The 121,440-nt window shown below is 42.9% G+C and overlaps 4 protein-coding genes across 4 annotated transcripts; all 4 read left to right on the top strand.

Moving 5' to 3' along the window:
* Positions 1-17,716: 17,716 nt before the first annotated feature.
* Positions 17,717-70,035, top strand: LOC310989780 (protein NLRC3-like; the record flags this gene model as incomplete). Its single annotated transcript, XM_083976928.1, has 11 exons — positions 17,717-18,009; positions 18,575-18,633; positions 18,888-19,165; positions 19,526-20,241; positions 20,618-20,965; positions 21,146-21,646; positions 29,120-29,288; positions 38,136-38,281; positions 47,426-47,599; positions 69,022-69,176; positions 69,962-70,035. The coding sequence occupies 11 exons, from the start codon at positions 17,717-17,719 to the stop codon at positions 70,033-70,035; spliced, it is 2,913 nt and encodes a 970-aa protein (XP_083833054.1).
* A 21,881-nt stretch (positions 70,036-91,916) lies between these two features.
* On the top strand, positions 91,917-96,351 carry LOC310989445 (keratin, type I cytoskeletal 13-like). The gene is made up of 7 exons (XM_083976518.1): positions 91,917-92,433; positions 93,346-93,428; positions 93,676-93,832; positions 93,954-94,115; positions 94,794-94,919; positions 95,011-95,234; positions 96,049-96,351. The coding sequence occupies exons 1-7, from the start codon at positions 91,975-91,977 to the stop codon at positions 96,278-96,280; spliced, it is 1,443 nt and encodes a 480-aa protein (XP_083832644.1). The 5' UTR covers positions 91,917-91,974; the 3' UTR covers positions 96,281-96,351.
* Positions 96,352-100,860: 4,509 nt separating this feature from the next.
* LOC310989454 (keratin, type I cytoskeletal 50 kDa-like) lies at positions 100,861-106,337 on the top strand (the record flags this gene model as incomplete). The annotated part of the gene is made up of 7 exons (XM_083976527.1): positions 100,861-101,256; positions 101,773-101,855; positions 101,960-102,116; positions 102,747-102,908; positions 104,193-104,318; positions 105,010-105,230; positions 106,194-106,337. The coding sequence occupies 7 exons, from the start codon at positions 100,861-100,863 to the stop codon at positions 106,285-106,287; spliced, it is 1,239 nt and encodes a 412-aa protein (XP_083832653.1). The 3' UTR covers positions 106,288-106,337.
* Positions 106,338-115,495: 9,158 nt separating this feature from the next.
* Positions 115,496-118,371, top strand: LOC310989462 (keratin, type I cytoskeletal 13-like; the record flags this gene model as incomplete). Its single annotated transcript, XM_083976535.1, has 6 exons — positions 115,496-115,804; positions 116,491-116,573; positions 117,294-117,450; positions 117,571-117,732; positions 117,929-118,054; positions 118,147-118,371. The coding sequence occupies 6 exons, from the start codon at positions 115,496-115,498 to the stop codon at positions 118,369-118,371; spliced, it is 1,062 nt and encodes a 353-aa protein (XP_083832661.1).
* Between the last annotated feature and the right edge of the window lie 3,069 nt (positions 118,372-121,440).

Raw genomic sequence — 121,440 nt, 5'->3', positions numbered from 1 at the left:
AACTCACTCAGCTCTCTTTCTCGCACGCTTTCTCGCTCTCTTTCTCGCTCGCTCTAATAATCTTATGATAATTAAGCAATATCACACAAGAGGGAGTGATAATCACGGTGTGATTATCTGCGGCACTCGGCCTGCGGCCTCGTGCCTACGACCGAATCACAGCCGTGCTGATATACAGTACAACAGCACGACCTCGAGTGTGATATTGCTTTTATACAACAGTGCTACGAGCGCATTTTAGAACAGTAATAAACTACAAGAGATTATGATTTGTTTGTTTATTTAATCATTTATTTGGCTCCGCCAACAGAAATAGTTCTGCAACTGGAAGGGAGACAAGGCTGTTGCCAGGCAACACATAAACATTTCATACTAGTTTGCTAGCTACAAGCTTCTCCACCGAGCTGCTTCCAGTGCTGGTTCTGGTTCGGAGCCCGTGCAACAGGACCAGCGTGAAGACATACAGAGACGTTATCGATACCGTATTACATCTGTTTATCTGCTATGTAATCAATATAAACACAGTTGAAGCTAAGTAGCTGAGCTACGTGGCTAACAACAGCTAACGCTAATATCAAAACACATCACCGTCAAAACGTAGTTGCCCCCGCGGCGATTTTTTTCCCCAGCCGGGTTTAGTAGAGATTTATCGCCAATTAGACGGACCAGGTCAGGTCCAGGTTTTAAAGGTGTACAGAAAAGAAAATTGAATTTGAGCCCACTTTGGGTGATAAAATTAATGTGATAACTCATCTTTCAGACGTTGTAGGCCAAACTTTGTGCAAAATTCTATTTTTGAGTAAATCCGGGATGAAAGTGTGTATTTTTTTTTTCGCATTGGATAGTGCAGGCGCACGGATTATACGTCAGCCTGTACACGATTCACCAGCCACTGATATTGGATCCGTAATCCGTCATTCAACGTCTGAGACACGCACACACACACGGAGCTCGGTCTCGCCCCAAGCTTTGAATATCCCGCCCGCTCGATAACGACCAATCAAATTCGTTTTCCTCACTCGGGTAAACTCGTGTTGCAGCTCGTGACAACTCGGCGCGACAAACAGGACAAACGGCCATTTCTGTACACCTTTAATGTTCAGGTCCGTTTATAACAGTAGCAGCAGCAGCAGCAGCAGCAGCAGCAGCAGCAGCAGCAGCAGAGAGATGGGGCAGCTCCTGTATGGGGAGCCTGGCTCTGACTTAGCTTCTAGCTGAACAGTGGAGTGATAATGTCTGTAAAAAGTCCCAGTGCTGTTATACTGTATATCAGCACTCATGGAACGTCTCTTGTCCAATCAAATTGCTCGGTTGGGACCGGTCGGAACTAACTGTTGTATAATGAATAATAATAAACAAAAAATGAATAATAAAAATAGGTTTTACTGCATCTACAGCAGTGGTGCTTTCTTCTCCCAGTAAATGACGTATAGTTTTTGGGGTTGTGTAATTTGATTTAGAGCCTGGTTCTGATGTCTCTCTCTCTCTTCCAGATCAATGAGTGTCTCTCGGCCCAGGCTGAGGTGAAGCTGGATCTGCTGAGTGCAGAGCTGACCATCTCTCACCTCAACTCCAGGTACACACACACACACACACACACACACACACACACACACACACACACACACACACACACACACACACACACACACACACACACACACACACACACACACACACACACACACACACACACCTTTGACACGCAGAGTGATACTCCTAAAGAGCATGTGTGTGCAGACGTATCCCATAATCCCCTGCTGTGCATGTGTGAAACAGAAGTGAAAGGGAGAGCGAGCAGTGCGCCCGTCTGGAGGTGGAGCTCAGCGAGCTGAGGCAGGTGGGGGAGGAGCTGGTGGGCCACACGCTGCCGGAGCTGCAGAGTGTGTTGAACCATGAAACGCAGGAGCTGATGGAGATGGAGATGCAGTATCAGCAGGTGAAGCAACAAACACACTCACCAATGTTCCCTCTAATTTTCAAAACTCCTGAGCAGAAATTCAACTCCCCTGATGATCTGCTTGAGCGACTGTGAGCGACAGCTTAAGCGAACACAGTTTAGTTTAGTTTATTTAGATCCCCATTAGCTTTTGCCACGCAGCAGCTATTCTTCCTGGGATCTTTTCATCATAATAAATGACAAATACAAACCATTAACACACAACACATTAATACATAAAACAAAAATACATACAGAAAACACATACTCAATACAAAAACAAAACATCCAAGACAAACACTTAACATATGTTACCCGAATACCCGCTCCTACATTGAATCACTACACAACAAGGATACCAGGACCCAATTTACAAATAGGCTACTAATGGTCAAAATTGCGATCAAAATAATAATCTCTTAGTTTCATTTTCTCTTAGTCTTTTTTTCTCTTAATCTCTTAGTTTCATTTTAAAACTAACCATGTTTCTTTGTTGTATAACATAATACACAGTACGTCCACATGCCGGTGCTATGGCCTCACCTCTCCAACTCCAAATATCAATACAATTGGCTATTACTATTATGATTAATAACAGATTATTTTGACAACATTACCTAGGTTACTCCATATCTAGGTCAGTTACAGTTAATGATAACAAAATACAATATTGTTTTGGCAAAATAGATTTAGCATTTATTGCCATATGAACAATATGAAAAAAATAACTAACATCAAGTTGCTGTCATCAACTCTTGGCACAGAAGCATTTTTTATATGAAACAGAAACAGTAATAATAATTCTCAAGCAAAAACTTAAATCGTAGTTGCACTACAGACCACGGTTAAGGTCATAGCTACATTTCACAATTCGAAGCCACATTAGGGAGAAATAAACAGTAAACTAGTCGGGAATATTTGAGTGTGCAACTTTTTTTGTCTTCTGGGCAAAGAGGAGGGGAGCAGAGTGCAATTGCACAGTAAAACACCTTAGAGGGAACAGTGTCACTCACCTGGATGATGCACATGTGCCACCTACAGCCACGTCACGTCTCCTGTCTGACTTCCTGTCTGACTTCCTGTCTGACTTCCTGTCTGTGCAGGAACGAGAGTCTGTCCTGGCCCAGGTGTCGGGCGACATGGCTGTGGAGGTGCAGAACGCTGAGCCGTCACACCTGATGCACCAGCTGGACGCCATGAGATACTCCGACGCCGTGATGCTCGACCAGGACCAGGACCAACTCTGGTACAACACCCAGGTACAGACAGCCGCCTGCAGCAGCACGCTCTTATTTTACAGGAGATGAATACAGCATTTAAATCGGTTGTGTTGTGTTCAGGTGCCTGTGTCGATTCCCCTGGAGGTGACCTTTGACCCCGCTGAGGAGGAGCTGTTGGAGCTGAGAGGAGCAGCAGCTGAACTGGAGGAGGAGCTGAGGCAGCTGGAGCAGGAGGTCAGTGCACGGAGTTGCTCAACTGCATAAGAATAATGCTCTTCACAAAATTTGACCCCAATCGGCCTAATGGGGGCGCTATAACATAGAGTGTAAACTTTGAAAGGCTCTCCTTGCCCTGCTGCACCATGAGTGCTATTGACTTAGAATTTCATACACACATCCACCTGATCGTCCTCTACAAAAAAGCCCCTTGCACCGTTAACGCTGCTTTAATAGATTTTTTGCTAGTTTGCATAATGTCAAAACAGTAAAATGAATAGATTTTTTTGAAATATTTATGCTGTGAACACCATACTTGGTACATGGCATCGGGGGACCGAGGCAGTCATATCTGTTATAAATGAGCAAAATCGGTCAAAAAACATGGCTGCCGTCAAGCAAAATATCTTTGCAAAGGACGGGGCTTAGCATATTTTGGTCCCAAATCATTACCCGTTTTTCCAATTGTCATGAAACTTCTTCAGAAGGGGACTAAGAATACACCTTCCAAAACATTTCAAGGTCGGGCCAAATGACATAAACGTGTGACCAAAAACCCAGGGCTTGTAATAGGTAGGCCTACGTATTGCGTGGAGCTTTCAGAGACAGAGTGGGTGATGTCGTCGGCTGCAGAGGGTCAGGGTCGCTAGTTTGTATAATGGAATCATTCTCATACATATTTATTACCATTGATTATAACTGAGGGCTGAGGGAAGGTGTTCATTATATTGCATTTCATTGCATTAGCTGTACATTGTCCTTTTAATGTATATGACAATAAACGTTGAATTAGTATTTATTCCAACATTTGATGCAGATACTTAGACCTCAGGCAAGACAAGGCAAGAAATGATAGACAAACCAATCATAAAAAAACGACTAATAATCATCATTTCATTTGCTAGGATGTTTCTGATGACCTGGTTTAGGCCAAAGGTCAGAGACCAATTGTTCGTCTTGACATGTGACCAGACGTGATGTTGGACTAGAAATCCAATAGCAGATTCAAACCCTGCTCACAGCTTTTCATTGATATCACGGTATATAGTCTCAATCTCCAGCCTTATCTTCAGACTCCCCAAGGAGGAGAGAAGGTTTATTTGTAATTCCACCACTAGATGGCGCCAAAGTAAAGGACGTGCAGATTCTACACTTCATGAAGACAAGACTGAATGTTAGAATAATTACAGTGTTCACAGGTTGACTGTGTCAGCAGAGAGCAGCTGTGATGGCCGAGTGGTTAAGGCGTTGGACTTGAAATCCAATGGGGTTTCCCCGCGCAGGTTCAAACCCTGCTCACAGCGTTGCATTGGTCATAATCTATTGATATAGGTTGTTGGATTCCTACAGATGTTCAAACCCACAGTGCTGCTTCTCTAACTGAGACCATGTTGGGTTGTTCTTCATTCTGCCATGACATGCTGTCAACCTTTACAACATGGTTACTCTGCAGATTTTGGATTTTAAGAAGTAAAATGTCAGACATCTACTCAGCACCTCAGATCCATTCTTTTATAAACTGTCATGTGAGGTCATTTGGAGGTTTACTCCAGGGTAAATCCAACCCACTGTCTAACGCACCGTAGTTGTAGCGACTTCAGCACAGACAGCCAGATAGAAAAACACTGCTGTCTTTGTAGCCACGAGCCAACCTCCATCAAAAAAGCCACTCATAGCCACAAACAATGCTCACGAACAGCACCAAACTTCATCAACAGTACAAACAGGGTCCCGGCCCATAATACGAGGGAAAGCCAACGTAAAGGACCTGCAGATTCTACTACATAAAAACATAACTCAGATGTAACTTTGGTATAATGACAGTGTTCACAGGTTGTCGAACATTGAAATTGTCTTGACTATGGCAGGAGAGCGCAGCTGTGATGGCCGAGTGGTTAAGGCGTTGGACTTGAAATCCAATGGGGTTTCCCTGCGCAGGTTCAAACCCTGCTCACAGCGTTACATTGGTTATAATCTATTGATATAGGTTGTTGGATTCCTACAGATGTTCAAACCCACAGTGCTGCTTCTCTAACTGAGACCATGTTGGGTTGTTCTTCATTCTGCCATGACATGCTGTCAACCTTTACAACATGGTTACTCTGCAGATTTTGGATTTTAAGAAGTAAAATATCAGACATCTACTCAGCACCTCAGATCCAATCTTTTGTAAACTGTCATGTGAGGTGACAGTGTCTGATAGACTGAAACAGAATGAAGGGTCTGTGATGGCCGAGTGGTTAAGGTGTTGGACTCGAAATCTTGCGCAGGTTCAAACCCTGCTCACAGCGACTCTCAGTGGTTCACTCCAAGCTGATACAGGCTGGTGCACATGAGTCATTACAGTACTGGAGAATCCTTACTTTAAACACAGATTTTAAAGGGATATTCCGCGGTAAATCCAACCCACTGTCTAACGCACCGTAGTTGTAGCGACTTCAGCACAGACAGCCAGATAGAAAAACACTGCTGTCTTTGTAGCCACGAGCCAACCTCCATCAAAAAAGCCACTCATAGCCACAAATAATGCTCACGAACAGCACCAAACTTCATCAACAGTACAAATAGGGTCCCAGCTGATAATACGAGGGAAAGCCAACATAAAGGACGTGCAGATTCTACTACATAAAAACATAACTCAGATGTAACTTTGGTATAATGACAGTGTTCACAGGTTGTCGAACATTGAAATTGTCTTGACTATGGCAGGAGAGAGCAGCTGTGATGGCCGAGTGGTTAAGGCGTTGGACTTGAAATCCAATGGGGTTTCCCCGCGCAGGTTCAAACCCTGCTCACAGCGTTGCATTGGTTATAATCTATTGATATAGGTTGTTGGATTCCTACAGATGTTCAAACCCACAGTGCTGCTTCTCTAACTGAGACCATGTTGGGTTGTTCTTCATTCTCCCACCAGATGCTGCCAAACTATACAACATGTGTACTTTGAATTTTAAGAAGTAAAATGTCAGACATCTACTCAGCGTCACACGTGAGGTCGTTTGCAGGTGACAGTGTCTGATAGACTGAGACAGAAAGAAGGGGCTGTGATGGCCGAGTGGTTAAGGCGTTGGACTCGAAATCCAATGGGGTTTCCCCGCGCAGGTTCAAACCCTGCTCACAGCGACTCTCAGTGATTCACTCCACTCTGACACAGGCTGGTGCACATGAGTCATCAAAGTACTGGAGACTCCTTAACCAACCAGTGTTTCTTTAAATAAAGATTTTAAAGTGATATTCAGGCGTATGTTTAACCCATGGTCTAATGCACGACAAGACCCAGTAAACTTGATCTCTGGAGGAGACCATGGGTTAAACTGATACCTGAATATCCCTTTAAACGCTGTTACACACAAACTGCCCTCTACACAACACTAACCATTATCCATCTCTGTGCTTGTGTAGAACATCCTGTTGGAGGACTCTGGGGAAGAGCTGACTGAGTCCTTTGTCCTGCAGCTGGTTGCGCTGCAACGGAGAGCAGATGATCTGTGCAGAGACTTGGACTCAGCACAGCAGACTGCAGCTCAGCAGAATTATGACTATCACATCCTGCTGGACATCAAGAACAGGCTTGAGACAGAGATACACGACTACAAGATGCTGTTGGACGGATTGAATCAAGAACGGTATGAGCCAGTGATAACAGAAATCTAACAGATAAATGACATCATGCACCTCAATGTGTCGTCATTACAGAACAGGACAAACCAGTCGTTTTGCATATTTGACATAAAAACTTATATGCTTTCATTGGACTTTAGTTTTATGCCTTTGTGGTTTGAACAATAATTTCTGCCCCGTTCTCAACTTTTTTTTCTCTTTACAATTTCAAACAGAGTCTCAAGTCTTCAACTGTACTCCAGGCCCACCTTCCTTTCCTCCTGTGCTTCAGCATACCCTGCTGCCTCTGAAATATTGATGCCAGACAGAGAAATCAGTGTATGGGGAGGAAATCATCAGGTGGCAGACGCCTGGACCGTCAAAGAAACACCAGTAGTTACCCCTCTTTTTGAAACAGTGACCGCAAACCAGAGAGTCAGTACTCTTACCGTCAGGGAAACACCAGTTGTTGCTTCCGTTTTTGAAAGAGTGACCACAAACAAGTCAGGCAGTGCCATTACCGTCAAAGAAACACCAGTAGTTACCTCTGTTTTTGAAACAGTGACCAGAAACCAGTCAGACAGTACCCTTACTGTCAAAGAAACACCAGCAGTTACCACTGTTTTTGAAACAGTGACCGCAAACCAGCCAGACAGTGTCCTTACTGTCAAAGACACACCAGCAGTTACCTCTGTTTCTGAAACAGTGACCACAAACCAGTCAGGCAGTGCCATTACTGTCAAAGAAACACCAGTAGTTACCACTGTTTTTGAAACAGTGACCTCTGTTTCTGAAACAGTGACCACGAACAAGTCAGACAGTACCCTTACAGTCAAAGAAACACCAGTAGTAACCTCTGTTTCTGAAACAGTGACCATAAACCAGCCAGTCAGTACCCTTACCGTCAAAGAAACACCAGTAGTAACCTCGGTTTTTGAAAGAGTGACCACAAATCAGACCACAAACCAGCCAGTGAGTACCCTCACCATTGAAGAAACACCAGTAGTTACCTCTGTTTTTGAAACAGTGACCACACACCAGTCAGACAGTACCCTTACCGTCAAAGAAACACCAGTAGTTACCTCTGTTTTTGAAACAGTTACTGCAAACCAGCCAATCAGCACCCTTACCATCAAAGAAACACCAGTAGTTACATCTGTTTCTGAAACAGTGACCACAAACCAGTTAGACAGTACCCTTGCCGTCAAAGAAACACCAGCAGTTACCTCTGTTTCTGAAACAGTGACTACAAACCAGTTAGACAGTACCCTTACCGTCAAAGAAACACCAGCAGTTACCTCTGTTTTTGAAACAGTGACCACAAAACAGCCAGTTAGTACCCTTACTATCAAAGAAACACCAGTAGTTACCTCTGTTTTTGAAACGGTGGCTGCAAACAAGTCAGACAGTACCCTTACTATCAAGGAAACACCAGTAGTTACCTCTATATTTGAAAGAGTAAGCACAACCCAGTCAGGCAGTGGTCTTAGCCTCAAAGAAACACCAGCAGTTACCTCTGTTTTTGAAAGAGTCACCACACACCAGCCAGTCAGTACCCTTACCGTCAAAGAAACACCGGCAGTTACCTCTGTTTTTGAAACAGTGACTGCAAACAAGTCAGACAGTACCCTTACTATCAAAGAAACATCAGCAGTTACCTCTGTTTTTGAAAGAGTGACCACAAACCAGTCAGACAGTACCCTTATTGTCAAAGAAACACCCGCAGTTACCACTGTTACTGAAACAGTGACCACAAACCAGCCAATCAGCACCATTAGCATCAAAGAAACACCAGTAGTTAACTCTATTTTTGAAAGAGTGACCACAGACCAATCAGACAGTACCCTTACCATCAAAGAAACCCCAACAGTTACCTCTATTTTTGAAAGAGTGACCACAAACCAGCCAGTCAGTACCCTTACCGTCAAAGAAACACCAGCAGTTACCTCCGTTTTTGAAAGAGTAACTGCAACCCAGTCAGGCAGTGGCCTTACCATCAAGGAAACACCAGTAGTTACCTCTGTTTCTGAAACAGTGACCACAAACCAGCCAGTCAGTACCCTTACCGTCAAAGAAACACCAGCAGTTACCTCCGTTTTTGAAAGAGTAACCGCAACCCAGTCAGGCAGTGGCCTTACCATCAAAGAAACACCAGTAGTTACCTCTGTTTCCGAATCAGTGACTATAAACCAGCCAGTCAATACCCTTACTGTCAAAGAAACGCCAGCAGTTACCTCCATTTTTGAAAGAGTAACTGCAACCCAGTCAGGCAGTACCCTTACCGTCAAAGAAACACCAGCAGTTACCTCCGTTTTTGAAAGAGTAACTGCAACCCAGTCAGGCAGTGGCCTTACCATCAAAGAAACCCCAACAGTTACCTCTATTTTTGAAAGAGTGACCACAAACCAGCCAGTCAGTACCCTTACCGTCAAAGAAACACCAGCAGTTACCTCTGTATTTGAAAGAGTGACCACAAACCAGTCAGACAGTACCCTTACCATCAAAGAAACACCAGTAGTTACCTCTGTTTCCGAATCAGTGACTATAAACCAGCCAGTCAATACCCTTACTGTCAAAGAAACGCCAGCAGTTACCTCCATTTTTGAAAGAGTAACTGCAACCCAGTCAGGCAGTGGCCTTACCATCAAAGAAACACCAGCAGTTACCTCTGTTTTTGAAAGAGTGACCACACACCAGCCAGTCAATGCCCACACGACACACCCACAGAACTCAACACTGACATCGATCAAAGCTTCAAATCTGGCTTACTCCCTCTACAACTCTTCAGTTCTTCCTGAAGGGACCACAGTGAAGTCTGATGTGGATCAGATACATGAATATGAGCAAATTGCCAGAGAAGCTAGTTCGCATGTCAATGAAACAGAAACACACATTCAAACCGAGATCATCAAAACGATACTTGCTGCAGAAACAGAAATACAGCAAGAGCCACTCTCAGAGAGTAGCAGCGATAGGGTTGAAGTTGTCCTTGAGGTGGTTCAGGAGGAGACTCCCAGCGAAGTGAATGATGAGGACATAGAAAAGCAATTAGAGAAAGCAGATACAGAGTCAATCATTTCGACTGTTTCATTAAGTAGCCAGGTCAGCAACAACAACCTTGAGAGTACAACAGCAAGTACAGATATTTTGGAGACACTAGAACTGGGAACAAATGAAGTAATGGTAGTCAAGAGTTTCCATGATACCAACAAGGTAACAGAGGCTCCTATGGCGTCAGTAACAGTGGAGGTTCAAGAAACATTGTTGAGTACCACAGAATCCAAAACATGTGTAAGTGTAACAGATTCTGATGTGGCTTTGAGTTCATCTGTCCCCACAGAGCAAAGTTCAGCAGTAACGGCCGTATTACTGAACTCAACAAAAACAGATGCAAGCTTGACTACAGGTGTACAGCTGAATTCAGCTGAGACAGAAGTGTCAATGACAATGATTGACAAAGAACTTTGCCCTGTTGTTACAGAAGAACATGTTAAAATTGAGACTAAGGATCCAGTTGCTGAAGGTACTGATAAGGAATCATGCCTAACTGAGCCAACTGGCCATGTGAGATCAGTCGAGACGTGCACTCTTGAGACAAAAAAGGAAGGCAAGTCGGTATCATTCAGTGGAGAACAAGTCGTGGCAGGTGAGAGCAGTAATAGTGGCGTGAGTGTCAAAGTGATCAATGGGGAGAGTTTGTCTGTTGGAGGAGATCAGAAAAAGGCTGTCAGCATAAGCAGCAGTGTGGCTATTGAGTCAGGAGTTGTGGAGGGCAGCAGGGGTGGCAAGGCAGCAGTTAGTTTGAGTAGCACTGTCCTGACTTCATCAGGTACAGTCCATAGTCATTCAGAGGCTGCTACAGCAGGGAAAACAATCCAAGGTGGTGGAGAGTTTATGGTTTATGGCAGCAGTTTTGGACATAGAAGACTGAGCGCATCAAAAACTGAGGGCGAAGAAGGCCAGTCAGAGGCCACAGATAATGTGACAAGCCGAGCAAATACAGGGAGGTTTAGTAAAAGAGGGAGTGGAGAGTTCATGGCTTACACAAACAGTTTTGAAAATAAGAACAGGGTGGATAACCGTGTTAGCTTACCCCGCTCAAGGAGTGAAGAGTGCCAGTCGACGGCCATGCACCCTGCAACAATTCAACCAGAGGCTGGGCGGTTTGGCAGGGCAGGAAGTATGGAGTCAGTGCTTTACATTGCCAGTCATAGGTCTAGGAACACTGTGACTGGCAGCAATGGTGCGTCCAGAGGGAGTCAAGAGGGGAGATATTATGGTGGAAGTACCGGCAACATTATCAGCAATCCAGCTAGCAACGACAGCTTACTGAAGTCAGAGAGTGAAGACAGCCTGTCAGAGGTTACGTTTGGTCAAGGAAGGAGGCAAGGCAGCTTGGGAAGCGGGGAGTGGAGGGTTTATGGTGGGAGCAGTGGACGTTTGAGTAGAAGCGCAGAGAGAATCGGTGGAAATGAGGACCCAGTGCTTAGTTCAACAAACAGCAACACAAGTGGTAGAACGAAACTTACCAGTGCCGGGAGTGGCGGCAAACTCAGCTCAAGTTGTGTCGTCCGGCGCAGTAACAGTGCCGGAAGCGGAGGTCAGTTATTCACCTCAGGTAGCGGCGGCAGAATCAGCAGCGCAGCTGGCAGCTACAAGATCAGCAGCTCTGGCAGCGGTGAATGGAAACCCGTTTACAGCTCAGCCACCGGGCGCAGAAGCACCAGCCAAAGAGCCCAGAGCCCCAGGAGGGTGAGCAGCGGGGGCAGCGGGGGGTGGCTCAACACCTCAGCAGCAGGGGGGAACCGTATAAGCAGTGGGGGGAGTGGCTCCAAACTCAGTGGTTCCGGGGCCGAGAAAATCAGCAGCCGAACCGCGGGAAGAACCAAGAGCTCGGGAGGGAGGGTCATCAGCAGCAGCGACGGGCCAATCAGGAGCACCGGCAGCGGAACCGGGTCCAAGAAGGAGCGAATCAGTGTTTGTAAGATGGCGGCACTGTCCATCTCAGCGGCAGGACGAGAGAGAAGTCAGGACAGACAAAAACAACATCAACATCAGCAAAAACATGCTGCAGGTGAGAATAGGCAGATCACAACAACAACAACAACAACAACAACAACAGTGCACAAATGCTGGTTGTGTTTTGGTTTTAATCTTTTCTCCGTCTTCCTTTGCAGCCGCCTCTCCTCTCATCCAGCGTTGGTTGACCACAAGCGTCCCAGTCTCGGTCAGCGAGTCCGATGGCCTTGATGACATCATGCATCTCTGATTGGCTGACTAATTTCATGTTGTGAGATTGCAGACTTAAAGCATTGAGTTTATTTGAATAAACAGACATTAAATACTCTATAACGTCATGATGCTGGGAGCTGGTTACATTCACTTTTGATTCATTTGCAGAAAAATGTTTATGAATGTTCATGTTAAAGTTTGCATCTCAAACACTGTGCACACTGATGATTTCCTGTCACAATTAGCAGTTCAGTGTGTTCTTCTTCACTTTAATTTTATCATAGTATTTCTGAGGTGTTCATGTATATTCAGAACTCATGTGGTGTTACCCTTTAAAACTAGTTTAGGTGGTTTTCCTTCCTCTGTTCCCTTCTCCTTATGTCACAGAGAACAGTTCTTTAATCTCCGGTCATGTAGGGTCAAGATTTTATTGTTTGCATGTTTCACTGTGCCGTCCGCTTCTGCCTTAAATATCAGACCTGAGTTGTACATTTTAAACTGAGAATAAAGTTGATAAATTCACCTGTTGTTAACCTTGCTTTCATTTCAGATAATAAAACAAGTGTTGAGCTGCAGAGTTGAACTGACTTTAAACTAAACTAAATCTACAGAAACTAAATCTAAAACTTTTATTTCTTTTTTAACGTCTTTAAATGTTCTTTGCTGCTACAGGAGAGAGACTGCCAAATTAATTTTTGCCAAAAAAGAGCTGATAAAGTCAATACAGTTGACATGATCAGACCATTAATCATACAACACAACAAACAGAATGAAATCACATGAATGACCTGGTCACATCTATCAAGGTTCACCTAATTGTTTTTTATGAGCTGAAGACTGGAGGTTTTTCCTCTAAAGACATCTCCACTTTCTATATATGGTCTGTGGGGGTCAGTAAAGCACAGCGTCTTCATGTGAGATGACTGTGATGTTCAAACAGGCTCTCTCACCTGTGCAGGTGCAGTAAAGGTGATAATAGAGAACTGTTTTATCCATGTATTTTATGTGCACAATTCTTTATGGAGAGAATAAAATATTTGAATGACACTAAAACAGTAAAAACACAAGTCTGCACGACCAAAGAAGAAATGAAATAACAGTTTTAGTTGTAGTCACCTGAGGAGAACCAGTTCAGTCAGCACTAACTCACAGTGGGTTTACTCCTGCAGCCAGCAGGTTCGCAGATCCAACTCACTGGAGCCTCTTTTCTGGCTGATGGCTGGAAAGCTCCGTTTCTGAATACAGGCTGTGTGCAGTCAGAGTTTTTCTATATTTTTTCTGCAATTTTATTTTTTAGTTTACTGTTTTGTGAGCATATTTTTGTTCACTCCAGTGTACATATATCTGCTGTGCATATGTTGCACTGACTTGTTTGGTGAAAAATAAAATAAATCAATGTTTCAACAGCATGTGTGTGTATCTGCAAATATTTCTGTGCATGTGAACAATCTGAAGAATTCTCTACAATTTGAACTATTTTAGTTTTATGGCAAAGCATACTAAAGATGCTTGCAATTCTTCAACACAGCTTTTGCAGAACATTATACACACAGTTTCCTAGATTAGACACTTCACTCAAAAATGAAATACCTTGTCATCATTGGGAAGACACATTTATTTAAAATGTAAAACACATCTGGTAATTGGAAACACTTCTGCACACACCTGAAAACACTAACACCAATCAGTCTGAGCTTTAGCACTACAAATAGAGCTCAAGTAAGACGTTTTTGTCAACTTTCTCCATGTTTTTGACAAACATGGAGGCAGTGAGACCCAGAGGAAGAGGTAGTTGTGGAATATCTACACCATAGTTGTACAGGACGGACCTGAGCAGCCGAGGTTTGTTGTCATCTGGGATAATGTTACTGTAGTTTCCATAATAATAATTCCATAATTCATCTTCTTGCTGTAAGAGATGAACTAGGCAATCCAAAAATGTTTTACCCAAGTAACAAGTCTGAATCTGTGTGTCCACCATCTTTATTTTCTCTGTACAACAACAAAAGCACATGAACACAACACACTGGTAAATACTAGGTCACAAGTGGAAAATACCATCTGTACCATAGCACATGAAGGCAGCATTATTCTCAGTATGGCGCTGGAAGAGGACATTAAACATAATGCTTATTAACTGTTTTAGCTGCTTTTTGTTTGTTTTGTACAGAAAAAACTGTTGAAATGTTTCTGCTCCATTTCTGTGTTGATAAACCAAGAAATGTGTCGTTTTGTTTGTTTCTGACATTATGAATGTGACTTTTGGTCAGAAGTCGGATCAGATTAATGAGAGAAATACATCATAATATAACATTTCTGGAGTGTGCTCTCCACTTGTGGGAATGAACCTTTATTGTGGTGACGTCAGCAGAAACAGGTATTTTGGAGAGAAAAAAACAAAGTGCTGACCCTGCTGACACTAGGGTTGGTCAAATCTGTTTTTCTACTAAAAGAGTAATAACAACTGTAATCTACGTGCTTTATTTCAAAAGGACATAATCTCTGATCCAGATGTAATCTCTTACTGGAATAGCTTCACTCCAGACTTGAACTGGAAAAAAACTTGGCACCTTCCCTCTAAATATCTGATTAAATAAGTGTCTTTTAGTATGATTCATAGGTTTTATCCCCGCAAGCTATTTCTACGTATAAGGACATTGAAATGGACTGCTCATTCTGCAACACAATCTGAGTAAGATCTTTGTCATTTGTTCTGGTCCTGTCCTTTTTCATAGTTTTTCTGGCAAGATGTCTGTACATTCATCTCCCAGAATATTTTATCTGGTTTCTCTCATTGTGTAAATGTACTTTTTGGGTTCCTCTCCTATCCTGCGAACAACAAAGATCAATATTAAATCATCAACATGCTTGTTTTACTTGATAAATAACCATTTAGGCTACACAAATCCAAATTCTCTAATCAAAAAGCATCTTCGCTAATTCTTGAGAAGGAGCTCAAACAATACATTAAAAGCCATCAAAACCACTGAGCTATGCACTATATAACATTTTTATGAACTAATTCATCACTGTTTTGTATAATGTGACCCCCTTGTATTGTATTATATTAATGTTCTGTGTCTTCACTAATTGTAATATCTGACATTTCAATAAAGTTTGCTTTAAAAAAAAATAAAAAATAAAGTGCTGGAGTTGGACTTCACTGCCACCCTGTGGTCAAAGTGAGGAACTGCAGAACCTTTTACTGGAAAGATTTTATTAAACAGAGTTATTGTTTGTTCTGAAAATCAACAAGTACAACTCAACAGGAACTTTCAACATTTATAAAATGTAAAATCTGTTTCTGTTTTCTCAGACATTAGTTTTCCTTGTCAGTAACAGTGTCAGCTGTTTCCTGTAAACACACAGAGGGAGGAGATAGAAAGTGAAAGTATTTAGTTCAGACGCCATTTTAAGATGACAGAGGGAATAACGGTGAAGCTGCGTTAGGTGAGTGTTAAACAACATTATTATTCTTCACCGTTAAAGTCTGTGAGTGTCAGTCCCTGTGAAGTGTGGAGGGAAGAAGAGTCAGAGTGAACTACTGAGACTAAAGGGGGGGCAGCAGGAGGACAGCTACTCCCTGTTGTCTCAGTCTGACTCAGGCCCTGTCCACACCGACACTTTGACTAAAACATCTGCTTCTGCTTCCGACATTGTTGTTGTTGTTGTAGTTTCTACGTCCAGCGGTGTTTGTTGCCCAGGTTACAGGTTAGAGAGGTGACAGGTGAGGCTATAGCCGTTTTCCCACTAAAATTAGCACCGACGCGGGTTTTTTAAACGTGGGTCGACCCGCTAACAATCGGCATTTGTCCCCTTTCTAGTTGACCAAAATGAGCCGAGTCTGACCCCCCCCTCTGAGGGATCAGACAGAGCATAAACCAGTCGCCCCGCTCTCATCCGCGGTGCAAGAAACACACAGTGTCATGGCACAGCCGCCCGCCGCGGAGTGTCCGTCCGCCGAGGCGTCTGGCTGACCTGAGCACCAGGACCACGGAGGACAGGTCATGATGGACGTCCGCGGCACAACACATCAGTTAAAGTAGAAGTAAGCGATCCGGTCGTTTTGGCTAATGCTGCGTTCCAGGCAGGCTTTTGAAACCGTAAATTACAGCTTCAAGTCACAACTTACGACTTTGTAGCGTTCCAGGCAACCCACTCGTGTTTTTCCGACCTGTTTTACCTGTGAAAGTCACTATAACGGCCACTCGTAACTTCTGACCCGTGAAGTCGTACCAGATCGAACTGGTACGACTTCACAGGTCTGAAAAACACGAGTTACGGGTTGCCCTGAATGCACCATAACAGTCCTCGTCCCTACGTCACCACATTCACGCGCATCCCTTGGCTGCACACACAGCCCTGCATGCCGTTCTCTCTCCTCATTGGATAAAACTTGTAGGATACGAGAAAAGTTTTCTCCTGGGCTCAGAGCAGAGCAGAGTGACTGACAGACCCGTGTTTCGGTCCAAACACTCTATAGAAGTGATTGCTGTCGGAAGATACAACTATTTAAGACTTATATTAACACAAAAATATCGCTTACTTCTGCTTTAAACAGACTGTCGCTTCTTTTCTTTTTTTTCAATCGTTTTCGGTCAGTGTTCTTTGATCTTTTGATCCCAGTCTCGAATGCGAGCAGAGCTTTGTTTTGGTACGTGATATGAGACGCGTCCGGCGCGATGACGTGGCGCCACGTAACGCTCAGCGTCATCACGTAAATTAGCGGGTTGACCCGGGTCTGGCGTTCCCACTGCAAGCCGATCGGAGCTGAGCCGATTAAAGCCGATTTTAACCCGTGTCGCTTGCCGAGTCGTTTCACCCGCGTCGACGCGGCTCGGTGCGCCTTTCCCACTGCCACCAAAAGCCGATTGTTAGCGGGTTTAAATGGGTTTTTTGACCAGTGGGAAAGGGGTATATGATGTCATCGTTTCACTAAAGATCCGTAATGTTTTTTCTGAGGCGGTGTTTGGAGATTTACCCACACTGGGACCAGGTTTAAAAATATACAGTTTTAGGACAAAACGAAGACATGAGAAATAAAAACTGTAAAAACACACACTGTATATTCTGTGTGTTAACAGGCAGCTAAGGGGAAGGTTAAGGGAACTTAAGGGAACAGCTGAGCTCTGAATCCTCTGTTTATTTCACCTCTTAATGTAAAAAATGTGTGTTCGACCTTGAAAATAAAAGTTTAACACTGATCCAGAGAAGATAAAGAGTCTGAAACACAGTTGATCCACATCAGACCAGGTTCTGATCAAAAACCAATGAGACACAAAACTTTTACTGTTTAAAAGACTTGTTATCTTCTCTGGAAAAGTGTTAAAGTTTTACACTCAACACAAAATGAAACACAGTTTTCACATTAAGGTGAAATAAACGGAGGATTCCGAGCTCAGCTGTTGAATTTAATTTTCCCTTAACTTTCCCCTTGCTGAATCTGAAGCTAACGTCAGTGTTGTTCAGTGTTTCTGGTTTCTCTCTCAGACTGACTGAAGTCCTGAAGATGAGTGTTAATGTGGAGGAAGAGGAGGACGGACCAGAGTCTCAAGGATCCACCTGTCTGTCTCTGAAGAGTGACCGGTCCAAAGGAATTGTTCCAAACTTCAGTCCTGAACCTGGACCTGGATCCACCTGTCCATCTCTGAAGAGTGACTGGTCCAAAGGAGAGGGTCCAGTCTTCAGTCCTGGACCTGGACCTGGATCCACCTGTCCATCTCTGAAGAGTGACTGGTCCAAAGGAGAGGGTCCAGTCTTCAGTCCTGAACCTGGACCTGGACCTGGACCTTCAGACTCCCGGTAAGAGACCTGCTCCAGCCTCTTTACCAGTGTTGAGTGTGTTGAGGTCCTGCAGCTCATAGTGACTGTGAGTCAACAGGAACTGGTTCCTGTGGTTGATCAGTGTCTTCATACTAACTGCTCAGGTCTCTTCATGATTCTTCTGAACTGATCTGATGAAAGAACATCTGGACTTGTTCCTCCTCCATGTTCTTCCTGCAGCTGATCAACATGAGCTTTAAAGACGTGGCTGATTCCAGGTGGTTTGGTGAACGTTGATGAGCTGGTTTCTAACAGAGTTTACAGCAGTTTGCAGGATCATTTTACAGCCTGAATGATGAGTTTCACATGTCAGAGCTTCACTGTAGACACTGTCTGAGCAGCAGCATCTGGATTTGTTCACAGAGATGATGTCTAATGAGTCAGGAAACAAGATTCTTCAGTGAAGGGACTAAATCAGTAAATGGAGTCAGTGAAGGTTGAAGCCTGAGTCAGAGAGAAACCAGGAACCAGATCCATCAGACAGATCAGAGATGTGGAGCTGAGACTGTGACATGTTGTTGATCCAGAAATGTCTTGACAGGAGGAAGAGGAGTGGTGTCTCTGACGTCCTGAAGGATCATGGACAAAGACCCAGAACCAGAGGTGAGCTGCAGACGGCCAATCAGAGCAGCTGTTTACAAAGTGAGACTGAACATCTGTCTGCTGATATGGTCATTAGTGAAACCAGAACCTGTTGTTTTCTCCAGAGTCATTGTTCCATCACACAGCACTGACATTTAAGATGATGATTCAAACCTTCTCTTTGTTGTCTGTAGTTTTTCTGTAGCTGATGAAAATAATCTGATCAGATTGTCAGACTCTCTGTCTTCAGTCTGACTCTGTCTCTTCTCTCTCAGCAGATCGTGGTCTGCAGGAGGTTTTAGATCAACATAAGATCAGTCTGAGGAGCAGATGTGAACGAGTGACTGAAGGAACTGAGGGAACAGGAAGTGGAACAGGAAGTGGAACCCTCCTCAACAGGATCTACACTGAGCTCTACATCACAGAGGGACAGAGTGAAGAGGTTAATACCCAACATGAGGTGAGACAGCTGGAGACAACGTCCAAGAAGAAGACCCTCCATGAGACTACAATCAAGTGCAACGACATCTTTAAAGACTTACCTGTCCAACAGAGAGAGGACGTCTCTACGGTCTCACCTGTCCAACAGAGAGAGGACGTCTCTACGGTCTCACCTGTCCAACAGAGAGAGGACGTCTCTGCGGTCTCACCTGTCCAACAGAGAGAGGACGTCTCTACGGTCTCACCTGTCCAACAGAGAGAGGACGTCTCTACGGTCTCACCTGTCCAACAGAGAGACAAAGTCTTTAACAACTTTTTTGTCAAAATGAGACACAAGTTCTGTAAATATTTGCATCTTCAACAGAGAGAGGACGTCTCTACGGTCTCACCTGTCCAACAGAGAGAGGACGTCTCTACGGTCTCACCTGTCCAACAGAGAGAGGACGTCTCTACGGTCTCACCTGTCCAACAGAGACCCATCAGAGTGGTTCTGACCAACGGCGTCGCTGGCGTTGGAAAAACCTTCTCGGTGCAGAAGTTCACTCTGGACTGGGCCGAGGGCTTGGAGAACCAAGATGTCAGTCTGCTGGTTCTGCTTTCGTTCAGGGAGCTGAACCTGATCAGAGATCAGCGGTTGAGTCTTCTCAGGCTGCTCCATGTTTTCCATCCAACATTACAGAAGGTCACAGCAGAGCAGCTGGCTGTCTGTAAACTTCTCTTCATCTTTGACGGCCTGGATGAAAGCCGACTGTCACTGGACTTCAACAACAGGGAGGTTGTGTCTGATGTCACACAGATGTCATCAGTCCACGTGCTGCTGACAAACCTCATCCAGGGGAATCTGCTTCCCTCGGCTCTGGTCTGGATCACCTCCAGACCTGCAGCAGCCAATCAGATCCCTCCTACATGTGTCGACAGGGTAACAGAGGTCCGAGGCTTCACTGACGCCCAGATAGAGGAGTACTTCAGGAGGAGGCCCTGTAAGAAAGATCTGTCCAGAAGAATCATCTCACACATCAAGACGTCCAGGACCCTCCACATCATGTGTCAAGTCCCAGTCTTCTGCTGGATCAGTGCTACAGTTCTGGAGCACATGTTGACCACAGACCAGAGAGGAGAGCTGCCCAAGACCACGACGGACCTGTTCTCACACTTCCTGCTGGTCCAGACAAAGAGGAAGAACAACAAGTACGGTGAGTGATGGGCTGATGATCTGAGACCACTTCATCCACAAACTATAGTATGATGAGGTTGGTTGTGTTATAGCATCTTTCTCTTACATCAAAGAGAACATCTTTAGACATTAAGACCTGGGAAAACAAAATGTAGAGTTTGTGATAAAATTGTAAGTTTTGTGATCATCAGCTGCCATCTATCTATCTATCTATCTATCTATCTATCTATCTATCTATCTATCTATCTATCTATCTATCTATCTATCTATCTATCTATCTATCTATCTATCTTTATTCAAATCTTACAACAAAACTCAATTTTTCTTCGTAGGTAATCGCCAATCGGCCTCTGTCCTCTCCAAACTACGGTCAGTTCAGTCATCACACAGGAGAAAGAAGAACAAGTACGGTGAAGGACATGAGACGAGTCCACAGGAGCTGACGGAGGTCGACAGGGAAGTTCTTCTGAAGCTGGGGAGGCTGGCGTTTGAACAGCTGGAGGAAGGAAACATCATGTTCTACCAAGAAGACCTGGAGCAGTGTGGTCTGGATGTCACAGAGGCCTTGGTGAACTCAGGACTCTGTACTGAGATCTTCAAAAGAGAGAGTGTGATCTTCCAGAAAACAGTCTACTGCTTTGTTCATCTGAGTGTTCAGGAGTTTCTGGCTGCAGTCTACATGTTCCACTGTTTCACCAACAGGAACAAACAGGTCCTCAAGAACTTCCTGGGAGAACAATTCGAGGAACATGATAACAGTGACTTGTCTTCAGAAGAAGAAGAAGGGCAATTTTCTCATAATGATGGAGACTCAACTCTGGAGAACTTCCTGGGAGAAGACTACGAAGAGAGAAAGAAGAGCACAATGCTTTCCTCTCATGGATTCAATGCAAGCAGTCATCCATCAATCAATAACAGTCCTCCACAGATCAATTTAACCCTGGATGACTTCCTACAGAGAGCCATGCAGAAATCCCTCAGCAGTATAAACGGTCACCTGGACCTGTTTGTTCGCTTCCTTCATGGCCTCTCTCTGGAGTCCAACCAGAGGCTGTTAGGAGGTCTGCTGGGTCAGACAGACAACAGTCCAGAAACCATCCAGAGAACCATCAACAACCTCAAGGAGATGGAGACTGAGGACAGACATTACACTTATAAAGATACAATCTCTCCAGACAGAAGCATCAACATCTTCCACTGTCTGACGGAGATGAAGGACCAGTCAGTTCATCAGGAGATCCAACAGTTCCTGAAGTCAGAGAACAGATCAGAGTTCCTCTCTGAGATCCAGTGTTCAGCTCTGGGCTACATGCTGCAGATGTCAGAGCAGGTTCTGGACGAGTTGAACCTGAAGAAGTACAGGACATCTCAGGGACGACGGAGACTGATCCCAGCTGTGAGGAACTGCAGGAAGGCTGAGTGAGTCCAGACATGATCAATAACACCATCAATTAATACACACACACACACACACACACACACACACACACACACACACACACACACACACACACTATAGGGTGAAATCGAAGTCAAAACAACCGGAAAGACGCGCAGCGACGTGTGTGTGCACGCATGGTTACTTTGCGTGCGTTGTTACGCGCAGGTTGTATTTCACGCATGACAAAAGCTGCGTACGTATGAAGCAGCGTGTGCACGTCAGGAAGCAGGAAGTTGATCTGCACTGTGCGCACCACTCCGCGTAAAATGACGTGTAGTGTAGTTGGCCTTTTCATTTTAGTCAACCAGGGGAGGCAGCAGTGAGCCAGACTTTGCGTGCTGGCCCGGAAATTCAAAAGAAGAAGAAGAAGAAGCAGAAGGAGGAGGAGGAGAAGAAGGAGAAGGAGAAAGGAAAATAGACCATAGACCGTAAAAAGAATGGACGTAGCGTCCGTGACGTCACCCATTGGTTTTGGGGAGTCGTTTTTGTGACTCAAATATGGCGGCCTGAACAGCGCCATGTTGGATTGGCCGGCCGAGAACCCGCCCACTGGCCTCGAAGCAGCTGTCCACGGAGCTGCTCGGACCTGTCAGTCAACGTTATATTGATATATTGATATTTCAATTTCAACCTATATTTATAACTTTATATTCTCTCTTCCCCTGGCTCGACAGTTTTGTTATGTATATAATTATTAGTAAAGTTAAAAAATAAAAATAAAAAATAAAAAAAACTCGGCAGGGAGTGTGTTGCAGCTATTCAAGGCCACAAACCTAACGCACCTCTCCAGCAGTCCCAGCAGTTGTCAATGAACTGATTACGTGCGGGGGGCGTGGTTAACTTACAAATGTTTGTCATTGATTCATTGATTCATTTGTGTCTGTGTATGTGTAAGAAAGCAAAGTAAAAGAAACAGAACTCGTTCTCTGTCTTCGTTGAACAAATAAATGCAACAGCCTATGTATCTCGTATTGGATCTATTGCACCATCTACTGGATGAAAATGGAACACAGAACAACTACACTACGCATCACGTTACACGTAGTGCTGCGCACCGGGCAGATCAACTTCCGGCCGCGCAGCAATAGATTCTGCGACCGCACGCGTGTGTGAACGCCTAACAACATTAGTCAAACAGTGACAGACAGACGTGCACAATCTGCTTCATACGTACGCAGCTTCTTGTCACGCGTGACACAGTTTGCGCACGTTGTTTCCGCGTACGCGTGAGCGCCTGACAAAAATGTTCAATCATCTTCATGCGAGCGTTAATGCGTGCGTTCGCTAAAAAACGCATGAATGTTACACGTGGTCACTACGCGTAGTGTGATTACCGGCGTGCAGCTGTCATCACGCGTGAAGGTGCGCGTGAACAGGGGGCCATTATAAGTCAATGAGGAAACTACATTACACGTCATTTTTTCGTTACTGGTGGAGAACGATGCGGGTATGTTGTTTCCTGACAGAGTAATGTGTCTTTCCAGCAGAGACGATCTTTGGTCAGGTATGCGCGTCACGCCGTCATTCACAGCGTCGAGGTGGAGTTGTTACTGTCGTACCCGTTTGTGTTGTTTAGCGCGCCCGGTAAAAAATGCTCTCATTGCTTTGGGCAGTGATCAGCTCCGGTGACCGTGGCGCTGACTGTTTATCCCCGTATTAATTAAAACCAGACGCGGCCCGACACACGGTGCTGAAGCACGGACCAGCGCGGTCCAACTTTTAATTCTCGGTCCGGACTCCGAACCCGCACGTCTGATTGGTTTGGTTGGACACATGTCAGACAATCGCTCTGGTCGGACCTCACCGCTGACAACATGTGTGTGCGTGCGCGTGTGTGTGTGTGTGAGAGAGAGAGAATCAACACTACATTACCCCCCCCCCACACACACACACACACTCTTTGAGAGCAGACAGGAAAGACAGTAGAGCAGTGTTTTTCAACCTTGGGATCAGGACCCCATGTGGGGTTGCCTGGAATTCAGATGGGGTCGCCCTAAATGTCTAGTAATTGAAAAAAAAAATTACTGATAAAAATATTTTTTAACTAATTCTTATTCTTTTTAAAAAATATGATAAGAAGTGTATCTCAAAAAAACTGATTTTTACACCTATTTTGAATTTTACTCGAACACAAATACAAATAGGAATACTTTTCCCCCCTCAACAAATACAAATACTGGATGCTTTGCCCACCCCTAATTGCTAGTATTAGTGCATACTACTAAAATATTGATTGAGAATCGCATATAAGACCCAAATGACACGTTAAAGGTGTACAGAAATGGCCGTTTGACACGCCGAGTTGTCACGAGCTGCAACACGAGTTTTCCCGAGTAAGGAAAACGAATTTGATTGGTCGTTATCGAGCGGGCGGGATATTCAAAGCTTGGGGCGAGCCCGAGCTCCGTGTGTGTGTGTGTGTGTCTCAGACGTTTGAATGTCGGATGACGGATCCAATATCAGTGCCTGTTGAATCATGAGCAGGCTGACGTATAATCCGTGCGCCTGCATTATCCAATGTGAAAAAAGAAATACACACTTTCTTATTAAAACCACTTTCTTATTAAAACCACTTACCAGCCAGGCTGGCTGGTAAGTGAAAAAGTTAGTTTTGGACCCTGATGCAGATGTTTCAGTTTGAGCTTCAGACAGAGTGATGAGGGTTAGGGCTGGGTATTAGGGCTGCAACGAGTAGCATATTTTACTATCCAAATGTTCAGGGTCACTATTCGAGTAGTACTCGAGTATTCGTTTACCGACGGGCACAGCGCCATGTAGAGGGAGAGCGGAGCGGAGCACGGAGCAGCCGAAGATAGCCACGTAAATCGGACAGTATCTGAGTAGGTGAAATGGTACTCGGATGCCACCCAAGCCAACGAGTACTCGGATATCGGCTACAGCCCTACTGGGTATTGATCACTGATCACCTGAATCCATCTGATCTCTGATTCACTTTGATTCCTGATTCAACATCATGATTGTGTTTTAGATTTCAGTCCCAACTCCAGTTTGACTTGGACATGAATGAGACGCTCAGAGAACTGATGCTGTAAATTGTTGCATTATTAAAACCATGAATGTTGACATGATGAATGGAGCCAAAGCAGTTCCATTAATGCACTTTCTATTGAACATGAGCAACAGTGGAGTCGTCATGGCAACAGATAGCAGATGCAGCAGCAGCAGCAGCTCCACTGTGTGTCAACAGTCACAGCTGCTTCTTCACATCCTGCACATAGATCTGCTTCCATTCAGCTCCACACAGTTTCTACCTGACTGGACACTTGTTACCTTGGAGTCTAGAGGCTGCTGTGTGTGTGCTGCTAGTGTTGTGTGTTTGTGTGCGCTAACACGCCTGTGCTTCACCTGCTGGTTCAGTTGTGGCCGGTTGTGAAGCCGAAGCAGCTGCAGCTCCAGTGTAACAGACTGACTGTGTCATGTTTGTGTGTCCATCATCAGCACAGACACACAAACCGTCAGAAGAGTGAAGGACGATCAAAGCAGCAACTCTCTCTTTTTACTCATCAACCATCTCAGTCACTGTGCAGCCGCCAGCTCTCACACACTTTTAAGGTGGAATGTTTTCTTGTGTGCTGCTCAGTGACCCATGGAAATCAATCAGTCCACCTTAAAGGTCCCATATTATGCTGTTTTTCAACTATTTCACATGGTTCTAAGTTGTCCAACCATATAATATTCCTAGTGTATTGTGCCCAAATCAATCTGCAGCTCTACATCTCAGTAATCTAAAAGTGTCTCTCCAGAGCTCTCCTGAGAACGAGCCATTTCTGTGTCTGCACCTTGAAATGCAAATAAGATGAGTAAACCACGTCCACTCCACACCTGTCACAGGGAGAGGGTGTGGTTTTCACTACAGGTACATGTGCCAGTGTTGACATTGGGACAGGGGTCGGGCATTGATTTCCGAAAAAAAAAAAAAAAAATTCTGAGACTGGCATCTTGTCTGAAAAAATGTAAACGTCCCTTTTTTACTGTGGCAGAAGGAGAAACATGGAGAGACTCCTACTACCATCATAAAGTTCTGTGTGAAACTGTCAAATAAAAAAAACAAGTGAAACTGAGGAGCACAGCACAATGTGCACTGTTGTATGGACTGATCAGACGTTACCGGAAAATATTGACGTGGTTTTGCGCCGGGAGAGGAGACTTCCTCGTTCAGATGTCTCTCATTCCGTGATGAGGACCGCTGCTCTGGTGAGAAGCGGTATCATTCCAATATTCTCTGATCCGCGATTTCATTTTTAATGACAGGCGGCTGTTTTTCAATCAGTGATTCAAAAGGATCATCTGGCGGCCGCGGTACCGACCGCTCCTCCCGTATCTACCGCTTCATGTCAAATGACGGACGGGGGGAGAGAGAGAGAGCGTGTGTGTGGATGGGGGGGGGGTCGCTGTTCCGGAAAAGTGTCAGCGGGCGGAGCTCACGTTTTTCCAGACTGGCCCAGGGGGAGTATAAGGAAGTACCGGGAGGTGGAGTCACTTGAGTTCAGCGCATCCTGACGTCAAGTCTGCCAGCACTTCCAATTCGCCCGTTTGGAGACACGATCTCAAAAAAGTGTAGAAATCAATGAAGGGAGTGAACAGACTTTTTTCACCTCCAGGCGTCATAGAAAGGCCACGGGAACACATAGGACCACTACAAAACCTGTAGAAAGTGGATTTTGCATAATATGGGCCCTTTAAGCCAGGAACACACCGCCACGACGCGTCCCGACGCCGACGGCTTTGGCCGACGAGTCTGTCGCCTCTCATCGGGAGAAAGGAAAAAGTGAAACACACTGCCCCGACTGCCGACCAGAGCGATTGAGTGGCGAGGACTCCCCCATTGATAGCTTTTATGTGACGTCACGGCCCGTATGGAACGCCCCCCTGGCGGTCAAAACAATCCACTTCCCCGCTGTCCGCGGATTAGGACAAGGCAGAAAAACACACACTGCTCCCTGCTGCTTCAAAAATACCGGTGTTATGGCCCAACTGGTGTCTGATTTAACTGGTTACCGAACCGAACAACAGCTGTGCTGCACTTCCGTCCGCAGATTTGTCACAAATTCACAAATCAAGCCGGAGTTCACATGTTAGTGCAGCCAATATGCTTCTGTGAGTGAACCTGTTCCGCCAATCTACAGACAGTCAGCGCCACACTACTCTCACTCTGCACAACACTGCACACTATGACAAAGCCTGTCATGTTAAAGTTACGAACTAATGGAAAATACGCTAAACAATACCGGTCATCGTCCTCGCCGCGCCGCGGTCGGTCCTGACCCCCGTTACCGTGTCGCTGCCGCTGCGGGCGGTGCTGTTGCCGTGTCCGGTGGCGGGCAGTCCCGCCGGGTTACCATCGCCGCCGCCGCCGGTCCCGCTGCTATCGGACCGCCGTCATCGTTGCCGTCGGTAGCTCCGGGGGGGGGGCGGGGGGGGGTTAGAGGAGCAGGCAGCCTGGGCTCAGTGGGCTGGAGCTCAGACTGTGGAGCTCAGCGGAGCTGCGGTACCAGGACGGTGTTCCCGCACAGGAAAGTTACAGGTACATTTCTACCTAGGCCTGGGACGATAACAAATTTAGCTGGACGATATATTGTCCCACAAATTATTGACGATAAACGATATTATTGACACATTTTTTGAGAACAAATTAATAACCACTAATATAATAATAGCTAATATTTCATAATAATGCAAGTAGACCCTTTTAAATGTGATAAACTTTTATTTCTCTGAGTATTGTTTTTAAACATTGTAATTGGAATGACAAGAACTTATATAGCTACTATCCTAAATAAATAAAATAAACAAAAAATAAAAAAACAGTGCAGTGCAGCTCTTCTGTCATAACTTTACGTGAAGCTCCACTTTTCATTCAAACAAACTAATGTGACTTCCACACATGACATGTAAGATTTAATCAATGAGACTAGCATTTATCTTCTAAAAAGTATTAAACCAGCCGGCGGTAAACCTCTAAAACCTGCTGATAAGTTTTCTTAGTCGTTTTCTCCCCCAATCACGGAGGTTGACCGGTGTTATGCCGAGAAATGCCTGCTTGCCGAGATCTGCATGCCGCACAATAAACGTGGAACTGGATCATTCATTACGGGGACGGGGATGCAGTTTTCGGCACAGCAGTTTATTGGACCTGCCGAGATTTGCATCCCCTGGCATTTCACGAGCGACATGCAGATCTCGGCAAGCAGGCACTTTTCAACACATGCCGAGAAGTGCCTGCTCTGCTGGGGTTACGCACAATACGGTTTAGGTGTTTATACATACGAACATGCATTTCATACATGTAGCAAGTAGTGTATTTGGCTAAAACAGCCAGGGGATGCAAATCTCGGCAGGTCCAAAAACTGCTGTGCCGAATACTGCATCCCCGTCCCCGTAATGAATGAATGATCCAGGTCCACATTTCTTGTGCATGCAGATCTCGGCAAGCAGGCACTTCTCGGCATAACACCGGCCAGTGAGCTGCTGCAGACGGCTGCAGACGGTGGGAAGCCCCGCTCCTCCTGCTCGCTGCTACCACATTAGCTCCAAAAACGTCGGAGGAAATCTCCTAACAGGCGATATGTGGATAAACTGACCACAGACTGGGGCCTAAACTGTGACTTTCTCGCATGAAAAAATATTAAAACTGTAAAAAAGTGACGTGTTAACAGCCTGGCAGCAAGACGGTAAAATAATTAGCTGCTTAGCTTTATAGCTAGCGCTGCCGGTTGCTGCCAAATGCATTCTGGGAAACAAAGATCCTGGATGACTGAGAAGAGGGTTCACTCCTTTCATTCTGCAAAACAAACGGCCCAGGTGCTGAGACCGATGCACAGAGTGAAGCCTCTTGTCATCCAGCCTGGTTGGAGGCCAGAGACCAGGAAAACAAATACGTGCATGCACATGGCGATTTATCGAGGCCGGAAAAACTATCGAGTTCATTTTCATTTATCGTGCGATTAATTGATTTATTGATTATCGTCCCAGGCCTATTTCTACCACTTCAATGAGTTCAGAAACATTATTTTAATTTTTTTTATCAAAAAACTACAAAATGGGGCTTTTAATCAAACACCAGTTGAGCCATAACACCGGAAATATTGGTTGCAAGCGGTGGAGGATGATGGATTCTCCACCAGGTAAATGTAAACATCGCCCAACTCGAGCTTCGGCAGGGAACTGGTCATTTTAAACAGCTGGTATACAACAGCTGGTGTTGAAACCCCTTCATGTTGTATGAAACCCCTCTGCTTCGTGTCGGGGTTTATTTCTCCATAACAACCTCCGAACTATACATTATCCCTTACATGTCCAACACAAAGAGAGAAGATGAACTGAACCAGAGTGTGAAGAGCACATGTTGATCACATGATGACATGTTGTGTGTGTTTAGTACAAATTGTCTGATTTTACTCTCACACGTTTTGTTTCTTCTCTAATCACAGACTTGTTAAGTGTGAACTCTCAGAGATTCACTGTGAAATCGTTGCCTCAGCTCTGAAGTCCAGCCCCTCCCACCTGACACACCTGGACCTGAGTAGGAACAAGCTGGATGGTTCATCAGTGAAGCGTCTGTGTGCTGGACTGGAGAGTCCAAACTGTAGACTGGAGACTCTGAGGTGAGTTCACGGACTGGAGCTGTTGTAGTTGTTTGAAGCTTCAGCTTCTCATTGGTTCATACATGTCAGGATTTGTGTGTGAGGATTTTTCTCAAGAAGCTGAAGAGAGAAAACAGTTGAGATGAGTCCAGAGAGAAGAAGGTGAGGGCAGTCGTAGTGTTTGTGATTCAGAGCAGCAGAGAACGAGCTCAGCTTCTACAACTGTTGTTTTCAACTCAGACACTTGTTGTTGAAGCAACGTGCAGCACTGATCTGAGAGCAGATGTTGAGTTGTGGTCAGAAACACAGCAGCTGGTGGATGTTGTGGAGCTGACAGAACCATGGGAGGAAGCATGAGAGGAAGCAGCTGAGATCCACAGAGCTGGCAGCAGAGGCAGAGGAGGCTGGAAAGCTGCGCTCCAGTGGAGGCTGGCTGTAGGGAGCTGTTGGCAGCTAAAGTCTGCTCCCTGGTAGCTCAACTGGCTGGGAGAGGCTGGAGTGTGAAGCAGGAAGTGAAGAGCACGGCACACACTGCAGCCACTTCCTGTCGGTAGCTGTGTCCCAATTCAGGGGCTGCAGCCTTCGGAGGGTGCATTTGAAGGCCGATTACTTCGTCCAAATTCGAAGGCTCCTCCAAATGCGTCCTCCTTTCCCCTGCATTCGGAGGATGCACCGCTACTATCCTTCACCGCCTCCCGTATCCCAAGATGCTTTGCTGCACCGTTGTTGTTATTAGCAACCTAGCCGCTAGCTATCGAACGGTAGCAGCTCTGTGCTGTAGCCACGGTAACCCGGCTCTGCGGCCGGTTTGGAGGCGTGGTCACCTGCTGAGCTGAGCTCTGCTCTGGCTGCACAGGTGAGGAGTGGAGGCAAAGCATCTGTGACAACTTTTAATAAGCAAGCTATGAAAACACATTACTTGTGCTCTTTACCGTGGCTCAGGTGGTAGAGCGGCTCGTCCAATGATCAGAGGGTTGGCGGGTCGAATCCCGCTCTGTCCCGGTTGCTGCCGTAGTGTCCTTGGGCAAGACACCTCACCCACCTTGCTCCTGATGGGTCGTGGTTCGCGCCTTGCATGGCAGCTTCCGCCATCAGTGTGTGAATGTGTGTGTGAATGGGTGAATGTGATGTACTGTAAAGCGCTTTGGGTATCGTTGAGATGGAAAAGCGCTATATAAATACAAGACCATTTACCATTTACCATAATAGCCTACCCCCCCTGGCTGCTGTTCAATGGTTTGTTTATTAATATATTAATGATAACTGCCCGTGTATTGATTCTACTTCTTTAAAAAGAAGTGGTAACACTTTACAATAACCATTGTTTATAAATGGTAAATAGACCATTTATAAATGGTAAACAGATCGTTTACTAATGTTTAATCATCATTTATAAACAGCATGTAGACCAATTATAAACGGTAAATAGATAAGTTATTAATGTTTAACCATAATTTATAATTGGGAAATAGGTAGTTTATTTATGTAAGTTAATAGATAATTTACCATTAACAAGCAATTAAATTATGATTAATAATGTTTATTAATTATTAATGGAGTATTTATTAAATGTTTATATAAGGTTTAAATGTTGGTTGTAAAACATCTATAAAGATTAAAATGTCTATCAGTGGCACTTTGTAAATTGGTAATATTTGGTTTATAAACCATCTATAAACATTACTTAGATGGTTATTGTAAAGTTGCGACTTATGTTCATAATTATTTAAATGATTAATACGTTGTTTGTACTGGAAATCATCAAGTGACATTTATTTGACTTCTTTTAATGGTGATCTATAACAGAGTGATTATTTTTTGCAAAAGAATATGGTCTGATCATCGTATTGAACAGAGTCAATAACATGCAACACTGTACCACAGGCGAAAATGGTGGGATTACAACACAACAATGACAATGTAATTTTAAATTTGATGATTAAATTTGAATTGATGATACAATATTCAGGCACACTGCACTTTAAAATTAAAGGGACAACGAGGAGTTTTGGAAAAGCGAAGTGTTTTCTCACTACATTTATGAGCCTCCGCACCATGAAATTCTTTGACCAGCGCAAGACAGACTCATGTTTTCATTCATCAAGAATTAAAGTCAGAGGTTGGAAGACGATCACATACCGTCGTAGTTCCCACCATAAACGGCGATTCGGCGGCGTTATTCTCATGACTCGCCACGAAACCGAAAGTAAAGAAACGCTGGTCGGCTCGCCCAGCATTTCCACCACCACTAATAATAACAAAATAACCATAGAGACAAAACCATAGATTTATCTAAAATGGGCCCATTAACAAGTGGTAACGTAGATTCATCCACATTAATATGAGACTTTTTTATAACCAAATAGAAACTCCTCATTGTCCCTTTAAAGGGATAGTTCACCCAAGATTCTAATTTCAATAATTATCTACTCCCCCTCATGTGGACTAAGGGCTGGAAGAAGTTTCAGAGTCCTCTGTGGCTTCTCTGAGTAACAGCGGGGCTCCATGCAGCACTGCATGTCCATATGACGGTTGAGAACAGAGCTCATTTTTCTTCGTCCAAAAAGACACATCAAAAAACATCCAAATACCTCCATGCTGCTCGTCTGTAATGTCCCTCTTGTTCTTCTTCCCTTCCGTGCAAATCTCATGCGATTTGCACAGACCCAGGCAGAGCACTGAACTGAGATACTGGGAGCTTCCGCTACAAACAAGCTTAAAATATAGACTTATTTAATTTTTTTCGGAACAATTTCTCATGTTGGGGCTTCAATACAAGAGGGACATTACAGATGAGCACTATGGAGGTATTTTGATGTTTTTTGGTGTGTCTTTTTGGACGAAGAAAAGTGAGCCCTATTCGCTACTGTCATATGGACATGCAGCGCTGCACGGAGCCCCGCTGTAACTCCGAGAAGGCACAGAGGACTCTGAAACAAACTTCTCCCAGCCCTTAGTCCACATGAGGGGGAGTAGATAATGAGTGAAATTTGAATTTTGGGTGAACTATCCCTTTAATTTTAAAGTGCAGTGTGCCTGAATATCGTATCATCAATTCAAATTTAATCATCAAATTTAAAATTACATTGTCATTGTTGTGTTGTAATCCCACCATTTTCGCCTGTGGTACAGTGTTGCATGTTATTGACTCTGTTCAATACGATGATCAGACCATATTCTTTTGCAAAAAATAATCACTCTGTTATAGATCACCATTAAAAGAAGTCAAATAAATGTCACTTGATGATTTCCAGTACAAACAACGTATTAATCATTTAAATAATTATGAACATAAGTCGCCACTTTACAATAACCATCTAAGTAATGTTTATAGGTGGTTTATAAACCAATTGTTAATCGTTTACAAAGTATTACAAACATATGTTGCAACTTTACAATAACCATCTAAGTAATGTTTATAGATGGTTTATAAACCAAATATTACCCATTTACAAAGTGCCACTGATACACATTTTAATCTTTATAGATGTTTTACAACCAACATTTAAACCTTATATAAACATTTAATAAATACTCCATTAATAATTAATAAACATTATTAATCATAATTGAATTGCTTGTTAATGGTAAATTAACTATTAACTTACATAAATAAACTACCTATTTCCCAATTATAAATTATGGTTAAACATTAATAACTTATCTATTTACCATTTATAATTGGTCTACATGCTGTTTATAAATGATGATTAAACATTAGTAAACGATCTGTTTACCATTTATAAATGGTCTATTTACCATTTATAAACAATGGTTATTGTAAAGTGTTACCCTTTTTAAATGTTTAACATTCGGCTGTTGTTTACGTTCGGATCAGGAAATGCTCTGAAGGCTAGACCGTCCCATTTACCGACGGTTGATGCAGCCCCCGGAGGAGCCTCCGAAGCCGTTGCCTCCGGAGACCACGTAGGCTGGGTCCTCCGAAGGCTGCAGCCCCTGAATTGGGACACAGCTAATGACTGTGGCTGAGAATCAAGGTGAGACAGGTGAGAGCAGAGCTGCTAGTTAGGGCCACGGGCTATTGGACCGGGCACTGGTCCCCACACCAGTGCCCGGGCACAATAACTACTGTTATTGTGTGGATTTTTTCCTAGTTATTATTCTTCGTCCTCTTCCGGATGATTTTCGATTCGCTACTAGTCAAATTATATATCAAAACGTGTGTCTTGATCGGGATCGGTATGCTATTACTTTTGCTATTACTGCTCCCATGAGAGCTCCAGGGGAGCTCCAGGAGAGCTCCAGCAAAGTCCCAGGAGCTGGAGTGACCCCCTTATTTTCCTGGGCGTGACTAGTTTTTACTGGAACTCCACCCATTCAATGAAATACAGGACATGACCAGGAGATGGCGCTTCTAGGCGGCATTTAAAGCACTGCCTCTGGCGGTGAGTGGAAATTCACATACAGTCAGTGGCGGCTGGTGGTCAAATTAGTTGGGTGGGCTATAAATTATACCCATTAAATGGTTAACACAGCAGTCGCCAAAAGTTACATCCCATCTGACTAGCACAAAAGTATAGCAATGACCTACACCAGGGGTATTCAATTAAAATTCATTGAGGTCCAGTTACTAAACTTTCATCCAAGTGTGAAAGGTCCGAACCTTATAAAGTCCAAATGGTGTCTTATAATATATAGCCTACCGCTACAGTATGTCAAATAAATAAAATCAACGAAGTGCATTTTCATATCTATTGTCAATTTAAAATTTATTTTATTTTTACCATGAAAAAAGTAGCCCCCAGGCTTGTTATTTCAATTAAAGAGAACAAGACAGAATAAATAAGGGGTTTCCCTGTTTGTTTTTTTGTTTGTTTGGTGCTTTTTTCTTTCTTTCTTTTTTTGAGGCCAAGGTGTCAAAAGCATCTTGATAGCTGCATTGCATTGTCCCCCTCCATTAAATATGGAGGGAGGCTGAAAATCACAGGATGTGTCTGTTCTGTTCTGGTGATACAAGTCAGTAGTCCTGAAATAGGTGTTTCTCTTCTATAACACACATTCTACATCTCTGAAGCGACGTCTTTCCGCATACGGGCTTCCTTCTCCTTCCAAACGGGGCAGAGCTCCGCGTGAAAAAGTTTAAAGACCGAGGGAGAACCGGGGTCTGACACAACACCGGCGGAGAAGCAGGAAACAAGCACGTCGCACCGAATACGCACCGCTACGGCGTCGGTTGTGAGCGCACATTAAAGTAATGGGCTTGTGCGCGCAACAAGAGACCCATCTGAACGGCCCCCACGCACGCACACACACACACACACTCTCTTAACCAAGGCGGCGGCGGCGGCGGCCACAAACGCCCGGCGGCTCGCCTTTGACTTCAGCATCAACTTTTTTTTTTATTTTGGAGCAAGACATGGTGTCATCACTCCGTCTCCTTTCTCTGTCCCTCTCGGACGCACTCGCACTGGCCGCGCAGGGTAAACAAACGATCTGATTGGCTCAATTGAGTGAAGCTGCCGTATTGACCTATAGCTGAGCCCGCTGTGAAAAAAATGCTCCAGGAAAATGTTAACTTATTAGAGATTGGTCTCGGGTCCGGATCGAACCATCACTCGGTCCGGGTCCGGACCGAGGTCCGCCATTTGGTGATGCCTGACCTACACACTGCATTAAGTAGAAGTCGAGTCCAAAAAAAAAAAAAAAAACTTCATCTGGTTATCTCTCACCCACCCACTCACACTCACTCACACACACACACACACACACACACACACACACACACACACACACACACACACACACACACACACACACACACACACACACACACACACACACACACACACACACACAGTCTCTCTCTCTGGCATGCACACGCATACACACACACACACACACACACGACGATATTGCTCAATTAAAAAAAAAAAAAGACGAGATAGGCTTATACATATATAAGCAGCTCATATTGACGGCCTTTCTGGTCTGATGTTTATTGTCATGTCATTTAAGTCTGGTGCTCCCGGTGAGTTTAGAAACTAGATAAGTAGATTCTCCACTTCGTTCATGTTAGCAAAGACAGTTTATAGCAGTAAAGTAATGCTACCTGTGATGCTAGCGCCTAGCGCCGCTGTTTCCTGTCTTCTCCCTTCCACAACAACACAACTTTTCCTCCGGTTCCTGTCATTGGTCTGAAAACAGCGGTGTTGGGCTAAATGAAATTAGCCCCAATGACAAGTAAACCAAGGGGGCGGGACATGACGCCTGTCAATCACTGACCCTGCGTCAGCCCGCTGCTGATTGATCAGAACCGATCGGCCTGTGGGCTGAATGAAGTTAGCCCAAACAGTCGGTCAATGGCGAGGGCGGGACATGGCACCTGTCATCATCCACAGTCAGAAAATGAATGAGAGCCGACTCGGTCAGCTCGGGCTGATTAAAATTAGCCCATTTAGAGATATCCTGTGTTTTTCTTGAAACTATTTAATATTGTTGCCACTTCCGATTTTACTAAGACTTATAACAATCTTTTGTATGTTATTTAGAGAATATTTTTTCCTCATCTTTTGTTGTGTAATGCAGGGAGGGCTTAGCCCCACTAGCCCATTGATACCAGCCATCACTGCATACAGTAATTCATAGAACCACGAGTACATGTTTGATTTAAGCAGTGAAATTATAACAGACCTAGCTACTGGAGATGCGCTGGCCACTGTTTTATCTGGAAATAAACTGTTGTAAACTTGTAGCTAATAATACCTACTGTCAATTTTTTTATCACAATTTATTTACTGTGAATCTACATTTAAAGAGGAAAAACTAAGGGAGTGATGAAAAGCCTTTTGGAAGATGTTTGCAGTTGCAGGTATTCAGTGCATGCCATCGACCAGGGAATTAGCATTATCATTGCTCAATCTTTTGTTTGCACTAATGGGCCACCTATTGGTCACCCATTGTCACACAAATTGCACAGAGCCTGCAATGGAGCTGGCTGTTCAACTTTGAAGGAGGACCGGGGGAGGGGAGGTTATGTTGGAAGGCTAGCTGGACCAGACGCTCTCCTGAGCAACAACACACCCCAAACCCCTGAACATTCACACCTGCTCCAGAGCATTACCATCTCCAAGCATCCCCCACTGCTTTGACTATGAATTGATTAGAAAATGAGCAGGTATTTCCTTAGAACGTCTGAATATGGAGTCAGTGTTGGAATTTAATTTAACTCTGTACTTCCTCTGGATTAAATGTATTAATTAAATGTATTGATTTTTCACTATAATTTACTAGTTATAGCACTAGCCTATACTGTCAATCCCCCTATAAACTCCATTCCGATTTGATATCACAACTTCACAAAAAACCCCAGTAGTCTAATCAAAGATTTTTTATCTTCATGTGTGGGGTCTCTCACAGATAAAAAAATTGGTTGAGATTTATAAAATCTTTATGTGTGTACCCCCCTTCAGGTGGGAACTGCCCATTGGTTCGACCTCCTGTTACTCCGACAAAATCAACCTCAAGTCGGACCAATAGGAGGTCGAACCAATGGGTGGTCCCGTTAGTTCGAACTGTCATCGCTACTTTCTGACAAGCTCTTCCATTGATAGGAGCATGCAGCTTTCTCTCTCTCTCTCTCTGTGAGAGAAAGCAAAATAACGAGAATTACTGAAAGAGAGAGAGCTCTCAGAAACACACAGAAACGCACATCACACACACACACGGCCCAGAAAGGAGCCAGATCATGTCAGATCGCGCACAACCATCATAAATGCTGATCAAGATGTGTAAACTGATAATCAAAGCCCCCCTTTCCCAGAGTACAGAGTAAAAGAAATACACTAATGAGCACGCAGCAGTGCGTAAAAGTCGTGCGTAATGACAGCTCATCGTTGGTGAAACACAATAAACTGCACCTCTTCTTCCACGTGTGTCTTATTGACAGGTGGAGCCTATATGAATAATTATATACCAAATGCATAGTGAACGGTAAGAATGGAGAGTTGGACTAATGCTAATAACTAGTTCAGTTCGAACTAATGAGGACCTCCCATTAGTTCGATCAGCAGTTCGAACTAATGAGGACCTCCCATTAGTTCGAACTCTCATTACTCCGATTGTCGGACCAATGGGAGTTCGAACCAATGGGAGGTCGGACTAATGGGAGGTCGGACCAGTGCCATGGACCCCTTCAGGTATACTTTCACCTAGAGACTTCATTTAAACTTTAAACAGTAGACACCAGTCTTGTGTATTGACGTATTACTAATTTTTGGAGAAATTAGAGAGAGCCCCAGACAGAGACAGTAAATGAACCTGTAGGCAAATTAGCCTCTAAATAATGGTTTTATTTTATATACAGCTTGATTTTAAGAATTCATATCACATTCACAGGTACAATGAGAAAAAAATATTAATTTTAAATTATTATTTTGGAAAAAATAATAATCATTAAAATTTGCTTTGCATCAGGGGGGGCGGCGCCCGAGCGCCCTCTATTGACCAGCCGCCACTGCGCACACTGTATGAGTGCAGATGAGCTGTTGGAGTGAGAAGGAGCTCAGTGACAGAGTCTCTGAGAAATGTGGCTGCACAACATGAGTTTGTCTGGATGGAGCCACAGGTGGAGCTGACAGGTGAAGAGGCGGAGTCACTGCGTCTGTGTTGAAGCAGCAGCAGCTTCTCATGTATATTAATGAGCTGTTTTCTCTCTGTCACTGTTTAACCTGCTTCCTGTTGCTTCAGCTGTTGGACTTTGATTTTCTAAACTTGTTCTTTCTGAAGCTTCTTCAGCTCTGAACAGATGATGAGACACTGAACGCTGTCAACAAGGAGCTTTGTCCTCAACTCACTGCTTTTATTTTTTTTATTCAGATTGGAGAAGTGCAGTTTGTCAGAGATCAGCTGTTCTTCTCTGGTCTCAGCTCTGAAGTCCAACCCCTCCCACCTGAGACACCTGGACCTGAGCAAGAACAAGCTGCAGGATTCAGGAGTGAAGGATCTGAGTGGTTTTCTGGAGAGTCCAGACTCTAGACTGGAGACTCTGAGGTCAGTTCACTCAACCTACAGTGGATTAAAGTGAATTTATAAAAATATACTTTCTTCTGAAAACAAATTGAACAAGTCACTTTTCTGTGTTTCTATATTTAGATTTACATCTTGAGCAGAACATGTCCTAAAAACAAAAAACTCTTCTTCTAAATCAGTGGTTCCCAACCTGGGGGGCGCCAAAGATGGATGAATTTATTTATTTTCGGTATATCAAGCTTATATAACCGAAAGGGTGTAGGTTGAAGCCAAAGCTTATATACCCCTACCCCTTTTACCTTAAAAAAAAAAAAAAATAATAATAATATATATACGCATTAATACAATAGGATCAGATCACAGACATTTGAAATTAATCAGTACACTTAAATTTCTGACAAAATAAAGAATTGTACACAGTGCATAACCCAAAATAGTACAAAATCATTGAACTTAATTTTCCATACTGTAACGAGAAATTATGTTGTTCTTATAAAGTTTTTTAAAGCTGACTAGAGTACAGCATAATTTAATATTTTCAGGACAATTATTCCAGATGTTAACCCCTCTAACAGAAAGACAGTGATTTTTTTTTACAGTAGTTCGAGTCTTTGATTTCTCAAATAATAGTGGTCTTCTCAGGTTATAACTGGAATCCTTCATTTTAAACAGATTCTGGATATCTTGAGGAAGAAGTTTATTTTTTGCTTTGTAGCTACATGGTTTGTATTGTAATGTAATCAACTAAGTCCCTGAATTTCAAAATGTTCAGGCGACTAAATAGTGAGTTGGTCGGCTCACGGAAAGGTTTATTACTGATGATTCTTATAGCCTTTTCTTGCAATAAAAAAATAGAATTTGTATTTGTTCTGTATGTGTTTCCCCAGACCTCAATGCAATATGTCATATAAGGGGCAATTAATGAATAATATAATGTGACTAGTGATTGTTGAGAGAGGAAAGCTTGGGCTTTATAAAGAATTGCAATAGATTTTGACATTTTGGATTTGACATAATATCATCAATGATAGCTCCAAGAAATTTGGTTTCAGGTACAAATTCAATTTCTGCATTATATATTGTTAAGTTTCTTGAATTCCTGGGCTTTTTTCCAAATATGATACACTTAGTTTTACCGAGATGGAGTGATAATTTATTTAAGTCAAACCATTCTTTGAATTTCTGTAGCTCCTTCTCTACCATATCCAGAAGCTGCCCCAAATGATCCCCACTACAGAACACAGTTGTGTCATCAGCAAATAAAATACATTTCAGGGATTTAGAAACCAAACATATGTCGTTAATACATAAAAGAAACAGCAATGGACCCAGGACTGAACCCTGAGGCACCCCGCATGTGACCTTCAGAAATTCTGAGTTTGTCTTGTTAATATGGACATATTGATATCTGTTTTGTAAGTAGTTGGTTAACCAAATCATGTGCCAAACCTCTGATGCCATACCTCTGTAACTTATCCAATAGTAAAGTGTGGTCTATCGTATCAAATGCTTTCTGTAAATCAAAAAATACCCCCACAGTATATTGTTTTTTCTCAGTTGCATTTGTTATTTGTTCAACAAAGTCCATTAGAGCCAATGAGGTGGTTTGTCAGATCAGATCGCGCACAACCATCATAAATGCTGATCAAGATGTGTAAACTGATAATCAAAGCCCCCCTTTCCCAGAGTACAGAGTAAAAGAAATACACCCCCCCCCCCCCCCCCCCCCCGCTCGAGTGTGGCTGAACCTGGCGGCTTGAGCTCACTTCACGGGCGCGAGCCTGCTGCAGCCGCCGCTCCTGCTGACAGCAGACTGAGAGAAAAAAAAGTAAATTTTGCTTTGGTTAGGTTCAGGCAATGAAGAAAGGAGTTGGTTAAGTTTAGTAAAAACACCAGGTAGAGGCTAGACAGGCTGGAAGCATAATGAGCGTTATATGTTATTAATATGAAGTGCTTGTTTTGCACATGATCCGTTTGATCCCAAAAAGGAAAAAAGGATCAATGCGCAGCCTCCGTTTCCTTTCTGATTGCGTCCGTCAAGAGAGAGAACCCAATCCACCTGTCTGTATACCTGTCTGTAATGTAAGTTTGATTTGATATGAATGTCAAGGTTTAATTATGGACACTAATGAGCACGCAGCAGTGCGTAAAAGTCGTGCGTAATGACAGCTCATCGTTGGTGAAACACAATAAACTGCACCTCTTCTTCCACGTGTGTCTTATTGACAGGTGGAGCCTATATGAATAATTATATACCAAATGCATAGTGAACGGTAAGAATGGAGAGTTGGACTAATGCTAATAACTAGTTCAGTTCGAACTAATGAGGACCTCCCATTAGTTCGATCAGCAGTTCGAACTAATGAGGACCTCCCATTAGTTCGAACTCTCATTACTCCGATTGTCGGACCAATGGGAGTTCGAACCAATGGGAGGTCGGACTAATGGGAGGTCGGACCAGTGCCATGGACCCCTTCAGGTATACTTTCACCTAGAGACTTCATTTAAACTTTAAACAGTAGACACCAGTCTTGTGTATTGACGTATTACTAATTTTTGGAGAAATTAGAGAGAGCCCCAGACAGAGACAGTAAATGAACCTGTAGGCAAATTAGCCTCTAAATAATGGTTTTATTTTATATACAGCTTGATTTTAAGAATTCATATCACATTCACAGGTACAATGAGAAAAAAATATTAATTTTAAATTATTATTTTGGAAAAAATAATAATCATTAAAATTTGCAATAATATAATGTGACTAGTGATTGTTGAGAGAGGAAAGCTTGGGCTTTATAAAGAATTGCAATAGATTTTGACATTTTGGATTTGACATAATATCATCAATGATAGCTCCAAGAAATTTGGTTTCAGGTACAAATTCAATTTCTGCATTATATATTGTTAAGTTTCTTGAATTCCTGGGCTTTTTTCCAAATATGATACACTTAGTTTTAAATCAATCAATCACCAAATATGATACACTTAGTTTTAAATCAAAAAATACCCCCACAGTATATTGTTTTTTCTCAGTTGCATTTGTTATTTGTTCAACAAAGTCCATTAGAGCCAATGAGGTGGTTTGATTCTTCCTGAATCCATATTGCTGTTCACAGAGTATTTGGTTTTTCGCTATGAAATCATTTAATCTGTTTGCAAATACTTTTTCCAAAATTTTTGAAAATTGTGGTAACAGTGAAATTGGTCTATAAGAAGATATGCTTGTCACCAGATTTAAAACAGTGGAATCACTTTAGCGATCTTCATTTTTGAAGGAAATTTCCCAGTCATTAGTGACAAGTTACAGATATAAGTTAGGGGTTTAACAATACAATCAATAATATTCTTAATCAAGAACATATCAAAATTATAACTATCAGTTGATTTTTTACCTTTTGATTTCCTTTACCTTTTGATTTCCAGATCCGGGGGGGGGGGGGGGGGGGGGTCGCAAAGCCCTCTTGATTTTAAGGGGTTTCATAATTTTAATGTAATTAAAATGTTAAATAAATGAGTAGGCTAAGCATTTAATTCATATATGTGACAAAATCAACTAAATTCAAGGGCCACATTAAACATTTATTCGTGTATTTAAATAGATAAACAAATACATTATAGGCCTACATCAATAGATGATTGAATATCAACAGTTTAAAAAAATTAAATACATAATATACAGCAGGGCAATATCAGTCACAACAAATACTACTGATATTAGTATTTTTGGTTACAGAAGTTAATACATTTATAATTGATCAAAAAGCTAAGCTAGCAGCAAAAAAAAAGAATAAAGCTGCTGATCTTCCTATAAAGTTATGCAGGGAATGTCATCATCTGTAGCGAGTATGAGCTGAGTGATTGAATTAATAAAAAATACAAACACAATATTTCAGTTTAGCATTGGCTGATACTAGGGATGGGCATGATTAATCGATGATCGATTATTGATCGTTAAGAATTTTATCGATCACGGAAAATTTTTATCGATTTATTATAAGGGATCATGTAGGGCAGAGGGCAGAGGTTGTCATGGAGAAATAAACCACAGGTTTATTTTTTCATAACAACCAATAAACTCTATAAAAGTATTATTATACAGGCCTATTATTATTATTACATGGTTTAAGAGTGAAATCATTCATTAAATATGACGGGGCGCTTGTGTCGCGGACATGAGCTGTGACAGCGCGGCTCTGCCCGCTCTGATCAGCAGGTTTGGGTTTCAGCAGCGGTGTGGAAGGAGCCTCCACTCTCTCTGTAAGTTACAAGCTACAAGTCATTTATCATCACAATTAGACCGAAGCTGTTTAACGACGGTTAAAATGAAACTTAAGGTAAATATCCTGCAGAGTTTGTTTCTCTTTTCTGTGCCGCGCTGATCAGAGCGCCGCTCCGCCGTGTGTTGGCCACAGAAAAAACAATAAAACACACGCTTTCACAGTTTGAAAGTGCTTGTGATTTTTTTTGTACAAGTGCAGCCAAACACGAGGCTGAAGAGAGAGGGACAGCAGAGCTGCTCTGACAGCTCAGCTGCAGGTGAACCAGGCAGCGCAACAGTGCTTTTTTTTTTTTTTTTTTACTGTAAATGATGCGGCACCGTCCCTACAGGTGAAGCACAAGCACACAGACATACGTGTACGTTGTTGTCTGACCTTCTTCCTTCACGGGGACTGCCCTGGATTACTGGCACACGCCATAGCCGCACGCATTTTGTTTTTAATTATGAATATTAATATTAATATTAACGATTAATCGATAATTGATCGTTAATTTTCCCGAAGATCGATCAAAAAGATTTCTTCAAATGCCCATCCCTAGCTGATACATCAACTTGTTTAATCAAATAGGCCTACTGGCTAGCATGCTACATTATGTTCAGCATGCTTCTTTACAAGTTACCAAAACCAGCATATCACTCATCACCCCGAACACTTAAGTTATGTTACATGAATATAACCCCAGATCTGACTTCACTGTGAGGTCAAAGTGAAGAATGTCCTGAAAGCTCATCAACTCCGATAGGCCTATATCAATTGATGATTGAATATCAACAGTTTTAAAACATTAAATACATAATATACAGCAGGGCAATATCAGTCACAATGAATTAGAAAAACAGCATGGAAAAATGAGAAAAAACTACAACATATTCTTCAGAACTTGTACTTTTAAAAATACAATTATGTTTTTAAAAGTACAAGTTCTGAAGAAATATGTTGTAATCATACACAGGTTCTCCTGATTGCTTGTTCCATGCAGTTATTAAATTACTGAAATATAATAAAGTATTTCATGTAAAAGAAGTTATGTTCCTTATTTTATTTTATTTTATTTTATTTTACATCAAGTTTTCAATGGTAAAAATATGGGTCCCTTAAGAAAAAGGTTGGGAACCACTGTTCTAAATGATGTAAAATTTGTCCAGAAACACAGAGTTGTATTAATTCTTCAATTGAGTCCAGACTTATTTTCCTGTATACCGTAAAACTTCAAATAATGGCCGAGTCCCAATTTGCCGCCGGCCCCAATTAACCGCCAGGTGTAGCAAAATATTTTTCGTATTAAACGGCCATCCCAAGTAAGCGCCGGGTCAAACGTTGTCTTTATGGTTGCCAAAAATTATTCTATGCAAATATAGCGTGCCTAAACACAAATAAATAACCTTAAACTAATTGAAAGGGTGTCTCGAGACATTAAAGACGGCCGAGGACCGACGAGATGCCTCTTGGCTGGTTGCTCCTGCCTGGTCTGTCCACTCCTCTCATCTGCACTTCAGCACCTGTCCTGGGATGCACCGTGTTGGCTCGGCTCGCTCCTCGTTTTAAATGACTTAATTCTTTTAAAAGTAGTGTAAACAATTTACTGTTTTTAATTAGTTACCTTACGTTGCATTATAATTTGTTACTTCATTCCCTCAAAAAAAAAAGGGACGGTGGAGCGAGCCAACACAGGTGCTGAAGTGTGGGAGAGGAGTTGAGAGACTGGGCATCCACGGGGTTTTTACAACTTGGGGCTGATCAGGAAGGGCGGAGGACTGATATGACTGGGGGTCTCGGTCTCTGGTACCTGTGCGGGCCAGGATCGCAGAGGTCAGCGAGACCGAGAACGATTCTGCCCCGGCCATATTTAATGTCTCAAGAAACACGTATTGTTCCACCGCCGCCTGCCACCACGGAGTGAAGCCTCTCTTTCCCCAGAAGGAGATCCAGTAGTTATTATATCTGGTGAGGTTTAGGTTGAACACTATTAATAAAGGCAGGTCCCAAATAAATGCCTGTTGATTTGAGCGATTTGATGAGGACACATCTGATTATTGATCAGGACCCATCTATTATCCACATCCACATACCAAGAGATGCTGTTATATGTAATGATGTTAACTGTTCCAGTGTGGAGCATCGTAATGCTCTCTGTTCTGTGTATGATTCCATTGTAAAATCGCTGCATGATGGCAGTAGGCATCTCTGCAAGCACAAGCAAAGGATACCTAATATGAAACCAGGGTGGAATCACTATGTAGCCATGCACCATGATGAGGCACGAGAAGCATTTAAAACCTGGGTAGCTTCAGGTAGACCAAGACAAGGTCCAGTATTTGAACATAAGAAGTCTACCACTGCAAGATATACTGTAAGTATGCTGTGCGCTTTATCTGCAAAAATGAGCAGGCAATGAGAGCCGACTCACTAGCTAAAAAACTGTCTCATAATAATGTTGTTGGGTTCTGGAAGGAGGTGAGAGCACTCAGTAACTCCAAAACATCCTTACCCTGTACCATGGAAGGCATATCGGGAACAGATGAGATTGCAGAACTATGGAGACAGCATTACAAAGAGTTGTTCAATACCATTAAAAGTGATGTTTATAGAGTGGGCAGTATTGCAAGCGATGAGATAGTGGGGGTCACACCACATCAAGTCGGTGAAGCAGTAAATAAACTATCTAACAACAAAGCTAGCAGCTTAGACCAAACTACAGCTGAGCATCTTAAATTTGCTAGTCCGAGGATTTTTCCTCTTCTTTCTATTTGTTTCACAGGCTTTCTGATACATGGGATCTTGCCGGATTCCATGTTATCAGTCCTGTTGGTTCCAGTTATTAAAGACAAGGCTGGCAAGCTATGCAACATTGACAATTACAGGCCCATAGCGTTAGCCAGCATTGTCTCTAAAGTACTGGAGACTATACTGCTTGATAGGTTAATTAATGTCATTAATTCTTCAGACAATCAATTTGGATTTAAGCGTAATCATGGCACTTACTTGTGTATATATGCCCTAAAAGAAATTGTTAGTAAGTATAAAAACCAGAATTTGACTGTTCTCATGTGTTTTATTGATGCCTCCAAGGCCTTCGATCGAGTAAATCCTAAAAAACTGTTCACAAAAATGGCTGAAAGAGGTGTGCCCGCATGCATAGTGAGAGTGCTGGCATACTGGTACGCAAATCAAACTATGCAGGTTAAATGGGAACACAGTTTGTCTGCCCCTTTTGGTGTGAGCAATGGTGTCAGACAGGGGAGTATATTGTATGTATGTATTATATTCTTTCTCTTTAACCTGTATATGGACGACCTATCACGGCAACTCACAGAATGTAGGACTGGTTGTATGATTGGTGATAAAAAAGTAAACCATCTGATGTATGCCAATGATTTGGTTGTGCTTTCCCCGAGCAGCGCTGGTTTTCAACAGTTGCTGAATGTCTGCTCTGTATATGGTGCTGAACATGACATAAAATATAATGCCAGCAAGAGTCACGTTCTAATCTGCCGCACTAGAGAGGACCAAAAAATGTCTTTTCCTGATTTCAATCTGTCTAATAATAATATTGCTCCCTGTAAAAAGGTCAAATACCTCGGCCATTTCCTTACAGAGGACATGACAGATGATGATGATATTAGAAGGCAGTGCTGCAAAATGTATGCGCAGGCGAATACTCTTGCTCGCAGATTTCATTCGTGTACAGATGACGTTAAAATATCTTTGTTTAAAGCGTACTGTACACCACTGTACACCGCATACCTGTGGATTAACTACAAGAAAGCAAGTATGAAAAAGTTACAGGTTGCGTATAATGATGCATTAAGAATCTTACTTAAAAGACCTCGATGGTTAAAGGGATAGTTCAACATTTTGGCAAATTGGCCCATTGCCATAATTGCTATAGTCATAGCAGTAGGTTCGTTACCTTTAATTGTCGGTGCAAGCTGTTTTTAGTACAGCGGAGCGCAGCAGCTGGCTGCTCAGAGCTACGCTATGGAGGCTAAGGGAATTTCTTGGTTTCCCTCATCAAACTCATCAAATACAAAATCCCAAAACTCCACAGCGCTTTTGTAGACAAGTTGTGAGCTGCACAACCACCACGCTATGAGATAATGACGGAACGATACGAAACGGAGCCGTTTTCGAGGTAAATTCATACAAAACCGCTGATGCGCGTTGCGTTCAGGGACAGTTTTTCAGCAAGCAGTCTCCGTATTTACCCTGTATTTACCTCGAAAACGGCTCCGTTTCGTATCGTTCCGTCATTATCTCATAGCGTGGTGGTTGTGCAGGTCACAACTCGTCTACAAAAGCGCTGTGGAGTTTTGGGATGTTGAATTTGATGAGTTTAATGAGGGAAACCAAGAAATTCCATTAGCCTCCATAGCGTAGCTCTGAGCAGCCAGCTGCTGCGCTCCGCCGTACTGAAAATAGGTTACACCTACAATTAAAGGTAATGAACCTACTGCTATGACTATAGCGATTATGGCAATGGGCCAATTTGCCAAAATGTTGAACTATCCCTTTAAGTGCGAGTGAAATGTTTGTAAATGCACGTGTCAACACCTTTAATGCAGTATCAGAAACCTGATGTATAGATTTATGTGTCGGCTCGATGCCTCAGAAAACCAGATAATCAACAGTTTGTCATCATGTATCAATCTCTGTTCTGGAGACACTGGTACAGTTGTCTCTTTTTAACTTTATAGTAATTCTATTTTTGATATCAGTGGTGTAAATTTCTATTTCTATGTTTTAGCTTTTCTTATTGTCTGTGTTGTGTTGTCTGTTGTTGTGCTGTATTGTGTCTTGTGTTGTGTTCTTTTTGCTATGGACCCAGAGTCTGAAATAAAGAAATATATATATATTAATTAATCTCCTGCTTTTATTCTTTATTCAGATTGGACAACTGCAGTTTGTCATTGATCAGCTGTTCTTCGCTGGTCTCAGCTCTGAAGTCCAACCCCTCCCACCTGAGACGCCTGGACCTGAGCTGGAACGACCTGCAGGATTCAGTAGTGAAGCATCTGAGTGGTTTTCTGGAGAGTCCAGACTGTCGACTTGAGACTCTGAGGTCAGTTCACTGACTGTTACTGTTGTAGATCTTAGATCTTTGATCCACAACTGAACCAGCCGCGTAGGCACGGGTGGGCATGGGTGGGAAAACGCCACCCAACAGAAAACCCTGCCCACCTAGACAGTTTGCACCAGTTATTGGACATCGTATATGAACAAATGCAAATACGCGCCTGTGCTCTAACAGCCACCTTTTAATTAGCTAAACGCCCAGGCGATTAAGTGTTTACATAGTCTTGCACAGAATTTTTTTTTTAGCAGCATTTCACTGGCTCTCACCTCTGTCAGTCAGCCCCTCCTCTCGCTCTCTCCCTTGCATGCAGGCGCGCACGCACACACACACACACACACACACAAACACAAACACGATAGGTCGTGCTGGACTGCTAATAGAGAAAGACAAATAGATAAATGCGCTAATTGTAGCCTACAGTGTTGAAATTACAACGATCAGCCCTGCGGCAAAAAAGTAGTTATGTTCCAGTGGTCCTATGACCTCCTTGCTCTGTCCTGAGATGAAGGAGAACCTGTGTTTACTAAAAAACACACAAACAAAATTGTCTGTGAACCTCATGTAAATGTCAGGGTTGTATTGCTCTATGCCTCACTACAAACACACAGACATACCAGGCGAGTGGGCCAGTTTTGCAAATAATGTAAATAATATGCCATAGTTAGAGCCTTGATTATTTTTCCCCTAATCCCCAAGACCAGACTGAACAGCTATATAACATTTAAAAACAACTTCATAATACTTGTCTGTGTGTTTACTGTATATATGTGTGAAATTTCCGTTTTTTATTTCCCCTTCTATATTTGGTCGTATCAATTTTTCTATATTCATATGAAAGAAAGGATTTAAAATACTTTGTATTGTACCTCACAGGGTTGAGGATTTATGAGAATTCATACACAAAGAGACCAGGCGAGAGGAAAATAGAAGAACATTCCATAGACCATGTAGGCTATAAACTGTGTTTCATCCCCCTGGTACTGGGATTGGAACGCGTATTATAGCATACAGTAGTTGTGTGCTGTAAGATGGGTTCCAATCCCCTGGCACTGTAGTTATTATGTAGGTGCGTTCGTCAGCCCTCTGGTAGGCTACTGTTATTATGTAAGTAGGCTATAAGCTGTCAATCTCCTGGGGAAAGGTTTCTGCCCACTCACTTTAATGCATGCCCACCCACCAGCTAATTTCTGGCTACGCTACTGAACCTAACCTGAGTGATCTTCACTCAGAACTTGAATCACTGACTTTGATTGAATTGATGTGTGACATTGACATTTGAAATAGTGATTGCTGAATATTTGCAGTTGTTCTCTTGTTTTCCCCCATGTCTTTTTATTGGGCATTTATATTTATTTATATTATATACAAAAGTTTTCGACCGAATGGTCTTCTTCAGGTGCTCAGAACAATAGAACACACACTATATCTATATATGGAGATATGGACCACATGAGTTGCAGGTAGGGATGTAACGATACACTCAACTCATGAACTTAACGATTTTTTGTTCACGATTACGATTTTCTCACGATTCTTTTTAAATCAAAATAAGCTACAGACAAATTATGACCTAATCAAATGATATTTTATTCATAAGAGAAAGTGCAACTGAAATAGTCTGAAAAATTCACCTTTCATTACAGATACACTGCACATCACCATTTATCACCTTTTATCACAAGTAAAACTGGTCTTATTTACAAATAGTCGTTCAATTAAAAAAAAATCTAATAGTTTATGAGACAATTTCATTGGTTGATTGGTCTGAGGAAAAACAAAAAGAAAGAACACCCATGGTGAAGCAGAGGAAACGGGGCCTTGAAAGTCTTTTCTGGAATAAAAATTCCAGAACAGATGGTGACACTTAAAGCAGAACTATGCAAGTCGGCCGGAAATAGCTCTCTCCTTCTTTGGTTTCTCTTTTTTTCCCCTCTCCGGAGCTCCCCCACAGTTCTGGGAGGCACATGTCACTGTCGTAAAAAAAAAAAAAAAGTTTTAGCTAGCTTTAGCTTCAAGTGTCCTGACAGGAGAGGCTGACACGAAGAGACAGTAAATCATCTCTGGACCTGGTAACGTTACCGAGTCCAGACCACCGGTCCAGACCGCCCGTGACACCGCGTCTTAACTGAGCAGCGGGCCGTGTCCCGGTGGAAGTAACGTTAGACCGGGAGAAAATGACTGAGTGGGCCGATCAGTAACAGTGCTAAAAACGTTTTTTTTTTTTTTCACACAATGCATGGATGGAAACGCGCTGGCCGCGAGGAACGGGAGTTAACGGGATGTAAACGGGAATGGTATCGGGGTGGATTATTAACAGTTAAACAGTTGGAGCTGGATGATTGCTGCTGCTGGCTGTTTTGGACACAAGAGTGAAGGAAAGAACATATTTCCTGGACTTTGATCAAGCTGTGTGCGGAGGACTGTGATCAGGTTGCTTTTTATTATTTTTGAGGTGTTGTGGTTTAGATGCTGCTGTGAAACCTGTAGTTTGGTGAACACTGTGTGGATGAGAGGGGCTGTTTGGTCGGACATTGTGTTGATGAGGGAGACTGTGGTGATGAAGGTTATTTATTACACTCAAAGCCGATGTTTACATCAGATCGCTGCTGTGTGTGTGTGTGTGGTGGTTCCGCGTCTCTCTCCCCGTGGTGATTTTCACCTGCGGTCGGAGCAGGATGCGCTGAAAACTGAAAACTGACGGAGTAACGTCAGGTTGTAGTCGGTTGATCCGGTGAATGATCAACTTTCCTTACTCTTAGTTTTCCTCTGGATGTAAACATGCTGTAAGAGACGATTACACAGACGCTGAAGCCGGAGTTTAGCAGAGGAGTCTCTGCTGTTAGCTCCGCTAGCCACGGCAGCCGTACGGCTCCTTTTTAGCTGTAATTAATGAAAACAAACAGTTTTTTCTTTTTCTACGTTTTAACACTGTAAAACTCGTTGTCACATGAAGGAGCAATACATCAGTGGTCTCCCCGGTGTCAACTCTGATCCTGTGCCTTCACAGTTTAATTTTTCACCGTCTCTGTCTGTAATTCTCATTCACTTTCACTGTCTACCAGCGGAGCCAACCAATCCAGTGAGGTCATACACTGACGTCAAACAAAGATGGCTGCACACTAGCTAAAAAATGCAAAATTAAACTTCACATTTTTCCTAAATGTTTACGTTTTTTGTGTTAGTTTGACAATTTTTAAGCACACTGGAAATACATTTAATTAATTATATTAATTTGGCTGGATGTTTATGTCCTCTTTAACCTCCAGAGGCCTAAACCAGGAGTATGTTAAAAAGCATTTTCTTTAGGCTCTTCCAAGCAGGATTTTAATTTTTGTTCTGTAACAATCAATGATGTTCTTAACTCATTGAGTGCCACGCTCCTTTCCAAAGTTTTAGTCAAGTGTACCGGCAATTTAGACCATTTTTGACGATTTTTGTAGAGCCACAGTGTATTCTATATTATTGCCACCAACACATACTGTAGCTCAATTGAAAGGTTTAACTTAATGCTTCAAGTGGCCACAAACCGTTTGTTTCTAGTCAGGTCAAAGTCAAGCTAAACATGGCTGGGTTTCACCAAAATCCCTCCTTTTTTTCTAGAAAAGGAGATAGAGCGTCTTTTATGAAAGCTGCTCTGTTTGTGCCTGTCGCTCTTCTCACACTCGCATTTCTGGATCAAAGGGCTCGTATAAGATAAATATATACAACAATTGTTGTTCTATTCACAAAACCACCATCGGGGGCGGGGGGGGCGCCACTAAACAACAATAACACAGACGCACCGTGCCGTGTCACAGCTTCTCGCCGCGGAGCGTGAGGGTCAGTCGGCCACCGCGGCTCGGGAACACCGGTCCCGCCGGTGGTCGCGGTCCTTCTGTGGTACGGGTCGGTGATGCCGGTCTGCTTTGGCCCAGAGACCATCAGATTTTACCGCGGGAGGACTTTGGGGAGGACACGGTGTTGCTCCAGATGAAGACCGGGCGGACTGTCGGCTGAGAGCTTCCTGTTTCTGCTCCGAGCTGCTGCAGCCTCGCGGGTGAGAGCAGAGCAGCTGCTGCATCTGCATGCAGAACTCCGTTTGCAGAAGCCGAGTTATGATAAAAACTTCCAGATCATGAGCTGTCATGTGACTTTGATCGTCATCTATTTCAGTTCTCCTCGTCGTAGAGTCCCCAAATTTACATATAATGTGTATTAAGGTGTCTATTTTCATAATTAAAAAAAAAAAGCAAAAAACGAAAAATCTCGTTTTTGGCACTCAACGCATGGGAACGAAAAACGAGAAATTATGTGGTTGGCACTCAATGAGTTAATTATGTTATTATGTGATGTTGGATGTTGTTTATTCGTGTATTTAAATAGATAAACAAATACATTATAGGCCTACATCAATAGATGATTGAATATCAACAGTTTAAAAAAATTAAATACATAATATACAGCAGGGCAATATCAGTCACAACAAATACTACTGATATTAGTATTTTTGGTTACAGAAGTTAATACATTTATAATTGATCAAAAAGCTAAGCTAGCAGCAAAAAAAAAGAATAAAACTGCTGATCTTCCTATAAAGTTATGCAGGGAATGTCATCATCTGTAGCGAGTATGAGCTGAGTGATTGAATTAATACAAAATACAAACACAATATTTCAGTTTAGCATTGGCTGATACATCAACTTGTTTAATCAAATAGGCCTACTGGCTAGCATGCTACATTATGTTCAGCATGCTTCTTTACAAGTTACCAAAACCAGCATATCACTCATCACCCCGAACACTTAAGTTATGTTACATGAATATAACCCCAGATCTGACTTCACTGTGAGGTCAAAGTGAAGAATGTCCTGAAAGCTCATCAACTCTGATAGGCCTATATCAATAGATGATTGAATATCAACAGTTTTAAAACATTAAATACATAATATACAGCAGGGCAATATCAGTCACAATGAATTAGAAAAACAGCATGGAAAAATGAGAAAAAACTACAACATATTCTTCAGAACTTGTACTTTTAAAAATACAATTATGTTTTTAAAAGTACAAGTTCTGAAGAAATATGTTGTAATCATACACAGGTTCTCCTGATTGCTTGTTCCATGCAGTTATTAAATTACTGAAATATAATAAAGTATTTCATGTAAAAGAAGTTATGTTCCTTATTTTATTTTATTTTATTTTACATCAAGTTTTCAATGGTAAAAATATGGGTCCCTTAAGAAAAAGGTTGGGAACCACTGTTCTAAATGATGTAAAATTTGTCCAGAAACACAGAGTTGTATTAATTCTTCAATTGAGTCCAGACTTATTTTCCTGTATACCGTAAAACTTCAAATAATGGCCGAGTCCCAATTTGCTGCCGGCCCCAATTAACCGCCAGGTGTAGCAAAATATTTTTCGTATTAAACGGCCATCCCAAGTAAGCGCCGGGTCAAACGTTGTCTTTATGGTTGCCAAAAATTATTCTATGCAAATATAGCGTGCCTAAACACAAATAACCTTAAACTAATTGAAAGGGTGTCTCGAGACATTAAAGACGGCCGAGGACCGACGAGATGCCTCTTGGCTGGTTGCTCCTGCCTGGTCTGTCCACTCCTCTCATCTGCACTTCAGCACCTGTCCTGGGATGCACCGTGTTGGCTCGGCTCGCTCCTCGTTTTAAATGACTTACTCCTTTTAAAAGTAGCGTAAACAATTTACTTTTTTTAATTAGTTACCTTACGTTGCATTATAATTTGTTACTTCATTCCCTCAAAAAAAAAAGGGACGGTGGAGCGAGCCAACACAGGTGCTGAAGTGTGGGAGAGGAGTTGAGAAACCATTCCCGTTTTTACATTTTCCTAAATGTTTATGTTTTTTGTGTTAGTTTGACAATTTTTAAGCACACTGGAAATACATTTAATGAATTATATTAATTTGGCTGGATGTTTATGTCCTCTTTAACCTCCAGAGGCCTAAACCAGGAGTATGTTAAAAAGCATTTTCTTTAGGCTCTTCCAAGCAGGATTTTAATTTTTGTTCTGTAACAATCAATGATGTTCTTAATTATGTTATTATGTGATGTTGGATGTTGTTTATGCATTTGCGTCTATTTTGGACTATATACACGGCTTTTACTCTTTTTCCTCATGATTATGAATTTCTTGATTATAAATAGGTTCCCACTGACAATATGTGATTGTGTGTTTACCAAATCAAAGTTTTTCCACTGTCCTAACACACAGTGAGACAACTTCAAGCTGAAGGATGTGCCCCTCACCTTCAGGCTTGCCCCCTCTTATCCAATTGGACCACACATCAACACACCTGTGACCCATGTGGTCCATGTCTCCATATAGATGAGTGTTCTATTGTTCTGATAGCACCTGAAGAAGACCATTCGGTCGAAAACGTTTGTGTGCAATAAAAGTCACTGTGAAACTACTAGTGTGCGGGCATACCTTCTCTTTCTCCATGACATTTTTTATTGCCCTGCACCTCAAGAAAGCATGATGTGCATATAAAAAACCTTTGCTTTTCCCATTTATAATACAAACACATTGATAACAGAACACACAGAACCCATTCATGAAATACTGGGACCAATCAAAATAATTAAAGAATAAAATAACTGAATCACCAAGTGACCAAGTAAACCAGTAAGTAATAGGTTGACCTCCCTCACCTTCCCCACCCCCTAGTCCCCATTACTGGTGACCAGCAGATCAACCAGCAGTTGTTGTTCTGTGAGAGAGAGAGCGCGTCAATAACTGCGAAAGAGCGCTATGCGGAGATGAATGAACGGAACGATGTTGCAGCTTCAGGTGCTCGTTCATCGCCGTGGTGCTGCTGTGGTACAGCATGTGTTTTTCTGCTGCACGTGTTACAGTCTATATGGTTCACAACCCGACGGTGTGTTGTACCTGTCGACGTATTTACGTCATCGACGTAATCGATTAGGTCGATTAATCGGGACAGCCCTACAATAATGTCTGTTCACTTCAGTTCAACCTTCACACACACTCGTATTTCTCTCAGTCAGACGACTCATGTTTTCTAGAAACTCTGGAGAAAATGTCCAGTATCAGCTCATCAACTCACTTCATCTCTATCACAACAATGTGCACACAGCTCACAACTCATGTTTGGACAAAGACACTGAAATTCACCTGCTGAAGAAAAAACTGTTCTTTCTGATCAATCAATGAATTTATCTTCTTCTGTTATTCTTTATTCAGATTGGAGTGTTGCAGCTTGTCAGAGATCAGCTGTTCTTCTCTGGGCTCAGCTCTGAAGTCCAACCCCTCCCACCTGAGAGAACTGGACCTGAGCAACAACGACCTGCAGGATTCAGACGTGAAGGATCTGAGTGGTTTTCTGGAGAGTCCAGACTGTAGACTGGAGACTCTGAGGTCAGTTCACTGACTGTTGTATCTGATCCACCTACAGTGGATTAAAGTGAACTTAAAAAATATACTTTCTGCTGAAAACATTAAATTGAAATAGATTTTTTTCTTTGTTTCTATATTTAGATTTTAATGCAACTTGAGCAGGACATGTCCTAAAAACAAAAAACTCTTCTTCTAAATTATCTGTGACAATCAAAAAAGAGAGTGAGACCGAGTCCGAATTGAGTAGAGCTGCAACTGTCTAGTGGAAAGGGGTGCAAACTGGTAGTGGAAACCCTGCTTTAAATTGTTAATGACATCATCATCTAAAAAAAAAAAAGGTTTTGTGGGATAAAGGGGCAAATTAAGTACGATTATTCTTCTTTCTGTTCTGTTTCATTCAGATTTGGGAGTTTTTTTGTTTTTATTATAGCCTATTTCAATGCATGATAATTTTTCGGACTGATTCATTGTCCGATATTGCCGTGTATCTCGCTTTCAGAGAAATGCAACTTCTTTCCCCACTTTCCGTCCGTCTTCCACTGACGTCACTCAACAAATTTCCAGAGCACACATGGCTACTTAATATGTTCGTGCTGATTTTCATTGACCATATGGTTGTGTTTGGCCATTTAGAGGGCGGAATATGAGGCGTGTTCACATCCGCACTTTTCTTGGGTGCGGTGTGATTTATCAATGGAAATTGCGGAGTTTGATAGATCTGAAAAGGGTGTAAATATTTTGGGTGTGCAACATTTTTGGCTTTTCACCGTACGTCAAAATTTAGTAGCACTTTTACACCCTTTTTGATAAATGAGGCCCCAGGTCTCCTGTAGGGCCCGACCGATTTATCGGCGAGCCGATTAAATCGACCGATTATAGCCCGTTTGAGAATAATCGGTAATCGGCCAAAACTCGTCGATTGTCGCCGATATTTTCAGAAATAAAATGCAGGGAATAAGACTTGGTTTTACTTTGAAAATGTTCCCCCATTTAAAAAGATCCCCGACATTAGGATATTTATCCTGTAGAGGGCGCATCCAACTCCATCCACTAACCACCTCACAGCACACAGCAGAGTGACTGATCTGCAGCAGGACACGCTCTGCCATAGCCTTGTCACTCACACACATCACACAGCTTATTAACAACTTGATTAGCCTAACTGTTAACTGTCTCAAAACCAGTGTTGCCCCTGGCTTTCTTTTTACTTTTTTTTTTGTGAATTAATTAATTAATGCTCGTGACTCCGGCCGTGTTGGGTCCGAGATTCAACAAGCCGGCCGGGTTTTACAGTTGTTACCGGCAGTATGCCCGTTTATCACCAATAAACACAGTAGATGAGGTGGGTGAGTGACTGAGCTCAGGCTGCGTAAGACGGGGTGTGGGGAGGAGGGGGGGTCTCTGACTGCAGCGGGACTATCATGTCTCTGCTCCGTTACATTGAGGCTGGCCGCCGGTGAGCGCTTTTGAGACCGGCTAGTCGTTGAAAACAGCGGTGATAAGTGCTTCCACTTCGAGATCAACAAACCAGAAACGTCTGGAACAACATTGGAAAAAGTTGCTTTTGATAAAAATAAAAAAAAAGAGAGAGAGCGAGAGAGAGACCACCGTGCCGTGTAAAAACAACAACAACAACAACAAAAAAGTGTCACGTGTCATGACTTCCTGTATCTGGCCCTTCAAAATAAAAGCCCCTTTTCATATAGGGTTCAGTCATATTGATTTTGACTTAATTTTGACAAGACAGGGCTCCAAATGTTTTGTTTTTTTTCCTGCGACCAAGACCAATGCTTGGTATACTATTTTGGGGCAGCCCTAATTTATATATTATATAAAATACATAGATATTACTTAAATTAATACAATTTTAAAACTTTATTTAAATAAAAAATAATCGGCCGATTAATCGGTTATCGGATTTTCCCCCCCCTAATAATCGGCATCGGCATCGGCCCCAAAAAATCCATATCGGTCGGGCCCTAGTCTCCTGTAACAACCCTGAACTGTTAACTGATAACCATCACCAGTTATCTCAATTTCTGTGCTGATAATGTTGTTGAAACATAAGATGTTAGGATTTATCCTAATAACAAGCCCTGGGTCAATAAAATATTTAAACATATCCTTAATCCAAAGAAAATAGCATTCAAGGAGGGTGACCGGCAAAAAGTGAAAGATCTCTAGACAGTGTTTCCTCTAGAATTTTTTTTAGGCCCGGTGGTACCCACGGAAAAACCGTGAACAGACGAGGCGTGTGGGACAGCATGCACCCCCCCTCTATTAAATATAAAAGAGGCCCACATCAGGGTTCGATGTTAAGGTTTTTTCCTACTTGTCCTGTCGGGCAAGTACTTCTCAAATCTACTTGCCCCATCTAATGCTATTTCACATTATTTGACCAATAGCAGTTACACCCTCCATGCCCTATCTGAACAGGTGAGCCACCTGTTTAATGCCTGATCACAGTTGAAATTTTGAACTGAAGGGCCTTTAATGGCCAAAAACATTAACCTGGACAACATTTTAACTCATTGAGTTAACAGATAGCTGGCTCCTCCAATCAGATTTTGTATTCACATGCTGCAGTAGACAGTGGACAATTTAACTTCAGTATTAATTCAGTATTTAAAAAAAAATGTTGGTCTTCTGAAAAGTATGTCCATCTGCTCTCAATAGGCCTACTTGGTTGGGGCTTTTTGAATTGAACTACTGGAAATACCTTTCCATGTTAATCTAGTTTATTGAGACGCCCCTGTAAAACTCAACACGTTAGCTCAACGGTATGGTTAGTACTAAACTGTAACAGGTCAGGACGTCAGGTGACTGTTACTGCGTGCATCTGCCCCGAGTCCGAAACAGCAGCGGCGTTGATGAAGCAGCGTCACGCCGCTCACGTCACTGAAACACTCGGTGAAATCGCCGATTGAATGCGACGAGCCGCGAGCGACGTACAGCCTATCTCACCTGGTAGAGCAAACACCCACTGCAGTGACCCAGTTCGATTCCACCTGACAGTCCCTTTGCTCCGTGTCAATCCCTCCTCTCACTCTCACTCTTTCTCCCCCCTCCCCTGTCTCTCTCGCATGATGCGCGTCTGTCGCCTGTGATATTTTTTTCTTTTTTCCACGGCACCATAGTTTACTTGTTATAGGCTAGGCAAGGCAAGGCAAGGCAATTTTATTTGTAACAACATCCTCTGTCCTTAGACCCTCACATCGACTGAGGAAAAACTCCATGGAAAACCCTTTTAACAGGGAAAAATCGGAGAAACCTCAGGGTGAGCAACAGAGGAGGGATCATCACCCAGGACGGACAGACGTGCAATAGATGTTGTTACAGACAAGAAAACAGTTTACAGTTTATGTCACAGAATGTACGAAATATGGAAATGTTAGCAGGAGTTGATGAAGGCAGCCTCTGGTGGGGGGGGGCAGGGAGAGCTGACCAGCTCGATGGGAGGACTGGGTAGCAGACTGGTCCATGGGAAGGGAGGGGAGGCCGGTCTAATAGCAGGGGAAAGGGTGGGAGGAGGGGTGATGCAGGCGGCGGCTGGTGCAGAGAGATGGAGCTCCGGTGGATCTGCGGAAACACAGAGAGAGTGCGAGACACCAAGGCCAAACTACAAAGTACAACAGAAAATGACAGTTCAAAAATATACTGAGGAGAGGAGAGGAGAGGAGGGGAGAGGAGTGGAGAGAGGAGGAGAGGAGAGGAGAGGGCTCTGTGTAACCAGATGTGTCCCCAGCAGTCTAAGCCTATAGCAGCGTATCTATAAAATGGTTCAGAGCTACCTGAACCAGCCCTAACTAAAAGCCCTGTCATAAAGGAAGGTCTTAAGTCTAGACTTAAATGTAGTTAGAGTGTCTGCCTCTTTGACCCATGGAGAGAGCTGGTTCCACAGTAAAGGAGCCCGGTAACTGAAGGCTCTACCTCCCAGTCTGTTTTTAGAGATACTGGGAGTCACTAACAGACCTGCATTCTGGGAGCGGAGTGCTCTGGTAGGACAGTAAGGAATGATTAGTTCTTTAGGATGGAGCTTTATCATTAAGAGCCTTATAAGTCAGCAGAAGGATTTTGAAGTCTATTCTAAATCCTATAGGAAGCCAGTGGAGAGAAGCTAAAGTGGGAGAGATGTGCTCTCTCTTCCTAACTCCTGTCAAAACCCTCGCTGCGGCCAGCTGGAGACTCTTTAGAGAGTTTTTCGGACATCCTGACAGGAGAGAGTTGCAGTAGTCTAGCCTAGAAGTGATAAATGCATGCACTAGTTTCTCAGCATCACTCTGGGAGAGGATATTCCTAATCTTAGTGATACTGCGCAGATGGAAGAAGGCGGTCCTAGTCACGTGTTTTATGTGGGAGCTGAAGGAAAGGTCCTGGTCAAAAATGACTCCAAGGTTCCTCGCAGTTGTACTCGGGGTCAGGGTGATGCCATCTAGAGTAGCGATCTGATTAGAGAAAGTGTCCCTGAGATGTTTAGGTCCAAACACGATGACCTCAGTTTTATCTGAATTCAGTAGCAAGAAGTTAGAGGACATCCAGGATCTAATGTCTTTCAGGCAGTCTTTCAGATTGATGAGGCGGCTTCTGTCATCTGGCTCCATGGACAAGTAGAGTTGCGTATCATCCGCATAACAGTGAAAATTGATTGAATGCTTCCGGATGATGCCACCTAATGGGAGCATGTAAAGAATGAAGAGGATTGGCCCTAAGACTGAACCCTGCGGTACACCATGCGTAACTCTGCTGTACTCTGAATGGTCGTTATTAACATTAACAAATTGAAACCTGTCAGATAAGTATGACTTAAACCATTTTAGGGCAGGTCCTTTGATCCCAATTTCATGATCCAGCCTCTGCAGCAGGATGCTGTGGTCGATGGTGTCGAATGCAGCACTGAGGTCCAAAAGTACAAGAACAGAGACGAGACCTCTGTCTGAAGCTATAAGAAGATCATTAGAGACTTTGACAAGTGCTGTTTCAGTGCTATGGTGTTCTCTGAATCCAGATTGGAAAGCTTCAAAGAGCTCGTTGCTGTGCAGATGTTCATGTAGCTGCTCCAGGACAATCTTCTCGAGGATCTTAGAGATGTAAGGAAGGTTGGATATAGGCCGATAGTTGGCTAGGACATCTGGGTCAAGAGAAGGTTTTTTAAGTAAAGGGTTAATGACAGCCACCTTGAAGGCCTGTGGCACGTAGCCTGTGACTAAGGAAAGATTGATTTGGTTCAGAAAAGAAATGTTAATTAAGGGGAAGACATCCTTAAGTAGTCTTGTCGGGACTGGATCCAACAGACATGTGGCTGACTTGGAAGAAGTAATTGCAGAAGTTAAGTCTGACAGGTCGATGGGAGAGAAGCTGTCCAAGTGTGTACCAAGTCTGGGAGGTGCTTCTATGGGTACCGTAATCTGTGCTCCATTACTGGCAATTTTCGTTCTAATATTAACAATCTTTTCGGTAAAGAAAGTTAGGAAATCATTACTGCTGAGAGTTGGAGGGATGGATGGCTCAACGACACTATGGTTCTTGGTTAGCCTGGCCACAGTGTTGTAGAGGAACCTGGGGTTGTTCTTATTCTTTTCTATTAAAGATGAATAGTAATTGTTTCTAGCATTACGGAATTCTTTTTTATATATTTTCATTTCATTTCAAACCTTTATTTATTCAGGGAAGCCAATTGAGAGCAAGCTCTCTTTTACAATGACGCCCTGATCACAAATATAGAACAACACACAAAACAGCAACACCAATCAACACACACAACAGCGACACCAATGAAGCATCCAGCATAAGAGCAAAAATAAAACACAATTATAAACAGTCCACAGTGTAATCATCGGGTGTCAGATTTTAAAGATACCTTAAAGATACCTTAAGCAGACACAAGGAAAAACAACTTACAACTTATGGTTGAGGGTCTCAGCTTCAGGAAAAGTAAGTACATTCAATATGAAAGACAAGGTCTAAAAGACTCCTGAAGGACTCCACAGAAATAAACTGTTTAAGTTTTAGCGAGTCCTGCAGTTTATTCCACTTGTCTGGGGCAAAGAAACTGAAAGCTTTCTTTCCTCCCTCTGTATTTACCCGTGGAATATCTAACCTAATGTATGATGCTGAGCGGGTGGGTCTAGGTTGACTCAAGTGCAACAAGGACATATTAATAAACTATCCTTCCAGGCTAGACGGTCTTCCTCATGTTGGCTGGAATGTGTTTTCCTTTCCAGCTGTCTGGTCTTCTGTTTCAAAGCGCGCAGGTTTGGGCTGTACCAGGGAGCTATTCTTTTCTGGTTGATAACTTTCTTTTTCAGGGGAGCTACAGCATCAAGTGTCCCAAGGAGTGCTGCTGCAGTGCTATCCACAAGATAGTCCACCTGTGTGGGGGTGAAACCAGCATAACTGCCCATAATATTGTTACAGGATGTGGCAGCAAGCTCTGCTGGAATAAGCTCTTTAAATCTAGAAACAGCAGTGTCAGATAGACATCTACTGTAGCGGGATTTTTTCCCAGGTAGGATATAATTTGTTAAAGTAAATTAAAATGTTATTAAAGAATGGTCAGACAGGACGGGGTTCTGAGGAAGAACTGTGACATGGTCAGCTTCTATTCCATAAGTAAGTACTAAGTCAAGGATATGATTAAAAGTGTGAGTGGGTTTGTTTACCCTCTGAGAGAAGCCGACTGAATCCAAAAGTGACTTGAATGCAGTAGCCAGACAATCATCATCGACGTCCACATGAATGTTAAAGTCACCCACTATAATGACTTTGTCTGAGCTCATTGCTAAATTTGACAGAAAGTCAGGGAATTCTTCTAGAAACTCAGAATAAGGTGCAGGAGGACGATACACTACAGCAAGTAAGAGTGGTTTTTCTGCTTTCCAGTCTGGGTGAGAGAGGCTGACAGTAAGGCTTTCAAATGTATTATATGAACTATTAGGTCGAGGGTTGATAAGCAGATTTGACTGATAAATAGCAGCCACTCCTCCTCCTCTGCCAGTGTTATGAGGCACATGACAGTTAATGTAACTAGGAGGGGTAGATTCATTCAAACTAACATATTCATCTTGCTGCAACCAGGTCTCAGTGAGTGTTAATATATCAATATGGTGGCTTGTAATTAAGTCATTCACTAGGAGAGACTTGGATGGGAGAGAACGAATATTGAGCAAACCACATTTAATAGTTCTATTAGTTTGGCTTGCTGGAGCAGTGGTTTTGATTTTAACTAAGTTGCTATAAACAACTCCTCTAGATTGGGGTTTAGGTTTAGACAGCCTCGAGGCAGACACAGTTTCTATAGGCTGGGTGGGTGACAACACGAAGGAACCAGCAGAGGGGCGTGTTAAACTGCGGCTCTGCCTGCTAGTCTGAACTCTGGGTGCTTGTCAGGGATTAGCATGGCTAATAAAGTGCCCTATATTCCTAGATAGGAGAGATGCGCCATCCAAAGTAGGATGGACGCCATCTCTACGAATCAGACCAGTCTTTCCCCAAAAGGAGGTCCAGTTATCTATGTAAACCACGTTGTTATCTAAGCACCACCTAGACATCCAACGATGGAATGAACGCATGCGGCTAAACATATTGTCACTCGCTAAATTGGGCAACGGGCCAGAGAAAATTACGGAGTCCGACATTGTCTTTGCAAAGTTGCACACCAAAGCCATATTAACCTTAGTTAACTCCGACTGGCGAAGCCGGGTGTCATTAGCGCCGACATGGATTACAATCTTACTGTATTTAATCTTACGTTTACATGCCAGCAGCTTCAGATTAGCCTCAACGTCGCCCGCTCTGGCCCCTGGGATGCACTGTATGCTCGCTGGAGTCTCTACCTTCACGTACCGTAAAATGGAGCTGCCAATGACTAATGCCGACTTCACAGCGGAGCTGTGAGCAACAGAGTCGACATGTTGAGTTACGTTCTCAGCGGGTGTGTCGCTGAGTGGGGAATAGTAGTTGGAGACGTGAAGGGGTTGGTGGGCCAACCAGTCCCTCCAGGATTTCGCGGGCTTTTTTTGTGATTGTTGCGGCCTAAAATGCCTGATTTTGCGGCCACATTTTGAAAAAATTGCGGTGCATGTTGCGATGTTTTAAGCGCCTTTGTTGCGATTAAATTACGGGAGACAGCGAAAGTTGCAGAAAAAAAGTTGCAGTTTTGTTCTGAATAATTAAAAATCTAAGGAAAATTTAAAATTTTGAAATGTCACAAAATAATGTGAGGTCCTGTTAAACCAGCAATTTTCCACTTGTTAAGAAAGACACATGAAAATGACATAGAGTTGAAAGTTGTTTTACTTTTAATTAAAATGTTTGTTTAAAAATCGTGGTAAAAGAACTGTTTTAAAATGCCATTAAAACAGTCCAGTCTTTGAATAAAAAGGGAAGGGTGGCTACTCAAGTCCAGGGCCAGGGCCTTAGGATGGGGGAAGGGGCACCTGGCCGCCGGCTGCTCTGCTCCGGCCCTGCAGTGGCGCACTCATTGGATTCCCCCTCGGCGAGTGCTGCGCGGGGTTGACACAGCCTCGGGTGGTCAACCAGGACAACTCACACACTCAACACGTTCAACTCAGCTTGTGTTCCTTTACTTATCACTTTGTGCACGTTGTATCAAGTTTCTTGCCGTCAGCCCAGCCACGCTGTTCCTCCGTGGACTCACTTTCAACCACCGCTCTGTCCAGACTCGCACTCTCTGCTGTGTAACTCGCGGAAAGCACCGACAATTGGTCCAATTTGCGGAAAAGTTGTGGTGATTGTACAAAATTGCAAGATCGCAAACATTTGCGGGGATTGGCTGAATTTGCGTTAATTCTTGCGATCGCAACATCGTGAATTCCTGGAGGGACTGGGTAACACGGGCTTATTGCGTCTATGTTTCCCTCGGTTTGTCACCCAGCCGGACTGGCTAGTTCCCGGCTGCACGGGGGCTGGGGGGGGAACTGCTAGCGGCGGCTAGGCTAGGTGGCTCCGCACCGGCTAAGCTGGACTGTGAAGCTACTGTAGCTGGACTATCCTCCATGGTGCGGAGCCGGGACTCTAACTCGCTGAGTCTGGCCTCCAGAACTACAAACAAGCTACACTTATTACACTTACCATTATCACTAAAGGAGGCAGAGGAGTAGCTAAACATCTGACACACAGAGCAGGAGAGGGAGGGAGAGGAGGAGGGAGAAGCCATAGCTAGTATGCTAAGCTAAGCTAGTGGACCTGTGGCAAATACAACAAGTTGAATGGGGAAATACAAAGAAAGTCCTGTTAAAGACTTAAGTGACAGAAAGTTGTGTAATGTAGCAAAATGTGCTGTACACTGGTGCTTAAAGTGATTAAATTGGCAGAACACTAGACGGAGGATTGAGAAAGTCTAACACAACACAGCAACAGTGCAGCAGGCGCAGGCAGGAAATGACGTAACACGCTCACCGTAAGTCTCAAGGAGTCTCGCGTAGCAGGAGGTAAGACCCCTATCTTATACACCTCAACATCCCATAATATGCTCGCACACTCGTATCATTACTAGGCAGCGAAGCAGGTTAACTCACGTTGCAAAACAGCGCTGCAGAGAGCCTCCAAACAGAATGATTATTGATTTCTGAATATGTCGCTTATTTTTTGCCATATTCATTTTTTTTGGCCTGGCGGGGGCTCTCGTTGGCCTGGCGGCCCGCCAGGCCTGTACAATGGTAGGGGAAACACTGCTAGAGAAAGAACTAAGCAATGTGATGATGAACCTGTCAAACTGTCGAATGAGCTGAAAGTTTTCTACTCAAGATTTGGCAAAAACAACCACAGTGATGAATATGACTCTGTATGTGCAGGAATGACACCTGCCCCTGTCACATTGAAGGAACAGGATGTAGTTACAATCCAGCAGGTCAAACCTCACAAAGCCCCTGGGCAGATGGGCTCAAGGGAAGGGTCTTGAAAGAATGTGTCATCCAGTTAGTACCGTTATTTACCTGACTGTTCCAGATGTTCCTCAACACCAGTTTTGTCCCCCAAGCCTGGAAATTGGCAACCATTGTTCCGGTACCCAAAACTGCTCACGCAAACCAATTGCCCTCACTTCTCCATTAGGCAAATGCATTGAGCGTCTAGTGAGCAGCAAGTTCATGGACCCCATGCAGTTTGCCTATAGAGCCAGTCGAGGTATGAAAGATGCCACTCTTACTCTTTTAGATAAAATATTCTGTCATTTAAACAATCCTACTAAAACCTATGTTCGTGTACTTTTTATGGATTTCTCCTCTGCTTTTAATACGGTTCAGCCCCATATTCTCCTGAGACGCTTATGTGACCTGAACGTCAGTAGCAACCTCATTTTGTGGGTCAGGGAGTTTTTGAGAGAGAGACCCCAACGTGTGTTAATAAAATCCTTTCTGACTGTCTTGTCTTGAACACCGGCGTTCTTCAGGGGTGTGTCCTATCGCCTCTCCTATTCTCCCTGTACACAAATGAGTTGCAATGTAACAGCATAACAGCAAAGACCTCTCTCTTATTAAGTATGCTGACGATATGGCCCTGGTCGCCGGCCTGCAGGATGCTTCACACATCAACCAAATTACCACCTGGTTTGAAGACAGTTTCCTTGACCTCAATGTCAGTAAAACCTAGGAGATGTGTTTGGGAGAGAGGGCAGGAGCAGAGGGCATGGGGTCCATCTTCAGGCCTGTTGGCATGAGAGGGGAGGGTGTGGTGCACGTCACTGAGTTTAAATATCTTGGCACAATCATCGATAATAACCTCACTTTCCAGGGAAATGCAGACAACATTTACAAAAAAGCAAGACAGCGGCTCCATCTTCTCAGACAATTGAAGAGCTTTAATGCCAGTAAACAAACGCTGAGAGTGACAAAGTGACAGCTGACGCTCTCTCTGTCTCTCTCTCTCTCCGCATGTGTGTGTGTGTGTGTGTGTGTGTGTGTGTGTGTGTGTGTGTGTGTGTGTGTGTGTGTGTGTGTGTGTGTGTGTGTGTGTGTGTGTGTGTGTGTGTGTGTCTGACTCAATTGGATCTTCTTGAGGTGAAGGGTTGTAGGCTACAAATGCTGAATATTTTGCAGATGGATTTAAAAGTCTGCACTAATGGTATTGACAGGATGCTAGTGTGCCTCTTGCTATAGTGTTATTATTAACTCATTGAGTGCCAACCACGTAATTTCTCGTTTTTCATTCCCATGCGTTGAGTGCCAAAAACGAGATTTCTCGTTTTTTGCTCTTTTTTTTTTATTATGAAACTAGACACTTTAACACACCTTATGTGTAAATTTGGGGGACTCTACGACGAGCAGAACTGAAATAGATGATGATCAAAAACTCATGACAGCTCATGATCTGGAAGTTTTTATCATAACTCGGCTTTTGCAAATGGAGTTCTGCATGTGGATGCAGCAGCTGCTCTGCTCTCACCCGCGAGGCTCCAGCAGCTCGGAGCTGAAACAGGAAGCTCTCAGCCGACAGTCCCGCCCGGTTTTCATCTGGAGCAACACCGTGTCCTCCCCTAGGTCCTCCTGCGGTAAAATGTGATGGTCTCTGGGCCAAAGCAGACCGGCATCACTGACCCGTACCACAGAAGGACTGCGACCACCGGTGGGACCGGCGTTCCCGACCTGCTGTGGCCGAGAGACCATCACATTCCGGTGTTCCCGACCTGCTGTGGCCCAGAGACCATCACATTCCGCGGCGAGAGGCTGTGCCATGGCACGGTGCGTCTGTGTTATTGTTGTTTAGTGGCGCCCCCCCTCCCCCGCCCCCGATGGTGGATTTGTGAATAGAACAATTGCGCGGAACCTTGGAGTCATTTTTGACCAGGACCTTTCCTTCAGCTCCCACATAAAACACGTGACTAGGACCGCCTTCTTCCATCTGCGCAGTATCGCTAAGATTAGGAATATTCTCTCCCAGAGTGATGCTGAGAAACTAGTGCATGCATTTATCACTTCTAGGCTAGACTACTGCAACTCTCTCCTGTCAGGATGTCCGAAAAACTCTCTAAAGAGTCTCCAGCTGGTCCAGAATGCCGCAGCGAGAGTTTTGACAGGAGTTAGGAAGAGAGAGCACATCTCTCCCACCTTAGCTTCTCTCCACTGGCTTCCTGTAGGATTTAGAATAGACTTCAAAATCCTTCTGCTGACTTATAAGGCTCTTAATGATAAAGCTCCAACCTATCTGAAAGAACTAATCATTCCTTACTGTCCTACCAGAGCACTCCGCTCCCAGAACGCAGGTCTGTTAGTGACTCCCAGTATCTCTAAAAACAGACTGGGAGGTAGAGCCTTCAGTTACCGGGCTCCTTTACTGTGGAACCAGCTCTCTCCATGGGTCAAAGAGGCAGACACTCTAACTACATTTAAGTCTAGACTTAAGACCTTCCTCTATGACAGGGCTTTTAGTTAGGGCTGGTTCAGGTAGCTCTGAACCATTTATAGCTATGCTGCTATAGGCTTAGACTGCTGGGAACACATCTGGATACACAGAGCCCTCTCCTCCCCTCCCCTCCCCTCCCCTCCCCTCTCCTCTCCTCCTCTCCCCTCCTCTCCTCTCCTCTCCTCTCCTCTCCTCTCCTCTCCCCTCCTCTCCTCTCCTCTCCTCTCCTCTCCTCTCCTCTCCTCTCCTCTCCTCTCCTCTCCTCTCCTCTCCTCTCCTCTCCTCCCCTCTCCTCCCCTCTCCTCCTCTCCTCTCCTCTCCTCTCCTCAGTATATTTTTGAACTGTCATTTTCTGTTGTACTTTGTAGTTTGGCCTTGGTGTCTCGCACTCTCTCTGTGTTTCCGCAGATCCACCGGAGCTCCATATCTCTGCACCAGCCGCCGCCTGCATCGCACGCATTCGGTTTTAGCAGAGGAATCGGGCCCTTAAATGGCTGGTCCAGAACCCTAGATTTAAAATATGAGATTTGTTTTTGTTCCCCGCTAGACCAGTTCTGAGTTCAGTTTAAGTTTCATACACTCCAGCCATTCTTACCTTGTTACCTTACAATGATAGGAACCTCAGTCAGTACCCAGTCTATGGTCAGTACTCAATGTGCTTTTTATCTGAAACAAATGTTCCCTTCATGTTCTTCTCAGAGTACACCAGAATGCTTATTTTTTGTGTTAAAGTCACAATTTTTTTCTGGGGGGGGGAATGCCCCCAGACCCCCTACAGGGGTTTAGTGACTCACCTTTTGTCACCACTTCTGAGTTTGCAGGCAGTGTGCATCTTCAGGTTTATGCATATGCAGAATCATTTATTGAATAATCAAAGAAACAACATTTTTAGAACAAGGTTCCTTCATCAGGTTTAAAATACAAGGCAAGAAATTACGACAATTTATGAATTTGAATGAAAAAACTCTGTTCACATGTGAATTTAAATACATATTCACATAGGCTACCATCACCATAGTGCATTTGTAAGTTTGAGTGGTAATTGAATTAATTAATTAATTTATCCTTTTTTTTTTTTTTTTTGCAGAGAACGGTTCTCGGCAACCGTTCTCGGGTTGAACCCCCCCACTCACCTCCCCCCCTAGCCAAAGTTTTTTCCTGCAGGAAACCCTGAATAGGAGGCATGCAAATGCAGCTTCAGGAAATACACAACCGTTCTATAACCAAAAAAGCCATTGAAAGCCATTCATGACACCACCCACCCTCTCAACTCTGCATTTGTTTTGATACCATCAGGAAGGAGGCTCAGAGTTCTTTTAGCTAAAAAAGTAGGGTACAAGAAGTCATTTGTGCCGTCTGCAGTGGATATCCTGAACCAGAGCATCTTTAAAGCAACATTGCGGAGTTTATCGGCCTTAAAATAATGTTTCCAGACTCATTGCAATGGTAGAAAAATGGTTAATAGGATGAATGGTGCTGCCGCTGCAGCCTGAGCCGGGTCACGTCGGCTGAAACTGCACTATGTAACTTCCCTGCGTCGAGGGAGAGACGTGGTGGGTGCATGCCAGCAGCAGTGCGCGGTAAAAGCGAAACTCATACGGTTCCCCTCCGTCAGGCGATCCGGTCGTCCCGATCAGTTATCAATGAATGTATCTTCTTCTTTTATTCTTAATTCAGATTGATCTGCTGCAGTTTGTCAGAGATCAGCTGTTCTTCTCTGGTCTCAGCTCTGAAGTCCAACCCCTCCCACCTGAGACACCTGGACCTGAGAGGAAACAACCTGAAGTCTTCAGACGTGAAGGATCTGGATGATCTTGTGAAGAGTCCAGACTGTAGACTGGAGACTGTGAGGTCAGTAGGGGGGCGGAGTCAGTCTGTGCTGCTTTCACCACTATTGTACTAAAGTCAGTGTGAGACAATAACAGAGACAACAGTCAGCCAATCAGAGCAGAGAGAGACAACAGTCAGCCAATCAGAGCAGATAGAGACAATCACTGATCCATCACCTCTGTCCTCTGCTTCTCTTCACAGCTGGGCATGGTGATCCTGATGGAAGTGAAGAGGACTGTGGTGTTTGTGTCTGTTCTGGACTTAACCCCCCCCCCTGCAGCAGAACTGCAGCTCATTTCCATTTCCACATTATTCAGTGTTTCTAAACATGATGGAGGTTCAGAGGCCTGTACCACGAAGCAGGATCACTGGCTTAGCGAGGTAACTTAAGGGCCTGTACCACGAAGCTGGATTCATTCTTACCGAGGTGAGTCACCATGGTAACTTACTCTGAACGGCAAACCTGCTCCGGGGCAGGGTAGCTTTCAGGATTGATCTGAATCCAGTAAAATGCTCCACCCGCCGGCCAATCACCTGTACGGGAATAATGACACGTGTCCTCTCACCGGTAACCCGAGCCCAGATAGTGAGAACAGCGTTATGGTTTAATGTTTTATGATGTTTAAAACAACGTGTGCCCTTATTTTGAAATCCGGACAGAGTTGCGGTGATTGTATCCACTTTATGATACATTATGAAAACACATGAGTCTATCACAACAATGGGACAGATCAAATCCGTTGGCTGATTATCCACAGGAGAGGTCTTTATACGTGTGCGTTCACAGTTTCACAGCAAGACAAGCCGGGGTTGAGTTACCGAGTTGATAACCAGCGTCGTGGTACCGCTGATCCGGAGTGACAGTGTTTTGGATAGGTTCAGCTGGATAGGCTGAGAGTAACCCCGGGTAGGCTGAGCTAGCTTCGTGGTACAGGCCTCTTATCAGGTTGCTATGACAACAGTTAACACACTAATGTAAACACCATGTTTGTAAACACTGTAAAAATGTTGCCCATTTAAAAACAATGTTTAAAAATAATATTTTTTAAAAGTACAAAAGTGAAAATGTTGAGAGCAACAAAGGGAAATAATTAACTTAATTTTGCAACAAACATGAAGTTTTCTTGTTTGTTTGATTCGGACTGTTTTTTAGCGTATGTTTGTATTTGAGGATTGATATGGGTTGTGTAATGTAACCTGAGTCTATCACAACAACGGGACAGATCAAATCCGTTGGCTGATTATCCACAGGAGAGGTCTTTATACAGTGGGAGCCACATAGAAATTCCCCTGCCATGCTGCTGCCATGCTGTTCCCATGCTGTTCCCATGAGAGTTCCAGCAGAGCTCCAGCAAAGTCCCAGCAGCTGGAGTGACCCCCTCCTTTTCCTGGGTGTGACTAGTTTTTACTGGAACTCCACCCATTCAATGAAATACATGACATGACCAGGAGATGGCGCTTCTCTCACAGAACAGTACATATCGCCAGAGGCGGCATTTAAAGTGCCGCCCGCTGGTGGTGAGTGGAAATTCACATAATTCATAGAACCACGAGTACATGTTTGATTTAAGAAGTGAAATTATAACAGACCTAGCTACTGGAGATGCGCTGGCCACTGTTTTATCTGGAAATAAATTGTTGTAGCTAATAATACCTACTGTCAATTTTTTTTATCACAATTTATTTACTGTGACTCTACATTTAAATAGGAAAAAACTAAGGGAGTGATGAAAGCCTTTTTAAGATGTTTGCAGTTGCAGGTATTCAGTGCATGCCTTCGACCAGGGAATTAGCATTATCATTGCTCAATCTTTTGTTTGCCCTAATGGGCCACCTATTGGTCACCCATTGTCACACAAATCGCACAGAGCCTGCAATGGAGCTGGCTGTTCAACTTTGAAGGAGGACCGGGGGAGGTTATGTTGGAAGGCTAGCTGGACCAGACTCTCTCCTGAGCAACAACACACCCCAAACCCCTGAACATTCACACCTGCTCCAGAACATTACCATCTCCAAGCATCCCCCACTGCTTTGACTATGAATTGATTAGAAAATGAGCAGGTATTTCCTTAGAAGGTCCTGCTTTAAACATTTTTATTTTCATGATTATCTTACATTATTATCTATCTTACAAAAAATGTTGTAATTTTGCAACAGTGCTTCATGGCAGAGGTTAGGAAAGGCACATGTGGCAAGGTGAAGAGGGTCCAGGGCGGGCTTCGAAACCCCAGACTCTTGGGTAACAGTCATGTGCGCTAACCATTCGGCCAAAGGGACATCCCCTTGGCCAAGTAGCCAGGGCGCATGATCAATAGGAGGCATAGCGACAGGACCCTCAACTGTCACACACACACACACACACACACACACACACACACAACACACACACCCACACACACACACACACACACACACACACACAAGTCAAACAGGATTGCAGATGGTCTGAACATATGGAGTCAGTGCTGGAATTTCATTTAACTCTGTACTTCCTCTGGATTAAATTTATTAATTAAATGTATTGATTTTTCACTATAATTTACTAGTTATAGCACAAGCCTATACTGTCAATCCCCCTATAAACCCCATTCCGATTTGATATCACAACTTCACAAAGTTGAAGACACCTGCTGCACCTAGTCTAATCTTTGTATGACTGAATTATTCTGCATAAGACCCTGACTAATACTCATAGTAATGCTGCATTAGCATCAAAACAAAGTAGGCTAAATAAAAAATGATCATACATATGTAGTCTAAGAAAAAAAGTGGAAAAGTCAGGGGCCCACTTTAGTATTCTTTCCGGGGCCCCAGAATTCCTAGTAAGGGCCCTGATTATCTGACTAACTTGCTTATTTCACTCAGTGGACCGGCGGATCAGCTGGTGTGCAGTGCGCGTTGTACATTATAGCCTACTGTATTCTCTCTCTCTCTCTCTCCCTCTCCCTCTCTCTCTCTCTCTCTCTCCATTGCGCTGTACGTCTTCACAAGACACAGGTCGACGTGTGTGGGGTGAGATGGAAATAAGAGCAGAGCGCACCTTCGCTCTCATGTTGAGTTCCATATTAAGACAGGTGCGTCAGTGCCAGTAGATCGCGCGTCAGGCATTTGGCTCTCCTAATGGGAATGGCTGGTTTGACGTGACTTTATCATTAAAAGTAAAAAAATAAATAAATAAATAAAAAGAGAGAGAGAGAGAGCTGTCAACCACTAGATGCGTCAGGTCAGCATAGCGCAGGGGGAGGGATATTAGTATTCTGTGGTGAAAAATACACTCATTCATGAAATTTTATTGAGAATTTTACAGAGGTGCACAGCGCATGTTTACGGTGTCCGGCGACTCTGACCCCTACACCGCAGCAACAGACTTTTACAAAATAAAAGCATGTGAGCAACATGCATTAATGCACAAAAAAATAAATGTCGGTGTTAATAGTTTAATGAGTTGCCATAACGCAACTTGCACAGCCCTAATAAATACACAAATGTAGCCCGTGGTTCTGAGACGTGACTCGCTTTGGTCACTAGAAATGTATTTATTTATTTGCGGATCGGGAGTGAATGAGCAAACCAGAGATGCACAGCAGATTTCATGGTTGCCGACTGGCAAAAACTGAAAGAGGGGCTTGTAAATAACTGTTTATATTACAGGTTTCACACAAACAAACAAAAAACATCCCGTAGCCTATGTTTAGTCTCAGCTGTGCCATGACGAGGGCGCACGATGCACAATCATGTGGTTTTAATTTATGAACCTCATAATTATTTCTCTTTCCTCTTGTTTGAATATAACGGCGATCACTTAGGACCACACTTTCATTTTACACATCCAGTCTCATGCGTGTATATTCACGGACACGTTGGCATGTTGTTTATTTATTCGTTAGGGTTTATTTGCGCACCGTATGCTTCAGTGTTAACATTAAAACCACCACAAGGCAAACATTTACTAGAATGCAAAATCTGTAGACAGGTAAACTGCGAGTGATATACATTTTTATTTGTGCTCTGTCGGGTTTATTTATCTTTGAAGCTACTTATAGATCGCCTGTTTTGGAGGCAATTATAGCAATTCATCTGAGGGGAAAAAGAAAGGAGGAGGAAAAGTGATTGACAGATTAACTCGGGTCAAAATCACTGCTCCTCCCCGTGGACAAAGGCGACACTGCAGCTGATTTTCACACGGGCTGCAGAGGGGCGTTAACAGTCGTGGCTGCGTTCGCTACGTCATCGCAGGGGATTAAATTATCGCCACGGGCCATGCGGGAGCCCGTCACGGACCCACCACGGACCCATCACGGTCCCGCAGAGGTCCCGACAGGGGCCAGGGGGAACTTCTAGGTGGCTACATCTGTACGTTAGTTTGGTCAACTAATACAGTTGACCAAAAAACCTTAGAAGAAACAGTTCAGCATCTTAAAACATCGACATGTTGTCTTGACACAATACCATCTGACTTTTTTAAAACTATTATAAGCTCTGTCCAAACAGATCTGCAGCAAATAATAAATTGCTCACTTCAATCAGGCACATTTCCTAAACCCCTGAAAGTAGCTGCCATCAAGCCACTCTTAAAAAAGAGAACATTGAATACTACCATTTTAACCAACTACAGACCATCTCAAATCTTCCCTTTATAGCCAAGATCGTTGAGAAAGTGGTTTTTAATCAACTCAGCAACTTCTTGAACTCCAGTGGACTCTTTGACAAATTTCAATCAGGCTTCCGACCTCACCACAGTACAGAAACAGCTCTTATTAGAGTGTTAAATGACATAAGGTTGAACACTGACTCAGGCAAAGTGTCAGTTCTGGTCCTGTTGGATCTCAGTGCTGCGTTTGACACTGTGGATCACAGTATACTGCTGGACAGGTTGGAAACCTGGGCAGGACTCAGTGGGACAGTCCTAAAATGGTTCAGGTCCTACTTAGAGGAACGGAGTTATTTTGTGACCATTGGTAGTCATCAATCCGATCGAGTGGCTATGACATGTGGAGTTCCTCAGGGGTCAGTCCTTGGACCCCTTCTGTTTAACCTGTATATGCTGCCTTTGGGTCAAATTCTACAGAACTCTAATGTCAACTATCATAGTTATGCAGATGACACACAGATATATCTTGCACTGTCTCCAGATGACTGCAGTCCAATAGAGTCATGTCACTGTTTAGAGCAAGTCAAAAATTGGATGAGCCAAAATTTCCTTCAGTTAAATCAAGAAAAACTGAGGTCATTGTTTTTGGAAATAAAGAGAAGAGGGTTGCTGTCAGTAAACACCTTGAGTCACTGTCTTTAGAAACTAAAGACCAAGTCCGAAACCTTGGCGTGCTGATAGACTCAGATCTGACCTTCAACAGCCATATCAAATCAGTCACCAAATCAGCCTTTTATCAACTGAAGAACATATCCAGAATTAAGGGTTTTATGTCCCAAACTGATCAGGAGAAGCTGATTCATGCTTTTATCTCCAGTAGACTAGACTACTGTAACGGTCTTCTGACTGGTCTCCCCCAAAAAAGCATCAAACAGCTGCAGCTCATTCAGAACGCTGCAGCTCGAGTTTTAACCAGAACAAAGAGATCAGATCACATCACCCCGGTTCTTAAGACCTTACATTGGCTCCCAGTCAGCTACAGAATAGATTTTAAAGTTCTGCTACTGGTTTACAAATCACTGAATGGTTTAGGTCCAGAATACATGAATGACATGTTAGTAGAGTATAAACCCAGTAGAGCTCTGAGATCTACTGACTCAGGTCAAATAGTGGAGCACAGAGTTCAGACCAGACATGGTGAAGCAGCATTTAGCTGTTATGCTGCTCACAAGTGGAACAAACTACCAGCAGAACTGAAATCAGCCCCAACTGTAAGCACTTTTAAATCCAGGTTAAAAACATTTCTCTTTTCACGTACTTATAGCTGAGAACTTAAAACTTTATCTATTTTCTTTTCTTTTACTTTTATTTGCTCTTGCTTTTAACTCTGTTTTTAGTGTTTTGTTTGTTTTTATTCTGTCTTATGCTTCTTTTTTTATGTTTGTCTTTATGTAAAGCACATTGAGTTGCCTTGGTATGAAATGCGCTATATAAATAAAGATGCCTTGTCTAGGAAATTTCGACCTATTTTGTTTTTGAGTTGTGAAGGTTTGTGGATATAGGATGGTCGGTGGGGGACGTACTGTGTAGGTATATGTATGTATGTGTGTATGTGTGTATGCATATGCGCCATTCCGATCAGGCTGCTTATGGTTTTTTATAATGAAATGAGAAACGAGGGTGCGGCAGCTATAAGCTTTGCTTCAGCCGCAACCCTTTTCGACCAGCTAGCCTATATAGTATTTCTTACTACCTTGAATTTGTTTTGTTGAAATTTTGATGCTGTGATCGAAATAAACACTCATTCATTCATTCATTCATTCATTCACTGTTTATTTTGTATAATGATCAATGATGTATATTATTTTATATGTAGTTTTTTCTGGCTCTAATGTGACTCTGGCCTCTCAGGGAGCAGAGGAGAGAGAGGTGGCAGCGCAACCAAAAAGACAACAGCAAGAGCAAAACCCTGTTTACTAGGGGTGTAACGGTATATGTATTCGTCCCGTGCCGTCACGCCAGATTTGTCGTCGGTCGCTTTTGTCAAAAGAGGGTTTGGAAAGTCGCCAGATTCAGCGAGAAAGTCTCAACACTGTAGCCGACAGCCGCACAGCGCTGCACGCTGTCCCCAGAGCAGCATTCAAGGAGAACGATTACTCAAACAAAACCAAGATCACACAGTTTATAAAAAACATTATGTTTTGGTTTTAGTATAAAACTGTTTTACATATCAGAGGACTACCATATTCACACACAGGGTACCTCAGAGTGTCTATTATCGTAATCTGTAAAAAAACGGTTTGCTCGTCAATGGTCGTGAACGTTCGGCAGGCTGTGACGAGTTTACTCGTCAATGGTCGCGAAAGAGTTAAAGGGATAGTTCAACATTTTGGCAAATTGGCCCATTGCCATAATCGCTATAGTCATAGCAGTAGGTTCGTTACCTTTAATTGTCGGTGTAAGCTATTTTTAGAACGGAGGAGCGGAGCGGCAGGCTGCTCAGGGCTATGCTATGGAGGCTAAGGGAATTTCTTGGTTTTTCTCTTCAAACTCATCAAATACACAACCCAACAACTCCAAAAGGCTGTCGTGGACAAGTTGTGACCTGCACATTCACCACGCTATGAGATAATAACAGAACGTTACCAGACAGAGTTGTTTTCATGCAAAACCGCTGATGCGCGTTGCGTTCAGGGACAGTTTTTCAGCAAGCAGACTCTGTATTTACCCTGTATTTACCTTGAAAACGGCTCCGTTTCGTAAGGTTCCATTATTATCTCATAGCGTGGTGAATGTGCAGGTCACAACTTGTCCACGAAAGCGTTTTGGAGTTTTGGGATTGTGTATTTGATGAGTTTGATGAGGGAAACCAAGAAATTCCTTTAGCCTCCATAGCGTAGCTCTGAGCAGCCTGCCGCTCCGCTCCTCCGTTCTAAAAATAGCTTGCACCGACAAATAAAGGTAACGAACCTACTGCTATGACTATAGCGATTATGGCAATGGGCCAATTTGCCAAAATGTTGAACTATCCCTTTAAGGCGATCCCATTTGAATTCCAGGCGACCCCACATGGGGTCCCAACCCCAAGGTTGAAAACACTGCATTAATGGCTCTAACATTAAAAAAGTTGACAGGACCGACCTGCCTGGACAGGTTAACACTACAGACCACTGTGGCTGTGGGGCAGCTGTGCTCACAGGAGGAATTTAACAATGTTTCCATTACATGGTTTTGCATCTGTATCTTCTCTCTAGTTATTGTTTTCATAACGTTCGTTTTTATGCGGAGTGAGCGAGCGAGCAAAAGAGAGAGAGCGCGCGAGAGAAAAGACACAGGGCGCAGCTACCGTTTCACGTGGCTACGACGAAACCTGAAAGGAAGTGGTTATAATAAAGAGAGAAAAACACAAAGAATAGACATGTAGCCTGTTCAGGAGACGTTGACCTGTCTTTACGACGTTAAGGAGGGAGGACCGGAGGGTGGCTCACAGGTTAGTGATGAGGAAACGTCACTGTCAGCTGCATCTGTCAGCAGCTCCGCTCCAAGCAGACACGCCACTAACTTTATTTTGTGAGAACAAACGGTGACATGTGGATATAAACACTAAGCACACCCATTTATAATGATGGTTGGTTTTAACGTAACGTCACGTAATTAATCAATTAATGTGCGAGTTTCTGAACTAAACGGAATCGATAAGGGAATCGTTAAAGCAGACACACACACGATTCCAAGAATTGATCCAAGCTGGAACCGGTTTTCGATACCCATCCCTAGTCATAACAGACGAAGAAGAGAAGTGATGAGAGTGTGAAGTTAGAGGAGCTGCTGCTTCATTTATGTCACTGTGTGGCTTCAATGAAACACGACGGCAACGGCTTGCAACCATAGAAAGCAGCTCGCGATTGGTTGACCGGTCAAAGTCCTTCGCCAATGTTTCACGGATGTGCGCTGCGTCGCTAGAAACGCATCAAACACGTAGCGCATGTTCACCCGCCTCCCCTCCCTCCCTCATGTCAGGTAAGTACCGAACCGTTACTTTTGTGTACCGTTACACCCCTACTGTTTACTGAACATGAAGCAACGAAAACACGTTTATCTAAAGAATTAAAGCAACCAATAGATTTGTAATTGGTTTTCAAGTCACACATTTTTCATTTGAGATGACAGTGTTTTGATTCAGTGAGTTTTTTTCTCTCTTAAATAAAGTTTTATTCTTTCTCGAGCTCTTGTTTCTGTTTGACGTTGAAGAGGTTTTGTTTGGATTGATTTGATACAAAAGTAGTTCCATAGTTTTACAGCTGGAATTTACAAACCAGTTCAATCTGTGGTGATGGATCAATGAACCATGGATCAATGATTTACCAACTTTAGCTTTACGTCACACACAGTCCGCCCAGATAAACACTTCAATAGAAACAATGCACGTTTGTCTGTGTGTGTGTGTGTGTGTGTGTGTGTGTGTGTGTGTGTGTGTGTGTGTGTGTGTGTGTGTGTGTGTGTGTGTGTGTGTGTTGTAGTCAAGACCAACTAACCTGAGACCGAGACCAAACCAATGTGAGACCATTTCCAAGACCATCACTGTCTCCAGTCCCAGTCCTCATAATAACCATGTGTCTTATTCCTCCTCAGCTACAAAGAAAAGATGATGTAATGTAAAATCTAAACCATATTTAATGTAAACAAAGTTTGTATTGAAAAGAAGAACACAGAACAGAACCTGCTGAAGTCTCCTCCCACTGTTGTCATGGTGACACCAAGTTGTTCACATGGTTACACAAGCAGATACTTTAGTACAACTATTTGAATTATCTTGAACTTATTGAATTACATCACAGAAACCAAAGTGAGACAGTGACACTGTACGACAGCAGGGCTCCAGACTAACTTTTTTGACTAGGAGCACAGTGGGCCCTAACTTAAAATAGGGCGTGCGCATATTATGGGATGTTTAAGGTTTGTAGCCAGCCTTCGGAAGAAAAAAATGCAGGTGACTTTCAGCACACACGTGCGCAGGTCGCCGGTCTGTGTGTCTCCTGCTGTTTCACTCGGAGCTCTGCTGTGGAAAGACGTCTCCTCCGAGATGTAGAGAAGAGAAACACACTTTTCTTTTCACACATTAGCCAATCACAGTGGTCATTTAAAAAAAAAAAAAAAATCGGCTAATTTACTGGTCGCACATGCGCGAGTAGATGAAAAATGTACTCGCATTGTATCAAATTTTAGTTGCAAAAGCCCTGGACAGTATGGGTCTCACTGAGAATAAAGTCATAGTTTTTTTTTTGGTGTGGAGTATATAGTGCCGCACACTTAGCCTATACTATGGTGATGAGGCTGGAGCAGAGAGAAGTATGTGCGGCCGGAAGTCTAGGTTTGTAGCATGAATGTGAAGGTATAGGCAATGCCATGTTAAACCAGAACCTGGATATACGGCATGTATACACCACCCGGTCATCGTAAGGTTATTATTACAGGTGAAGTTGTACTTCAGTATAGGATTCACAAACAAGGAGATACTTCATCTTTTGGCTCATCAGCACCACATTGTCATCTGTATCAGGACTTTGAAAAGAATATGCAAGGAAATGCATCTGTTCTCCAGGCGAACTTGGAGGAAATTGCTACTTTATTCTCATAAAACTATGACTTCATTCTCGAAGTCTGTGAAAAAAAATGTTTCAATGTGACCCCAATACTCCATCCTAAAGTTTTTCAGATGGTTACATAAGCAGATACTTTAGGAGAACAGTTTGAATTATCTTAAAGTTATTGAATTGCATCACAGAAACCAAAGTGAGAGATATTTGTGGTTAAAATAAAAGGATGTCACTGCAGCTGTGGTCTGGACTGGTCTGGAGGAAAAAATCCAGATTCTGAGACCAGACCAAAACCTTGAAGATGTGGACTCAAAATCAGTCTGAGTACTGCAGCACTAGTAGGTGTGAGAAGGAAAGTTTTTTTCTTCTCATACCTCACATAACAGAGTTTCTGTTCCAACAGGCCTCCGGGAAATACCAACGACAACACACACTCAGGTTCATACATGCATGACCACACACACACACCCACACCTCCAACAGCACATACACACACACACACACACGTTATCAGATAATACATCTGTAATCTCTGCGTTCATCTGCTCTGAGTCCAATGAATCTCCACCGTTTCTTTGAGTTCCAGCCGAACGCGGCCCTTTGTGGTGCCAGCGACACACCCGACACTAACAACCACAACCTGACGTAGAACAGTTACTGCCCCTGGACCAGGACCAAACACAACACAAATCAACACAACACAACACACAAACAACCTCCACTCGACGTCTCAGAGTCGGTGTGAGCTGCTGCAGCAGGATCACACTGATTCACGTCGCTATACGTTTTCTATAAGAGAACAAGACTGATGTGCAGTGTGAAGTGTGTGTCTGTGTGTGATGATTTTGGCACAAACACAGTCTGTTGAAAGACACAGAGCTTAAGAAACTTGGCAGCAGATGAATAGAAACAGATCTACTGTCACTATCTATTGTGCCCAGGGCCAGTGTGTGTGTGTTGTGCAACATGTACCAGTTGTTCTGTACATAAATCCGTAAGGTTAAGTGCATGGTGTTCTATAATACTGTTCTATTCATGTCTCCACTTTCCCCTATATGTTTTCATTCATCAACTGAATAGAGTCAAAATAGAAAAAGAACAAAGAACATATAAAGTTGTAAAGTTCAGTTTACAACATCATAAAAATAATTTTCTGGTTACGTAACGTCAGGATAACACAGAAAACTGAAGGACGCCTGTAGTATTCCCATGTATGAAATATACGTCATCTACCTGCAAAACAAACGTAATATATGCAACCAAAAAAATAATATCTGCACATGTTCAGTCCATACACATGGATATCAGTCTGAGACGCAAGTGTTATCTATCTATCTATCTATCTATCTATCTATCTATCTATCTATCTATCTATCTATCTATCTATCTATCTATCTATCTATCTATCTATCTATCTATCTATCTATCTATCTATCTATCTATCTATCTATCTATCTATCTATCTATCTATCTATCTATCTATCTATCTATCTATCTATCTGTAGCACCTTTAGTCCTGACTTTAAGGTTAAAAGGATACTCACATCACTCTAGGTCCAGTAGGAGTTGCACCAGGAAGAGACTCACAAAAAGGAGTGGGTGGTTAGGGATGTGCACGGTTACCCGGGTACTCGAGTACCCGAGTAGGCAAATTATTGCCAAGTTAACCTGGGATTTTAAAAAATGGCATGTTAGAGCACAGTCTAGCGACTTCAGCCAAAAGAGCCGCTGAGAGGCTAAGAATGGGCCGGGATGTCAGACGCGCTATCAAAAGAAACTCACTGAGATTTCGCAAGTAAAGTTCAAAGTGTTTATTAACCAAACAAAACAGGTTAACTCGTAATAAAGTGTACAAACTAAACCAAAGTAATCGTAGTGATCAACGCAAAACAACGGAAAATAGTGAAAATATAGCGGTCAGTAAAAAGTACGGCGACCTACGCTCACCCCCTCTCTCTCTCTCAAAGGAAACAAAGGAAAAGCAACAGGTGAACATACTGTAAGTGCTAAACTCCGCCCATAATGACGTGACCCGCTACTAAAATAAATAACATAAACTAAATCATACTCAAAATAAACAATACCAAAACAACCCTTAAAACTTAACAGAAAACCTAATTCATGGCTCCTATTATAATAATAATAGTGGTTCAATGCCATCACCAGCGATACCAGGGGTATTGTCGTACTCTTTCGCATCTATTTCCAGAACAGAAAATGAGAGCGACGTAATTCTATTTCTAATGAAAGCGGGATACCTTACCCTTTACATCGATCCTATCGGTGTGTTTGTAGCTTCCCCGGAAGCCGAGCAGTCAAGCCGGTAAGATCGGGTGTCCAATAGGGACCCGTGTGCCGTCACGTGACCGGCTAAAATCCAGTGGGAAAGCTGTGAGCGGTCACATGATCGGCCAAAGATCGTTTACTTACATCAAAATGGTTGCTATGTTGCCGTGTATGATCACTATTATCAGGAAATCTTCACTAGATCTGTTGTAAATCTTAATAAATAATGCGTAAATTACCATTTATGCATTTTATTCAAGTTGAGACCACTAAATGGGCCTGAGATGAAGGAGAACCTGTGTTTATGACCGAGGCAGCTGGGACATAAAGCTGCACATATGCCCCATATGTGCATCACATATGCCCCATATGTGCATTTTAAACTCAAATCTCTACTCTTTTTAAGCACCTGATATTTTTTCTGACGATGCTGTGTGTCAGTAATGTGCTCTGTCTGACGGACAGAGCACATGAGTCATTCTATTTTATTAAAGTAATTTTATTTAAGTAATCGGTTACTCGGTTAGAAAATTACTTGAAATGCCCATGCCTAGTGTTGGTATAATTTGAACAGGTGACACTTTAATATCAATGCACAACGAATAATAAACATTAACAGCTTAGCCGTATTTCTATTTACCAAATATATACTGGATTTACCAGTGTGTGTGGGTTCTGTATCAATGTCTACTTCTACCCGGGTAGGTGAGTGTGTGTGTCTTATCTGTTCTCAGAATGTGAGATTCAGATGATCTGGAGTTGTTGAGGAAGGTTCTGCAGCTGGCCACACTGCATCTCCAACTCTCTCTCTCTCAGAACAACTGGGCTGGGCTCGCCATCTTAACCATCTCTCTCTATCTCTCAGGCAGTAGTTCAGAAAAAAAACCTACACAGAAAGTGCAAAGTTGTAAGGATCTTCATCTAATCCTGTCAAAGTTTCTCAAGAGATCTCATTATTTTCTCAGTTAAAGACATGAAATATATTACCAAGCATCGAGGAAATACAAATTCACACAATAAAATGAATTATTATGAATTAAAACAATTAGTTTTAACCATAAATGTAAACAATTATTCATGAATCATTCATATATTTTATCAGACAGTTATGCATCCTTTTAAACATCTATTTGACTTATGATCAATTTTTAATTATTTGAATCCACCTTTTTAATATTATAATAACTCTTTAAAGGAGCATTATCGCAAATACAGCAATAATAGCATAAAATAAGCTGAAATATGCAAAAGATGGGTCGGGGGGAGCCATAACTAAATTTACAAAAAAAATTGCCAACAGTATAGTGTCCATGGGGCAAATGCAGCATTTGTCTTTGTTATGATCCAAGCCGGCCCGGCGCTTGCTGCGTTTAATTGCACTCGGAACTCGCAAATCCGACCTCCGAACCGGAAAAATGCAACAGTAAATAGTAATGTAGCAGTGTCAGGCTGCTCACAGTCACTGAATCGCTGGTAGAACACTTTGTCTCCACGTCCCTGTGTCTTTCTTCAGCTGTCCTCTCAGCGTTATTAAGGAGGAGGACGTTGCAGTTGCTGTTGTTGTCGTTGTTGTGGTTGTGCGCGACTTAGAGCTTCCGCTTCCACTAGCGAGTTTTCTTTTTCCCGCGATTGCACGTTCATTCAGCCTGGTGAGGGAGGACGAGGAGGGGGGGGGGGGGACTAAACGAGGCTGCTCTCTCTCTCTGACAGCTGCCCACTTGTTTATATCTGATAAGCTCCGCCTGGCTCCATCTAGTGGCCGAATTAAGAATTTGGATTTGCGATAATGCTCCTTTAACATCAAATAAATTATATTTTTTATACACAATAGCTACTGCGATTTCTCAGTCAAAAATGAAATACACCAAACCTTAAAGCAGAAGTGAGTGATCCGGTCGTTTTCGCTAATGCTGCGTTCCAGGCAGGCTTTTGAAATCGTAAATTACAGCTTCAAGTCACAACTTACGACTTTGTAGCGTTCCAGGCAACCCACTCGTGTTTCTCCGACCTGTTTTACCTGTGAAAGTCACTATAACGGCCACTCGTAACTTCTGACCCGTGAACTCGTACCAGATCGAACTGGTACGACTTCACAGGTCGGAAAAAACACGAGTCTACGAGTTTCCTTGAACGCACCATAACAGTCCTCGTCCCTACGTCACCACATTCAGGCGCATCCCTTGGCTGCACACACAGCCCTGCATGCCGTTCTCTCTCCTCATTGGATAAAAACTGTAGGATACGATAAATGTTTTCTCCTCGGCTCAGAGCAGAGCAGAGTGACTGACAGACCCGTGTTTCGGTCCAAACACTCTATAGAAGTGATTGCTGTCGGAAGATATAACTATTTAAGACTTATATTAACACAAATATATCACTTACTTCTGCTTTAATGGCGCTGTAACTAGTGGCTAATAACCATAGACTAATAACACAAAATGTGTAGGTTTCAAATGGCATAAAAAATAAATGAAATTCATCTTCTCATTGCAAAACATGTAAATTTAGCTTTAGTTAGTGATTAGCATGAACTAAGCATAACAAACAATAGGGCAATTAGCATTAGCGATTAGCATATCGTGGTCGCGATTAGCGTTAGCATTAAAGCTAGCGATCTTTTCTCAAGCTCTAAATTACAATATTAAGTGCACATAGGTCATGGGAAAAACATTGGAAAGCATTGTTTGACATCTTAAGGAACGTGCAGCAACTTTAACCAAGTTTATGACCTGATAAATGCATTTTTCCTAGCAAACGGATGGCTAACAACATGCTAACTCACCGGAGCACAAACAGGAGAACAGCTGCCCCCTACTGGAGGTAGTAATGACCTGATTTTGCATGCAGGGTTACATCTGTCTGTCTGTCTGTCTGTCTGTCTGAGCTGCCCCATCTCTCTGCTGCTGCTACTACAGTTAAATGGACTGGGGGAAAAAATTTAAAAGCTAGCTAGTAGGAAATACAGTTTACGTGTTGCCTGGCAACAGCTCTTCCAGTTGCAGAACTATTTGCAAAGATATTCAAAACCGTCTTTGCTATTTGTGTTGGCGGTAATACATCCATGGTTGGCGGAGCCAAATAAATGATTAGATGAACAAACAAATCATAATCTCTTGTTTCTTACTGTTAACTAATAAAATGCGCTCGTAAAACTGTTGTAGGCTATAAAAGCATATCACACTACCTGTCTATGACCGGGGGGTTGAATCCCAGTCACAGCTGCTTTACCTGGTTGTTTTATTACAATGAACAGTTGTGAAAATAGATAAGAAAATAGAAAAGTGGTCTTGCTTACTTCCTGATTTAAGCGGTAACAATTAACTATTGAGGTGTTTGGCCATGTGACACATATATTAATAATAATAGGTTAATAATACATTTATTTATAAAGCGCTTTGTATCAAAGTGCTGTAGGCCTACTTCACATCAAAAACTGCAAACAGTTTATTGTCTAACATGTGACTTTATGTCAGACTGTTGTGTCTCATGCAGAGAACCGTGTTCAGTGCATTTACAGTAAATAGTTCCATTTTGAATTACAAAATGTGTGTAAAACAGAAAATGTGTCTAAAGTTTTGGAGACTTTTTGCTCTGTGTGTGTCAGTTTAAATATTTGTGCTATGCAGCAGCAGGTCATCTAATGAGCACGTAGAGGAAACTGGATCACTTTCTAAACTCTGACACATTCCTGCTGCTTTCTTCTCTTTCATTCCTTTCTGCACATCCTCAATACTCATTCACTTTATTACACACAACTTCATTTATGTATGGACATATAGGCCTAGGCTACAATATGTCCTGATTTTTCTTCGTATGTGTGGCTTACTGTGGTTGTTGCTGACTGATCTGGTGAAAACTCCATGACAGCAGCCTATATTATATTTCCCTGCTGTATGTTAATGTATTCCATGTATATTTTTTACATAATCACTTTAATGTCATATGTAACCCCATGTCATACATAGATATTCTTGTAGTTGTTCTTTAGCTGGAGGCCAGAGAAAAGCAGCAGCTGCACATTTCCTTCAGTAGCCTAGTCATTGAGAGACGGAGGAGTGGACGGGTTGGGACACGTCCATCGGCTGAGACACAGAGCACAGAGCAGGGAATATGATGCATTAAGACTTTAATGGTTTTATACAGAGGTTTATATTATTATAACGACAAGAGGAGCCTAAAGCTGTAGATAGAGTGAAGCTACAGCAGCTTCAGGGTTAAGAAGTCCCACACTGTGAGAGTGATTGATGGTTGGATAAACGTACGAACTTTATGACCGAGAGACAGAGAGAAACTCAGAAGAGAAAGAATTCAGGCGCTGTCACAGCCTGAGGAGGAGGAGGGTCCAGGTTATCTAACACACAAACCTGTTCTCACACACCAACATATATGGACATGACACATATAGTATGTAGTGGAGACCGGGGGACCATGGTCGGAACATGTTTGACTCTTCTGTCTTTTTCTTTTTAGCCAGTTTGTTTAAAATGTGTCTTATGTTACAGCTTTTCTCAGTGGCTTTGGTAGCTACATTTCTCAGATTGGAATTGAAATTCTTCACTTGTGCACATCAAAAAAGCAGTTTCTCATTTCTTCGGACAAGTTGCAAACCCTTTGGTTCATCCATGCAAATGATGATGAACAATTCTCTGCTGTTTCCTACATTGTCAATTGCTTGTTATGTCATGTTGATCAAAATAATGGGTCTCTTTTGAATAGTCTCAGCCCCCACAACATTTAGGCTTTAGTTCATTGCATAAGTCTTTACATGCAAAATGGTTGAAGTTGTCATAATGTTAAGCATATTTCTATATATTTGTTTTGAGAAATGCACTTACTGTTTTGCAAATGTATAACAAACGGTTTATAAACATAGAGTTTTATAAATGTGCAACACATATCAACACATATGGTCACAACGTCATATTACAGATGTGATAATGTGACATCACTCAGATACAGGAACATGTAGCCTATGTTAGGCTATGTTAAATGTCTTTCATGTTTCCTGAAAATCTCAACTTAAATGGGCAAAGACTCAAACATCGGATTTAAAGTGAAGACGTTGCTCAGAGGCTTTTACAGGAGGCCACGCCCACTTCATACCTGCCTGCATGGATCATATACACATCAGCCCGCAGGTGACTTCACTCCACAGCCTTTTTTTATGAGCTGGGTTGATTGACAGCTGACATATATCATCTATATATCTGTCAGGCCTCCTGCTCTCTCTCTCTTCTTTATACTGATACTGAAGAGAAACAACAAACTCCTTGGCGTCAAAACAAAGAGAAAGTGACGACGTATTGAATATTTAGAGCAGAAACTGAGACTTTCAGTGAAATTAGATAGATATATTTATGTGCTTTTAAAGCTTTTATTCAGCCGCTGCTTCTAGTTGTAAGTTGTAAAAGATTTTTACAACTTAATGAAGACAAAACAGAGATTATTTTGGTAGGTCCTAAGGCTCTGAGGCAAAATATTCAATCCTTTTTAACTCCTCTGTCTGTAAAACCATGTGAGCATGTCAAAAACTTGGGTGTGATTTTAGATGCCGATCTTACTTTCCAACGGCATATTTCTAATATTTCTAAGACAGCTATTTATCATCTGAGGATTGGAACATATCAAAAGTTAGATGTTTCCTGTCCTACTCTCTGGAATTCTCTTCCACATCAGCTACGGTCTGCTACAACAGTGCCTTCCTTTAAAAGCAAACTAAAAACTTATCTTTTTTCACAAGCTTTTAGTCATGTGTGCGTTTTATTTGTTTACTTTAAGAATTTTTATTATTTTTATTATTATTATGATCTCCCTTTTTAAATGATGATAATAATACATTCTTGTGTGATTTTATAATGTCCTAAATGTTTTTTTTATATATGTAATATTTCTTATCCTACATGCTATTTTATGTTATACATTGTATCTTTGTTTTAATCTTTTGAAGCACATTGAGTTTACGCTTGTCGTATGAAATGTGCTATATGAATAAATTTGACTTGACTTGACTAGTGCAACATCTGCACATTTTGAATCAGACGGCAGCAGAAGGTATACACTAAAAGAAAGCAGGTTAGCGTGTGTATGTAGCCGTGATTGCAAAGGATCGTGGTGTTTTATCATCTACAGTTCACAGCAGAGGAACAGAAACTTTCACTGCTCTACTTTTCACATATTTCAGTCGTTTTTGTCAGAGACACACCTGTATGTGTGTGTGTGCGTGTGTGCGTGTGTGTGTGTGTGTACCTGCAGGCAACAGCAGCCCACACAAGCCCCGCCCCCGGACTCAGGTTACCTGTTTTATGTAAGGCTGGAGGATGATTGACAGGTCGACAGAGCCAGATGAAGCCGGTTCAGTGACTGTGCCGGTTTCCCTCAGGCTGCTGCTGCTCCCTGTTCACTCCTCTCTCCCTCATGTACATGATGCGTTTAATATGTTCATGCGTATGTTCAATGTGTACATGTCAGTATAGGTTTGTAGATTTAATGTTATCAGAGAAAAATGTGAATGAATGTGTGAATGTTTCTTCCTCTGAACCTGCAGGGAACATTTATATGCTCACATGATTTTCTTGTAAATTTAACGCCTTTCTCTTTTTAGCAAACTTTTTCTGTGTTTTGAAGGAGTGAAGCTGCACAAACACCAGGACTATATGGTAAAGGTTAACTCTTTTATTGAGTGCTGCTGTGTTCACATCACACTTCACTGCCCTCGTTATAATAATGCTAATGTTTCAGTGAATCTGTTCAGTTAATAATAATAATAACATTTTTATTCATATAGCACTTCTCAAGCAAATGCACAAAGTGCTTTACAGATAAAACATCACAGAAAAAGAACAAAAACTGAAGAAAAACCCATGATTGAGGTCACATGACCCACAATCAATCAAACATAGCCCATAGTCAACAGCAGTGCACCCACCAAAACCGTAAAAGCACAAATTCACAAAGGTGCAATACAAATGAATTTATAAATAAGTAGAAATGCTCTTGCAGTGCAGATAAAATGTTAGAATAATTAAACAAGATCAGGAAGTAGTTAAGAGTATGCCATCCTATTTAAGACGTTGTTTAAAAACTGCAGCAGTCAGCTGATCTAACACTAAAAGGAAGGCCGTTCCAAAGCCAGGGGGCCAGAGCTGAAAACGCGCCGTCACCCTTTGTTTTCAGTTTGGTTGGTTTGGGTCTAATTACATTAGAATAATAAAACATGTCAACTCACATCTGTGTCTCTGACCTGCAGCTGCACCAACACACGACGGACAACAAATCAACAAATGTTTGATGACGTTGTGTTGTCTGAGGGTCTGTGACACAAACTGCAGATAAACTTTTGTTGTTGTGTGTGTTGTTGTGTTGATCTGTTGATGCACTTCGACCACACATGTCACACATGCCGTGTCCGTTGAGCTGCTGGAAGTCGCAGTCACAGTTTTAAACCTTTGTCTTCTCCAACAATCACTTTGAGCCCTGTCACAACCAAACAAGAGTTTAGACGCCTCTTAAACAAACATGTTCCACTTCCAGCTGGAATCAAACCACTGTCTTTTTATGAGCGCAGGGTGTTGCACCGACCTGTCAGAGTTTCCCTGCAGCGACTGCAGGTGATGGGAACACGCCTGCAGCGACGCAGCTACGCCCACGCTCGGCACAGAAAACAATTTACGGGTCAATTGTTAAAAATAAATGAGTCAACTCGCTTCAGGACGCATTTATTCACAGAGCGACTTTGCTGCTCCCGTCTCTGATGAAACTCACACGCTGAAAATCATTTAGGCAGAAAGTGCTGCAAAGTTCATGTGTCCTTTAGCTGCAAAATAATGAAAAAGAAATCTTAAGGGCTTATTCATCGATGGAAAGAAAGAGAATATCAGAGCAGCCATATTGTCACAATCATCATATTATAGTTTTACAGAGAATTTCATTCCAAGATTCATCAAAAACTGGTTGAAATGCTGCAGACTTAATGCACTAAATGTTGTTGCAGTAGGGTGCTATAGCTTGACTAACTGAACCTGTAGCCTAAAGGAGTAGTGGTGCAGAGAAGATCATTTGCATTTGGGAAGCTTCAAACTGGAAATAAAGAACAAAAAATGTAAAAGACAAAGTTAATGACCTCAGAAAAACACATAAAGAAAAAACTGTTTCAATCTTAAAATCTTAAAACAACAGATCCTCAGGTGTCTCACTGAACACCCGTGTTTTCTACCTTCAGATCCTTACAGTGCCCTTTAAAATGTAATCTTTTCTTTTGCATTTACTGTAGTTTGCCAAATTCATTCTAACTGGCTTCGTAGTTTAGCTGAAATGAAAATGGAACAGGACACTGACAGCTAGCTAAAGGTTAGCTGTTGTGTCCTAGAAACAAACACAAATAAACTGAGGTTAATAAAGTAATCCATATTCAAATGTAGTTTTTCGACTTGGAAATAATGTTTACCACTTTTTTCTAGATTTTTTCCAGTCTTTTGGAGAAATTGTACCACTTTTTTTCCAGAAATTTCTCATAATCTTTCCAAAAATTCACGCCATTGGCCCTAATTTGAATGTACATTGACTAAAACAGTAATGTATTTAAGTCTCAGAACAAATATTTGTGTATTTCTGGTGTTTGCTTCAAAATTTTGTCCAGTGGGGGTCCGTGGTCTAATTTGTGTCAATTTAGGGTCTTTGATGTAAAATGTTTGGGATTCACTGGTTTTAATCATTGAAGTGGACGGAATCACTGAGTACTCAATCTTACATTGTGTTACTTTAAGGCTAACAATCAGTAAGCAAAAAGTGTAATACCACGCAAAAGTTAGAAATTGACCAACACTGGTCAGCTAAACTGTGATTCAAGGCTAAAGTTACTTAGCTAAAGTGTAACTTAAGGCTGAAGTTAGAAACTAGCCAACATACTGTAGCTTAAAACTGGGGTAGGTACTGTAGGATTTGTTCTGAAAACAAGCTCACAGCTCCCGGTATCTTTGACCAATCAAATCTATTCTGGTCTGGGGGTTCCTGATTGGTCGAAGGGCTGACCCTACTCTGTCCTAACAAATCTGGAGGGCCAGTCCCCTCAACCAATCAGGAACCCCCAGACCAGAATAGATTTGATTGTTCAAAGATACTGAATGCTGAAGGCCTTTTTAGCAGAGATTTTCTTTAGGCTGCTGCATACAGAGACCTTTCCTTTCTGACAGCTGAATGGGAAAACATTGTCTCAACAAGAAAAGAAAAAGTTAATATTTTGTTTTTAAAACAAATCCTGCCTACTTCAGCTTTAACTATAACCAACTAAAGTTATCAACTAGCTCACACAACTAGAGGCAGTTAGAAGCCGCATTGGCAAAGGTGAGTGTTTAGCCAATAAACAGTAGCCTAGTAGATACTAATTTAGAGTGAATAGTCTAAATTATAAACTCTGAAGGTAAGAAAGTAATGAACTAAACAAGTTATTTAGCTTCTGTCCTGATCACAGCAACCACCAAGTTAAAAGTTTCTCAGTCCTCCATTAGATTAGAGCTGAACTGTTGTGATGGTGTCGACTCAGACTGAAACTCTGGACGTTGGAAACAGTTTAAAATCAGTTTTGGAGACACTGTGACTGTCCTCCCTGCTCTGTTAATGGTGTTGGTTTGTTAAAAGAAGCCTTCACAGCGTCTCTAAGTCTGATGATCCCTCTGAAGCTCCGTGGCTTCTCGAAATCCTCCACACAAAGAATTTACAGCCTCGGCCTGAGTGGAGTTTTATGGTTCCTAATAGGAGGTAATGAATGGCCGCTCGCCCTCTGCTCTGTTTACTCAGGATCATTCAGCTGACAAAGGTTCATCCTGATCAAACATTTGGTTTAATCTTTAAACTGGTGTGTCTCCTTTAGCTGCTGCCAGCACTTCCGTCAGTGTAGCGGCTGCCAGTGATAGATTGGGTGTGAGAGTCTTGACGCTTTGGATTTTGTGGTTTTAATTTTAAATGTCACCCAGGTCTGGACTCGCTCTCTAACCTTTCTTGTGAAATCACAGTTGGCACGGCTCAGCAAGTGGTTGAACAGGACGATGGGGTGGAGTCGACATTTCTCACACTCTCGCTCACAGCCCATTAACCTTCATGCTGCGATCCTGAGAGGCTGTGGTATGATGACAAAGTCGCCTCCTCCTCCTCCCAGTCGTAGCACCATCTCCCCCCTGTCCTTCCCCCTGTCCTCCCCCCTCCTCCTCACACTCTCATCTAATGGTATAAAACATCGGCCTCTCTCCCAGGTCGGCACTTTCTCCTCAGCTGAAGCAGAAAGACTTCTTCACCCTCATCACCACACCATCAAATCAAACCAAACCATCTACCATGATCCGCTCAAGGTCTACTGGTGGTGGCGCCTACAGGAGCAGCAGCCTCTCCATGCACGGAGGCGCTGGTGGCGGCAGCGTCCGGATCTCCTCCGGCGGCTCGTCCATGTCCATGCTCGGTGGCGGCTCCTCCATGTCCATGTTCGGCGGCGGCGGTGGTGGTGGTGGAGGTGGAGGTGGAGGAAGCTCTTACAGCTACAGCTACAGCAGCGGCGGCGGCGGGGCTGCGTTCGGCGCCGGTGCCAGCAACGACGGCATGGAGATCTCCGCCAACGAGAAGGCCACCATGCAGAACCTGAACGACCGTCTGGCCACCTACCTGGAGAAGGTCCGCAAGCTGGAGACCGCCAACGCCGAGCTGGAGCTGAGGATCCGTCAGTTCCTGGAGAGCCAGACCACCCCGGCCTCCAGAGACTACAGCGCCTTCTACATCACCATCTCCGACCTGCAGGGCAAGGTAGGCTCACGTTGGGTCACATGAATAGATTTGATTGTTCAAAGGTACTGGACGCTGAAGGCTTTTCAGGCTGCTGCATACAAAGACATACCTTTCCTCACTGACAGCTGAATGGGAAAACTCTATTTTCTCAACAAAAAAGAAAAAGTTAATATTTTGTTTTTAAAACAAATCCTGCCTAGGCTACTCCAGCTTTAACTATAACTGACTAAAGCTCACACAACTAGAGGCAGTTAGAAGCAGCATTGGCAAAGGTGAGTGTTTAGCTAATAAACAGCAGCCTAATAGATACTAATTTAGATGTATGTATGGTCTGACTTATAAAGTCTGAAGGTAAGAAAGTAATGTACTAAACAAGCTATTTAGCTTCTGTCCCGATCACAGCCACCACCAAGTTAAAAGCTTCTCAGTCCCCCCATTAGATTAGAGCTAGTCTGGCCTGACGGAAGTGCGTTGCTGCGATTAGCCTCTGATTGGTTGGAACGAGCCACCCGGCGGAAGTCCACATCATGGTGGTGGATGGTGTCGACACATCCCGACTGAGATCAGCTGCATATTGTCTGAAGAGATGTGATAATGTGATGATGTAAGTCGACCCTCGTGGCTCGTTGACGGTTGACGAGCCTGTTGAACAGGAATCAGGGTCGTAGAACAGAACAGAACAGACCTTCACTGCTGAAAGTCAAAGTCATGTCTAATATTTGACATGTTTTAGTCTCCCGATGACTCCAGTCACTCCCCTGTCTGTGGACAACTTAAACTTTGGGCCCCTTTTAAAAGCTCTTGAGCTTCTCAGGGTGTCCCATATTTTAATGATTTTAATACCTTTTCTATATATGTGAATAAAGATGATTGATTGATTGAAAATAGCAGTGAACATGAGAATCTAACTGCTTCTCTTTCACTTTCCAGATCCAAGACGCCACCAGAATGAATGGCGGCATCTACCTCTCCATCGACAACGCCAAGCTGGCCGCCGACGACTTCAGGCTTAAGTGAGTGGATTCAGTCAGTGATGAAGAGAGAAATTTCAAAGTCAACCTGTTGTTAGGGTTAGCACCAGCATCCAGCACCAGATTTAAAACTTCATTGCAACTTCATGTAAAAAACCTGAAATCAAAAATGAAATTCTAGAGTTTGAACCAACATCAGTTCTGAATGTAGAGATGGAGAGGAGGCATAAATCTATGCTGAGATGCTCTTTAGATCTTCAAGTTGATCAACCTCACCTTCGTTTTTCAGGTTTGAGAACGAGCTGGCCATGCGTCAGTCTGTGGAGGCCGACATCGCCGGACTGAGGAGAGTCCTGGATGAGCTGACTCTGGCCAGAACCGACCTGGAGATGCAGATCGAGGGTCTGAAGGAGGAGCTGATCTTCCTGAAGAAGAACCACGAGGAGGTGAGTGGCCTCCCCGACAATAAGTCATAAGTCTCAGTGGAATGAGGTTTTCTGTTGTCAGGTGAGTCTTGAGTCTTCACCTCCAACTGTGTCTTGTCTCTTTGTCGTTGTTCCTCTGCAGGAGCTGCTGGCTCTGCGGGCCCAGATGAGCGGCCAGGTCAACGTGGAGGTGGACGCCGCTCCTCAGGAGGACCTCAACAAGATTCTGGAGGAGGTCAGAGAGCACTACGAGTCCGTCGCCGCCAAGAGCCGCAAAGATCTCGAGGCGTGGTTCCAGGCCAAGGTGAGGATGTGAAGGTCGTGTTGGTGGGTTCATCACTTACACCAAAGAGGGTTTTGTTTTGTTATGTTTTTTTAAATTGAGAAATTTGACCACTTTTTTCTAGAAATTTTTAAACGTTTTTGGAGAAATTTGACCACTTTTTGAGAATTTTTACCACTTTTTTCTAGAAATTTTTAAACGTTTTTGGAGAAATTTGACCACTTTTTGAGAATTTTTTACCACTTTTTTCTAGAAATGTTTAAACATTTTTGGAGAAATTTTACCACTTTTTGAGAATTTTTACCACTTTTTTGGAGAAATTTTAACCACTTTTTGAGAATTTTTACCACATTTTTCTAGAAATGTTTAAACATTTTTGGAGAATTTGTACCACTTTTTTACAGAAATTTCTTTACAAAATTTCCAAAAAATTGCGCCAAGGGCCCTAATTTGAATGAACATTGACTAAAAATGTAACGTTCTTCCGTCTCAGAACAAATATTTGTGTATTTCTGGTGTTTGCATCAAAATTTTTACCATTGGGGGTCCGTGGTCAAATTCAATTTAGGACACATATTATATATTTATGAGATGACTTAAACAATCCTACTGGATGTATGGAGCGTGTGCAGCTGCAGACAGATGTGGTGGGATGGGTCTCTATCGGTGTTGACCATCTTTGTGTTTTCACTCACACAGACAGAAACATTGAACAAGGAAGTCTCCGTCAGCACAGAAACCCTCCAGACGTCCCGGTCAGAGATCACGGAGATCAAACGGACGCTGCAGAGTCTGGAGATCGAGCTGCAGTCACAGCTCAGCATGGTGAGCAGAACATCTCAGCAGCTTTCACCTCCTCAGTTCCTCTGAGCCCATAAACACACTGAGCCGCCTCCTCTCTGTTCCCCCCCTACAGAAAGCAAGTCTGGAGGGAACGCTCGCCGAGACTCAGTCCAGATACAGCAACATGCTGGTCGGTTACCAGAGCCAGGTGGTGATGCTGGAGGAGCAGCTGGGCCAGCTGAAGGCCAGCCTGGAGTCCCAGTCCCAGGAGTACCAGATGCTGCTGGACATCAAGACCCGGCTGGAGATGGAGATCGCCGAGTACAGGAGGCTGCTGGACGGAGAGGCCAGCGGGAGGTGAGAGGGCCGAGTCCAGGTCCAGGAGGTCCAGGAGGCCTCGGACCACAAGACCAGACATGACACAGAAAAAAAATTATAACATCGAAGAAGAGCCAGAGTTTAAACATTTATTTATTTAAAAAACACACAAATAAAGAAACTACGTAAACTTAGGTTTGATAGTTTTAGTTTAGCTCCAAAGCATCCAATACAGATTTACTCAGGTGATAAATAATGTTGTTTTCAGCTCAAAGTTTAAATGTCCGTCAGTTAAGGTTAGTCTTTAATACAACCTGGTACTGTGATAAATACTCTATAATACAACCTGATACAGTGATAAATACTCTATAATACAACCTGGTACTTCAGATAAATACTCTATAATACAACCTGGTAGCTATGCACTCCTGCACTCCTGCACTTCAGCACTCGTCACTTTAACCACTTTAACCCAGCACTAATGCACTTTATCTCCCAGAACTAAACTCTTATGGTCCCCCACCTGTGGAATGTGTTTGTCAATATGTTCTTCATCCTTTTTGTCTCTTTGTGTTGGTTATCAGTGACCGGTTATCAGTTATCCGCCTCTAACTTTAAAGATTTGAAGCTACAGAAGAAAAAAAAAAAGACTCCAGTTATGATAAAAGATCATTTATGGATTTATTTTATTTATTCTCATCAGTGTCGCTCCCATCTAGAAGATGATGAGTTATTTTTGAACATTATTCAATAACGTCAGAATTATTATTATTGAGCATTAGAGCGGTGATGTCAGAGAGTTTCTGAGGATGTGAATAAAGACCTGACTGTGATGTGTTTGTGTCTCCTGCAGCATCTCAATGTCCTCCTCCTCCATGTCCTCCTCCTCCATGTCCTCCTCCGCCCTCTCCTCCTCCTCCCTCTCCTCCTCCGCCCTCTCCTCCTCCGCCCTCACCACCACCACCGTCGTCTCCGCCCCCGTCGTCACCGTCAGCAAACAGAAAGTCATCACCGTCATCGAGGAGATCGTGGATGGGAAGGTTGTGAGCTCCTCGGAGACTGTCAGCCAGTCCGTCGTCGAATGAGCACCGACAGGGGGCGCTCTCACTGCTCTCACACAAAAAATAAAAGTCTGTTGAGGTGCTTCAAAATAAAAGCTCGTCTCTTGTGTTTTTTTTTGTGAAGTCAACAAGGCTGCAGTTCCTCTAAAGGCCACTAGGTGCTGCATGTTTAGCCAAATATGGGACATGTTCTTAAAGTTAAAAGACGTTTTGTCAAATTCCTTAAAGGTATAATATGTAGGAATTCCCCCCATCTAGCGGTGCGGTTGCATATCGGAACGTATTCTTGATGTTGCATTCACGTGAAATCTGGCAGACGGCAGACGGACAACAGATGCTGCATGTAACAGGATAAACAAGCGTCTAGCCTATGTAAGGTAAGGTATGAGAAAGCTTTCATTTGTATGCGGGTGTGATTCGACTTCAGTGAAATACGCATTTATGAAAGCAATTTTTGCTAATAAAAAGCCAAATAAGTTACATACTGGGGCTTTAAAGTTGACACAGTTTTGGAAAAGAAACAGTGAAACTGGTTCAACACTGAAGAAGAGAGAGCAGTGGATTATGGGTCAGATTCCTTTTCCTTTTCCTTTTTTAGGTCCTAAATAGTGACAGTCGTCAGATAAAAGAGTTCAGATCCCTCAACAGAACAATTCACTGTCTCAGCAGATAAATGAGATATTAATTGTTAAGTTTCTCTGTCCAGGTGTAAAGCCGGTTACACGAGGAAACAAACCAACTCTGATAAAGCTGCAGTCAGTTGGACCGTGTTACGTAAAGGAGGCCAGGTAACAGTGAAGCCACGCCCACTGAGGATGTAGCCTACCTGAAGCAGCAGAAACACAAAGACAAGAGGCCGAGTGTTCAGAGGATCAGGGTTTAGATTTATTTGATGTCAGATGATTGACTGACAGCACCACATACCTGGACCTCGGCTTAACATAGTTTGACTTCCCCTCTCTGCATCAAAAGACACTGCATGGCGCTGTCCCATTTCTCCACACTCGGCTCAGTGCGCTTGGTTAGTTACGCACACACTTTGGTGACGTTGTGCTGGTGGAACGTACATTTGCATACAGTGTGCAGTCTGTCATCTGAGGGCCATTGTTCACACTCGCACAACTCTGACAAACACAGCACAGCAACAGTTTTAATAAACAGTGCTGCTGGATCACAGTCTCACCTACTGCAAAAGTGTCTCTATGCGCAAGATTCAAATCATAAATGTGTAAACCCAACTCAGTAAGAAAACAAAACAAAACAAGAAAACGCAGAAAACAAATCATATAGAATAAAATGTGGTTTGTGAATATAAAATATGAGATTAAAAAGTGAAAAAGATAGAAAGTTAATTCATTTTATTGAAATGCAGGCTATTCCGTGGCATCTCCCAAACGTGGCTTGGCCAATACTTGACCAATACCGGTCTTACCGTAAGTGTGGGTAAAGTGCAAATCAAGCGCGCTGGTCGTTGGAGAAATGGGACACACTAAGCACTTACACTAAGCCCATGAACGCACACGCCAAGTGCTCAAGTGTGTAAGTGTGATTGAGTGTGAAACTTAAAACCAGGCTGAAAAAAATCAAGATTGACATTAAAAAAATAAAATAAATATGAGAATATCAATGATGATAAAACTTTTTATACCTGTCTTTTCTTTTTCCTCCAGACAAAAATTTCCAGTCCTGCTTTGATTCAAATTCCATTCAACATGTCTCCGACTTCCTGGTTGACCATCGTGGCTCAGGCCTTTAGCCCCGCCCACCTCCACCTGCTGGCTCCAGGTGAGAGAGCAGAGAGCATCGAGATGGTCAGAGGATGATCAGAGGAGACTAGGACCAGGACTAGAACCAGAACCAGAACCAGGACCAGAGCGATGAGTGTATCCTGCTTTTTAGGTAGGTACATTCCTGTATAGTGTTGTATCGTGTTCATACCTGTATCACATACAGTTAGATAGTTTTGCTGTAGTGGTTACACTGAAATATTGATGCATTTTCAGTGGATACTGAGTATACCTGAGTATCACTCATGGTACAGACACATCAACTCCGGCGGCGACAGATCCCGACGCAACGGATCGCCGAACGCACCGGCGAGTGGGCGGTTCTGTGTGACGAGTTTCAATCTGCCGTTTCCAACATGGCGGCCGGCTCACAAATGATCTCATTTTGCAGTTAAACAACACACTAAAGTATGTTTCTGACAACATTTGAGGCGGGAAATGTGTAGTGCAGTAACAGAATCTTGATTCATATTTGATCAACACTGCCTAGTTTGATAGTTTGGGCGGTTTCTGAGCCGGCCGCATTGCGTTGGACGGACGTCATTTGCATAAAGTTCAATCTATCTTTATGCAAATTCACATACGGCGACGGGGCCGTCAACTCGACGTGCTGTGTCCATCATGCACCGCGCGGCCGGAGCTGCTGCTCTACAAAGACAATGAATGGGATCCGTTGACTTGACGTCCATTGCCGGAGTTGGTGTGTCTGTACCATTAGACTACACCAGTGGTCCGCAAAGTGAGGTCCGGGGACCCACAGGGGTCCTTGAGAAGGTTCAAGGGGGTCCCCAATCTTTTCTTGAAGTTTTACCACTTTTTTCTAGAATTATTACTTCTTCTTTTTTTTCTTTTTTTCTTTTTTACAGAAATCTCTCTAAATATTTCCAAAAGTTCACGCCATTGGCCCTAATTTGAACGTACATTGACTAAAAAAAAGTAGCATTCTTCAGTCTTAGAACAAATATTTGTTTGTTAATATTTGTGCCGTTGGTTGCACTAATTGTTGGCACAAGTTTTACAGAATACCGTCAACTCGCACCCCTTTCAAGGGAAATGAGAGAGAAGATAGTACATTGGAAATTAATTTTGAGCAATATAATGTGTTAAGACACGTTGGTTTGAATGGTGATAAATCTGGATATGCCCACAGGCACAGCTGTAGAACTGCAGAGAATGGGTTGTGAAATGTTTACCACAATAACGACAATGACTGAAGACGATGGAAAGCAAACTCAGATTAATTAACGTTAAGCTATATTATTTTAAGTTACATATTCAGCCATGCAGGTGCAGTTCACGGTCAGGATGCAGTTGTTCCAGACTTTAGACATGTCCGTCCTCTTCCCTTGTCTCTGACCAGGCAGCACCTCAGTCCTCACAGCCACAAAGTTTAGTAATCGTGTAAGAGTATTTTCCTGAAATACGCCATGTTGTGATGCTGTATAAAGACCTTTGAGACAAACTGTTTGTAAAAATGGGCTATACAAATAAAACCAGAATCAGAATCAGCCTTTATTGTCACTATACAGAAGTACAGCGAGATTACAGCAATCAACCCATACAGCATTAAATACATACAATAGGACATGTATTGTGACTGTGACCAGTGTTAGTGGTTGTGCTAATGCTAACTCTCTCTCTCTCTCTCTCGGTCGCTGTTTCGGTTTCATGAATGTGACTCTGACACAGACCTGTCCATCGTCATGGTGACGATGCAGGACCACAACAAACAAGAAGCTGATGTAATAAAACTGTTTTCACAACAGGAGAGAGAGTGGACACATTGGACACAGCTGTTTGACAAAACACTCTCACTCTGTTTCTCTTTCTTATTTTGCAGTTCAGAATCAACAAACTCCGGTTTTGGAGCCAAACGAGGACATGACGACGACGTGTTGAACAGTTAAAGCTCAGATTCAGCTGAAAACACAAAGACACTCAGGTCAGAGGTCTGAGGTCAAACTGAGACGTCTCAGTGTCTTCAGGAAAAAATATCTGCACTTTTCTTTATGCTTCATTTGCATTGAGTTCTTATTATTCCTTGTATTGCTTAGAGTGTCTATGATTGTACAGCACTTTGGTCATTTTAAATGTGCTTTATGAAATCAATAAACTGTGACTTCATTAAGTCAGGACAGAGGGAGAGACACACAGATTCAAATTTCTTTATTAGGATTAACCCCTTGAGGTGTATCACCTCGTTTTCGAGGGGAGGGGGTCCCAAGTAAAAATAAGAAAGAAGGATAAGGAAAAGAGAATAGAAACACATAACAAATACAACATACATTACAGCCTAAGCATACAAGAAATAGTGAGCTATTACAAGCAGTTAACTTGAATGCATATCATATTATGGGGTATAGTGGCTGTACATAGCATGAAGGACTCAGAAATGGGCAGTAGGCAGTACACACACACTCAGAGAGACAACAGACGTGTGGGGACGTGCAGGGAGGAATCCAGAGGGGGGTCGAGGTTTGAACTGTGTAAACATGTTAAGCAGATTAAATTCCTTTAGGTTTCTACCTGAGCCGACGACATCGCTGACTCACCTGAGAGACATCCAGCTGCAGATAACTGAGCAAACACTCGAGTCCTGGATGTCACATCGTTGTGCAACTGTAAATCCCTGCTGTGATTTGGTTGTTTGTCATCCTGCTGCCGCGTCGGCATGAGGCTCCTGCCCCCGGGGCGTGTTGTGGGGGCCGGACCCTGAACCCCTCCCTCACTGTCAGGAGGCATAAAAGCACCCGAGTCCAGTCTCTCCTGCATTCTCTCCTCCTCTCCACCCAGAGCAGACAAACCTCCTCCACCACCATGGCCTCCTACTCTCGCTCAGCGTCCTTCTCCAGTGGGAACCGGTTCGGCTCCATGAGGGCTCCCAGTGTTTACGGTGGCGCCGGGGGCTCCGGGGTCCGCATCTCCAGCATGAGCGCTCCCAGGAGCTTCTCCTCCGGCGTGGGAGCCAGCATGGGAGCCGGCGTGGGAGCCGGCTTCAACCTGGCCGACGCCGTGGACATCTCCGACAACAAGAAGGTGGCCATGCAGAACCTGAACGACCGCCTCGCCTCCTACCTGGAGAAGGTGCGCAAGCTGGAGGCGGCCAACGCCGAGCTGGAGCTGAGGATCAGAGAGTTCCTGGAGAGCAAGACCAAACCCGAGGGCCACGACTGCTCCGCGTTCCAGCTGGTCATCAGCGACCTGCAGGACCAGGTGAGGCGACCCGGTTCTGATTCACACAGAATAGAAATGTTGGTGCAATGGGATGATGATCTGTGGCTGAAGATGCTGCCATTGTTCAGTGTTCGTGTGACTCGTTGTTAGGTTGTAGGATGAACGCAGGTGCAGCCACACCCAAACCCAAACCACCACCAGCCCAAACCCGGCCTTCGGCGCTGCATTTGCATGATGTGCAGATAAGAACAAACAAACCACTGAAACACCGAGGGCGGATTTGACTTTTATTTGTTTAATCATGTCTGTTGAATCAGTCGTGTCACGAACGTCTCTGTGTTAACTCTCTTATCTTATCTTAGTTTAACCCCGTGTGTGCACTCAGGTGAGACAGGAAGCAGAGACAGGACACTGTAAATTTCAGAGTTAAGGTCATTTATTGTTTGTAGTGTCATCACTAGTGGGGCAGCCACGCCGTGAGTCTGCTGCAGCAACAGTTGAACACCTTGCAGCTGCTTCAGTCTAACTTCAGTCTGTCCTCTGTCTGTTTTCCAGATCTTAGACGCCACCCGCACCAATGGATCTCTGTACCTGGCCGTCGATAACGCCAAACTGGCTGCTGACGACTTCAAAGTGAAGTGAGAGAATGAACAGTTTCACATGTTATAGGTCAAACAGCTGCTGCTCAGACTGAGACCACCTCCATGAATAACAATGCCACATCTGCTGCTGCTGTTCACAGGTATGAGAACGAGCTGTGCATGCGTCAGAGTGTGGAGGCCGACATCGCCGGGCTGAAGAGGGTCCTGGACGAGCTGACTCTGGGAAGATCTGACCTGGAGATGCAGATCGAGTCTCTGAGGGAGGAACTCATCCAGCTCAGGAAGAACCACGAGGAGGTGAGTAAGACTGGATTGAGCAAAACCAACCCTGCTCAGATCAAGTATGACGCAACAACATTTGCAGCACTTGTTTATTGAAGAATTCAATCCCGAAATATTTTCAAGTCTCTTTAAAGTCACACAGAATGTGTAGATGTTGGTGCAAACTCACTTAAAGCAGAAGTAAGGTGAATGTTTGTGTTAATATAAGTTGTAAATAGTTGTATCTTCCGACAGCAATCACTTATATAGAGTGTTTGGTCTGAAACACGGGTCTGTCAGTCACTTTGCTCTGCTGTAAGCCGAGGAGAAAACTTTCCTTGTATCCTACAACCTTTATCCAATGAGGAGAGAGAACGGCATAAAGGGGCGGTCCTCTCTGTGTGTGCAGCCAAGGGATGAGCCTGAATGTGGTGACGTAGGGACGAGGGCGGGGACTGCTAACTCCATCTGCTGACAGGAAGTTAGACAAAACCACCGGATCGCTTACTTCAGCTTTAACATTTGCAGTGTTTATTGAAGAATTCAATCCCAAAATATTTTCAAGTCTCTTTAAAGTCACATAGAACGTGTAGATGTTGGTTCCAACTCATTTTACCTCGATATGAAGCTGCAGACACATTAAATTTGTCCCGTCTTCTCCTGCAGGACCTGCTGGCTCTGCGGGCCCAGATGAGCGGCCAGGTGAACGTGGAGGTGGACGCGGCTCCTCAGCAGGACCTGTCCGCCGTCATGGCCGGGATCAGAGACCACTACGAGACCGTGGCCACCAAGAACCGCAGAGACCTGGAGACCTGGTTCCAGTCCAAGGTGAGCTTCAGGGTTTGGATCCTAGTTTCATCAGAGCAGAAGCTGCCACAGATGAGTCAGTGCAAGTCATGATTCAGTGGAAACTAAAAACATGATGATGAACAGCGGGGTGTCGTCTGCATACAAGGGTTATTATATTCACTGATCTGGTATATATATTCACTAAAACCAGCAGTGAAACTAAAATAAAAACTAACTTTTTTCCAAAAACTAGACCTAACTCCAACCTCCCTGTATCAGTGATAAACTGCAGTAAAGTAAAGTGTTGTCATAATAATAATTTTCTTAGAGATGTCTAAAGCTGCAAGAAGAAAACGCCACAGCTCAATATGGGACGACTTGGAGTACGACCCACAGCTAGATAAGAGTGAATGGGACCTGATGAGGACTGATGGGAACATTATGGGATGGATGCAACTAAAAGGGAACAAGTTCATCTTCAGAGGTCTGACAGAGGCTTTCTCCTAAAACCTGAACAACTACAACTAAGACAAAGACTAAATAAAAACTACAACTAAGACTAAATAAAACTACAACTAAGACTAAGACTAAACTAAAACTAAGACTAAGACTAAATAAAAACTAAATAAAAACTACAACTAAGACTTAAACTAAACTAAAACTAAGACTAAATAAAAACTAAATAAAAACGAATTCCTCTAAAATAAAAAATAAACTAAAACATTCATTTGTTGAACTCACTAAAACTAAACTGAAATAAAAAATCAAACTAAATAACTAAATAAAAACTAAAACTAGAAACAGCATTTCCTAACGGAAAATGCGTGTGAATGCTGAAAGCCATTGCTGAACCATGCTGAATTAGCAGAATAAATTGACAAAGACATGCGGAATGGCATACAAGAAACATGTCCAAGGAAGGAATTGAACCCACAACTTCATGAGTGGTAACCTGACACACTAACCACATGGCCACAGAGGACCTGACTTACAATGAGCTTTATACTATGGGGAATCAAAGACTGTCCAATGACAGCTGAATAGTTGGAATCACAAGTCAAGCAATGATGTGACATGACTGAGGCAGGAATCGAACCCATGATCTCATGATCACTAAACCTTTATTCTACCACTCAGCTACAGAGAGCACACTTTTTTTCAGACTGTTGTCATTCATTGTAATGTGATGATGTGCTGCAAACTGTGGTACGAGCAATCAATGAGATAACAAACTAATGAACATGAATGAATGAATTAAACCTATAATAACTTGGACAGGCTGATTTAAGTGTTCTCTGACTCGTCTCCTCTCTGCTCCAACAGTCTGAGGAGGTCAACAAGGAGGTGGCCGTGAGCACCGAGTCCCTCCAGTCGTCTCGCTCCGAGGTCACGGAGGTGAAGCGCTCTCTGCAGGGTCTGGAGATCGAGCTGCAGGCGCAGCTCAGCATGGTGAGTTTCTACTGTCACTCTGCTTCAGTGGTGGACAGTAACGGAGTAAATTTACTTGAGTACTGTACTTAAGTAGGTATCCAGAGGATTTGTACTTTACTTTAGTATTAGATTTCTTTGGTACTTATTACTCTTACTTGAATACATTTCCAAGACAAATATTTGTACTTTTACTGGAGTTAATTAGTAGTACGGCTGAATAGTACTGGTTACTTTCAGGTCTTTTTCTAAAATCCTATTGGACACAAGCTGTGTTTGTCAGAGAAGGAAACCCTAACCCCTAAAAGCAGCACATCAGTGCAGCTGCTTTCAAAGAGTTCATTCTCACTAACAAGAGTTAAAAGCTCCTTACATTCATTTACAAACAATTAGAGTCATTCATTGATGTGAAGAATAAGACATTTACTCTGACTCTGACTTTGACTTAAAGTACATTTAAAAGCATGTACTTTTGGATACTTAAGTACCTTTAAAAGCAAATACTTTTTTACTCTTACTGGAGTAACATGTCGACTGAGCTACTTTTACTTGTAACGGAGTAAATTTTGACCAGTAGTATTTGTACTCTTACTCAAGTACTGGAGTCGGGTACTCTGTCCATCTCTGCTCTACTTTTTCATCATGAGTCGACAGTCTGAGTCTGAAAAAGTCTTCTCACACACGTTCTCCGTTCTTCATTCTTCCACACCAGAAAGCGTCTCTGGAGGACCAGCTGGCCGACACCCAGGGCCGCTACGCCACCATGCTGGGCGGTTACCAGAGGCAGGTGGTGTCTCTGGAGGAGCAGCTGGCCCAGCTGAGGGCCAGTCTGGAGACCCAGGGACAGGAGTACCAGATGCTGCTGGACATCAAGACCCGGCTGGAGATGGAGATCACAGAGTACAGGAGGCTGCTGGACGGAGAGCTGTCCATGTGAGTCCGCCACAGAGTAGACCGTCCTCACAGTCAACATCACAGCCTGGTTCGGTTCACTCAGCATCACCCACCGAAACACCGAAACAGTCTAAACAAAAATAGTCAAACTCAGCAATAAAACCATAGGTCAGGAACAAGAGCCACTCATCAACATCTACAACACTCAAGTCAAGAAAAAAGGCACACAGATCGCCATAGAAAAAGCAGGGTGGTTGTGCGCACATCCAATGCCTATTTTAGGCCAGGTGCCGGACAGTCAGGATAATTGCAAAGAAAAAAAGGGAATATCCGCACACTGAATTAAAGCTCCCATTTATTGGATAGCCTACTTGCTTACAACGTTTCGACCGATGTGGTCTTCCTCAGGCAAAATGGCCTTTTATAAATGGGAGCTTTAATTCAGTGTGCGGATATTCCCTTTTTTTCTTTACACAGATTGCCATAGACACAACACACACACTACACAGCAACTACAGCCTACTGCCATCAGCACGCAGATACAGCTCACTCCCACTCCGGACAAAGACAGCATCATCCAGTTTCATCCCCACCTCAGTCCGACTTCTAAACACCTAACTCCCACCAGAACTTTTTCCTTTTCAATTAACTTGTTTTTAACTAATTTTTATGCTTGTATGTGTCCGTTTTTAACCTTTGCTGCGAGTATTTGTACTTATGTGTGGTTGTAGGAATGTGTATTATTATTGTGTTGGGTATGTCTGTGGTATGTAGGGATGTAGGGATGTGGATCGTTGTTTTGCACCTGCACTTTCTACTTTTAAATTTGAATTGAATTGACCTGCAGACCCGACCGGTGGTCAGAGGAAACGGGAAAACTGTAGAAAAAAACGTAAAATTCTGCTTTCCATTAGGTCTCTAGTGTTGATAAAACTTTATTAATCTGTTGATCAGAGACATAAAGGATAACGATGTGTGTGTGTGTGTGTGTGTTCCCTGCAGCCCAATGACCACCACCACAACTCGCAAGGTTCTGATCGTCACCAAAGAGCTGGTGGACGGTGAAGAGGTCAGCTCCACCACTGAGGAGTCCTGAACACACACCTGAACACACACCTGAACAAGCTGCCGTTCTCAGAGTTTTACCAATAAAATATTTCTGATGAACTGAAATGTGTGTGTTTGTGTGTGCGTTTCTTTGGTTGTTTATTATTATATTCACATTATACAAGGGATAGTTCAACATTTTTGTCAAACTGGTCCATCACCATAATCCCTATAGTCATAGCAGTAGGTTCGTTACCTTTAATTGTTGGTGCAAGCTGTTTTTAGAACGGCGGAGCAGAGCCGTGAGCTGCTCAGAGCTACGCTACGGAGGCTCATGGGATTTCTTGCTCATCAAACTCATCAAATACACAATCCAACAACTCCACAACGCTCTGGTGGACAAGTTGTGAGCTGCACATTCACCACGCTATGAGATAACACAACGTTACCACACAGAGTTGTTTTAGAGGGAAATTCATGCAAAACAGCTGATGCGCGTTGCCTTCAGGGACAGTTTTTCATCAAGCAGTCTCTGTATTTACCCTGTCCCTGTGGATATGGAGACATATATGCCACCTTCATCCCTCTGCTGCTCAACATGAAAAACAGGGATGATTTTTTAAATGATGCAGCAGCAGCAGCTGTGTGTGTTCCTCAAACCTCCACCAGAGGGAGTCACACTGTAAACCACACCTCCACTGTAGAGCAGCAGCTACAGGCTCCGCCCACCGCCATGACCTCACTGCAGGGGAATAAACTGTGAGGACCAGAAAATGAAGCTCCATACAGTATAAAGGTAAATGTTTGTGTTAAAGCAGAAGTAAGCGGAATATTTGTGTTAATATAAGTCTTAAATAGATATATCTTCCGACAGCAATCACTTCTATAGAGTGTTTGGTCTGAAACACGGGTCTGTCAGTCACTCTGCTCTGCTCTGAGCCGAGGAGAAAACTTTCCTTGTATCCTACAACCTTTATCCAATGAGGAGAGAGAACGGCATAAAGGGGCGGTCCTCTCTGTGTGTGCAGCCAAGGGATGCATGTGAATGTGGTGACGTAGGGACGAGGGCTGCTAACTCCATCTGCTGACAGGAAGTTAGAGCCAAAACCACCGGATCGCTTACTTCTGCTTTAAATTCATTTAGAAAAAATTAGGTAACGCTTCCTTTTACGGTACGGTAATTACCAGGAAATTACCAGGTAATAAGATGTATTTACTAGGTAATAACCAGGTAATTAAATGCAATTACATTGTAATTACCAAGTACTTACTAGGTAATTACAAGGTAATTACCCAGTATTTACAGATATTTTTCCTGACTACTACCAGGTATTTACCCAATAATTTCCTGGTAGATACACAGTAATTGTATATTGTAGATTTTAAACCCGGTAGTTAAAAAATATTTACCTGATATTTATCTGGTAAATACCAACAAGTTACCTGGTATTTACCCAATAATTACCAGGTAGATATCCTGATGTGTCTATACGTGACTTTGTTAGGGTGATAATAACTTAGATATTTACCTGGTAATTACCAGGTATTTACTCAAAATGATCGCTACCTTACCTGGTAACTACCACTTATTTCCGTGGTAGTTACCTGATATTTACCTGGTAAATATCAACTAGTTACATAGTATTTACTAGAAATATACGGAAAACTACCAGGTATTTATCCAGGAATTATATATTATGTATTACCAGTCAACCTGTGTAGTGACAGTGAGGGTATAACTTGCAACTATTTACCAAGTAATTACTTTCTAATTACCCAGTAGTTACAATTTACATTATCAGGTAAAACCTTGTGAATTACCCTGTAAGGAAGGTGGAACTGTACTGTAAAAGGAAGCGTGGTTTGTTTCAATGATATTACCATGTACTTTCCTGGTAACTGTAGATTATAATCCTCTGCCCCCCATCAGGGTGTGTAATTTTGAACATGGTACCTGGTAAAAAACTCCCATATCTACCTGATAATTAACAGGTAAATATCAGAGTTTTACAGAGTAGTTACCATGTAAGAAAGGTGGAATTGTACTGTAAAAGGAAGCGTGGTTTGTTTCAATGATATTACCATGTACTTTCCTGGTAACTGTAGATTATAATCCTCTGCCCCCCATCAGGGTGTGTAATTTTGAACATGGTACCTGGTAAAAAACTCCCATATCTACCTGATAATTAACAGGTAAATATCAGAGTTTTACAGAGTAGTTACCATGTAAGAAAAGTGGAATTGTACTGTAAAAGGAAGCGTGGTTTGTTTCAATGATATTACCATATACTTTCCTGGTAACTGTAGATTATAATCCTGTGTAGTTTTGAACATGGTACCTGGCAAAACCTCCCATACCTCCCTGATAATTATCAGGTAAATATCAGGGTGATATCGGAGTTTTACAGAGTAGTTACCATGTAAGAAAGGTGGAATTGTACTGTAAAAGGAAGCGTGGTTTGTTTCAATGATATTACCATGTACTTTCCTTTACATAAAGATACAATGCATTTTGTTACACTCTGTGACAAATACGCAAAAACATGTGAACTGTCAAAGAGACTAACTTTAATCCTCTTAATCTGCAAAACAGTGAACTTGAAGAGAGTAACTTCAATACTCTTAAAGGTATACGCAAACATTTTTTTGTGTGTCTTGTCTCACTCCCGAGTCCATGACAGGCAGATAGACACCATCCTTTCAACTGTGCGTGCAGTAACAAGGGAGATACGGGCAGAGCTGGCGCACCGCTAATTAGCTTAGCTCAAACGCTGGAAGTATATAGGTAGTGTTAGCCTGCCTCCACCTAAAGTCACTAATTAGCTTAGCTCAAACACTGGAAGTGTATGGGTAGTGTTAGCCTGCCTCCACCTAAAGTCATCAGAGAAACTCTTCAGCAACTCTAAACGGAAACCGGCGGGCCGATCTTCGTCTCAGAGCTGACAAAACTCTCTGGTAAGACATCTTGAGCGGTCAAATGCCGCTAACAGGACGAGATCGGTCAAAACGGAGGGTTCAAGCAGAGACGGTTATTTTGGTTCAAGCGAGCTACATCGAGGGTAGGTTAGCTTCCTATTTCAAAACAAAAGCACAAATTATATCGTCATGGTTTTCTGTATGTAAAGAGCAACCGGTGATTGGTTGGTCACACCGCAGCTTGAGTAGCGCCGAATTTGTCCTAACAAAATTGTAAACCACAGCTGGTATTTTGACAAATTAACGACACACTGCTGATCTAAACGTCTCCTTTCCCACTTAAAAATGTTTGAAATGTCGATAAAGTGATATATTTACAGAGTTTAGAGCTAAAATGAAATCAGCTTCTGACTGCTGATTTCGGCTGGGGTAGGAGGCAGGCTAACACTACTCATACACTTACAGCGTTTAAGCAAAGCTAATTACGGACGATAGGGGCTCTGCCTTGTTACTGCACGCAAAGTCAAAAGGATGGTGACCTATCTGCTGGTCATGGACTCGGGAGTGAGGCAAGACACGGGAAAAAAATGCTGGCCTATCCCTTTAAGTGCTAAACATACAATAACTTGCATATTAAAAAAGAAAATGAAAAGAAAAACACAAAGTGCAGAGCTTTTTGCCTTCTTCACATGTCCAGTCTACACATTTTGGCAAATTACATCAGTAAAAACTGTAACCTATCCACACCCCACCCCACCCAACAGAGATGGGTGCTCCAAGGCTATCCCAGTGATGCTTCTCCCTAGCATGAAGACATACAGGTATTCTGTGCTACTGCTTGTGGTCGCCAGGTACTGCACCATGTTTGTTCCAGGCTGAAGAATAAAGAAAAAAAAAACAAGATTCAAAAATTAGTTTGTACAACAGGTTAGGTTCATCTCTACAGGTAATGCTGTATCAGACACTGTATCTGGAGTCTTAGCCCATAGCACATTTCTTTAGGCACATGTAACAGCCATCTCAGGTAGATATAAAATCTGTACACTGGGTACAGTAGCCCATACTGTATGTGCACAGCCAACAAACTATGCATCTCTGCATTTAACCCTTCAAATACCCATCCTGTTGATGCCCATGTGGTAGAAACAAATCATGAACTATATATTTTTTTTTCTATAATGTTTTCGAAAATATCTATTTATTCCATTAATTTTTAATCAGGGCCCTATATGAATTCTGGGATAAGGGATTCCTTGATTTTTAGCCAGAAGTCGAAATTAAATATGCATTTTAGACAGGGCAACACACAAACTACTCACCATGCCTTGAGTGTCCATGAGAGGAGGCCACAATGTCATTTGCCAGCAGTTCTCACCAATTATACTGGGTTCTGTAGTGGGCAGAGAAAAGAAAGACCACAATAATCTCAAAATAGCAAACCCAAATACTCCAACCTAGCACCAACAAGCACTGCTAGCAAAACGTCTCTGCTGCTAGTCACTATGGTGACGTCCGTTACGCACCCCCCCCCCCCCCCCCCCCCCACTAACGACAAAGCAAAACAGTTCGAGCGCACATACACACACACGGCTAACAGAAAACTACACTCACCCTACACTCATAGACTTTGATAGACAGCTATGTGCAGCAGAAGCAGAGTAGGAGGGCTACTAGCACCACCAGATGTCCTGGATGTTAGCCAGTGCTGGTAGCAAGTCTCTTCCTCTTAGCAGCAGCAGCATCGCAAAGGAAAGGTGAGCTAGCTCGATGCTAACTTCGACTAGCGCTAGCAGTTAGCATCCGCTGCTAACACCCACTTCCCAACTCACCACAACGGTCCTCCTGTCAATTAAAACACAAGACTGGAGGCTACCGTCATTTCCTTTCCTTCACGGCCCTGACAATTGATGCTGCTGCTGCTGTGCTGGAAACTATCTTATCAGGTGAAAGTAACTAGCTAGCTAGCAAGTTAGCAAGCAAGCAACACGAGGAAACAATGCCTGGTCGCAGAGTGAGGTGAAGTTTTTAAAGTAGGCTAATTGGCTACCACATTAAACTACCAAACCTGTAGGCTAATAATTATAAGTTTACTTACCAAACACTGTTTTCTGAAGCTGGAGAGTGATTAAGGTGTCGTCCAAATCTCAGCCCAATCTGTTGGGTCTAAATATTTAACCCAACCTTGGAGTTTTTACCAGGTACCATGTTCAAAACACCCTGATGGGTGGTAGAGGATTATAATCTACAGTTACCAGGAAAGTACATGGTAATATCATTGAAACAAACCATGCTTCCTTTTACAGTACAGTTCCACCTTTCTTACATGGTAACTACTCTGTAAAACTCCGATATCACCCTGATATTTACCTGATAATTATCAGGGAGGTATGGGAGGTTTTGCCAGGTACCATGTTCAAAACTACACAGGATTATAATCTACAGTTACCAGGAAAGTATATGGTAATATCATTGAAACAAACCACGCTTCCTTTTACAGTACAATTCCACCTTTCTTACATGGTAACTACTCTGTAAAACTCTAATATTTACCTGTTAATTATCAGGTAGATATGGGAGTTTTTTACCAGGTACCATGTTCAAAATTACACACCCTGATGGGGGGCAGAGGATTATAATCTACAGTTACCAGGAAAGTACATGGTAATATCATTGAAACAAACCACGCTTCCTTTTACAGTACAATTCCACCTTTCTTACATGGTAACTACTCTGTAAAACTCTGATATTTACCTGTTAATTATCAGGTAGATATGGGAGTTTTTTACCAGGTACCATGTTCAAAATTACACACCCTGATGGGGGGCAGAGGATTATAATCTACAGTTACCAGGAAAGTACATGGTAATATCATTGAAACAAACCACGCTTCCTTTTACAGTACAGTTCCACCTTCCTTACAGGGTAATTCACAAGGTTTTACCTGATAATGTAAATTACTGGGTAATTAGAAAGTAATTACTTGGTAAATAGTTGCAAGTTATACCCTCACTGTCACTACACAGGTTGACTGGTAATACATAATATATAATTCCTGGATAAATACGTAGTTTTCCGTATATTTCTAGTAAATACTAGGTAACTAGTTGATATTTACCAGGTAAATATCAGGTAACTACCACGTAAATAAGTGGTAGTTACCAGGTAAGGTAGCGATCATTTTGAGTAAATACCTGGTAATTACCAGGTAAATATCTAAGTTATTATCACCCTAACAAAGTCACGTATAGACACATCAGGATATCTACCTGGTAATTATTGGGTAAATACCAGGTAACTTGTTAGTATTTACCAGATAAATATCAGGTAAATATTTTTTAACTACCGGGTTTAAAATCTACAATATACAATTACTGTGTATCTACCAGGAAATTATTGGGTAAATACCTAGTAGTAGTCAGGAAAAATATCTGTAAATACTGGGTAATTACCTTGTAATTACCTAGTAAGTACTTGGTAATTACAATGTAATTGCATTTAATTACCTGGTTATTACCTAGTAAATACATCTTATTACCTGGTAATTTCCTGGTAATTACCGTACCGTAAAAGGAAGCGTTACCAAAAATTATAGTAATTCATTGATGTGAAAAATATGAAATTTACTCTTACTCTTACTTTTACTTAAAGCAGTACTAAAGAACTTTCAGTTTTGGTTGAGTTTGGCGGCGCCTGTGGACCAAAGCGGTAGTGTTTTTCCTGAAGGAAGACTCCATTTCCCATGAACACTAGCGTGAAGCCCTGTAAATATCCTGCATTAAAATTAACAGAAGACATCAAAACTAAGTTTCTGTTTCCAGTGGATCATTTCAAAGTGAAAACACAAACATAATCCATTGCTAAAGTGCTGTTTTGCCTGTTCCCTCCTTGTTGTGACTCGCAAAAGTGAAAGTGAAGGAAGACTCCATTTCCCATGAATACTAGCGTGAGAGCAGGGTTCCTACCATGCTCCTCAAAGCTGCTTAGTGCCAGAGAAAGAGATACAGACCCCCTCAGGCCATGACAGAGGTGTCATTCAACTTGTTGTAAGTCGATGTATCATCACAAAAGTTATGAAAATATTTTATGAAGGTTGAAAAGTTCCTTAGTGTTGGTTTAATGTTATAAACAGTGGGTTCAGACGTCTAAGTTACAGTAATAAACTTGCAAACATTAATAGTGTTATTATAGTTATTCATTCAGGAACGGTGACGTCGTTCACAGCAGCAATAAAAAAACACATCAAAACAATCTGAAGAAATAAAAAAACAACAACAACAAAGGAAAACAACAAATAAAAACCTGAACAATAATTCAAATATTAAAGTAAAGTTGAACACAGTCGTGTGATGTAACTGAAGATGTTTTTATCTTTATGTGTTTGAGCAGCTGTTTGTTTATGTCAATGAAAAATGTCATGAGTTTCAATTATCGTACAGCCGTGCCTACAGCCTCAGGTGTGTGTGTCTCTGTGTGTGTGTGTGACCCCGTCTGACAGGTCGGTCTTTGTTTTGTTAAGTAAATCCACTGTTTGTTTCCTTTGTGTTGATGAAATTGACGGCGTCTCTTTGTTCTGTTTCTTATCAATGTTGTGTTGATGTTTTACAGGAACAAATCATCCATTCCTCTTTATTGCAGGAAGAAACTTATTGATGCAACTTTTATGTCAGTTTTAGATTATGGAGACGTTTTATACAGACATGCATCAGCTACAACTCTACACCCACTTGACTCATTCAGCCCTGAGGTTTATTACAGGCAACAGCTACAACACTTATCATTGTGACCTGTATTATAAAGTTCAATGGCCCTCGCTATCAAACAGGCTTGGTAGACACTGGATTTTATTTATTTTTAAAGCTCTCACTGGTCTCTTACCATCTTATATTAACTATCTTTTAATGCAAGCCTCTATCATACACGGTCAAAGGACTGACTCACACTGCAGGTTCCCTCTGTTAATACTGAATTTGGAAAGTGCAGTTTCTCTTACTTCTGCACCTGCAACCTGGAACAATCTACAAAACCATCTGAAACTCACCATGCTTTATCATTAGGACAATTTAAATCCATAACTGCATCTTATTTTACATCCAACTGCTCCTGTTTTTAACTAGACTTCTCTGTTTTCAATTTATCTTTGTCACTTTTACTTTTTGGTATTCTGGATATTCTTATGTATAACGTCTCTGCTATATTGTAAATGAGGTTGATCCTCAATATATTTATATATATAATATAATATAATAATATATATTAATTTAAATAAATGTTATAATATTTACATCGTATTTTCAAACAAATCAGACTGTTCCCAGGGGTTTTTTGTTCCATTGATCTTTATAATTTTTAAAGGGATAGTTCAACATTTTTGCAAATTGGCCCATTGCCATAATCCCTATAGTCATAGTAGTAGGTGCGTTACCTTTAATTGTCGGTGCAAGCTGTTTTTAGAACGGCGGAGCGGAGCTGTGAGCTGCTCAGAGCTACGCTACGGAGGCTCGTGGGATTTCTTTGTTTCCCTCATCAAACTCATCAAATACACAATCCAACAACGATGTAAGTTGTGACCTGCACATTCACCACGCTATGAGATAATAACAGAACATTACCAGACAGAGTTGTTTTAGAGGGAAATACAGAGACTGCTTGATGAAAAACTGTCCCTGAAGGCAACGCGCATCAGCGGTTTTGCATGAATTTACCTCATACATATTCGCGTTGCCGCCAGCGTGATTCGTTTTAAGCACTTTGTGTTGCATGTTCTTGCAGGAAAAGTGCTCTATAAATAAAATTTTGATTGATTGATTTGACTGATTATCTACCTCTGGGTCGTACTCCCAGTTGTCTCATATACTGTATACTCTACTTTACCTTAGTTTAGCATCGAGACCTGGAGTTTGGAGTTAGTTCTCCTTATTGGAAGAAATGTTTGTTTTTATTTCTGAATGTCTGGTGCTCCAGGCTCAGTGTGTGGACTGACAAGAACCGGTGCGGCAGGTGAGGGCCCCTGACCAAACATCAGAGCCGTCGCCTGGGGGGTTGAGGGCAGGGCCAGACCTGCTGGACCATGCACCTGACCCCTCAGTCCAGATCTTCTGGCTCTTTGGGCCCTGGGGCCTCACTACACCCGGGGCCTGGGATGTTTGACACCCCCTCCTCCCACCCCCGGCCGTTCGTGAGGGATAAAAGGCGCTGAGCTGCAGCAGCTCCTCATTCTCCTGCAGCTCCGACCAGCAGCCATGACCTCCTTCTCCACCCGCAGCAGCTACATGACCTCCTCCGCCAGGGGCTCCTCCATGTTGGGCTCCTCCATCTCCTCCTCCTCCCGCCAGGTCGGCGGCATGGGGTCTGGCAGCGTGTACGGGGGTGCCGGAGGATCCGGGGTCCGGGTCTCCAAGGCCTCCTCCTACTCCTCCCTCGCCAGCACGGCCTCCAACGTGGCCGAGAACTTCGACATCGCCGTCAACGAGAAGGCCACCATGCAGAACCTGAACGACCGTCTGGCCACCTACCTGGCCAAGGTGCGCTCCCTGGAGAAGGGCAACTCCGAGCTGGAGATGAAGATCAGGCAGTTCCTGGAGAGTCGGGCCACGCCAGAGGGTCACGACTACACCGCCTTCAGCGTCCGCATCAGAGAGATGCAGGAGAAGGTGAGAACAAAAAATAATAGGGCCCGGGCGGGGTTTGAACCCTAGTCTCCCGGGTAAGAGTCATGTGCGCTGTTGGTCGAATGGTTAGAGATTAGTAATTAGTATCACTGATGCATTCAATGACAGAGCGCAAATAACAATGATCTCTTCTGCAGATTCTAGACTCAGAAAATTCGACTTTTTAACAAAAAAGTTTGAAACATCAAAAGACGACGTGACGTGTTCGTGTGTTTAAATGTTTCCTCAGTAAAATAAACTGTCAGTGAATATTTACAGAAGGTATTTGAAATGCAAATTAAAGTGCAGGAGATTAAAGAGCTCAAAGTGGAGAAACTGGTCTGTTAATGAGGCAGGTGGAGGTGGGCAGGGCCAAGTGGGCGGGGCTGGTGTGGACAGGGAGTGTGAAAGTGACAGTGGGTGTTTTTCTTGTTTACATTTCAGAAGTTAATTGTTTGTTTTTAAGTGTTTAACTGAATTGTGTAAGTTTTAAGTTTTAGTTTCTGGCTCTCTAGTCTGTATTTAGTTTGTGAGGGACATTAGTATTTGAATAATGAGCAGAAGGTTAATTAAAATAATTACAGGATCAAACCTGAGATTGAAATATAATTAAATCATTTACAAAACAAAGAGGGACCTCTGCAGCGGTGGTTTGGAGCAGCTGAATTAACTCTGTGTCGTTGTCTCAGATCAAGTTCGCCTCCAGAGGAAACGCCGCCCTCGTCCTCTCCATCGACAACGCCAGACTGGCCACCGACGACTTCAAAATCAAGTGAGTATCCGGATCAGAACCTACGGTCTCTCCAGGGGCCAGCACAAGGACCAGGGTTACATGCTCTCATTCCAACATCCCACCATTCCGACATCACACCATTTAGACATACCCCCATTCCAACATCCCATCATTCAGACATCCCAGCATTCCGACATCCCACCATTTAGACATACCCCCATTCCAACATCCCACCATTTAGACATCCCACCACTCCAACATCCCACCATTTAGACATACCCCCATTCCGACAAGACTTTCAATATAAGGAAATGTGTGTTCCTCAACAGGTGAGTCCCTTCTTTAAGACATGCTGATAAAGGAATACCCACATGGTTGTGTGTAATTCTGCAGCAGAGCGCAGACAGGGACTAGTTTGCCTGTCTGGCCTCTACCTGCCCTTTTTACTAAACTTAACCAACTCCTTTCTTCTTTGCCTAAACCCAACCAGTGCAAAATCTTTTGGGGAAAAAATACGCTATTAAAGGAATTGTCAGAAAGGCAGGATGTTTAAAAAAAGAAAAAAATACCATAATTCTGACCATAGGAGGCAAAAATTGTCAGAAAGATGGGACGTTTGATAGAAAATTAAGTGTTGCCATTTAGACAATTAGAGGCCTATGTATGTCAGACTGGTAGGATGTCGGAATGGCGGTTGCCACCCCAGCACCAGGACCAGGACCTGGACCAGACTTGAACACGTCTCCATGACTTTTCTAGGTACGACAACGAGCTGGGCATGCGTCAGTCAGTGGAGGCCGACATCGGCGGGCTGAGGAAGGTGGTGGACGAGCTGTGTCTGGGCCGCACCGACCTGGAGATGCAGCTGGAGAGCTTCAGGGACGAGCTGATCCACCTGAAGAGGAACCACGAGGAGGTGAGACCAGATCCAGATCCAGATCCAGATCCAGATCCAGATCCAGATCCAGATCCAGAGAATGTAAATCTGTAACAGACAGGTGTGAGATGTGACCTCTGCCTCCCCTTCCCCCTGCAGGACCTGCTGGCTCTGCGGGCCCAGATGAGCGGCCAGGTGAACGTGGAGGTGGACGCCGCTCCTCAGGAGGACCTGTCCGTCGTCATGGCCGGAATCAGAGACCACTACGAGACTGTGACCGCCAAGAACGGCAGAGACTTGGAGACCTGGTTCCAGGCCAAGGTGAGACCACACAGACCTGCGTCCTGGGCAAATTTTCAACATATATATACACACACACGAAAATTCAACTTTCAATCAGAAACCTGGTCAGTGGAGGAAGACCATGTGATGTGACCGAGAGCTCCAGAACAGCTGTAGATAAACATGTGTAAATCTTCCGATATCTGATCAATAACCAATATGGATCCCTCCACAGTCGGTTGAGCTGAGTAAAGAGGTGGCCATGAGCACGGAAACTCTGCAGTCGTCCAAGTCCGAGGTGTCGGAGATCCGCAGAACTCTGCAGACTCTGGAGATCAAACTGCAGACCCAGATCAGCAAGGTGAGGCAAAAACAACAACAACTAGTAGCTAATCCATTGGTCCAAATTGGTTTGATTCATTCATGTGATGATGACACCCCTTCCCCCCGCAGAGAGCCGCTCTGGAGGCGGCTCTGACCGAGACCAAGAGCCGCTACGCCATCATGCTGTCCGGCTACCAGAAGACGGTGTCGTCCCTGGAGGAGCAGCTGGCGCAGCTCCGCTTCGACCTGGGGGGGCAGGGGCAGCTCTACTCCGAGCTGCTGGACATCAAGACCCGGCTGGAGCTGGAGATCGCTGAGTACCGCCGGCTGCTGGACGGAGAGACCGAGAGGTGAGGCCACCTGGCTGATCAATAACAGCATCACAAAGTCTCATCGTTTACACGTCAGAGCCATTAGCATAAAAACACCTAGATGATAGACAGTCAGAGACTACTAGACTAATAATAATTGAATGAACCTGAACACATTGACATTGACACACATTGACCCTCCCCCCCTCTAAAAACACCTCATTAGTAGGCTACTTTTTAATTTAAGGAATATAATTTACAAGAAAGTGCCCAAGCCATTAACTTAACCTTTTGCTTTTATTGTATTACAAGTTAATGTCTATTTTATATGTTTCAACACTTCTCTCTACAGCCGGTCCGCCACCACCACCACCACTAAAACCACCCGGGTCGTCACCATCGTGCAGGAAGTCGACGCTGCAGGAAACGTGTTGAATACCAGCACCAATTAAACCAGAAGAACCAGAACCAGAACCATGACTTCATTCTGAAGTCAACTTATCAATAAATAAACAGAGAAACAACCTGACAGAGACTCCTGTGCTGTTGTTGTTATTGTTGTCACTATTTTTATTTTATTTTTTAAAGGGTTAGGGTTAAAAGAAGGCCTATTAATAAATAACAAATATGTAACTGACATAACTGTTTCTATATTTATTATAGAGTCATCATTATCAAAAGAAAAAATCTGTAAATTAATCAATCAATCAATCAATCAGAGATGACTTTGATCAGTCATGAGAACACCAGCTGATCAACACTGACCTCATGTGGCCGGAGACTCACACTGCAGCTCTGTGGGAGAGAGAATAGAATAGAATAGAATAGAATAACCCATATTTGTGTTTACCTCAAACACTAACCAACTAATCCCTCGCTCATTGAGTCGGATTAGAGTACTGTAGTCATCTTAAGTATTCGTTGGGTGACTATTTTAGTTGAGCAGCTGTCATCCTCCATCACTATATTAAACATGTGGTAAAAGATTCATGACTGTGTGGTGGAAATTTACTGTGATCTGTATTTTCCTTGTAATAAGTGGTAAGGTAGTCTTTGAAGTAGTTGTAGTAAAATCTTGTAGCAATCCTGTTAACACCATTAGTGGAGACATTTGTGTACTGACTACAATCAACCTGGGGGCAGAGGAAGGACACTAGGATGACCCACGTATAACCTTGTTTACTAACTGATCTAGATTCAAGTCAAGTAATTTTATTTGTCCCAACTTGGGCAATTTGATTGCAGTGGGTGAAAGAAAATTTAAAAAAACATTACTGTACATGCAACCGTCACACATACAACAGATCACAGCCATCACATAAAAACAACAGGCAGTTCAAGTGAGTGTCAGCCACAGTGATGAATCACCAACATCAACATCATCATCATCATCATCATCATCATCATCATCATCATCATCATCATCATCATCATCATAAATTGTTATAGGAACAACAACAACTGGGGTAGCCATTTGTTGAGGAACACATCTGTTGACTTGGTTTATTGTCTGGGAAAGCTAGAAGTGCTTGTAGTGTCATAAAGTGGGGTATGAGAAGGGACTGCAATCTCTGTTCTGGGGGCACTACTCCTACTACTACTGCTCCATCCGGCGGCCCTGCTCCATCTTTCTTTCTTTTTTGTGTCATTGTCGTGTGAGCTACTGGACTAATTTGAATTTCCCTCCTAGGGATGAATAAAGTATTCTCTACTCTACTCTACTCTACTCTACTCTGAACTGCTACCTGCCATGTAGTTCTGTGTTCTGTCCCCTTCTCTATGGAGAATGGAGAATAAACTTGGGTGCATGCTACCTCTCCAGTCTTGTTCTTTGACTCTCCACCGGCAGAACCAAAATTTCCACAACAACTGAATTATGAATGATGTTACCACTGCTACCACTGGAAAGGTTTGGTGTATGGGCAACTTTGGGTGACAGGATCAACGCAAACAATGCATAAATTCTGCATACACAAGTTATAAAGAAGCCTACTTCCAGGTGAGATAAAGGGACTTTGATGAAACATCGGGGTAACACATGCATTCGTGACTGTTTTATGAAGCCTTCATGAATCACGGCAATAGAATTCTGAATGGGGTATATTTTCCTTGCATTTCCAGGTGCAATTAGGGGGCTTTTGTTTTGGAAAAATTCCCAGTTTCATTATTCAATAGCAATGTAACCCGATGTATGAATGCCTTAAGAAGTTATCATGGATGTATTACGAACACCTTATAAACAGTCTTATGAATGTGTTATGCACTAACCCCACAAGTAAAGTGTTACCCAAATTTCTGTACCTTGAACTTGTTCCACCCATTTGCTGTTCTACAAAGTTTCACTGGTATTAGTAGATGGTTAACAAACTATTAAGAACTGATCTGTAAAGTGTGAGTTAATATATTAGTTAAGTATTAGTTAATAGCTTATGCATATATAAACTATTAATTCTCAGCCTAAACCCGGCCGAAAAGAAAAGAATAAATAATAATGGTTTACATTTATTTACTTTTTTCATGATACTTGCTTTCCAGAAACCATTATTCACTCATACCACTTTCACAGTGGTGTGAAAGTGTCAGTTTCTGTTAGTCTGCCCTGGGGCACCTTTAGTAAATCCGGCCCTCATTGAGGACATTTCACAGCAAACACTTCCTTTAAATGAATCACTGCACACCGATTGTCAGTATTATAAACCCTCACAAAGGGTGGGACACCCCCTTTTCACAGCAAACAATACCCAGTGAAACACCCCCTGGCCACTATAGGGGAGTAGTTTAGTTAGTTTAGTTTATTAGTTTATTAAGGGACAGTGTGCAATGTGTGTACCAGATTTAGCTCACAGCTGCAGTCCCAACATATAAAATATAAAAATTACACAGAAAACACAGACCACAAACTACTACAGTATACAAGTGTGATACATAGAATGACACAAATAGACAGTAGACAACACATAGACAATACAGAAACACAGTTTCCACATCTAAAAAGACCAGGTCAAGTGTAATACATTTGAGAAAGGTGTACCCTATCCAATGTGATCAATGGAAAGAAAAGCTAAGTCATACATGATACAAAATACGATAAAAATTGTAATTATCCAATTCC

The sequence above is a fragment of the Trachurus trachurus genome, assembly GCF_905171665.1.
Source record: "Trachurus trachurus genome assembly, chromosome: 8".
NCBI classification, from domain to species: domain Eukaryota; kingdom Metazoa; phylum Chordata; class Actinopteri; order Carangiformes; family Carangidae; genus Trachurus; species Trachurus trachurus.
This window is presented reverse-complemented; position numbering and strand designations above follow the sequence as displayed.

Bases quoted from the DNA above. Each gene is read 5' to 3' on its own strand.
- LOC310989445 (XM_083976518.1), top strand. From the start codon at position 91,975: ATGATCCGCTCAAGGTCTACTGGTGGTGGCGCCTACAGGAGCAGCAGC. The intron at 93,833-93,953 runs GTGAGTGGCCTC...GTTCCTCTGCAG, and splicing joins TGAAGAAGAACCACGAGGAG to GAGCTGCTGGCTCTGCGGGC. The intron at 94,920-95,010 runs GTGAGCAGAACA...CCCCCCCTACAG, and splicing joins TGCAGTCACAGCTCAGCATG to AAAGCAAGTCTGGAGGGAAC.